Source organism: Xyrauchen texanus, chromosome 7, assembly GCF_025860055.1.
Source record: "Xyrauchen texanus isolate HMW12.3.18 chromosome 7, RBS_HiC_50CHRs, whole genome shotgun sequence".
Taxonomy (NCBI): domain Eukaryota; kingdom Metazoa; phylum Chordata; class Actinopteri; order Cypriniformes; family Catostomidae; genus Xyrauchen; species Xyrauchen texanus.
In genome coordinates, this window is record NC_068282.1 from 35,023,401 (window position 1) to 35,167,579 (window position 144,179).

General features: G+C 39.8%; 3 protein-coding genes and 2 long non-coding RNA genes across 8 annotated transcripts; 1 reads left to right on the top strand and 4 right to left on the bottom strand.

Moving 5' to 3' along the window:
* Positions 1-45,621: 45,621 nt before the first annotated feature.
* Positions 45,622-50,080, bottom strand: LOC127646356 (protein phosphatase 1 regulatory subunit 27-like). The gene is made up of 3 exons (XM_052129915.1): positions 49,308-50,080; positions 48,854-49,004; positions 45,622-46,234 (listed from the first exon to the last, which is right to left on the bottom strand). Exons 1-3 carry the CDS (start codon positions 49,537-49,539, stop codon positions 46,114-46,116), a joined length of 504 nt encoding a protein of 167 aa, XP_051985875.1. The 5' UTR covers positions 49,540-50,080; the 3' UTR covers positions 45,622-46,113.
* Positions 50,081-51,435: 1,355 nt separating this feature from the next.
* Positions 51,436-93,747, bottom strand: LOC127646354 (protein disulfide-isomerase-like). Its single transcript, XM_052129913.1, has 11 exons — positions 93,456-93,747; positions 91,984-92,190; positions 79,815-79,948; positions 79,400-79,537; positions 70,455-70,559; positions 68,185-68,310; positions 67,799-67,999; positions 56,614-56,734; positions 55,630-55,811; positions 53,959-54,063; positions 51,436-52,743 (listed from the first exon to the last, which is right to left on the bottom strand). The coding sequence occupies exons 1-11, from the start codon at positions 93,592-93,594 to the stop codon at positions 52,684-52,686; spliced, it is 1,518 nt and encodes a 505-aa protein (XP_051985873.1). The 5' UTR covers positions 93,595-93,747; the 3' UTR covers positions 51,436-52,683.
* Positions 93,748-126,087: 32,340 nt separating this feature from the next.
* Positions 126,088-129,577, top strand: LOC127646108 (zinc finger Ran-binding domain-containing protein 2-like). Its single transcript, XM_052129561.1, has 6 exons — positions 126,088-126,091; positions 126,395-126,475; positions 126,653-127,066; positions 127,153-127,325; positions 128,188-128,282; positions 129,311-129,577. The coding sequence occupies exons 1-6, from the start codon at positions 126,088-126,090 to the stop codon at positions 129,348-129,350; spliced, it is 807 nt and encodes a 268-aa protein (XP_051985521.1). The 3' UTR covers positions 129,351-129,577.
* A 5,152-nt stretch (positions 129,578-134,729) lies between these two features.
* On the bottom strand, positions 134,730-140,627 carry LOC127646357 (uncharacterized). Of its 4 annotated transcripts, XR_007970923.1 has the most exons (8): positions 140,379-140,627; positions 138,688-139,057; positions 137,022-137,218; positions 136,742-136,813; positions 136,476-136,636; positions 136,238-136,347; positions 135,821-136,153; positions 134,730-135,019 (listed from the first exon to the last, which is right to left on the bottom strand). It is a non-coding gene; the product is annotated as an uncharacterized LOC127646357 (long non-coding RNA). The 4 variants fall into 4 exon arrangements; XR_007970925.1 differs by lacking the exons at positions 138,688-139,057; positions 140,379-140,627 and adding an exon at positions 137,470-137,704 and having other exon boundaries at positions 134,731-135,019; positions 136,238-136,315; positions 136,431-136,636; XR_007970924.1 differs by lacking the exons at positions 138,688-139,057; positions 140,379-140,627 and adding an exon at positions 137,470-137,702 and having other exon boundaries at positions 134,731-135,019; positions 136,238-136,315.
* Positions 140,628-143,573: 2,946 nt separating this feature from the next.
* LOC127646358 (uncharacterized) lies at positions 143,574-144,108 on the bottom strand. The gene is made up of 3 exons (XR_007970926.1): positions 144,036-144,108; positions 143,725-143,853; positions 143,574-143,635 (listed from the first exon to the last, which is right to left on the bottom strand). It is a non-coding gene; the product is annotated as an uncharacterized LOC127646358 (long non-coding RNA).
* Positions 144,109-144,179: the final 71 nt, after the last annotated feature.

The following is a 144,179-nucleotide window of genomic DNA, read 5'->3' on the forward strand; positions in this document are numbered from 1 at the left end:
ACATGCGCACAAATCTATAAATAGGTGGACTCCACTCAATCTAATCAGATAATGGCCACATTACTCGGACCAATCATAGCACATTCTATCTTCAAACAATTACGCTTCGTTTTACTATCAGGGCAGACCAGAGCCACAGCTCTCATAAGCATGGAATCAAGCATACACAGATAAGCTCCAAGGCCACTTTTAAAGAAACACACATCATCAGAGGAATACTGTGATTTAAGGTTTGTATCATTTTCTCTCAGTTATAAACATGTAGTGTCTTGTTAAATGTTGATAGCTGAAAATTGCCCATTTGTAGAGTATCCTGATCATTAACTTTATAGCTAACCTGGCTGACTGTATGAGTCTGCTATTTTAATTTTAACCAAGTTTCTTGACTGAAATGTGTCATCAAAATGTTTACTCTTAATGTTATGTGGCAGATCCAAATAGACACTACAAAAGATCAGTAGTACAGATGGTGTCTTTATAAAACATGAATCATATTAGATGATCTTAGGAGCACAAACCATAAATTAATACCCTATATTACACAGTGTACAAGATCTGCTATGACATTGATTTGGTTTCACAATATGTTAATGTATTTAATAAAAGCAGTTATAAGGTATTATTTATTAGATTTTTGCATTTTAGCACTTTTGTCTGAATGTTTTAAGAGGTACTATTACATTGGCCCTTTCTAAAATACAAATTGACTCAGACTTTTTCAGATGTTTCCCGTTCACTGGCCATCAACTTTGAGCTCTGGTCTCACCTGCTCCAAAACTCAGTGGTTCCAGCTCCAATACAGGACACCTTTTAAAATGTGTAATATTAGATTGTTTATTTTTCTGTTATGTCAGATTTATTTTAAGTTGTCATCTCAATGTCATGTATTGAAATAAATGTGCAATACAAAATTTAAACAAACCATAACATTGCCTTTGGGTTGACTTACTTAAAAATGAAAATTCTGTCATGTACTATTTAGTTTCTTCTGTGGAATATGAGAATACATTGTAAAATATAGATGGTTCTAATGATGCTGAAATGAAAGTGAGGCTGTCAGTCCCTATCATTACTCCTGACATCTCCTTTTGAGTTCCTCTCACAGAAGTCAGTTGTTTGGGTTTGGATAAACATGCAAATTAGTATAAATGATGATATCTCATTTGATTAAATATTTTTTGTCATTTAGTTGACACATTTTTATTGAGTTATATCAAGGCATTTTGAGGTAAATAGGTTTTAAAGAGTGTCTGTTTTTCTTTTTTTTACTTTAAAGCAAGTCTGTTGGCTAAAAGGTATGATGTTTTGGTTACAAATTACAGGTTGTCATGTAACTACAAAAGACAAAACATTTGAGTGCATACACACACACACACACACACACACACACACAGAGGAATTGAACGTTGTAACTGGAGTGCTGGTATTTAGCTCAATTTATTGTATTGTACATGAACATCCTCATTGCCACGTCATGGTGTTTTATTTGTTCCGATTTTCTGTTTATTATTAGGGGTTCAAGCACCGAAGGTTCCTATTATTATTATTATTATTATTATTATTATTATTATTACACTCTTGAGTCTATGGCAGCCCATAGAATCGCTTGCGGGAAAGTTATGAAATTTGGCACACTGATAGAGGACAGTCTGATCTGTTACCACAGCAAATTTGGCATCTCTACCTCAAACCAACTGCCCTAACGTTTATGTTAATAACTTTTGAACCGTGAGGCCTAGAAACGAAATTCCAATTTCCTCTGATTCCTTGATTCAAGCCGTCATTTTCCATCATGAAATGTTTTCCGCCATTTAGAATTTTCTAAAACACCTACTTTTTCGAACTTATTCTAGGCCGTTTTGCCTGATTTGCATGAAAATTGTCCTGCATCTTCTAGAGCAGGGGTGACCAATACGTCGATCGCGATCTACCAGTCGATCGCAAAGGCAATGCTGGTAGATCGCACGAAATTTAAATGTGCTTTCGTTACATTTTAATAAAAAAAAATATATAATGTCTTTCCTTATTTTGGTTTCTGTCTGACTTGCACTTGACAAGTAAATTTTGACCAGGTGAGATTTTTGTTTATTCAGTTGCCATGACAACTAGGTTCAGGCCTTCCAAGGGCTTCTGAGAACAGAGCGCGAAATTGCGAAGCTAGCAGTGTTTGAGACTAGCTACCAGTAGCTACTGTCTGATTCCATTTAGTGCAAATCATCAGAATAAGGTAAATGCCCTGGCTATTGTAATCTATTGTGCTATAGGTGTTTTGGGTTTAGTGTTAAAACTGAATGATATCAACATTGAACATTATTACATATATATATTTTTAATTAATTGCAAGATTAATTCCATGTAGGGATACATGCAGTAGTCCCAACAAACATTTAAAAAAAAAAAATGAAATTGTGTTTTTTTTTAGTTGGTAGATCTTATTGAGTTGGCCATTTAAAAGTAGATTATCATGCAAAAAAGTGTGGGCACCCCTGATCTAGAGGCACTCATGACAAGTTATTAACAGAATTTTGATAAACCATACCATTTTCAAATTGTGCTTCAATGAATTTGATGAAGAATGCACAAAATTGAACTTGAGGCTGTATCTCACGCAACGCTTTGAAAGATTGGGACGAAACTTGGTATGTGTTATCACCATTAGGCCCTGAGGTTACCTGCAACATTTTGGTGCACTGCCCCCTACTGGTCAGGAGATAAAAATTGCTATTTTTGCTTATAACTCTTGAATGCTTTCCTGCATGATAACCATCATCCCCAGATAGTACCTCAGCAGTTTCAGAACAGTGCCAAAAACTGGAAAAAAAATTATAATAACTAGCTATTTTTTGTTATTTTTAAAATAACTGCTTTTTTATGATTGAAAGTTTACTTTTTCTAACTCCGCATACACTTTTCATCGGATTCTAACCTAAAACATGTCATGAAGCTTTTGCTGCTCATGGTGCCAATAATTAGCTTGATCCCAGTATCGCTGCTTGCAGCTATATTTAGGGGTCAAGCCCAGAAGGAGCAAGAGACCACTATTGTTTTCGTTCAATTGCTTAGCACTGAAACCCTATTGTAATTGTTAAGATTTTTAGGGGTTCAAGCACTTAGCGCTGAAACCCTTTTGTAATTGTTATGATTTTTATTAGGGGTTCAGGCGCTTAGCGCTGAAACCCCATTGTAATTGTTAAGATTTGTATTAGGGTTTCAAGTGCTTAGAGCTGAAACCCTATTGTAATTGTTCAAATTTTATTATTAGGGGTCAAGCCCCGAAGGGGTGAAAGACCCCAATTATTTTCGTTTTCTTCTTCTTCCACTCTTGAGTCTATGGCAGCCCATAGAACTGCTTGCGGGAAAGTTATGAAATTTGGCACACAGATAGAGGACAGACTGATGTGTCACCACAGAAATCTCTACCTCAAACCCTCTATTCGAATTTTGATAAACCATACCGCTTTTGTATGGCACTTCAACGGAGCACACAAAATTGAACTTGAGGCTGTATCTCTGCAACGCTTTGAGGGATTGGGATGAAATTTTATACGTGTCATCACCATTAGGCTCAGAGGTAACATGCAGCGTTTTGGCACACTGCCCCCTACTGGTCACAAGATATGAAAAAATTAATGTTTGCTTATAACTTCTGAGCAGTTTGTCATAAAATCATCAAATTGGTCTCATTAGATTCAGTGGGGTATAGCGAGTCCAACAATATGAAATATTCCTATGTCGGCCATTTTGGAAGTCGGCTTGTAACACGTTCAAGCTCAGAGATGGAAGGGAGAAGACGGAGAGCAGTGATGCAGTTAAGTAAGGCTCTTTATTTCTCTGGCTTCTACACCCTACGTGCACTCTTCTCTGTGCTTTTCTCAGTTTAATCAGATCAGTGTAACACAAACTTCCTCAACTTCACAACAAGTACTTTGTCAATATCAATATAATTAGTTTAATATCATAAAACACTCAATAAGACACGCCAGTCACTGGTCACTTGTGTCATTCTCTCTCTCTCGTCTGGCGGTGGCTTGGCCGTTTTTATGCCGATCTCCCCATGCTCACTGGAATTAGAGACAGGTGTTAGACATAATTTAGCTCAGGTGCAAGTGCCCTTACCGCTTTCTCTCTCTCTGGATGGGAGCTCGACCACACCCCCGCTGCCACATATCCCCACTGCCCGACTCAGCCCAGGGAGCCATCCGGCCTGCCTACCACTCCCCCCCCATTTCTAGAATGCAAGTCGGCGACAGCCATCTGCACCTATTCAAGGTGGTCTGTGGACCACCTTGAATTTAAAGGGCTGGAGAGCAAGATACCACCGGGTGATCTGAGCGTTGGTATCCTTCATGCGGTGGAGCCATTGGAGTGGGGCGTGATCCAAACAGAGGGTGAAGGCCGCCCCAGCAGGTAGTACCGGAGAGTGAGGACTGCCCACTTGATGGCCAGATGCTCCTTTTCCACAGTGCTGTACTTTGTCTCCCTCAAGGAGAGCTTACAGTCACTAAGGGGTGCCATAACGTTAGACACTAAAATGGCTATAATGCCCGAACGAAATGAGATATTTTCACCAAACTCAGTACACATTTGTATGAGCTCAACCTGAGGTAACAGTAAAAAAAAAAAATGCAAACAGAACGAGTTTTACGCCTCTGTAATCACATTGTGTTTCACACATACACACAATGGCTATGTCCCAATTCAAAGGCTCCATACGCATCTTAGTAAGATATAAGTCAACATTTGAACCACTTTATAGTTTTTTTTTTTTTACATTTGTACCATTAGATATTTGAGTAAGTTGAAACCCAATACTTACGTTTAAAAGTGTAATTTGGCAATTTCTCTCAAAATAATCCTGTCGTCACTGGTGCACAATGAATTCTTGGGTAGGCAAGGCCGCGAGGGATCCATCTGTCAACTCGTTTTAAAGATATAAGTGATTATGTTTTTAGGTGTGGCCTATAATTACTAACTGGCTTGTATCTTGTGAGTGAAAAATTAAAACTTATCAAAACTTTCTGAGAACATTCTAAGGTAACATGCCAGTTTTTATGAATTTGGCAGAACTATAACATAAGAAATAGCAATTTTTTTTAAACTGTAATAATGCTGTAATTGTAGATAAATATGCTGTCCACCAGAGAGAGCACCAGGACAAGAAATGTCTTCAAATAGTACTAACAGTTAACACTGAAATATTTTGCCATTCAGCAACTCTCTGTAAATCAGACAAATAAATGATTAAATGAACAGCTTTTATATTCTCAATATCTCAGAAGAATAGCTTCTGTTTGCCAGTTGCTTTGGATAAAAGTGTCTGCTTATGCCTCCTACACACTACATGCCTTTCAAAGATGTCGAATCTTGGTACCGTTCATATTACACAACTGTTTGTCTTGTCATGGAAGTCATAGCATTTTCAAATTACACAACAAATCGGGGACATGGGTGAACACATTACAAAACATTTCACTATTGATGAATCCCCGACGACTCTGCCTGGACTCCAAATTACGTTTCACAAGAGAGTACACATGAGAAGTGAGATATGAAGAGATATGAAAACAAAGGCATTATAATATGTTATGTATTTCCGAATTTGATATGTATGTTTTTAATCATATTTTATTAATTGCAATATGAAAAATTACCTCCTCCTGAAAAATCTGCCTATTTGCTAATGCCGAGTTTACACTACACAATTTTTAGCTCGATTTTCACTCATTTCACTCATGCTCATTTCTACATCCCTTAATGGTCATAATGCAAAGTACTTAGCCATGCCCTAGCAACCATTTAGAGCACCCTAGCAACCAAACTTAATTGACTTCCATTCAAAATGACTGAGAGGGATATCTTTGAATCAGAATGTCCTAGAGACACAAAAATTGGCTTGTTTTACTTGGGTGAGCAATCAATATTCAGGCATCCTCATAGAAACTACTTAGCCATGCCCTAGCCACCATTTAGATCACCCTAGTAACCAAACCCCATTGACTTCCATTTAAAATGGCTGAGAGTGATATCTTAGGATCTGAATATCCTAGAGAAATGACAGTTTGCTTGTTTTATTTGGATGAGCAATCAGACTTCAGCTATCATCATGTAAACTACTTAGCCATGGCCTAGCAACCATTTAGAGCACCCTAGCAACCAAACCCCATTGACTTACATTCAAAATGGCTGAGATTGATATCTTTGGATTAGAATGTCCTAGAGAAATACAGTTGGCTTGTTTTACTTGGGTGAGCAAACATTCTTCAATTATCATCATGCAAACTACTTAGCCATACCCTAGCCACCATTTGGAGCACCCTTGTAACCAATCCCATTGACTTCCATTCAAAATGCTTAGATGGGAATCTCAGGACCAGAATGTCATACAGACTTCTGGTTTCATTCCTTGGACTCAGGGTAGCAAGGAATATTTTGAGTATCACCTTGGTAACTTCCTAGCAACCAGATGGGGTTACCCTAGCAACCAAGTAACAAATTAAATGATCTCTGCACCAGAACATTGTAGAGACATCCGGTTTCATTTATTTGTCTCAGGGTAGCAAGGAGCCTTTTGAGTATCACATTGGTAACTGTCCAGCAACCAGGTGGGGTTACCCTAGCAACCAAGTAACAAATTACACATCTCTGCACCAGAACATCATAAATAATTCTGGTTTCTTTCATTTGCCTCAGGGTAGCAAGCAGCCTATTGAGGATCACCTTGGTAACTGCCTAGCAACAAGATGGGATTATCCTAGCAACAAAGTATCAAAATATGTATCTCTGCAACAGAAAATCATAAAGACTTCCGATTTTGTTCATTTTATTTAGGGTAGCAACTAGCCTTTTCAGTATCACCTTGGTAACTGCCTAGCAATCAGATGGAGTTACTTAGCAACCAAGTAACAAATCACATATATGTTCACCAAAATATTGTAGAGATTTCTGGTTTCATTCATTTGACTCAGGGTAGCAAGGAACCTATTGAGGATCACCTTGGTAACTTCCTAGCAACCAAATGGGGTTATCCTAGCAACAAAGTATCAAAACATATATGCCTGCAACAGAAAATCATACAAACTTCTGATTTTGTTCATTTTATTTAGGGTAGCAAGGAGCCTTTTCAGTATAACCTTGGTAACAGCCTAGCAACTAGATGGTGTTACTTAGCAACCAAGAATCAAATTGCGTATATATTCACCAGAACATTGTAGAGATTTCTGGTTTAATTCATTGGACACAGGATAGCAAGGAGCCTTTTGATTATCACCTTGGTAACTGCCTAGCAACCAGATGGTGTTACTTAGCAACCAAGAAACAAATCACATATCTCTTCACCAGAGCATTGTAGAGATTTCTGGTTTCTTTCATTTGACTCAGTGTAGCAAGGAGCCTTTAGAGTATTATCTCGGTAAATGCCTAGTGTCATGGAGCATGGAGAACTTCTCTTCACTCTCAGTAAGAAAACTCTCAAATTCAGGAGTTCCAGGTGCCAAAGGATAGAGTTTATTGAGAAAACCAACAAACCCGAGATGTCAGCTGAGATCTGACTCTCATGGTCAAAACCCTCATATTTCATACAGTTTGTTATCTAGCATGACCACATATTTACGCCTTATTACTTTTTGTAGCCACTGGATACTGTCCGCCACCATTATTTCACAGAGCCTCTGACGTCTTCAACCATTATATCACAGAGCCTCTGATGTCTTTTTAATGGTGGGAATCTGGCTTCTAATTCTTTTTAAACAATAACCTTTTAATTCATTTAACAAAAGCATCATTTTGAGTAAATAAAATATAACAATCTGAACATATTACGGTCATTTTGATCATTGGTTGTGTTCATCTTTAATCTTGCTGTGTTCCCAGTGCTTTCTTGCATCATTGTCTCTGCTACAACTTAGCATTTTTAGTTACCTCATATGCCCTTTTCTGGGTTGCATAAAGTCCACACTTCTGTTAACCACATATGCCCTCTCCTGGGTCACACAAAGTCTAGGATATTCTATGTTAATAATTTTCTATGTTTTGATATAAAAATCTTCTATACTAACAACAAGATGCAATTAACATCATACATTTGCCATTCTTTATTAGGGCCCAAGCATTGAAAGTGTGGAGGCCCTATTGTTCTTCTAAGGCTTATTATTATTCTTATTATTCTTATTATTATTATCATTCTTTTCAATAATTTTGGTACTATTGGGGTAGCCTACTTAACATGAATAGCGTGAATAGTGCCCCCTTGAAAATGGGCATGTAAGGGGGGCTCTGTAGTACCCCATTTTCACCTACACCAAAATTGGTACATTTATAGTTTTCATCAAGCTGAACAAATTAAATTCTCACAGTCATTAACTCCACCCGACAGGAAGTCAGCCATTTTTGATTTTCTGAAAATCACAGGCTTTGAACTTTTAAATACTCCTCCTAGAATTCATGTGACTGGCACCAAATGTGTACAACATCATGCCAAAACACTGTAGATGCTAAAATGTGAATGTAGAAAATGTTATATCTTAAATACTGATGCCATGGCAACACATTAATTGTTATTCCTTTCATCCTATATTTGGGTGTTTGAGGCACTTTGCATGCTTAAAAGTTCATGAAATTTTTCACACACATCAGAGTCTTTTGCCATAAAGGCTATGCAAAAGTTCACGCATGGGCGTGGGGGGCTCTGTAGCACCCCCTTTAAAATGGGTATGTAAGATGGTCTCTGTAACATCCCCATTTTCACCTACAGTCACCAAAATTTGTACATGAATAGTTCTCATCAAGCCAGACAACTTTCATAATAATAGTTATTAGCTTCGCACAACAGGAAGTCGAACATTTTTTATTTTTTGAACTTTTAAATACTCTTCCTCTGGGATTCATGATTCACATTTAGACAACATTATGCCAAGACATTGAAAATGCTAAATTGTGAACAGATTTTTGATATATCAAACAGTGTTGCTATGGCGAGGCATTAAATTAATGTTTAAAAATGTGAAACAGGACTTCCGGTTGGCATGTGTGGTGAGTAGGTGCATCTCGATCGCGCTCCCACATTTTTTATTTTAAAGTTTCTTTTTTTGGCCCATTAATGACTTAATAACACAGTTTCTTAAGCTTATTACTTTGTAACGCTCTGGATGAAAATGGCTTTGAAATCTAAACACAGCACTAAGAAAGACGAAGTTAAGAAAGACGAAGCACAGGCTGGTGTGAGCTTAACAGATATGACAACTCTGACGACACTGCTGGAAGAACACAGAGCGGCATTGTCTTCAGAATTTAAATCGGCATTTTCCACCATTGAGGCGAGACTGGACACATTATGTACAACTGTCAATGACCACGAACAGAGACTTCTCTCACTTGAAACAAATGCGGACACGAGCAGCTTGAGTATCGGAACCCTAGAGTCTAAGTATGCAACTTTAGCTGACGAACATTCTAAACTCAAAGCTAAAGCTAAGCCACCTCCTTTAGAAGGGAGGAGCCGCAGAAATAACATACGCATCTTCGGCTTAGGCCTCTCCGGGAACCAGCACATTATCGTGGTGGAGAGGTTTGTGTGCCCTTATGATCCTGAGGGCTGTGTTGTCTGGAGCCATGTGCTCCTGGTAGGGTCTCCCAAGGCAAAGTGGTCTCAGGTGAGGGGCCAGACTAAGAATGGTTCACAATGACTCTATGGAAAAAACGGAAAGAGGAGGAGTTACCCTGCCCGGAGGAAGCCCGGGGCCCCCGTCTGGAGCCAGGCCCAGATGGAGGGTTCGTCGGCGAGCGCCGGGTGGCCGGGCTTGTCACGGAGCCCGGCCGGGCACAGCTCGAAGAAGCAACGTGAAACCCCCCTCTACATCCCTTGGGCCCACCACCCATTGGAGAAACCGCAGGAGTCGGGTGCGCTGCCATATGGGTGGCAGTGAAGGCCGTGGGCCTCGACGGACCAGACCCGGGCAGCAAAGGCTTGCTCTGGGGACGTGGAATGTCATCTCACTGGGGGGGAAGGAGCCGGAACTGGTGAGGGAGGTGGAGCGTTACCAGTTGGATCTGGTGGGGCTTACATCGACGCACAGTTTTGGCTCTGGATCCGTACCCCTGGATAGGGGATGGACTCTATTCTTCTCTGGAGTTTCCCAGGGTGTGAGGCGATGGGCGGGTGTGGGGATACTCACGAGTCCCTGGCTGAGCACCACTACGTTGGAGTTTACCCCGTGGATCTAGAGGGTCAGCCTCCCTACGCCTCACGGGTTGTGGGGAAAACTCTGACTGTTGTCTGTGCATATGCACCGAACAGCAGTTCAGAGTATTCGGCCTTCTTGGAGACCCTGAATGGAGTCCTGAATAGGGCCCCAGTAGGGGACTCCATAGTGATGCTGGGTGACTTCAACGCACACAATGGCGTGATTGGGAGGAACGGCTTCCCTGATCTGAACTCAAGTGGATGTTTGTTATTAGACTTCTGTGCTAGTCATGGATTATCTATAACAAACACCATGTTCGAACATAAGGATGCTCATAAGTGTACGTGGTACCAGAGCACCCTAGGCCGATGGTCGATGATCGATTTTGTAATCGTGTCGTCGGATCTGAGGCCATATGTTTTGGACACTCGGGTGAAGAGAGGGGCAGAGCTGTCAACCGATCACCATCTGGTGGTGAGTTGGGTCAGGGGGTGGGGAAAGACTCCCTATGCCTGCGGGTTGTGGGGGGGGAAACTCTGACTGTTGTCTGTGCATATGCACCGAACAGCAGTTCAGAGTATTCGCCTTCTTGGAGACCCTGAATGGAGTCCTGAATAGGGCCCCAGTAGGGGACTCCATAGTGATGCTGGGTGACTTCAACGCACACGTGGGAAATGACAGGGACACCTGGAAAGGCGTGATTGGGAGGAATGGCTTCCCTGATCTGAACTCAAGTGGATGTTTGTTATTAGACTTCTGTGCTAGTCATGGATTATCTATAACAAACACCATGTTCGAACATAAGGATGCTCATAAGTGTACGTGGTACCAGAGCACCGTAGGCCGATGGTCGATGATCGATTTTGTAATCGTGTCGTCGGATCTGAGGCCATATGTTTTGGACACTCGGGTGAAGAGAGGGGCAGAGCTGTCAACCGATCACCATCTGGTGGTGAGTTGGGTCAGGGGGTGGGGAAAGACTCTGGACAGACCTGGGAAGCCCAAGCGAGTAGTGCGGGTGAACTGGGAACATTTGGAGGAGGTCCCTGTCCACAAGATCTTCAACTCACACCTCCGGCGGAGCTTTTCACGCATCCCTGCGGAGGTTAGGGACATTGAACCGGAGTGGGCAATGTTCAAAGCTTCCATTGCCGAAGCCGCGGTGGAGAGCTGCGGCCTCAAGGTTTTAGGTGCCGCAAGGGGTGGTAACCCTCGAACACCGTGGTGGAAGCCGTCCGACTGAAGAAAGAGGCCTTCGGGGATTTGTTGTCCTGGAGGTCTCCGGAAGCAGTTGCAAGGTACCGACAGGCCCGAAGGGCTGCGGCCTCGGCCGTGAGGGAGGCAAAGCAGTGGGTGTGGGAAAAGTTCAGAGAAGCCATGGAGAAGGACTTTCGGTCCGCACCAAAGTGCTTCTGGAAAACCGTCCGCCACCTTAGGAGGGGGAAATGGGGAACCATCCAAGCTGTATACAGCAAAGATGGGACGCTGTTGACCTCAACCGAGGAGGTTATTGGGTGGTGGAAGGAACACTTTGAAGAACTCCTAAATCCCAACACGCCCCCTATGGTAGAGGCAGAGCCGGAGGCTGATGGGGGATCAGATTCTATTTCCCTGGGGGAGGTCACTGAGGTAGTCAAACAACTCCGCGAGTGGCAAAGCCCCGGGATTGATGAGATCTGACCAGAAATGCTGAAATCTTTGGATGTGGAGGGGGTGTCATGGATGACACGCCTCTTCAAAATTGCGTGGAAATCTGGGACAGTGCCTAAGGTGTGGCAGAACGGGGTGGTGGTTCCCCTCTTCAAAAAGGGGGATCAGAGAGTGTGTGCCAACTACAGGGGTATTACACTTCTCAGCCTCCCTGGTAAAGTTTACTCCAAGGTGCTGGACAGGAGGGTTCGGCCGATTGTCGAACCTCGGATTGAAGAGGAACCATGCGGTTTTCGTCCTGGCCGTGGAACGACGGACCAGATCTTTACTCTCGCAAGGATCCTGGAGGGGGCCTGGGTGTATGCCCATCCGGTCTACATGTGTTTTGTGGATCTGGAGAAGGCGTATGACCGGGTCCCCCGGGAAAGATTGTGGGAGGTGCTGCGGGAGTATGGGGTGGGGGGGGTCCCTTCTTAGGGCGATCCAATCCCTGTATGTCCAAAGCGAGAGCTGTGTCCGGGTCCTCGGCACGAAGTCGAGTTCATTCCATGTGGGGGTTGGTCTCCGCCAAGGCTGCGCTTTGTCACCAATCCTGTTTGTGATATTCATGGACAGGATATTGAGGCGTAGTCGGGGTGGGGAAGGTGTGCGGTTCGGTGGGCTGGGGATCTCATTGCTGCTTTTTGCAGATGATGTTGTCTTCATGTCATTATCGGTCCATGACCTTCAGCTCTCACTGGATTGCTTGGCAGTCGAGTGTGAAGCAGCTGGGATGAGGATTAGCACCTCTAAATCTGAGGCTATGGTTCTCAGCAGGAAACCGATGGAGTGCGTACTCCAGGTAGGGAATGAGGTTTTGCCCCAAGTGAAGGAGTTCAAGTACCTCGGGGTCTTGTTCACGAGTGAGGGGACAATGGAGCAGGAGGTTGGCCGGAGAATCGGGGCAGCGGGGGCGGTATTGCATTCGCTCTATCGCACCGTTGTCACGAAAAGAGAGCTGAGCCGAAAGGCAAAGCTCTCGATTTACCGGTCAATTTTTGTTCCTACCCTCACCTATGGTCATGAAGGTTGGGTCATGACCGAAAGAACTAGGTCGCGAGTACAAGCGGCCGAAATGGGCTTCCTCAGAAGGGTGGCGGGCTTCTCCCTTAGAGATAGGGTGAGGAGCTCAGTCATCCGTGAGGAGCCCGGAGTAGAGCCGCTGCTCCTTTAGCGTCGAAAGGAGTCAGTTGAGGTGGTTTGGGCATCTGGTAAGGATGCCCCCTGGCCGCCTCCCTAGGGGGGTGTTTCAGGCACGTCCAGCTGGGAGGAGGCCTCGGGGAAGACCCAGGACTAGGTGGAGAGATTACATCTCCACACTGGCCTGGGAACGCCTTGGGGTCCCCCAGTCAGAGCTGGTTAATGTGGCTCGGGATAGGGAAGTTTGGGGCCCCCTGCTGGAGCAGCTGCCCCCGCGACCCGACTTCGGATAAGCGGTTGAAGATGGATGGATGGATGGATCTTCGGCTTACCTGAGACGATTGAAGGCCCTCATCCATCCACTTTCTTTTCAAAGCTCTTAGTGTAGGTTTTTGGCGCGCCTGTTACCTCTCCTCCTGAGTTGGATCGTGCTCATCGTGCCCTCACAGCGAAACCAAAGTTGGGAGACAGACCTAGATCTATTATTATTCGCTTTCATAAGTTCCAGACCAAGGAATTGGTAATTCGCGAAGCCCGTAAACTAAGAGGAAAGCTTCAGTATCGTGGTAACCCGATTTTCATCAATGAGGACTATAATCCCGAAGTTCTGGAAATGCATGCAGAATATCGAGCAGTGATGAAGGAGCTGTACCAGCTGGATCTAAGACCATCTCTTCACTACCCATCCAAACTTTTCATCACCACACCGGACGGCAAGAAGAGGCGGTTATCGTCAGTTCATGAGGCCGGTGAGTTTCTCAGAGCCCACCGGCGCAAGATGACAGAAGACACGTGAGTAGAACTAGAGTCTATTTTTGACAACTCCAGTCTACTACTCACTAACCCGATGCTGTGCTTTAGATTTAACTAGTTAATGTATCATCTAATATACAGTAATCTGGACACCTGAGCTCATAGTGTTTATGTTACAATGTTTTATGAGTACAGAGACTCACTGAACTCCTACTGGGCATTGACTGTTTTTTTCTTCTTGCTCATTTTGCTCCTGGATGATCATAAGACTGTAATTTAGTACATCTACCGCTCAGGAGAACTTCTATATGTACTGCTTTCTGTTATGTATAATGATGCTTTTGTTGCTGATCGTTTGTTCTTGATCAGTTTTTGTTTTTCATTCATGGGCTAAACTACATATTTTTGTGGAGCCAGAGTTCTTTGTGTAATTTGATAGTAAATACGAATATTTTGAGAAATTACATTGAGATGCGGATGTTTAGCAGTTTCTCTGCGTTGTTCTTTATTGTTTGCCATAGTTTTCAACTTTGCTTTATATTTCATTTTATTTCACTTGAAGTGTTTCTGTTTTCTTTTCTTTTTTTATGTTTTGCTCAGATATAAAACTGTCTTGTGGCAGATTGATAATGGCTAAGACTAAAGAGAGTTCCAGTACTCCTTTCATATCATGGAATGTTAAAGGGGTGAATAATAATGTTAAAATTAGCTGCGTTCTATCTCATCTCCAACATCTTAGGAGTGATGTTTTTTTCTCTCCAAGAAACCCATCTTAAGTCAAGTGACATTCAACGACTTAAAAGAGCATAGGTGGGCCATTTGTAACACTCAAAGTTTAGTGCATGTGGAAGAGGAGCTGCTATTCTTATTCACAGAAGTACCCCTTTCTGTTACGATTCCCTATTGTCTGCCCCGCGTTTCACATGTCTCTGTCATGCACTACATTTCCCATAGTTCCCTGGCCTCATCACTGCCATCATTTCACCTGTTTGTCGTTTAGTTCCATTACCTTGTGCATTTAAACCCTGTGTGTTTCCCATTCCCTTGTCGATCGTTGTATGTTGATGAATGTTTATGTTCCAATGTTACTCCGTTGCCTGTCACTTTGACTAAAATAAAGAACCTGCAAGTAGATCCTCGCCCTGCGTCTGCCTTCATCCTGCACTCATAACACTTTCGAGTTGGAAAATGTTTTGTCCAATCCTAATGGGCGTTATGCTACAATTACTGGCAAACTTAAAGATATACCTGTCTTTATGGCAAGTATTTATGCCCCTAACTGGGATGACGACATGTTTATATCCAATTTCTTTTCATCAATTCCTGATATTGATAGAAGACATGTTATTATAGGGGGTGACTTTAACTTTGTTCAAGACACGGTTTTAGATAGATCCTCGAGCAAACCTCGTGTGTTAACTAACTCAGCCAAAACGTTGAATAACTTTGCTGGACGACTAGGGCTGTCTGATACTTGGAGATCAAAATTTTCCACAAATAGGGCCTACTCATTTTTCTCCCATGTTCATCACTCATATTCATGGATCGATTTTTTTTTATTAGACAACAGATTACTTTCAAAACTATCGAGCTGTGAATATCACAACATTGTTATTTCGGATCACGCTCCCACCTCTGTTGACATTAATCTCTCTCAGTTCATACCTTTGCCTAAGCAGTGGCGCTTCCCCTCTTTCTTTTTGGCTAGAGACGATTTTAAAAATTTTTGACTGAACAAATAGCCCTATTTTTTTTAAATTAATGATGTGCCAAGTATTAGTAGAGGGACTCTTTGGGAAACGTTCAAGGCATATTTAAGAGGTATGATAATTTCTTATTTTTCTGGCACAAATAAGGCTGACAAGCTTTAATTAGATACAATCCTGAAAGACCTACAAAGTTTTGATCATCAGTATGCTGTTGATCCAAATAAAGATCTGTATAAAGAGCGCCTCCGTCTGCAAATGGAATTTGATCATTTGACCACGAAAAAGGCTGAAACGCAGATGCTTAAGTCTAGGCAACGGTTTTTTGAACTGGGTGATAAGGCCGGTAAATTATTAGCTCATCAAGCTAGAGCTTCAGCAGCATCAAGGCTGATTACTGGAATAAGGTCACCACAGGGAGATATTTTTCATGATTCATATAAAATTAATAGAATTTTTCTAGAGTTTTACTCAGGCCTTTACACTTCTGAACTTCCCTTAAGCACTGATTGTGGGGAATGGTCCTTGGATAAGATTACCTTTCCCAACATTGATAGTGCTATTGCTAGAACCCTTGGTGATCCAATATCAGTTTCTGAGGTGGTGAAAGCTATCAAAATTTTACAGAATGGCAAGTCACCAGGCCCCTACGGGTTTATTACCGAGTTTTATAAAGCGTTTTCTATCAATCACTTTGATTGCCAAAAAAGACAAAGACCCCTTATTGTGTGGCAGTTATAGACCCATTTCACTTTTGAATGTGAATTATAAAATTTTAACTAAGATTTTATCTTTGCGTTTACAACAAGTGTTGCCCCAAATAATTTCGGCTGACCAAACAGGTTTTATGATTGGAAGACATTCTTTCTATAATACAAGGAAACTTTTTAATATTCTCAATATGCCTAGTTCAGATGTACCAGAGGTGGTTTTGGCTCTTGATGCGGAGAAGGCATTTGATAGAGTCGAATGGGGATATCTATTTCGCGTAATGGAAAGCTTTGGCTTTGATGATAGCTTTATTTCCTGGATCAAGCTATTGTACGTCTCCCCACAAGCATCAGTGTTAACTAATGGTGAGGTTTCACCTCCATTTTTACTTCAGAGGGGCACTAGGCAAGGTTGCCCTCTGTCGCCTTTGCTTTTTGCCATTGCCATTGCCATTGAGCCCTTAGCTATCTGGCTTCGTGATGATGCACATTTTAAAGGTATCAATCGTCTTGGTAAGGAGTATAAATTATCCCTATATGCAGACGATCTTCTACTTTTTATTTCTGATCCTGAGACTTCTGTTCCTATTATTTTGGACATTCTAAACCATTTCGGTAAAATTTCAGGGTATAAGATTAACTTTCATAAGAGTCAGTTGTTCCCTGTAAATTCTGTAGCAGACAACCTTGCACATTCACATTTACCCTTTAGATGGGCGGCTGAGGGATTTAAATATTTGGGTATTTTTGTGACCAAACCCTTGACTGGAACGTATGTTTCTAATTTTGTCCCATTACTTAAAAATTGACATGGAATCTGACATGGAACACTGGGCTAACCTCCCTCTTTCTCTTGCTGGGCGTATAAGCCTAATTAAGATGACTATTCTTCCCAAGTTTTTGTACTTATTTCAACATATTCCAATTTACCTTACGAAAAAGTTTTTTATGGATTTGGACAAACGAATAACTTCCTTTTTATGGGGAAATAGACCAGCTCGAATTAGTAAAACAATATTACAGCTCCCTAAAAATAAAGGAGGTTTTGCACTGCCAATTTTTTTGCACTATTATTGGGCTTGCAATATCCAGAAAATTTTACACTGGAGGAACAATCCGAATTCTGAACTTCCTTGCTGGGCCTATCTGGAACAGTCATCGGCGAGCCTCTCTCTTTATTCGGTTATATGCTCCCAATTACCATTGCCTGCCAACATTAGTTCAAATTTAGTAGTATCTTACTCAGTGAAGATATGAGCTCAATTTAGAAAGCACACTGGTTTGCAGAAGTCCTCCACCTTCTCTCCGATTTTCAAAAACCACTGTTTTGCACCATCTAATATGGATGAGACATTTCGAATGTGGTTTGATAAAGGCATAAAGACCATTGATGATCTCTATGAGAGTGGAGTTTTCTCATCCTTTAATAGCCTTTCCAAGAGATTTGACCTACCTAGTTCCCACTTATTTCGTTTCTTTCAAATCAGGCACTTTGTACAAAAACTATTCCCTTACTTTCCGAATCGCCCCCCTGAATCTCCATTGGATGACTTCTTAGGGCTCGAACCATCTTCAAAACATTGTATTTCTGTAATTTATAATCTGATTCATAATATCAATCCAGGCTCTGCAAGTCAGGCCAGGTGTGCTTGGGAGGAGGACTTGGGAATTGAGTTGTCTGACGAACACTGGGATCGTATTCTTGATCTCACTCACACATCATCGATATGTGCAAGACATGGCCTAATACAGTGTAAGATTCTACATAGAGTTTACTATACTAATGCTACACTTGCTAGAATATATCCCTCTGTCAGTGATGCATGTAATAGATGCAAGCAATCACCAGCAGATCTCATTCATATGCTGTGGGAATGCCCTAAATTACTTGAGTACTGGACAAAAATATTTAAAACTTTGAGGGACGCCTTTGCCATAGATCTTGATACAAATCCACTACTGGCAATTTTTGGAATGGCAGTTGATGTCAACCTTTCAGTTGCGGTTTAAAAGGCTCTAGCCTTCACCACTCTACTAGCGAGACGTCTCATCCTTTTGAAGTGGAAACATGTCTCACCCCCTTCTTTTGATACATGGCTGAAAGAAATGTTCATTTGCATTAAATTGGAAAAAATCAGGCTGTCACTCACTGGTGCCTTAGGTACCTTCGATAAACTGTTGGCGGCCCTTTTTAGATTATCTGCTGGCTAACTCTCAAGACACTTAAGCTGAGAGTCTTCGCTCCTATATCCATGTATGTTTGGGTGTGTATGTATATACTTATTAAAATTTTTTTTATTATTATTTACTATTATTATTATTATTTTATTTTTTTATTTTTTTATTAGGGCCCAAGCACAAAGTGCGTAGGACCCTATTGTTTTCGTTAGGATTATTATTATTATTATTAGGGCCCAAGCCTTGAAAAGGCAAGGCCCTATTGTTTTCGTTAGAATTATTAGGGCCCAAGCACAAAGTGCGTAGGACCCTATTGTTTTCGTTAGGATTATTATTATTATTAGGGACCAAGCCTTGAAAAGGCAAGGCCCTATTGTTTTCGATTAGGATGACTATGATTATTATTTTTTTACGACTATTGGGGCACTTTTGGGGCTCTTAACGTGCTCGAAAACTCTTGAAACTTTGCACACGGGTCAGAACCCGCCATTAGGGCCGGGCTGAAGCTGGTACCGGGCGTGGCAGGGGGCTCGACGGCGCCCCTGGAACGGGGTCCGAAAACTTGGTCCATAAATCAAACACGCTTGCATGTAATAATATGAAACTCGGTACACATATAGATCTCATCGTTTCATATATCCTTCATACTTTTACTTTTTACCTCAGCCCAACAGGAAATCGTCTATTTAGGGTTGTTTGGAAAAGGCATGCAATGGAATTTGAAATACTCCTCCTAGAGAATTCCACCAATCGCCACGAAACTCGGTCAGCATGAAGTCAAGACATTGAGGATGAAAAATTGCCGGCGGATTTTTGATATCTCGAACGGTTTGGCCGTGGCGAGGAAACGAAATGATGGCGCGAAAAGAGAAACAGGAAGTGTTATAACTTCTGCATACATTAATTGATCTCGATGAAACTTCAGCAGTTTGTTCGCTGTAAGAGCCCGATCGCATGGATGTGACTATTGTGAGTCAAAGTTATAGCGCCACCAACTGGCAGAAGGAAGTGTGTCACTTTCAAAATGCTTTGAAATCACCCTCTTATTTTTACCCGATTTACTTAAAACTTTTGGTGTGTAATGTAAACACACGGCAGATGTAGACATGTGAAAGGATTATTGATATCTTGGATACTGTTGCAGCGGCAATGCTTCAAACTCGAATATTCTTTTTTGATGCTTTTAGACTCTTAGCATACTTGAAATTGCATGAAACTCGACAGACACATCACATTTATTAGCCAGTAGACATGTGCAAAGTTTCAGAAACGGGCGTGGTGCAGGGGCTCAGTAGCGCCACCTTTTGACAAAAGTGAGGGGTTGGTTTTATACTTTAACCCACAGTCACAAAACTCAGTAATTATATTGTTCTCATCGAGCCGGACAACTTTCTAATTTACAGTCATTAGCTCAGACCAACAGAAAGTCAGATATTTTGGTTTGAATGTGGATTTTTGGAGAATTTTCTCTGCCTCTCCCACTGACCCTACGTCTCTCTGTGTCTGGGGGAGGGGGCTGATTTTGCTGATGAGTGAAATGCTTTTATTTTTGTTTTTCAAGGTTTTGGGGCCCTTAACGTGCTCAAAAACTCTTGAAACTTTGCACACGGGTCGGAACCCGCGGCCATCAGGGCCGGGCCGAAGATGGTACCCGGGCGTGGCAGGGGGGCTCGACAGCGCCCCCTGGAATGGGATTCAAACACTTGTCCGTATATCAAACATGCTTGCATGTAATAATATGAAACTCGGTACACTTGTAGATCTCATTGGGCCGAACAACTTTCGTGCTCTAAGTTTTACGCCAGCCCAACAGGAAGTCGGCTATTATGGGTTGTTTGGAAACACATGCTCTGGATTTATATATATTTCTCCTAGAGAATGAATCCAATCGCAACCAAACTCGGTCGGCATGAAGTCAAGACATTCAGGATGCTACATTCCGGACGGATTTTTGATATCTCGAACGGTTTGGCCGTGGCGAGGAAATTAATTTATGAATAAAAAAGGACAGCATAATAATGGGAGCATAAAAGCAATCCATACGACTCCATTGGTATAATTCATAATTCCCACAGTGTACTTGCTTGTTATATTAGCTACTACAAAATATATAAATACATTTACTATCTTAACTTTAATGATCTACTTAACATAATGATAAATAATCGTAAAATATGATATCGTATGCTATGTATTGTGAATACACCCATGTTAAACATAAAAATGTACTTCCATTGCATATCATAGGAACACATAAGCGTAAATTATAATTACATTAATAAACCTGTACAAAGACCTCCAGATAAATACTGGCCTTCTGGATTAACACATTTATGTGCTGCAAAAGATATTGGCCTATGACATCCTATGACATGAAAAATTATTCTACATTTGAATTACCTCATAGATGTGACTATTGTGGTTCACGGTCATAGGCCCTGTCCCAAATGGCACACTACATATGAATTTTCAGTCTTGTGTACTTATTTCATGTGTCCATTAACTCCATGAGACCGTAGGGTGTCTCATTTTTCATTTTAGGTATCAGAAGGGTGCTCACGCATACTTTGTGATTGATATGTGCCCTCGATGCGCACTTTTGCAGAGCCCACACTGATGCAAGGTCTACAGCACACATCTTCTCGACAGTCAAAGCGAGGTTACGTTATTGCCCATCGTGCACAGCAACCCTAAAGGCACGGGGGTGGTGGTGCCACCGGCTTGGGCCCGCCATCGCTGCTTGCAGCTATATTTATTATTATTATTATTATTATTATTATTTTTTTTTCTTTTTTACGACTTACGGGGCACTTTTCGGGCTCTTAACATGCTCAAAAACTCTTGAAACTTTGCACACGGATCAGAACCTGCGGTCATTAGGGCCGGGCTGAAGCTGGTACCCGGGCGTGGCAGGGGGGCTCGACAGCGCCCCTGGAACAGGGTCCGAAAACTTGGTCTATAACTCAAACACGCTTGCATGTAATAATATGAAACTCGGTACACATATAGATCTCATCGTTTCATATATCCTTCATACTTTTACTTTTTACCCCAGACCAACAGGAAACCGTCTATTTAGGGTTGTTTGAAAAACGCACGCAATGGAATTTGGAATACTCCTCCCAGAGAATTCCACCAATCGCCACCAAACTCGGTCAGCATGATGTCAAGACATTGAGCATGAAAAATTGCCGGCAGATTTTTGATATCTCTAACGGTTTGGCCGTGGCGAGGAAACGAAATGATGGCGAGAAACGAGAAACAGTCAGAGTGTTATAACTTCTGCATACATTAATTGCTCTCGATGAAACTTCAGCGGTGTGTTCGCTGTAAGAGGCCGATCGCATGGATGTGACTATTGTGAGTCAAAGTTATAGCGCCACCAACTGGCAGAAGGAAGTGTGTCACTTTCAAAATGCTTTAAAATCACCCACTTATTGTTACACGATTTACTTGGTGTAGATGTAGACGTGTGAAAGGATTATTGATATCTTAAATACTGTTGTTGTGGCAGCTCTTCAAACTTGAATTTTCTTTTTTGATGCCTGGTGCAGGGGCTCAGTAGCGCCACCTTCAGACAAAAGTGGGGTATTGGTTTCATACTTTGACCTACAGTCAGATATTTTGGTTTGAATGTGGAACACATTGCAAATGAACTTTGAAGCTCCAAAAAGCACACAAAGGAAGCATAAAAGCAAGGAAGTGTGTTATAACTTTTGCATATATTAACTGATCTCGATGAAACTTCAGCAGTGTGTCACATGGATGTGACTACTGTGAGTCAAAGTTATAGCGCCACCAACTGGCAGAAGGAAGTGTGTCACTTTCAAAATACTTTGAAATCACCCCCTTATGTCTCAATTGAACAAACAGTTGATAAAGAAATCGGGTATCAATATATTGAATTATGAATTATTGCAGTGATCAGCTTTAATGTCCGGTTAAGATGAAAATAAACTATTGCTCTGTCTAAGCCATTATCTTTCTGAAACACGTCACAAAAACTTACAGAAACTGATAACACAAACATGATGTTGGAAATATACACTTATCAGAATAGTTATATTAAACTTTAGTCTATTTCAGTTATAAAGCTGTCTCATGTAATTTCTCCTTTAATTCTATAATATAACCACTAGGTGGAGTTCTAAGCCTATTTTCTGTATTCTCGTTGTTTTAACGTATGAAGAAGACTTACATGTTGTTGAGAACGCAGTAAAGTGTGACGCATATTTCGTTCTGTGAGTTTTATGAGTACTCCGAGTCTTTATTAAAACCAACACATGAAACATATGTCTAAAGAAAGTAGGGATGGGCTGATCGATCCGAACTTATCAAAACGTCCGAGAATGATGATCAAATTTCAAAATGCTTTGAAATCACACTCTTATTTTTATTGTAAACCTGTGATAAAACATCGATGCTTGTGTTTTACATTTTTAAGAAAACAAAAAAAATGGCAGCAAACAACCACTTTTATAATTATTGTTTTGCGATCTTTGCGATTGATTTTCTTTCTGATTAATTTTCTGATAAATCTACCATTTGTCGTTGAAATGACGTAGTTCCAACGGGAGTGCGAAGTGGAGGGCGGGTCCACCTTCTTCATGTAGCCAATCAGATGAGCTAATCGCTAACTCTCGATTTACTCTTATCTGATTGGTTTAAAAACACGCCAGTCACCAGAACACATCTTTAACATAATTTGGCTCAGACCCGTTCTCGTTGCTGCAATGGTACTTTTAATAATGCACACATGCATGTTAAATAATAAATAAATAAAAGAACAAATGAATAAATAAATGAATAAATAAACCATGATTACTTAAGGTTACAAATACACACACACACACTCCATCATTGCAATCTTGACATCGCAGCCTGTTCATTATATCCGCAATAAAATATAATAATAAAATAGTAAACCTAACATATAAAAATTACTCTGTTTAAATTAGGGCTGGGCGATAAAACGATCTCGATATGGCATCGCGATAATATTTATTTAGACTACGATGATAAACTTTTGACATGTTTACTCGATATGGATAGACCTAACAGCCTATTACAAAGCAGAAATAAATGGACAACAGCCAGTCAGAACGCAGATTTTGGCTTGTGCGTCTAAGTACACGCCCATTTGCTAGCAGAGCACTGTTTGAGCTACCGGCAGTGAAGAAAGTGAGTGTAAAGAAAAAATGAGTGGAAACGACGAACTCGAACTATCTTCCAAAGCTGAGGAAATTGTTGACAAAAAAGGTAACAAGACGTCAATTATATGGAAGTGGTTTGGATATCTGAAAAGCGACGACGCGCAAATAAAGACGGTCTGCGAAATATGCCGTCGGTCGGTGATAACGAAGACGGGAAACACAAATAAAACCTTTTCGGTCACCTGAAAAGGTACCATCCCAGCGACCACACCGAGAGTATGAAAATACGGGCCCATGTTATTGTTACTCCGTCCAAAGGTTTTGCAGACTAGTCTTTCTGGCAAAAAACCTATAATAGGGTAATTAGGGTTACATGAGCACTACCTAAAAGGTGTAGCATAGTGACTGGTTTACAATGTTTACATTTTGCACTTTTTACTCAGATTGCTACCTCTAAAACATTTGAGATATTTAAAACCAGTACACAATTAATATTTTATTTATCTGACAGTTAAGTACTTAAATCTGCCAGGGACTTTGTGGTTCACTTGTTTACATTTGTTGTCTTGGTTGTACCTCTGCAAACATTTTGAAATGTTTGCTGCCCTGCCAAAGAAATTTGATGTGATAGTACTGTAGTCACAGCTTTTAGTTTGATATTTTATAATCAGTTACAAGGCAAGCTAACTTGCATTGTTTTGTCAAGGCAGATAAAGCATGTTTGCTAAAAGTAAAATGTTAACATTTAGATTTAAAGTTTATCAATATTCTTTTATAACAAAATATATTCTCAACCAATCCATGTTTGCACAGTTAAATGTTTGCATTGTTATTTATTTATGTTAATAAACTATATAGTTCAACTATTGAACCTTCTGGTTTCTTCAGGCATCATTATCAGTATACTTTTCAAACGGGCAGCATTATTAAATTATATATCGTAACAAATATCGATATCGATCAATATGGAAAAAATATCGTGATAATATATTTTGCCATATCGCCCAGCCCTAGTTTAAATAGTCAGTAGTACAATTCGTATCATTCACAGTAAGCACCGCCCACTGTGATGTTTCCAAGCATATTTTTACGCATGTAAAGCGGATGATTTTCTACGCCGGTATTGGAGCGTGAGTAAAGTACAAAGCCTATAATAAAGAATAGTTTAGCATCCAAATACATCGCAAATGTAAAAACATTTTGATTGTAAAGAGAGCGTTTTTTTATTCGTGTTCTGTTCTGAATATCATTCAATTTCAAGGATTTGTTGTGGAATGTTTTGAGAGTATCATCAAATAAGAATAATTCTCTCGTTTTAGTGATTCCCTAGTTATTTTTTTTATAATTCTAATCAGGTAAGGCAAGTAATATTCTCTGTGTCTTTATATAAATAAACCAAAACAAAAAGTTTGAGCACCGCTGCTTTATGGCACGTTTTGGATTGTGGTCAGCACAGAAAACAGCGCATCGATTCTTAAATGGTTTGAAAGTTATATTGAAATGCTTACAAAGGAATGGATAAGAGGAATCGACATTTTTATTTAAAAACAAGTCATCTGAAACCTGACATCAAGTAAGGTGAGGAACAACGAATTTCACACACTTGGAAAATGCTTTTTATTTGAATGAGTGAATGTGGCTCTTAAAAGAGCCATTGTTGCTGCCCTTAAAAGGACATTTGTTGCTTCATCTTCTGAGTTCCACCTGCAGAGCTTCTCGGAGGTTGCTCGGCAGAAGCTGGTTTCCCTCTGGTCTCAGGTGGACTCCGTCTCTGCACAGATGGAACAAGCCGATGTTTCTGTGGTGAATGCAGCGATCTTCCTCTCTGCCAAGAAGCCAGACATGGCGCCGTTGATCCACCGCCGGCTTCGTTCAATGCCATAGCCAGTCCTGCCAGTCTGTCCTCTCCAATTTAGACGGGGTAAAATGCCAGAAAACACCAGCCTGGTTCTGGGAAACATTTGTAAGACTTCGGTCAGGTCACTCTTTATTTCCCGAAGAAAATCGAGGCGGTTGCGGCCCACCCGACACAAACTGTTCCCTCCCAGGTGAATAATGAGAATATCTGGAGCTGTAGCTTTGGCCCTGAGAGAGCGCAGAGCTGGAAACAGCTGCTCCCAGAGTCTGCCTCCTCTGCCGTCCCAGGTGATCTCACACTGAAGACCGAGGTTTCCGCCCAGGCGCTGCTCACAGAAGCGAGTATGCAGTGTGCGGATGATGGAACTGCCGACGATCCAAACACGTGAAGCCATCTCAAAGACGAGTGAGGGAATGTGATTTACAACCGGTATTTATGAGTGTTGCACGCTTGGTTCCTAAAGGTGTTACAGGCCCCACCCATTTCCAGATTCAATAATCGGCTCGTTATTACATAGTAGAGCACGCTCAGCACATGCGCAGTCTTCAAAAACGGTGCTTTATTTATTTATGTACCGTACAAAAACGGTACATAAATAACATTTGTATGTGTTCTAAACAAAAGACACAGGTTGTACTGAATGTCAGCTTGTTTATTTGGCTCAAGATAAGGATTTATTAAGTCCACATGTCATGCAAACAAGAAATGCTTCTAACTAGGTCGAGAGCTGTCGCTATGAATGTTCGTTGGAGCTCTACAGCACACATCTTCTTCTCGACAGTCAAAGCGAGGTTACGTTATTGCCCATCGTGCACAGCAACCCTAAAGGCACGGGGGTGGCGGTGCCACCGGCTTGGGCCCGTCATCGCTGCTCGCAGCTTTAATTAGGGCCCAAGCACAAAGTCGATTCCTCTTATCCATTCCTTCGTAAGCATTTCAATATAACTTTCAAACCATTTAAGAATCGTGCGCTGTTTTCTGTGCTGACCACAATCCAAAACGTGCCATAAAGCAGCGGTGCTCAAACTTTTTTGTTTTGGTTTATTTATATAAAGACACAGAGAATATTACTTGCCTTACCGGATTAGAATTATAAAAAAAATAACTAGGGAATCACTAAAACGAGAGAATTATTCTTATTTGATGATACTCTCAAAACATTCCACAACAAATCCTTGAAATTGAATGATATTCAGAACAGAACACGTAATAAAAAAAACGCTCTCTTTACAATCAAAATGTTTTTACATTTGCGATGTATTTGGATGCTAAACTATTCTTTATTATAGGCTTTGTACTTTACTCACGCTCTAATACCGACGTAGAAAATCATCCGCTTTACATGCTAAAAATATGCTTGGAAACATCACAGTGGAGCGGTGCTTACTGTGAATGATACTGAATTGTACTACTGACTATTTAAACTAGGGCTGGGCGATATGGCAAAATATATTATCACGATATTTTTTCCATATTGATCGATATCGATATTTGTTACGATATATAATTTAATAATGCTGCCCGTTTGAAAAGTATACTGATAATGATGCCTGAAGAAACCAGAAGGTTCAATAGTTGAACTATATAGTTTATTAACATAAATAAATAACAATGCAAACATTTAACTGTGCAAACATGGATTGGTTGAGAATATATTTTGTTATAAAAGAATATTGATAAACTTTAAATCTAAATGTTAACATTTTACTTTTAGCAAACATGCTTTATCTGCCTTGACAAAACAATGCAAGTTAGCTTGCCTTGTAACTGATTATAAAATATCAAACTAAAAGCTGTGACTACAGTACTATCACATCAAATTTCTTTAGCAGGGCAGCAAACATTTCAAAATGTTTGCAGAGGTACAACCAAGACAACAAATGTAAACAAGTGAACCACAAAGTCCCTGGCAGATTTAAGTACTTAACTGTCAGATAAATAAAATATTAATTGTGTACTGGTTTTAAATATCTCAAATGTTTTAGAGGTAGCAATCTGAGTAAAAAGTGCAAAATGTAAACATTGTAAACCAGTCACTATGCTACACCTTTTAGGTAGTGCTCATGTAACCCTAATTACCCTATTATAGGTTTTTTGCCAGAAAGACTAGTCTGCAAAACTTTTGGACGGAGTAACAATAACATGGGCCCGTATTTTCATACTCTCGGTGTGGTCGCTGGGATGGTACCTTTTCAGGTGACCGAAAAGGTTTTATTTGTGTTTCCCGTCTTCGTTATCACCGACCGACGGCATATTTCGCAGACCGTCTTTATTTGCGCGTCGTCGCTTTTCAGATATCCAAACCACTTCCATATAATTGACGTCTTGTTACCTTTTTTGTCAACAATTTCCTCAGCTTTGGAAGATAGTTCGAGTTCGTCGTTTCCACTCATTTTTTCTTTACACTCACTTTCTTCACTGCCGGTAGCTCAAACAGTGCTCTGCTAGCAAATGGGCGTGTACTTAGACGCACAAGCCAAAATCTGCGTTCTGACTGGCTGTTGTCCATTTATTTCTGCTTTGTAATAGGCTGTTAGGTCTATCCATATCGAGTAAACATGTCAAAAGTTTATCATCGTAGTCTAAATAAATATTATCGCGATGCCATATCGAGATCGTTTTATCGCCCAGCCCTAATTTAAACAGAGTAATTTTTATATGTTAGGTTTACTATTTTATTATTATATTTTATTGCGGATATAATGAACAGGCTGCGATGTCAAGATTGCAATGATGGAGTGTGTGTGTGTGTGTGTGTATTTGTAACCTTAAGTAATCATGGTTTATTTATTCATTTATTTATTCATTTGTTCTTTTATTTATTTATTATTTAACATGCATGTGTGCATTATTAAAAGTACCATTGCAGCAACGAGAACGGGTCTGAGCCAAATTATGTTAAAGATGTGTTCTGGTGACTGGCGTGTTTTTAAACCAATCAGATAAGAGTAAATCGAGAGTTAGCGATTAGCTCATCTGATTGGCTACATGAAGAAGGTGGACCTGCCCTCCACTTCGCACTCCCGTTGGAACTACGTCATTTCAACAACAAATGGTAGATTTATCAGAAAATTAATCAGAAAGAAAATCAATCGCAAAGATCGCAAAACAATAATTATAAAAGTGGTTGTTTGCTGCCATTTTTTTTGTTTTCTAAAAATGTAAAACACAAGCATATATGTTTTATCACAGGTTTACAATAAAATAAGAGTGTGATTTCAAAGCATTTTGAAATTTGATCATCATTCTCGGACGTTTTGATACGCTCGGATCGATCAGCCCATCCCTACTTTCTTTAGACATATGTTTCATGTGTTGGTTTTAATAAAGACTCGAGTACTCATAAAACTCACAGAACGAAATATCGCCACACTTTACTGCGTTCTCAACAACATGTACACAAGTCTTCTTCATACGTTAAAACAACGAGAATACAGAAAATAGGCTTAGAACTCCACCTAGTGGTTATATTATAGAATTAAAGGAGAAATTACATGAGACAGCTTTATAACTGAAATGGCTTTAACTGAAATAGACTAAAGTTTAATATAACTATTCTGATAAGTGTATATTTCCAACATCATGTTTGTGTTATCAGTTTCTGTAAGTTTTTGTGACGTGTTTCAGAAAGATAATGGCTTAGACAGAGCAATAGTTTATTTTCATCTTAACCGACATTAAAGTTGATCACTGCAATAATTCATAATTCAATATATTGATACCCGATTTCTTTATCAACTGTTTGTTCAATTGAGACATAAGGGGTGATTTCAAAGCATTTTGAAAGTGACACACTTCCTTCTGCCAGTTGGTGGCGCTTATAACTTTGACTCACAGTAGTCACATCCATGTGACACACTGCTGAAGTTTCATCGAGATCAGTTAATATATGCAAAAGTTATAACACACTTCCTTGCTTTTATGCTTCCTTTGTGTGCTTTTTGGAGCTTCAAAGTTAATTTGCAATGTGTTCCACATTCAAACCAAAATATCTGACTCTAGGTCAAAGTATGAAACCAATACCCCACTTTTGTCTGAAGGTGGCGCAACTGAGCCCCTGCACCAGGCATCAAAAAAGAAAATTCAAGTTTGAAGAGCTGCCACGACAACAGTATTTAAGATATCAATAATCCTTTCACACGTCTACATCTGCCGGGTGTTTACATTATACACATAAAGTTTGAAGTAAATCGTTTAACAATAAGTGGGTGATTTTAAAGCATTTTGAAAGTGACACACTTCCTTCTGCCAGTTGGTGGCGCTATAACTTTGACTCACAATAGTCACATCCATGCGATCGGCCTCTTACAGCGAACACACCGCTGAAGTTTCATCGAGATCAATTAATGTATGCAGAAGTTATAACACTCTGACTGTTTCTCGTTCTCGCCATCATTTCGTTTCTCGCCACGGCCAAACCGTTAGAGATATCAAAAATCTGCCGGCAATTTTTCATGCTCAATGTCTTGACATCATGCTGACCGAGTTTGGTGGCGATTGGTGGAATTCTCTGGGAGGAGTATTCCAAATTCCATTGCGTACGCTTTTCAAACAACCCTAAATAGACGGTTTCCTGTTGGTCTGGGGTAAAAAGTAAAAGTATGAAGGATATATGAAACGATGAGATCTATATGTGTACCCAGTTTCATATTATTACATGCAAGCGTGTTTGAGTTATAGACCAAGATTTCGGACCCTGTTCCAGGGGCGCTGTCGAGCCCCCTGCCACGCCCGGTACCAGCTTCAGGCCGGCCCTAATGACCGCAGGTTCTGACCCGTGTGCAAAGTTTCAAGAGTTTTTGAGCATGTTAAGAGCCCCAAAAGTGCCCCGTAAGTCGTAAAAAAAAAATAATAATAATAATAATAATAATAAATATAGCTGCGAAGCAGCGATGGCGGGCCTAAGCCGGTGGCACCGCCACCCCGTGCCTTTAGGGTCGCTGTGCACGATGGGCAATAACGTAACCTCGCTTTGACCGCCGAGAAGACGTGTGCTGTAGAGCTCGCGATCAGCGTGGGCTCTGCAAAGTTCGCATGGAGGGCACATATCAACCACAAAGTATGTGTGAGCACCCTTCCGATACCTAAAATGAAAAATGAGACACCCTACGGTCTCATGGAGTTAATGGACACACGAAATAAGTACACAAGACTGAAAATTCATATGAAGTGTGCCATTTGAGACAGGGACAGTGCCTAGGACCGTGAACCACAATAGTCACATCTATGAGGTAATTCAAATGTAGAATAATTTTTGATGTCATAGGTCAATATCTTTTGCAGCACTTAAATGTGTTAATCCAGAAGGCCAGTATTTATCCGGAGGTCTCTGTTCAGTTTATTAATGTAATTATAATTTACGCACTGCAGAAGTTTCATCGAGATCAGTTAATGTATGCAGAAGTTATAACACACTTCCTTGCTTTTATGCTGCCTTTATGTGCTTTTTGGAGCTTCAAAGTTCATTTGCAATGTGTTCCACATTCAAACCAAAATATCTGACTTTCTGTTGGTCTGTTTGTTCACTTGAGACATAAGAGGGTGATTTAAAAGCATTTTGAAAGTGACACACTCCCTTCTGCCAGTTGGTGGCGCTATAACTTTGTCTCACAATAGTCACATCCATGTGACACACTGCTGAAGTTTCATCGAGATCAGTTAATGTATGCAGAAGTTATAACACACTTCCTTGCTTTTATGCTGCCTTTATGTGCTTTTTGGAGCTTCAAAGTTCATTTGCAATGTGTTCCACATTCAAACCAAAATATCTGACTTTCTGTTGGTCTGTTTGTTCACTTGAGACATAAGAGGGTGATTTAAAAGCATTTTGAAAGTGACACACTCCCTTCTGCCAGTTGGTGGCGCTATAACTTTGACTCACAGTAGTCACATCCATGCGACCGGCCTCTTCCCGCAAACACACTGCTGAAGTTTCATCGAGATCAGTTAATGTATGCAGAAGTTATAACACACTCCCTTCTTTTATGTTACTTTTGATGTGCTTTTGGAGCTTCAAAGTTAATTTGAAATGTGTTCCACATTCAAACCAAAATATCTGATTTTCTGTTGGTCTGTTTGTTCACTTGAGACATAAGAGGGTGATTTCAAAGCATTTTGAAAGTGACACACTTCCTTCTGCCAGTTGGTGGCGCTATAACTTTGACTCACAGTAGTCACATCCATGCGACCGGCCTCTTCCCGCAAACACACTGCTGAAGTTTCATCGAGATCAGTTAATGTATGCAGAAGTTATAACACACTCCCTTCTTTTATGTTACTTTTGATGTGCTTTTGGAGCTTCAAAGTTAATTTGAAATGTGTTCCACATTCAAACCAAAATATCTGACTTTCTGTTGGTCTGAGCTAATGACTGTAAATTAGAAATTTGTTCGGCCCGACGAGATCTAGAAGTGTTCCGAGTTTCATATTATTACATGCAAGCATGTTTGATATATGGACAAGTGTTTGAATCCCATTCCAGGTGTCGCTGTCGAGCCCCCTACCACGCCCGGGTACCAGATTCAGCCCGGCCCTGATGGCCGCGGGTTCTGACCTGTGTGCAAAGTTTCAAGAGTTTTCGAGCATGTTAAGGGCCCCAAAAGTCCCAGAATTTAAAATCTAAACCCAACAGAGAACCCCCCCCCCCCTCCTCACACACACACACACACAAAAAAATTTGGCAGGCCCATTCTGTCTGTCAGACAGAGAGACACTGAGAGAAAAAACACAGAAAGGGAGGAGGAGGGGTCACTCAGAAAGAGAAAAATTTTAAGAAATCCACATTCAAACCACAATATCTGACTTTCTGTTGGTCGGAGCTAATGACTGTAAATTAGAAAGTTGTTCGGCTCGACGAGAACAATATACACGCCGAGTTTTGTAACTATAGATAGAACTAACTAAGTTATAACACACTTTGTGTCCTTTTTTAGTCATAAATTCTTTTCCTCGCCATGGCCAAAACCTTCGAGATATCAAACATCCGTCCGCAATGTAGCATCCTCAATGTCTTGACTTCATGCTGACCGAGTTTGGTGGCGATTGGATTAATTCTCTATGAGGAATATATATAAATCCAGAGCATGTGTTTCCAAACAACCCATAATAGCCGACTTCCTGTTGGGCTGGCGTAAAACTTAGAGCACGAAAGTTGTTCGCCCGATGAGATCTAGAAGTGTACCGAGTTTCATATTATTACATGCAAGCATGTTTGATATATGGACAAGTGTTCGAATCCCATTCCAGGTGTCGCTGTCGAGCCCCCCTGCCACACCCGGGTACCAGCTTCAGCCCGGCCCTGATGGCCGTGGGTTCTGACCCTTGTGCAAAGTTTCAAGAGGTTTCGAGCACGTTAAGGGCCCCAAAAGTCCCAGAAACCTTGAAAAACAATCAAACAATCAAAAAGCAAATCTCACCCAACAGAGAACCCCCCCTCCCTCTACCCCCCACACACACACACAAAATTTGGCAGGGCAATTCTGTCTGTCAGAGAGACACAGAGAGAAAAAACACTGAACGGGAGGGGTCACTCAGAGAGAGAAAAATTGAAAGAAATCCACATTCAAACCACAATATCTGACTTTCTGTTGGTCGGAGCTAATAACTGTAAATTAGAAAGTTGTTCGGCTTGATGAGAACAATATACACACCGAGTTTTGTAACTGTAGATAGAACTAACTAAGTTATAACACACTTCATGTGTCCATTTTTAGTCCTAAATCAATTTCCTCGCCACGGCCAAACCGTTCGAGATATCAAAAATCCGTCCGGAATGTAGCATCCTTAATATCTTGATTTCATGCCGACCGAGTTTGGTGGCGATTGGATTCATTCTCTAGGAGGAATATATATAATTCCAGAGCATGTGTTTCCAAACAACCCATAATAGCCGACTTCCTGTTGGGCTGGCGTAAAACTTAGAGCACGAAAGTTGTTCGGCCCGATGAGATCTACAAGTGTACCGAGTTTCATATCATTACATGCAAGCATGTTTGATATATGGACAAGTGTTCGAATCCCATTCCAGGGGCGCTGTCGAGCCCCCTGCCACGCCCGGGTACCATCTTCGGTCCGACCCTGATGGCCGCGGGTTCCGACCCGTGTGCAAAGTTTCAAGAGTTTTCGAGCACGTTAAGGGCCCCAAAACCTTGAAAAACAAAAATAAAAGCATTTTCACACTTCAGCAAAATCAGCACCCTCCCCACAGACACAGAGAGACGTAGGGTCAGTGAGAGAGGGAGAGAAAATTCTCCAAAACATCCACATTCAAACCAAAATAGCTGACTTTCTGTTGGTCTGAGCTAATGACTGTAAATTAGAAAGTTGTCCGGCTCGATGAGAACAATATAATTTGTGACTGTGGGTCAAAGTGTAAAGCAACCCCCCACTTTTGTCAAAAGGTGGCGCTACTGAGCCCCTGCACCACGCCCGTTTCTGAAACTTTGCACATGTCTACTGGCTAATAAATGTGATGTGTCTGTTGAGTTTCATGCAATTTCAAGTATGCTAAGAGTCTCAAAAGCATCAAAAAATATATTCAAGTTTGAAGCGTTGCCACGACAACAGTTTTTAAGATATCAATAATCCTTTCACACGTCTACATCTGCCTTGTGTTTACATTATACACATAAAGTTTTAAGTAAATCGGGTAAAAATAAGAGGGTGATTTCAAAGCATTTTGAAAGTGACACACTTCCTTCTGCCAGTTGGTGGCGCTATAACTTTGACTCACAATAGTCACATCCATGTGATCGGCCTCTTACAGCAAACACACTGCTGAAGTTTCATCGAGATCAATTAATGTATGCAGAAGTTATAACACACTTCCTGTTTCTCTTTTCGTGCCATCATTTCGTTTCCTCGCCATGGCCAAACCGTTCAAGATATCAAAAATCCGCTGACCAATTTTTCATCCTCAATGTCTTGACTTCATACTGACCGAGTTTCGTGGCGATTGGTGGAATTCTCTAGCAGGAGTATTTCACATTCCATTGTATGCGTTTTCCAAAAAACCCTAAATAGACGATTTCCAGTTGGCCTGAGGTAAAAAGTAAAAGTATGAAGGATATATGAAATGATGAGATCTATATGTGTACCAAGTTTCATATTATTACATGCAAGCGTGTTTGATTTATGGACCAAGTTTTTGGACCCTGTTCCAGGGGGCGCTGTCGAGCCCCCCTGCCACACCCGGGTACCAGCTTCAGCCCGGCCCTAATGGCCACGGGTTCTGACCCGTGTGCAAAGTTTCAAGAGTTTTTGAGCACGTTAAGAGCCCCAAAAGTGCCCCAATAGTCGTAAAAAAAAAATAATAATAATAATAATTAAAGCTGCGAGCAGCGATGACGGGCCCAAGCCGGTGACACCGCCACCCCCGTGCCTTTAGGGTTGCTGTGCACGATGGGCAATAACGTAACCTCGCTTTGACTGTCGAGAAGAAGATGTGTGCTGTAGAGCTCCAACGAACATTCGCAACGACAGCTCTCGACCTAGATAGAAGCATTTCTTGTTTGCATGACATGTGGACTTAATAAATCCTTATCTTGAGCCAAATAAACAAGCTGACATTCAGTACAACCTGTGTCTTTTGTTTAGAACACATACAAATGTTATTTATGTACCGTTTTTGTACGGTACATAAATAAATAAAGCACCGTTTTTGAAGACTGCGCATGTGCGAACGTGCTCTACTATGTAAGAACGAGCCGATTATTGAATCTGGAAATGGGTGGGGCCTGTAACACCTTTAGGAACCAAGCGTGCAACACTCATAAATACCGGTTGTAAATCACATTCCCTCACTCGTCTTTGAGATGGCTTCACGTGTTTGGATCGTCGGCAGTTCCATCATCCGCACACTGCATACTCGCTTCTGTGAGCAGCGCCTGGATGGAAACCTCGGTCTTCAGTGTGAGATCACCTGGGACGGCAGAGGAGGCAGACTCTGGGAGCAGCTGTTTCCAGCTCTGCGCTCTCTCAGGGCCAAAGCTCCAGCTCCAGATATTCTCATTATTCACCTGGGAGGGAACAGTTTGTGTCGGGTGGGCCGCAACCGCCTCGATTTTCTTCGGGAAATAAAGAGTGACCTGACCGAAGTCTTACAAATGTTTCCCAGAACCAGAATATCTGGAGCTGTAGCTTTGGCCCTGAGAGAGCGCAGAGCTGGATACAGCTGCTCCCAGAGTCTGCCTCCTCTGCCGTCCCAGGTGATCTCACACTGAAGACCGAGTTTTCTGTCCAGGCGCTGCTCACAGAAGCGAGTATGCAGTGTGCGGATGATGGAACTGCCGACGATCCAAACACGTGAAGCCATCTCAAAGACGAGTGAGGGAATGTGATTTACAACCGGTATTTATGAGTGTTGCACGTTTGGTTCCTAAAGGTGTTACAGGCCCCACCCATTTCCAGATTCAATAATCGGCTCGTTCTACATAGTAGAGCACGTTCGCACATGCGCAGTCTTCAAAAACGGTGCTTTATTTATTTATGTACCGTACAAAAACGTACATAAATAACATTTGTATGTGTTCTAAACAAAAGACACAGGTTGTACTGAATGTCAGCTTGTTTATTTGGCTCAAGATAAGGATTTATTAAGTCCACATGTCATGCAAACAAGAAATGCTTCTAACTAGGTCGAGAGCTGTCGCTATGAATGTTCGTTGGAGCTCTACAGCACACATCTTCTTCTCGACAGTCAAAGCGAGGTTACGTTATTGCCCATCGTGCACAGCAACCCTAAAGGCACGGGTGGCGGTGCCACCGGCTTGGGCTCGCCATCGCTGCTCGCAGCTTTAATTAGGGCCCAAGCACAAAGTGCGTAGGACCCTATTGTTTTCGTTAGGATTATTATTAGGGCCCAAGCACAAAGTGCGTAGGACCCTATTGTTTTCAAGTTAGGATTATTATTATTATTATTTTTTTTTACGACTATTGGGGCACTTTTGGGGCTCTTAACGTGCTCAAAAACTCTTGAAACTTTGCACACGGGTCAGAACCCGCGGCTGTCAGGGCCGGGCTGAAGCTGGTACCCGGCGTGGCAGGGGTTCGACAGCGCCCTGGAACAGGGTCCGAAAACTTGGTCTATAACTCAAACACGCTTGCATGTAATAATATGAAACTCGGTGCACGTATAGATCTCATCGTTTCATATATCCTTCATACTTTTACTTTTTACCCCAGACCAACAGGAAACCGCCTATTTAGGGTTGTTTGAAAACGCACGCAATGGAATTTGGAATACTCCTCCCAGAGAATTCCACCAATCGCCACCAAACTCGGTCAGCATGATGTCAAGACATTGAGCATGAAAAATTGCCGGCAGATTTTTGATATCTCTAACGGTTTGGCCGTGGCGAGGAAACGAAATGATGGCGCTAAAAGAGAAACAGGAAGTGTGTTATAACTTCTGCATACATTAATTGATCTCCATGAAACCGCAGCAGCGTGATCGCTGGAAGAAGCCGATCGCATGGATGTGACTATTGTCAGTCAAAGTTATAGCGCCACCAACTGGCAGAAGGAAGTGTGTCACTTTCAAAATGCTTTGAAATCACCCACTTATTTTTACCCGATTTACTTAAAACTTTAGGTGTATAATGTAAACACACGGCAGATGTAGACATGTGAAAGGATTATTGATATCTTCGATACTGTCGCCACGGCAACGCTTCAAACTCGAATATTCTTTTTGATGCTTTTGAGACTCTTAGCATACTTGAAATTGCATGAAACTCGACAGACACATCACATTTATTAGCCAGTACACATGTGCAAAGTTTCAGAAACGGGCGTGGTGCAGGGGCTCAGTAGCGCCACCTTTTGACAAAAGTGGGGGTTGCTTTACACTTTGACCCACAGTCACAAAACTCAGGAATTATATTGTTCTCATCGAGCCGACAACTTTCTAATTTACAGTCATTAGCTCAGACCAACAGAAAGTCAGATATTGTGGTTTGAATGTGGATGTTTTGGAGAATTTTCTCTCCTCTCTCACTGACCCTACGTCTCTCTGTGTCTGGGGGAGGGTGCTGATTTTGCTGAGGAGTGAAAATGCTTTTATTTTTGTTTTTCAAGGTTTTGGGGCCCTTAACGTGCTCGAAAACTCTTGAAACTTTGCACACGGGTCGGAACCCGCGGCCATCAGGGTCGGACCGAAGATGGTACCTGGGCGTGGCAGGGGGCTCGACAGCGCCCCTGGAATGGGATTTGAACACTTGTCCATATATCAAACATGCTTGCATGTAATGATATGAAACTCGGTACACTTGTAGGTCTCGTCGGGCCGAACAACTTTCGTGTTCTAAGTTTTACGCCAGCCCAACAGGAAGTCGGCTATTATGGGTTGTTTGGAAACACGTGCTCTGGAATTATATATTTTCCGCCTAGAGAATGAATCCAATCACCACCAAACTCGGTCGGCATGAAGTCAAGACATTGAGGATGCTACATTCGGACAGATTTTTGATATCTCGAACGGTTTGGCCGTGGCGAGGAAATTGATTTATGACTAAAAAGGACACATGAAGTGTGTTATAACTTAGTTAGTTCTATCTACAGTTACAAAACTCGGCGTGTATATTGTTCTCGTCGAGCCGAACAACTTTCTAATTTACAGTCATTAGCTCCGACCAACAGAAAGTCAGATATTGTGGTTTGAATGTGGATTTCTTAAAATTTTTCTCTTTCTGAGTGACCAATCCTCCTCCCTTTCTGTGTTTTTTCTCTCAGTGTCTCTCTGTCTGACAGACAGAATGGGCCTGCCAAATTTTTTTTGTGTGTGTGTGTGTGTGTGGGAGGGAGGGGGGTTCTCTGTTGGGTTTAGATTTGCTTTTTGATTGTTTGATTGTTTTTCAAGGTTTCTGGGACTTTGGGGCCCTTAACATGCTCGAAAACTCTTGAAACTTTGCACACAGGCCAGAACCCACGGCCATCAGGGCCGGGCTGAATCTGGTACCCGGCGTGGCAGGGGGCTCGACAGCCACACCTGGAATGGGATTCAAACACTTGTCCATATATCAAACATGCTTGCATGTAATAATATGAAACTCGAACACTTCTAGATCTCGTCGGGCCAACAACTTTCTAATTTACAGTCATTAGCTCAGACCAACAGAAAGTCAGAAATTTTGGTTTGAATGTGGAACACATTTCAAATTAACTTTGAAGCTCCAAAAAGCACATCAAAGGTAACATAAAAGAAGGGAGTGTGTTATAACTTCTGCATACATTAACTGATCTCGATGAAACTTCAGCAGTGTGTTTGCGGGAAGAGGCCGGTCGCATGGATGTGACTACTGTGAGTCAAAGTTATAGCGCCACCAACTGGCAGAAGGAAGTGTGTCACTTTCAAAATGCTTTGAAATCACCCTCTTATGTCTCAAGTGAACAAACAGACCAACAGAAAATCAGATATTTTGGTTTGAATGTGGAACACATTTCAAATTAACTTTGAAGCTCCAAAAAGCACATCAAAAGTAACATAAAAGAAGGGAGTGTGTTATAACTTCTGCATACATTAACTGATCTCGATGAAACTTCAGCAGTGTGTTTGCGGAAGAGGCCGGTCGCATGGATGTGACTACTGTGAGTCAAAGTTATAGCGCCATCAACTGGCAGAAGGAAGTGTGTCACTTTCAAAATGCTTTGAAATCACCCTCTTATGTCTCAAGTGAACAAACAGACCAACAGAAAATCAGATATTTTGGTTTGAATGTGGAACACATTGCAAATGAACTTTGAAGCTCCAAAAAGCACATAAAGGCAGCATAAAAGCAAGGAAGTGTGTTATAACTTCTGCATACATTAACTGATCTCGATGAAACTTCAGCAGTGTGTCACATGGATGTGACTATTGTGAGACAAACTTATAGCGCCACCAACTGGCAGAAGGGAGTGTGTCACTTTCAAAATGCTTTTAAATCACCCTCTTATGTCTCAAGTGAACAAACAGACCAACAGAAAGTCAGATATTTTGGTTTGAATGTGGAACACATTGCAAATGAACTTTGAAGCTCCAAAAAGCACATAAAGGCAGCATAAAAGCAAGGAAGTGTGTTATAACTTCTGCATACATTAACTGATCTCGATGAAACTTCAGCAGTGCGTAAATTATAATTACATTAATAAACCTGAACAGAGACCTCCGGATAAATACTGGCCTTCTGGATTAACACGCTTAAGTGCTGCAAAAGATATTGACCTATGACATCAAAAATTATTCTACATTTGAATTACCTCATAGATGTGACTATTGTGGTTCACGGTCCTAGGCACTGTCCCTGTCTCAAATGGCACACTTCATATGAATTTTCAGTCTTGTGTACTTATTTCGTGTGTCCATTAACTCCATGAGACCGTAGGGTGTCTCATTTTTCATTTTAGGTATCGGAAGGGTGCTCACGCATACTTTGTGGTTGATATGTGCCCTCCATGCGAACTTTTGCAGAGCCCACGCTGATGCGAGCTCTACAGCACACGTCTTCTCGACGGTCAAAGCGAGGTTACGTTATTGCCCATCGTGCACAGCGACCCTAAAGGCACGGGGGTGGCGGTGCCACCGGCTTGGGCCCGCCATCGCTGCTCGCAGCTATATTTATTATTATTTTTTTTACGACTTTTGGGGCTCTTAACATGCTGAAAAACTCTTGAAACTTTGCACACGGGTCAGAACCTGCGGTCATTAGGGCCGGGCTGAAGCTGGTACCCGGGCGTGGCAGGGGGCTCGACAGCGCCCCTGGAACAGGGTCCAAAACTTGGTCTATAACTCAAACACGCTTGCATGTAATAATATGAAACTCGGTACACATATAGATCTCATCGTTTCATATATCCTTCATACTTTTACTTTTTACCCCAGACCAACAGGAAACCGCTCTATTTAGGGTTGTTTGAAAACGCACGCTAATGGAATTTGGAATACTCCTCCCAGAGAATTCCACCAATCGCCACCAAACTCGGTCAGCATGAAGTCAAGACATTGAGCTTGAAAAATTGCCGGCAGATTTTTGATATCTCTAACGGTTTGGCCGTGGCGAGGAAACGAAGTGATGGCGAGAAACGAGAAACAGTCAGAGTGTTTTAACTTCTGCATACATTAATTGATCTCGATGAAACTTCAGCGGTGTGTTCGCTGTAAGAGGCCGATCGCATGGATGTGACTATTGTGAGTCAAAGTTATAGCGCCACCAACTGGCAGAAGGAAGTGTGTCACTTTCAAAATGCTTTAAAATCACCCACTTATTGTTACACGATTTACTTCAAACTTTATGTGTATAATGTAAACACCGGCAGATGTAGACGTGTGAAAGGATTATTGATATCTTAAATACTGTTGTTGTGGCAGCTCTTCAAACTTGAATTTTCTTTTTTGATGCCTGGTGCAGGGGCTCAGTAGCGCCACCTTCAGACAAAAGTGGGGTATTGGTTTCATACTTTGACCTAGAGTCAGATATTTTGGTTTGAATGTGGAACACATTGCAAATGAACTTTGAAGCTCCAAAAAGCACACAAAGGAAGCATAAAAGCAAGGAAGTGTGTTATAACTTTTGCATATATTAACTGATCTCGATGAAACTTCAGCAGTGTGTCACATGGATGTGACTACTGTGAGTCAAAGTTATAGCGCCACCAACTGGCAGAAGGAAGTGTGTCACTTTCAAAATGCTTTGAAATCACCCCTTATGTCTCAATTGAACAAACAGTTGATAAAGAAATCGGGTATCAATATATTGAATTATGAATTATTGCAGTGATCAACTTTAATGTCCGGTTAAGATGAAAATAAACTATTGCTCTGTCTAAGCCATTATCTTTCTGAAACACGCCACAAAAACTTACAGAAACTGATAACACAAACATGATGTTGGAAATATACACTTATCAGAATAGTTATATTAAACTTTAGTCTATTTCAGTTAAAGCCATTTCAGTTATAAAGCTGTCTCATGTAATTTCTCCTTTAATTCTATAATATAACCACTAGGTGGAGTTCTAAGCCTATTTTCTGTATTCTCGTTGTTTTAACGTATGAAGAAGACTTACATGTTGTTGAGAACGCAGTAAAGTGTGACGATATTTCGTTCTGTGAGTTTTATGAGTACTCCGAGTCTTTATTAAAACCAACACATGAAACATATGTCTAAAGAAAGTAGGGATGGGCTGATCGATCCGAACGTATCAAAACGTCCGAGAATGATGATCAAATTTCAAAATGCTTTGAAATCACACTCTTATTTTTATTGTAAACCTGTGATAAAACATCGATGCTTGTGTTTTACATTTTTAAGAAAACAAAAAAAATGGCAGCAAACAACCACTTTTATAATTATTGATTTTGCGATCTTTGCGATTGATTTTCTTTCTGATTAATTTTCTGATAAATCTACCATTTGTTGTTGAAATGACGTAGTTCCAACGGGAGTGCGAAGTGGAGGGCGGGTCCACCTTCTTCATGTAGCCAATCAGATGAGCTAATCGCTAACTCTCGATTTACTCTTATCTGATTGGTTTAAAACACGCCAGTCACCAGAACACATCTTTAACATAATTTGGCTCAGACCCGTTCTCGTTGCTGCAATGGTACTTTTAATAATGCACACATGCATGTTAAATAATAAATAAATAAAAGAACAAATGAATAAATAAATGAATAAATAAACCATGATTACTTAAGGTTACAAATACACACACACACACACACTCCATCATTGAAATCTTGACATCGCAGCCTGTTCATTATATTCGCAATAAAATATAATAATAAAATAGTAAACCTAACATATAAAGATTACTCTGTTTAAATTAGGGCTGGGCGATAAAACGATCTCGATATGGCATCGCGATAATATTTATTTAGACTACGATGATAAACTTTTGACATGTTTACTCGATATGGATAGACCTAACAGCCTATTACAAAGCAGAAATAAATGGACAACAGCCAGTCAGAACGCAGATTTTGGCTTGTGCGTCTAAGTACACGCCCATTTGCTAGCAGAGCACTGTTTGAGCTACCGGCAGTGAAGAAAGTGAGTGTAAAGAAAAATGAGTGGAAACGACGAACTCGAACTATCTTCCAAAGCTGAGGAAATTGTTGACAAAAAAGGTAACAAGACGTCAATTATATGGAAGTGGTTTGGATATCTGAAAAGCGACGACGCGCAAATAAAGACGGTCTGCGAAATATGCCGTCGGTCGGTGATAACCAAGACGGGAAACACAAATAAAACCTTTTCGGTCACCTGAAAAGGTACCATCCCAGCGACCACACCGAGAGTATGAAAATGCGGGCCTATGTTAATGTTACTCCGTCCAAAAGTTTTGCAGACTAGTCTTTCTGGCAAAAAACCTATAATAGGGTAATTAGGGTTACATATGACCAGCACTACCTAAAAGGTGTAGCATAGTGACTGGTTTACAATGTTTACATTTTGCACTTTTTACTCAGATTGCTACCTCTAAAACATTTGAGATATTTAAAACCAGTACACAATTAATATTTTATTTATCTGACAGTTAAGTACTTAAATCTGCCAGGGACTTTGTGGTTCACTTGTTTACATTTGTTGTCTTGGTTGTACCTCTGCAAACATTTTGAAATGTTTGCTGCCCTGCCAAAGAAATTTGATGTGATAGTACTGTAGTCACAGCTTTTAGTTTGATATTTTATAATCAGTTACAAGGCAAGCTAACTTGCATTGTTTTGTCAAGGCAGATAAAGCATGTTTGCTAAAAGTAAAATGTTAACATTTAGATTTAAAGTTTATCAATATTCTTTTATAACAAAATATATTCTCAACCAATCCATGTTTGCACAGTTAAATGTTTGCATTGTTATTTATTTATGTTAATAAACTATATAGTTCAACTATTGAACCTTCTGGTTTCTTCAGGCATCATTATCAGTATACTTTTCAAACGGGCAGCATTATTAAATTATATATCGTAACAAATATCGATATCGATCAATATGGAAAAAATATCGTGATAATATATTTTGCCATATCGCCCAGCCCTAGTTTAAATAGTCAGTAGTACAATTCAGTATCATTCACAGTAAGCACCGCTCCACTGTGATGTTTCCAAGCATATTTTTGCGCATGTAAAGCGGATGATTTTCTACGTCGGTATTGGAGCGTGAGTAAAGTACAAAGCCTATAATAAAGAATAGTTTAGCATCCAAATACATCGCAAATGTAAAAACATTTTGATTGTAAAGAGAGCGTTTTTTTTAATTCGTGTTCTGTTCTGAATATCATTCAGTTTCAAGGATTTGTTGTGGAATGTTTTGAGAGTATCATCAAATAAGAATAATTCTCTCGTTTTAGTGATTCCCTAGTTATTTTTTTTATAATTCTAATCCGGTAAGGCAAGTAATATTCTCTGTGTCTTTATATAAATAAACCAAAACAAAAAAGTTTGAGAACCGCTGCTTTATGGCACGTTTTGGATTGTGGTCAGCACAGAAAACAGCGCACGATTCTTAAATGGTTTGAAAGTTATATTAAAATGCTTACAAAGGAATGGATAAGAGGAATCGACATTTTTATTTAAAAACAAGTCATCTGAAACCTGACATCAAGTAAGGTGAGGAACAACGAATTTCACACACTTGGAAAATGCTTTTTATTTGAATGAGTGAATGTGGCTCTTAAAAGAGCCATTGTTGCTGCCCTTAAAAGGACATTTGTTGCTTCATCTTCTGAGTTCCACCTGCAGAGCTTCTCGGAGGTTGCTCGGCAGAAGCTGGTTTCCCTCTGGTCTCAGGTGGACTCCGTCTCTGCACAGATGGAACAAGCCGATGTTTCTGTGGTGAATGCAGCGCATCTGCCTCTCTGCCAAGAAGCCAGACATGGCGCCGTTGATCCACCGCCGGCTTCGTTCAATGCCATAGCCAGTCCTGCCAGTCTGTCCTCTCCAATTTAGACGGGGTGAAATGCCAGAAAACACCAGCCTGGTTCTGGGAAACATTTGTAAGACTTCGGTCAGGTCACTCTTTATTTCCGAAGAAAATCGAGGCGGTTGCGCCCACCCGACACAAACTGTTCCCTCCCAGGTGAATAATGAGAATATCTGGAGCTGTAGCTTTGGCCCTGAGAGAGCGCAGAGCTGGAAACAGCTGCTCCCAGAGTCTGCCTCCTCTGCCGTCCCAGGTGATCTCACACTGAAGACCGAGGTTTCCGTCCAGGCGCTGCTCACAGAAGCGAGTATGCAGTGTGCGGATGATGGAACTGCCGACGATCCAAACACGTGAAGCCATCTCAAAGACGAGTGAGGGAATGTGATTTACAACCGGTATTTATGAGTGTTGCACGTTTGGTTCCTAAAGGTGTTACAGGCCCCACCCATTTCCAGATTCAATAATCGGCTCGTTCTTACATAGTAGAGCACGTTCGCGACATGCGCAGTCTTCAAAAACGGTGCTTTATTTATTTATGTACCGTACAAAAACGGTACATAAATAACATTTGTATGTGTTCTAAACAAAAGACACAGGTTGTACTGAATGTCAGCTTGTTTATTTGGCTCAAGATAAGGATTTATTAAGTCCACATGTCATGCAAACAAGAAATGCTTCTAACTAGGTCGAGAGCTGTCGTTGCGAATGTTCGTTGGAGCTCTACAGCACACATCTTCTTCTCGACAGTCAAAGCGAGGTTACGTTATTGCCCATCGTGCACAGCAACCCTAAAGGCACAGGGGTGGCGGTGCCACCGGCTTGGGCCCGTCATCGCTGCTCGCAGCTTTAATTTTTATTATATTTTTTTTGTTATTTTTTTTTATTATTTTTTTAATGGAAAGTCGTAGGTTGTTGATTTAGGGAGGTTTTAACTGGGGTACCAATAGGGTGGAATGATAATTTCATAAAATCAGTGTTGTTATCCGTTGATTTGATGTTCCATACAGAAAAATTCAATAAAAAAAAATGTGAAACAGGAAGTGTCTCATATCTTCTGTGCAATGTGTGATTTAGCATGTGAAGATGTGACAATTGATTAGAATAATGTCAAATGCATGTGTCCACCTTGCATTGTTTTCCGAAAGCCATCGGGTGGAAATTTACTTTTTTATTCATTAGTATTTATTCATTTTTTCATATACATACTATTTATTCATTAGTATTTTAAGTTTGTTGTGTGAGGAGAACACAACAAACAAAAAAAAAGACAGACAGTTAAAAATGACACAGAAAGAATGGATTATTTATATTTATTTAGAAAATAACCTTTAATCCAAGTATAAAAATTAAGACTTCTATGTTCCAACTCTGTAAAGTGTCATGTTGTAGATGGAAATGGATAAAAACATTGATTCAAATACCATCACAAGAAGGAGCTATTGAACAATCTTTAAAATATTTTGAGAAACAAATGCTATGGAAAACAATTAAGTGAAATCACATTTCAGTCACAAAATGCAGGGCATCATTTAACTATTACACACTGATTTTAAAAAGCTGTTTTGTTTCTCATTAGCTTACAGCAAGAACAAACTGCATCATCTCCACTGGAAGAGTTCTTCCCTGAAGGGGAAATTGCAACTCACATCCAACTAATTGCTGTCATTGACTGTCTGGTCCAGAAGCACAGGACCAGACAGTTATAACCAGACACCCTTTCAATGTGTCTCAACTAACAGCTCCACTGCAATAACTATGGCTGTTCCACCTTTTGCCAGCAAACCAGCTTCATTCTTTTTCCAGGAGGAGAGCAATCAGCTGAACTCCAGCTTCAGGTAAGGGATGCAAAATCAGTCACTTCGGACTCTGAAAAGTTCCAGCAGCTCTTTGCATTCTGTGTCAATAAGGTCAGCAGGCCTCTCCCCACAGTCATTTTCAGTCTCAGTGTCAGCACCCAGGGAAAGCAAGTACCTGAATATAAAGAGGAAAAACTTTTTCTCAATACAGATTTCAGCCAGTTATGCTGATCTTCCTAACACTGGGAGATAAGAGTGTATGTGTGTGTGTGTGTATATATATATATATATATATTAGTGCTGTCGAGTTAACGCGTTAATAACGATTAATTATACAAAAAATAACGCGGTAAAATAATTAACGCATTTAATCGCATGCTTGTAGTACCACCTGTATACTCCAGAGGGCAGTAAGTGAAATTTCAGCTGTGTGAGCAACACACAGTTTATACAGTGAAGAACACAACACAGATATGCGTTACTAAGGGTTCAAATGCAAACTAAGGGATCTTATTGTGTTTAAAGATTGAGTATTAAACTATATTTAACTTGACCCAGTGACCTAAACATTTTATTTTTGCGACACAAGCATGTCTGACGCAGGTCATATGGTAGGGTGGAAGCTTTGTCCCGCGTCCCTTAAGTCATAAGCAGTGTCCCGCATTTTAATTTTGTCTGTATAATTTTTTATCTTTATTATTATTTCATCATCATTTTATTTCATCGTCCTTTAATTACAAAATCACTATAAAAAAAAAAAAGTTCATAAGAAAACACTGAACATGCACAGCGCAGCCTTTTTTTCTTGCCAGAAAAAAACACTGGGAAAAAAACTACAACAGATAAATGGGTCTATCCGGAGCTCCCGAGAATAAAAAGTGTCTTTGTTCGTATAATAAAGAATTGGAGAAAATATCAGCTCTGCTGAAGCAGTTCAGTGCCCCAAACATGACAGCTCTGATATCTTTGGCTTTGAGTTGTCACCAACGTGTTCTCTGATGACCGCTGTGTGGACAGAGACAAGGAACTGAGCATCTGTGGACCTCATCAAAAGTGAACTTCTGGTGAAAGTGAACACCTACACCTGCCAGGAGTTCTACAGTCATAATGAATAAGAAGGCCCTTCTCGAAGCAGCCAGATCAGACAAAAAAATTAAAGATGCACTAAATCCGGTAAGAACGCATTTAATCTTTCTAGTCTTTAATAATGGAATTGATGTGCTTATTTGGAAATGTGCTTTTTAACGATTAGATTATTATTTTCACTTTATTATATTTACATTGAGTAGGTCTGAGCTGTTAAAATTAGTTTATATCGTAGACCTTATGCCAAACTGAGTGACGTTCACAGCGCCGTCATTAACATTTAACATCACTTTAAAAATACATCTAATATAAAATCAATATTTATTCACCTAGTACAATAATACTACGTTTTCTCTCCCTCGTGTCCTGCAAAATCAGGTCTGCTGACCTGCAACAGAACAATAGCCAGGTGGTCACCCTATGTATACCCCTGGCTTGTTTCTTAAAAAAAAAAACAATGTCTGACGCAGGTGTACATTGACGGGTTCTTAAACAAGCCCTCATAATAAATCTCCAACTGATTGACAAATTCACTTGTGAAATGGATTGCTGTGAACTGTATGCCAATGATTGACTTATGATCAATAATATGTTAATAAACAATACATTGTATTCTAAAGCCACTTTTATATTGTTTTATCAATGATTAACTCATCTGCTAGAAGAATGTAATGCATTTAAATTATATTTATATATACAAAAATGTTATATTTAAAGATAACTATGTATAATTATTTCATCATTATGTATTGAATTATTGTTATATGAGGGGCTTTCTCAGCAAATATTTGTATATGCGATTAATCGCGATTAATTAATCGGGACACCATGTAATTAATTCGTTAAAAAGTTTTAATCAATTGACAGCCCTAATATATATATATATATATATACACACACACACACACACACACACACACACACACACATCAGCTACAACATTAAAACCACCTGCCTAATATTGTTTAGGTACACCTCGTGCCACCAAAACAGCGCCAACCCGCATTCTGAGATGTTATTCTTCTCACTACAGTTGTACAAAGCTGTTATCTGAATTACCATAGACTTTGTCATTTTGAATCAGTCTGGCCATTGTCTGTTGACCTCTCTCATCAAAAAGGCATTTCCGTCCACAGAACTGCTGCTCACTGGATAATTTGTTTTTGGCACAATTCGGAGTAAATTGTAGAGACTGTTGTGCATGAAAATCTCAGGAGATCAGCAGTTACAGAAATACTCAAACCAGCACATCTGGCACCAACAATCATGTCACAGTCCAAATCAAATGAGATTGGTGAGATAATTTTTTTTCCACCATTGTGTAATGTGAACATTAACTGAAGCTCCTAACCCGTATCTGCATGATTTTATACACTGCACTGCTGCCACACTATTGGCTGATTAGATAATCGCATTGGATGTTTGTTGGTGCCAGACGGGCTGGTTTGAGTATTTCTGTTTCACAAAAGTGAAAAGTCTCAGCGTTCTAACGATATAATTCTAATATTTCTACACCAAACTGTTGCTGAGATAAAATCTTTTTAATTGTTGTCTGATATAATTATTTAAATGCTTTCCTTTTTAGTCTAGTGCATAAAACTCAAAATTTGTTGTGGGTCAAAGTGATTCAAAAAGTGAAATGATGGTTCGGGTCACAATTCATTTCAACAATGAAAGCCCATGTAATTAAACGGAGTATTTTGCTTACTTAGCTATTTCTGGAAAGTCATCACTGCAGGCCATGTGGAGAGGAGTCCATCCGTCCATATCTCTCTGAGTGATGTTAGCACCATACTTTACCAGAAGCTTCACACACTCCAGGTTCCCAGATAGGACTGCCTCATGTATGGCTGCCATGCCTGAACAATCAACAAGGAATCATTAGGACAGGCTCAGACTGCTCGATTATCACTTTATTATAACTTGAGACATTGGTGATCATGTTATCAAATAGTTTCAGCTGCCTAGACAAAAATGGTATTGCTTATTATTTGGGGACAAATAACTTCTATTGAAAAAGAGATAATGGAATGCTTTTGTAATCATAATTACATGTTAATTGCACGCAAAGAAAAAATATCTCAACTGTTTAGATCTGAACATCTGGTTTCCTTTTCCTTTCAGAGTCAAGTTATTATACTAACATTAGTATTTTTTCCTACCTGAATGGTAGATTGTGTCTAGATTCACTCTCCTGGTTCTAAGGAAACATCCAATTCTCTCCAGCTCTCCTTGACGGACATAATCCTGGAAAACTATATCATTGGGAAAGTGAACATTACGAATAGGTTTGACAGAAGGTGGAGAACGAGGACATGCTAATGGATTAAAGGCAGTTGGATTGCAGCCCTCATAGTGCACAGTCTGGCTCACTGGACATTGGTAGAACTTCATTCTTTAATATTCCTGTTTTCAAAGTAAGCTAAAAAGTTGTATTTGCAGTAGGAATGTTAAAGGATGTTGAGGAAGTCTCAACGTGGTAAAGTTCTGCTGAATCAGAAGTTTTTTTGTCTATGTAGTGGTTTCAAAAGCCCTGTCCTTGATTATTGTAGCTGGTCAGTCCCTCTGTTTGTCTATGTCTTGACGTAGAGTTTATTCCTAGATAGTCGGACAGAAATTTGTCTGAAGTCAGGGCTCTTTGTGTACCCTATATATACACGGTTCACTTGACTATATTAAGAGACTGCCGTCTAATAGCTCAGATGACTGAATTGGAAGATGAGTGGCCCTTGGTCCCACCTCTCTGGAGTCACACCCCAATGACACTGCCAACAGCAATGAGATCCATAACCTCAGCTTGTTTTCACACAGCACATTTGAACCATGTTTTAACTCCTCATATAAACTTCCCAGCCAACTATTGTTGTCATACAACAGAGAAGACAAATTTCTAGTCCATTCTAGATGGAGCATACAAATAATTGATAGGTACTGTCTGTCAAACATGAGGCAAGAACACAAAGAGGTTAACGGTCACAACAAAGTCTTCAAAATAAGGATTAAGGATATTGATATAAATAATATTACTACTAATTAAACATGCATCTTATTTTTATATTTATTAATTCTTGGTTATATCTATTGCATTATAACTGTGATTGTTGTAAATATAAAAAATGCTTTATTAAATAGTACTTAAATGTGTTTTTATGTTCATGTATACATTCTTCTTGTGACAGTATCAACAAACTAAAATCACATATTCTTTAAATGCTCTTCTAGTAAACATTAGTAAAACCAAATGTTATGATTCCATGTTTGGAACCCCTAAAAGATTCTATATTTAACTTTATAAGGTTCCCAAATATGAAGCAAGTGATAGAACCCTTTTGGGCTCTATATAGAAAGTTCTTTTAAGAGTGTATTTTCTAGTACTAAATATGGCATCAAATGGTTTAAAAGGTACTAGCTGCCAAACATGAAGGCAAGGCCAGTTTGACAGTGACCTTTTCAAAATAACACTGGTTAACAGCCAGCAAAAAAAAAAAGTTGCCAGAGGCTATTTTTAGATGACTGTTTATCATATTAAATGTAATGATTCCCGACAGCAGGCCTATATGACCGTTTTCTACTTTTAGCATACAGCTACCTGACATTCTTTGCAAGTCAAGTTAAAGGAATATTTTACCCCAAAATAAAACTCATCTGACTTTTGTCAGAATACAAAGAATGTCACGATTTCCATACAATAGCAGTTGACAGTGACTCACTTTAAAAGCATAAAAATGCACACCAAAATATCATAAAAGTAGACCATGTGACTTGTTTATCATATTACAAGAATTCTAAAGGCATACAATCGCTTTTAGTCATTCACTCAAGAATTAACAAGGTCTGATATTATTGACTTGTCACCAATTGACCATTGACTATATTCAAGAGTTGATGAATGATTTGAGTGAATAAAAATTCTAACTTTGGTCTGTTCATCATACCAAGTAATTATGCACCTTCAGATAACTTGGAATAGGATGTAGGCACATGGACTACTTTTATGACACTTTTGGGTGCCGTTTAATCTAGTCTCACTATCAACAACTATTGTTTTGAAAACTGCAATCGCAACATTCTTGATTACATTTTTGGGTGAACTATGAATACAACTCTTGCATGCAACTCCATGATAAAAGCAATCAGAAATGATAAAACATGTTTTATATGTTTTAAATATGGAATATTAAATATGGATTTAAAAAGTAATTGAGGACACTGAATTGCCACACTGAAACTATTTAGATAGCAGCTGATTGAATCAGGGATTATAAAATACACAAAAACCCAACACAAGTTTATCACCATGTTTTTTTATTTGGCCACCAGTTTTTCCATCTTAAATTTAAATACAATGGAATGCTTTGAGTCTCAAATATATATATATATTTTTTAAATCTCTCATTTCAAAACCCAAATCCCTCCATACAATTTCCAAACCCTCCCCTTTCTTTAAATATCACCTCTGAAACTCATTCTGCCAAAAAAAAAAAAAAAAAAGAAATGAGGGTTAACGCTCACAACCCTTGAACCTGGCATGGGGAGGCTGAATAAGCTGCATTTACAAACACACTTTCTCCTAGTCACAACTAGCATAACTCCCAATTGGAAGGAATCTTCCAAAAAAAAAGTGATGTACAGCAGGAAGGGAATGGGAGAGAAGTTATTCTCCATACACTATGGCAAACCTCTGCCATTTCAGTAACTGCTATGTAATCTCTGATGGCATTGAGTAAAGTGCAAAATGTTTTTTCAACCAAATCATCCTCCCAGGTGATCAGAAAGCTGCAAGGGCCAACACTGCCCCAGGGTTAGCTTCAACAAAAGTGCTGCTTCTGGGCTCTTCGGTTTGAAAGATTAGACTAAAGTGATTTAATAAACAATAAAACAAAGTTCTCCTCTTTAACATTTAAAAAAATAATTCAGCTGTTTTTGAAAAATATGGAATATGAAAATAGAGAGAAAACAAAGAATGGGAAGGTACCTCAGATTGGTCTCTGCTTAGCTTGTCTGCATTGTAATAGTAGCCCATTATTGAAACATATTTCCACCCATTGATGAACATATAGCCACTCTGCCCCCTAAAAGGTCAGTCCATTCACACCATAGAATCAAGGCAAATTAAATTGGTTTTCACCTTTCTTTGTGGCGAAGAGTATTACCAGTATTAAACTGAAAAACAAAAATATATAAAAATCCCCCCCTGGATCATAAATTGAGGTAGAGGGCAATTATTAAGAGTAGTTCAGTAGAATAGCATGATGATGAAACCTAAAAACATACATTTAATGCCAACATCAGCGTAAAATAAAACATTTCAAAAGACAGGAAAAAAAAAAAAAAAAGAAAAAAAAAAAACAGCCTTTAAGATCTTTTGGGCAGGGGGGCAATTCTCTGTGCTGAAGATGGTTGGTTGGGGCAGAAAAGTTGACCCTGTAGCACCCAGTGGCTGTAGGATTAGTTAGGAAGCTTTAGTGTTTCACAGACAGGGAGGTTTAAAGTGGAGGTGGTGGTGAAGGGGTTCGTCTCGCCTCTTCCTCCGGACTCTTATAACTCATCGCGTCCGTATTCCACATCTAAATCCTCCTCCTCTGCATCATCCAGATCCTGTGGTAAAAGGAAGAGGTTAATTTTAGAACACCGGTAAAGCCAAAGCTATGTTTTAGCACAATCAATGACAACTGGTTTTAGTGGTCACACCCAATCAAGACCACGTGCAATAGCATGACTTCATCAAAGCCCATTTGCCTTGCCACAAACCAGCCTGTAATTTCTGCCTGAAAAACAAGTGCACCAGACACATTTAACTCGAGATGACTCTCACGAGGGCTAAAATTTGTTGTCACCAGTAGTGTTCGGTTGCAAAGCCCTTTCCTCATAGCTAGGACATGCAGACTAGCTAGTGGTGTTGACCGATTCAAGCCTGTCAGTACTGGCAGTAAGAGGGGGGAATCCATCCAGTGTTGTAGGGCTGGAAGGTAAACAGCCATAACAGCTGTGTAGGGAATTAGTGGATATGATAATGTTCTGGAATTAGACTTCAGAGAAGAGGAACCAGGGAGTCTGGGATAAGTTTCTACATCCTGGACTGTGCCCAAATTGAGCAATAAATAACTCACCTCGAGGATTCTGGAATTACTGAATGACTTATGCAAAACCACATAGCTGACTTAGAGATTTGCTTTCCGAGATTTGATTACTCGCTGGGTTTAGGTCTAGCTTGTAAGTAAAGACTTTAAGAAAATTCATTATGGCCTAGGGTAGTGAAATCAGATCAGTAATGACAAGTGCTTGGTTCTCATTTTCTTGAGTATATTTACATGAGGACCAGTTTTTATACTCTGGCATACATTTGGGATAAAGGTTAATTTTGGTTTAAAAATCTGTATAAAACAATAATAATAAAAGAAGCACAGATCAAATGATAAAATGTTAAAATTAAATATTTGTAAATATCTTAAGCGTCATGCATATGTATATCTTTTGTGGGACATTTGATTTTAATGTCGTCAAGGAATGGATCAACAAAATGTCAAATATGCATATGCAAAGAACACCCTTAATTATTTTTCCTAGGTTATTAATGATTGTTCCGATCATTTCCAGTACTCCATCATGTTCTCGACACAATATTTAATCTTAAATCGGGCATGACCTAAATTGAGAACTTGAACGGTAGGAAGTTATGATTTTAATACAAAACTTTTCATCCTAAAATGGCAAATATAATAAATTAACAAAAAGGACTCCAATTAGGGGGACTACAGAGACTACAATGTGTGTCGAGTTAGTTTTGACTAACTTTGTGACAGTTATACATACGTCTGATTCTTCATCGTCTCTAGCTGGTGCCCCACCTTCTTTTCCTCCACTCGCCAAAAACTTTGTGAATCCATCTAGTGTTCTCTCACCATTGTAGTCAATAACCTAATGGGGTGGGGAAGAGACAGGTGATATTAGAACAATTATTTAATAAGTTCAAGTTTTTTTCCCCCAAAGGTATAGCATTCAAACAAATTCTGAACTAGAAGGGTAAAGGATTTTTGCAGGAGGGGAGGGAAACTGACTCTTAAGACATCCAAGTAACTTGGTTTTGGCCATAGCTGGATGCCATTACAAAACTGGTCTTGAACCAAGATCTAATTTCAAACCTGACTTATGAGGAACCCCAATATACCAGTTTACAGACACATCAATTAAGAGTCATCTTCAATTGTCAACACTGGGTCCTCCACTCACAAAAATGCAAGGTTTGGAGAAGCAAATTTTCTTCAATAATTTATGATTAAAGAATGATCCATTGGGCAGCTCTAGATCCCCTGCAAAAAATAGGGTGTGAATTCTCTGTCAGGAGTGTCCAGTTTCCTCCATACATGTTGCAAGGCATTCTATAAACGAGCATTTCTAAATCAGGAGTATAATAGTTTTTCAATAGGTTGCCTTGCCAGATCACCTGCCAAGGCATACAAATTAACCCCAAGTGCTCCGCTAAATGGTGTAAAATAATGTTGACATGATCAGAGTGAGAAACTCAAGTTTATAAAAGTGTAAAACCCTGGCATAAACCCCATGCGCCTGGCAGACATTAAATTCTGTATACATCCGACATCGGAGCTTCTAACCTAAGCGTGCCACATGCAGATGATACATCATCCACCAAGCTTGGGTGTTGAGCACACTGGCAAATTATGCTGGCCATCCTTTGCAGTGGCATATAGATCTGCTGCACTACAACATCTGCCAGCAAAATCAATGTTTATATAATTACCAATGAAGTTTAGCAAAGACCACAAAATGATGGGACTCTTTTTACATCAATAAAAAGATTGTGAAAGGTAATGCAATGAATCTATAATAGCAACATGAGATAACATGGCATCCTTGCTTGCATTCTCCCATTTATACCAATTTCTCATACTGAGGCAAATCAGTTCTGTTAAGTTCATGCAAAATCTATGTTTAAACACTGACCCTTAACACTTAGTTTAATATTTTAAACCATGATTTTAACTATACATAAGTAATATTTACATTCGATTCATGATGTTATCCAGAGGGGAACTGGCCCCCACAGTGAGTCTGGTTTCTCCCAAGGTTATTTTTCTCCATTAATCAACATCTTATGGAGTTCTGTGTTCCTTGCCACAGTCACCTTCAGCTTGCTCTCTGGGGTTATTAATACAATTATTTAAATTACTTAGATAAAATATGATTGTTAATAGTGTTTAAAAATAATTACACAATGATGATTCATCGACATTACAGTTTTATCATCTGTTAATGCCCGATCTTCTGTAAAGCTGCTTTGAAACTATGTTTGTTGTGAAAGGCACTATACAAATTAAATTGAAAAGTTGAATACTCCCAAAAACATGGTCAGCTCTATGCTTAGTATAGATGATCTATGCAGCACATCATATCCATTTTTGTGCCCATTATTCACGTTACATAAATATACCATAATTTTTAAGTTCAACTCTTTCATGGCCTCACCTTAAGGTGATCGCTAGCAGGGAAGAATTTGAGCGTAGGGAAGCTATGCACTTTGACCGCTTCAATCTCATTGGCTGTGGAGTCCATCTTGGCAACAATGACGTCTTGGTTGTCTTTAAAGTTCTCACCCAACTGATCCCAGATGGGGGCCAGTTGTTTACAGTGACCACACCACGGGGCATCTGGATATAGGTAAAGCACAGTCAATATGAACAGATAGTATCGCCACAAAGCGTTTCAGGGCACAGCAGACTACAAAAAAAAAAAAAACAGAAAACTGAACTAAAGCCACACACAATGGTACATGAGTAAAATCACTTTCTAGTCCCTTTTAAAATAAAGCCATTGTCTGGCTCCATTTATTGTAGAAGTAGATATGGCCTACTTTACCCACTCACATGGTGCATGGATAGAAACAGGAATGAGCAGAAGAATCCAGAAACACTTGCAGTGATAAACTTTATTGGACTTTAAAATAAATAACACAAACGCATTTCAGCACGTAGGCCTTCATCTGTCTCCATTTATTGACAGCTGTGCTGTTGTAATCTACCTACAAATGCAAAAATCTATTCACGTGTCCAAGGTTTAACAGCCCTCCTAATGCCGCACCCTCCGAGACCACCCTTGTTAGAAAGCCCAAGTCTGCAGGGAATGCAGGGTTGGGAAGCTGGTTGCTTTAAATAACTCTGGATCCTAAAATTAGAGCATTTCTAGCTCCAACATTCCCGTTATAGGAAGTTTGAGGATGGGAAGGGGCACACATATGTGGGTGCAGGGATTAGCAGGATGCTTCTGGATAAATACAGGAGCCTTGTGCTTAAGACCCCAGAGCAATCTAGGAGGGGTAATCAAGCAAGCCCACCTCAAAATAAATCAGGCAATTCAACATGGAAAGTGATCTCAAACCAGCTGGTTAGAGAATAGACTAGAGAACTTGTATCAAAAGCAAATGAACCCATTTCTACATTATACAATACTTACAAAACTCTACAAACACGTTCTTAGCAGGGTTGAAGGCAACTTCCTCAAAGTTCTTGCCCACCAAGACCTTGACGGGGTTCTTATCCCAGTCTTCAGGAATGTCCTGACTCATCAGATGAGGCTGAATGCAAAAAGAGAATTTAGAATTATAACATGAAAATGTAAAGAACATTTTCCATACAGTTATACAAACATGCAACCCATCCAACAGACTAAATCTGCAGGAACACCTAAGGCCAGAGCATACTCCGTTTTTCTGTGTTCTGGAGCATAAAACCTTATAAACTCTTTGGCCACAGGCGCCAAGTGGTCTGTGCAGCGCTACATGAAGTCATACATTGAGAAGGCTGTGAAAAATCTATAAAAAAAAAAAAGAAATGTGAAGCTCTACACACTTTGCTAGTTTTAATACTTTGTCATAAACCAGTGAGATTCGATACAGCGAGAATTGTAGAACATGTCGGCAATGCTGATGAAGGTCGTTGCGGACTTCGAGGATCTTGCTGTAATTCGATTAATCATTGCCATCTATACTAAATTCACTGAGGTGGTCACAAGAGTGAGGGATGTTGAGAAACTGATTGAATGTCTGGAGCCATCGGAGGGAACCAGCTGCTAATCTGCTAGTAACCAAGGTGGATTTGAAGCGCGTCTTGGAGAAATTGGAGGACCTGGAGAACCACAATAAATTGTCGGAATTCTCAAAGCCGAAGAGGGCCAGGATATGGTGAAAATCCTGGACAGGCTTTTTCCCGAATCTGCTTCACATAACAGGCCATAAGCTAGAAATTGAGCTAGCTCACAGGGTTCCAGCTCAGTGATCCACTGAGGGAGACAGGCCCCGATAAATTCTGGCCCAATTTCTGAGACCATCTGATAGAGATCTCGTGTTGCGCGAGGTGAGGAGTAAATGAAGTCTTTTTTGGAAGAACCACAACATTTACTTGTTCCCAGACTTTGCGAATTTGACGAGAGAAACGTGATCGATTCAAGGAATGCAAGAAACTCTTACATCAACGGAAGGTCTCCTTTGCACTGATGTTCCTGGCGAAATTGAGAATAGATCCAAAGGATAGCCACAAACATTTACTTGTCCACTGCAAGCGATGTTCTTCATAAAGCCAATGGAGCAAGTTATTTTGTGGTACTCATGTTGTAGCCGAAAGGACCAACTCACTGAACATTCACTTGACTGTTCGAGGAACCGAGCGCCTTTGTTTCTTTTTGTGCTGGTTCTGCCTAGCGGTTGGAGTTTGTTTTGTGGAAGAACACACTGTAGGATATGTGGTACTGATGAATTTCAAAGGGAACCATTAACGTGCATGTCTTTGAACACCAATATATGTAAAGGGAATTTAGGGTCTAGAAATAGTTGAGATATGAACTAAATTAAACTGTCCTTATTGTACATCATTAGGTAATGAAATGTATAAAATGGAATTAGTACTGTTCGACAACCATTATAAATTAGATAAATGACAAATAACTATTCTCCACCAATTAAAAATTGTATCTGCTCACAATTTCTACTGTAAGGAATTAGCTTTAATAAGTGAACGATTCATTCACTTGGAGTAATATTATTCTCATGGCTTATTGAAAATACATGTATTTAGGTACAGATTTGAAGCTAAATCTTTTATAAACAGGGATGAGATTATTTATCAAAATATACCACAGTCATTCATCTTTGAATACAGACAAACTTTATTGCTATTCTAAACATAAATCTAATCTAACATATATACACGGAGACAGGTTGGTGGAAAGAGTGATCGAATGCGAAATAAATTAAAATGAACTTTATGGAGACTCTTGACAAAGTGAAGAAAATTAACCTTATTGAGTCTACATAGATTTGCTATCGTAACAAATACACCAGCACTTTGAGCACAATATTACTGCTCAAAATAGAGCATGTTTAATCATTAATTTTACATCTTGCAAATGGTACAAGAGGCATGACATTCGTTGTCATCAGCTTTCTCTGCATATGCCAGCGAGCGTTTACATACTAAACATGACATTTTTTCATGGATATTATACTTGTAGGTAAAAAAACCTGACTGATGAAAATCATACTGGTTAATTCATTGGTTATACAACATGGATAAAACATTACACACATTTTAATGAGGTATATCAGGCTATAATTATTCATTTGTCAGTTATACAAGTTACCACAGTTCAAAACAATTGTCAGAATTACCTAGCAAGACTAGGTATTGTATGTGGGTCCATGCAGTTTTATATTTTAAAGGACTGATTTAGCAAAGTACTGTGACTTCTGTGAGATGTTTCTGGATTAAGGAATGTCCTTTTTAAGATGCGGTTTGCTGAACAATGATCACAATGTCATGCGATCTGATGTGTCTTAAGTGTAGCAAACTGGTTTATATCGGAGGACAGAATCTTGTGTCTAGAGTCTCTCAGGAACTCCAAGAGAGTGTATTTGTCTTTTATTGCTTTGACCTTTGAACTTAGGGCCTCTTTGTATAGAAGTTTAAGTCATATGGGATCTAGACAAGTCTCTTTATTAGTTTTACTGGCCTGATGTGAATTTATGACATTGTGGAATTCCAGGATTAAGATTGGGTAAATCCTAGATTCAAATCATATAGCTGCAATTCTTCTGCATGTATAATACAACACCACCTTCGGGACAGTAACGTGGATGAATCTACACATTTTGCATTTATTCCACCTATTGACTGGAGTTTGCTTTATAGATTATCGGTTGTGTAACTGTATCAAAATTTGTATAGAAACACCAGACTTGAGCAATCTGATGGCGAAGGGCTCTCGTTGGCATACATGGACTGAGTTTAGAGGAATGGACGCTAGCTGGCACCTTTTTCTGTTTGTTTGGTTCTGGGTGAAGTTTGGGGTCTGATTGTTGCACTAATGTTGGAATGTGGCATTTATAATTTTATTTTACCATTTGTCAAAATGTTAATATGAATGGATTGTCTCTCTCCATGTGGAATGTGAATGGGTTGGGGCACCCATAAAGGATATTTCTCTTAAGAAATATGATAGCGTTTCTTCAGGAAATGCAGCTTTCCCCGCAGGAAGCAGAAACATTTGGGTAGATATGGGGTGGACATGTTTTCTTTAGTGCTGGCTCAAGTAAGGAGTCATTACACTGATAAGCATCTACAAATTTAAATGTCCCCAACAGATTAAAGATAAATCAGGAAGAGTCATTATTGTTCAAGCAGAAATTCAGCGGCAAAGTCTTCTGGCTAATATTTAGGCCCCTAATGTTGATGATCAAGGCTTTTTTTTTATAGATCTGTTAGGGATGTTGCAAGCTGCTGTCATCCCTCATTATTTAATATTGGATATTGGGAGGAGGCTTTAATCTTTTGATGGACAAAAGTGTGCAAGCCCACTAGAGCACACGCTTCACAGGGTGTGTAAAAATCTTGGCCTTACAGATATTTGGAGACTTTTGAACCCATCTGTTAGGGACTATAATTTTTTTCATCAGTCCTTAAGATTTCTTCTAGAATTTGTTTTCATTTCATCTGTTGCCGATTGCTCAATTGGGAGACATTTTGGTTTCAGATCATGCCCCAGTGAATTTAGAGGTGCTGCAACATATAGAGAAAAAGGAAATCATAAAATTGCTTTAATGTATCCCTTTTGCAAAATCCAACAAATGTTAAAGGCTGAAATCAATGTTTATATGGAGACCAACTGATCCTCCGTATCCTCTGTGGGCATGGCCTTGGAGGCACTTAAGGTGGTTCTTAGGGGTCGGAGCATTCGGTATGGCTCATTCATCAAAAAATCCAAAAGCACGAGATCTCATTGAGTTGAAAGGGAATATTAAAAGTGCTGAGGCCGAAAGTCGTCTGATGGCCTCAGAGAATTGACTCGACTGAAATACAGATATAAAACTATTTTGTCATGGAAGGTGGAGTTTTGGCTATTCAGGGGAAGATGGTCATACTTTGAGTAGGGGGATAAGGCAGCAAAACTTCAGGCTAAATATATAAAACAGAGAGTCTATCTGCCATTCCCTCAGTGAAATATTAACCTTGGCCATTGACATTAATAATGCCATCTTGATCTTTATAGTTCCATGTCTTCGTCTACTGATAAGGATTTTAGAAACTTTGTGGAACCATTAGAACTTTCTAAACTTATGGCGGAGCAAAAAAAATTATTGATACTGGAGACAACCTTTGAGGAGCTTTGCAAGGTATTTAAGGTCTTGCCTACAGGCAAGGCTCCAGGGCCAGATGCCTTTGCTGCTAGAAGTTTATACGGAATCATTAAAGAATGTAAAGCTCCACCAACAATGACAAGCTCGTATCAGTCCGATTCTTAAAAGGACAAAGATCTAAGCGAGTGTGAAGATTTACCTTCCAATTTTTCCTGATCCAGCTAGACGTCAAGTAAAATTTTGGCCTACCGATTAAGGTCATGACATACACACATAGATCAAGTGGGGTTTACATTATGATAACATTAGGCGTATCAATATCATGTGGTCAGTTGCAAATGATCAGACTCCAATTGATGCCATCTCACTTGACTCCGAAAAAAGGCGTTTGATATGGTAGAATGGGATAATCTAAGATTTTGGAAACTTCCTTTTGAGGAAGTGTCATTTAGAAGACTGGTAACTTGGATTTGTTTGTTGGGAAATGGGGCAACTTGAGTTTTTGGAGGGCTCTCGGGGAGGGGCAGTGAAGAGAGAGGGATAAATGAAAGTGATTATTATATACATATATTTTTTTTGCTTTTTTCTGTGCGTGTACACATGACCACAGGAATGTTTGTTGAGGGCCAGGGCGGGGGTTAAATGTTGCAAATATGCTACCCTAAAATAGTCAACCCCACTGTTCTACTTAAAATTACAACATTCCTAAAAATAGCAAAGGTGCAACTGCCTGCTAAGGTGTTTGACACTGGCGACAAATGCTCATCAGGGATCTGATAGGGAGACTGGCTCAATGTCATTTAAAACCGCAGTCATTTTCATTTCCATGGTAATGGATTGAAAAAATGAATTAAATTAATTATTTTCCTCAATTCTACAAACAATGACAACATGAAAGCGTGTTTGAAATCTTTGCAAATGTATTCAATTTTTAATTTTTTTTAAAAACACATGTACATAAGTATTCACAGACTTTGCTCAATGCTATGCTGAAGCACCATTGGCACCAATTGCAGCCTCAAGTCTTTGTGTATGATACTACAAGCTTTGCACACCTATTTTTGAGCAGTTTCTGTTGATATCAGACAGACACCATGAGGAATAGTGAGGTTTTGTTAATGAAAGACTCTTTGAATGAATCTTTAAGTAAACTAATCATTCACCTCCATACAATGACTCCTATTTTTCATTCACTGACGCCTCTCCCTTTTGAAGCTAATGAGCTCTACCGCTTTTTGTATGCCTATAAAGACTATAGCATGAGTCAATGGAGTTCGAGTGCAAGCTGTGACGAAGCATAACATTGATCTGGCAGTGTCAGAGAGGAAAAGGGAGGCAGAGAACTCTCATCATCATAGAACACAGCCGAAGAGTGAAAAACATTATTATGGAATGTGTGCGAATGAATAGTGTGGAAGAATAGAGCATTTCAGGACAGGAACCTGTACTTGTAAGGTAAATTCACACGGTTCTATGGTAATTACTTTTTATATTTACCCATTCTTTGACTTAAAATTAATATGCATGATTGTGTTGGATAAATATGCTGTATTTTGGAACTAACCTTTGTAGCTCTTTGGGAGGTATACTTTAGGCTACCCGGGCTTGTGAGTAAGAATAAAGATTTTATTTGCTTAAGCTTTACCACTGGAATTCATTTTACAGGTGAATTTCCACCACATTTCTTGGCATCCCGTAGGTGGGCTCCAACATCTCAGTGGAGTGACTGACTGCCGACACCTAGACCAACTTTGAAGAGATCTCTGAAAAATTGGACAAGTGGATTTCTCTGAAATCGAGACACTCACCTAGCTTCAGCTGTTGCTCACACTGAGTGACTGAGCCAAGGACCTGGATTTTATAAATTTGGCTACTTTGGTAAATTAAGCATAAAAAAATAAATTGAAAAAAAAAAAGGTTCCTCAGTTTATGGAGAAATAGATAAAAACAAGAAAAGCTATGGCATAAATGGACAAAGGGCAAGTTCCTAGAAAAATGCACTATTAAGTGTTACAAATTTGGAAGAGTGTAGGTGTTTATTGCAGAGCTGGAATACGAGAGGTGGAACAGATTGGAATTAATTTACAAAGTGGGAAAATGAGGCCAAGAAAAGATTTCAGGTGAAAATACATGGTCAATATAAGGTAGAAAAGAAAGATGATTTTGATGTCTGTCTTAAGTCTACAGGGGCTCAACCTCCTCCTCCCTTTGATCCTCCGACACATTCCACACCAGCCTCTGAGAGCAAACCCTTGTCAGCTGATGTCACTGGGGCTTCATCCTCTCAGCCAGCGGACCCAAGAGCGACTGTGAAAGAACCACCAGTCTCTTCTCAAACCAGATCTTGAGTGCACAGAGGTCACAGTACAGCAAGGGGAGATAGATCCAGTAAAGACAATCACGCCTAAAAATCCAAATCAAGAAAAACGAAGATGAAGGAAGACTATGATGATGATTTCAGTCATGACTTTTTTGAACCTTAAGCAAAGATGCAAATACCATTGGTCCAGTTTCCGAACCCACGGGCAGGGCAGGCCGGTCAGCAAGCAACAATGTATGTGTACATCCACTTGCGCTGGCTGAATTGGACTCCATGGTTATCGATATCACAAGCCCAAAAACTAACATCGAACAATGTATCCGGGACTTAAGTCTCTTGATATGGTCAAATTTACCAACCCGGAATGGACTAAAGTGATGGCTTGTGTTTTCAGACTGAAATGGGAACGTCCATGTAATGATCCAACGTACCCATGGGATCCACAAGGTGAATGACACCAGACCACTTCCCCACCTAATGGATTGCATAAGAACAGAATTTCCTGTGACAAAGTACTAGACAAAAAGGTAGCTGACATGGCATAGAGCAGTTGCATAGGACTGACCATGCCAAACACACTGAACACATCCTACGTGGCAAACAGTCCAAGACTCAATTCACTTCAGATGACACGGCCATTAAACTGTCCCCCTTGATAATAGTTCAGCTAGGGGGGCACACTGGACGTGGAGGACAGGGACAAGGATGGGGTAGAGGTAAGGGCATCCAAGGCACCCGTTTTATTTGCTGCCAATATGGCCATTTTGATAAAAGTTGTTCACAGAACAATGCAGCTGATAATCAGGAAGTTCATGAATATAATCTCCCAAGATTCTCAGTGAAGTCCGATAAGAGAAAAATTATGAAAGTTCAGATGTTATAAAAATATACTTTCGTTTTTGAATGACATACCCTAAAGATTCATATGATATCGGGTGCATGAAAAATGCACATCCCCTGCAGGTGGATCCAAAATTAAACCATGGACAATAGAGCTCAATACCACCTTTCTAAAGAAACAGATAAAGGTCACCGATTCTCTTTTGGACAAAGGTGCCATTTCTTTGTGTACACATTCCTTAGCCTTTTTTTCTCCTCTCTCTTTACTGCCAAATGAGTACTAGACTAATACAGAATGGTCCAGGATGTACGCTTAGTAAATGAGGCAGCATTCTCCTCAGCCCCGATTGTACCCAATCCTACCATCATTCTTTCATCAATTCCACCAGACATGACTTATTTTTCTGGGCAGCCATTACTGGTTGCACTTATAAATCAACACTTAAAAAAAAATCAACTTTTGGACTCACTTTGGCACATACTCGTGATTCTGATTGTATTTTGGACAGCAATAATCGTGCCAACATGGCAGCAAAATTACCAAAAATTAAACTTACCATAGTTACAGATGACGGACCAGTCAGATGTCTAATTAACTAACCTCTCTAATCGGCCTCTTTTACAGCAAAATGCTACTGAGGAAGAACTAATCCTTTGCCGTGCAAACTGCAGGATGGATTCTGCCACAGGCACTTGGATTGACTGAAAATAAACCAGATTTACCCAAATCAGTTTTTCATTTACGGCTAAATTAACGCATGGCGCAGACATGCATCTAAGGGAGGTATGGTAGATATGATCAAATTGTGCGGCCCAATTTTGAAAAAATTCAAACCTTTTAAAATGCATGATTTGCCTGCAAATGAATATTGTAAAAGATGCCAGGTAACTTGCAGTGCACACACCCAACACCAGAAATGCCATTTGAACATCTGATGGATTTTATTGAATAGTGGTTCCAGCCAGGTCTCCGAAGCAACCAAATTGGCCCGGTTGCTAGGCAGGGTAGAGTCACCAGTAACCTCCTCATGGACACTATAATTTGGTTTGCTCTCGGTGGGGCAACTGGCGAGTTGTGCGTGGATGCCGCGGTGAATGGCGTGAAGCCTCCACTTGTGCTATGTCTCCGCGGTAACACGCTAAACAAGCCACGTGATAAAATGCACAGGTGGAAGTTGTCTTCACGTCCGAGACCTGAGTTTCATCTTCTGCCACCACGAGGACTTAAGAGTGCATTGGGAATTCCAAATTGGGGGAAAAAAAGGGGAGAAATTAAATTTAAAAAAAAAAGAGAAAGGGGTGAAATGCCCCAAGACAAGTTTATAGGTATGCACAAAACAATCTCAAAAACAACTAAAAATAGAATACAGTTAAAAGGACATTAATTACAAATGGAAATGTTGTGCTTTTGTGCACAGTATAATACATTTAGGATTTTCTTGAACTTTTTCTGTCTTGGTAAAAGTTAAACCCAGCATTTGAAGCCCCTTTACTGAATTTCATTTGTGAATGAACTGAATCTAGTGGGCCTTTTCCACTGCATGGTACAACTCGACTCTGCTCACTTTTTGGGGGTTTTCCACTGTGGATAGTACCTGGTACTTATTTTAGTACCACCTCTGTTGAGGTTCCAAGCAAGCCGATACTAAATGGGACGTCAAAATCCTGCAGATCACCGATTGGTCAGGGAGAATAATCACTACCAGTGTCACGGATTTCCAACATGCGACATCAACCCGTTAGTTTTAAAGTTTTAGTCATGATGATAGCAGTATCATTGGTTCACGTGATTTTCGAATTGTGAAAAATGGCTGTGCGCAAAACCACGCCATGGTCAATAAACGAGGTGCAGACGGTCCACTCATTAGCTAGGAGCGATAAAAAAAAAAAGTCTCTCAGGAAGTGTATCAGCTGTTGGCCACAAACGGCTACCACCGGACCTACCAACAGTGTAGGGAAAAGTAAAAAAATTGGAAGTGTTTGACCAAAGGGACACTGCCCTGGACTGGCGTTTATTCACGATGGATGATGGTATGTTTTATGTTAACTCTATACTCTGTTTGAAAGCTTCACTATATTTAGTTGACCAGCAACTGGAAGCTTGCTTCTAAAACAACCAGGCCAATTTAACTGTTACACGAAAAATGTAAAATCACCATGCAACAACTGTTTATGCAGCACAATGAGCTAGTAGCTAACAGCTAGCAGTCGTGTTATTGTTTTGATCAGTTTGATGTGTTTTAAGATGCTTTAAACTGCAATGGAAATGCAAGCTCAGAAAAGTAAAGAGTAGAGTTGAGGCAAGTCAAACCGTAAAGTGCAGTGGAAAAGTGCTATAGTATTATACTCATTCACGAAAAACATGAATCAGTTGCCGTGAACTAGGATCAACTGAAATGGGAGGAGCAGCATGTCCTTCGAGCAGTTCCTCGGGTCTCGTTCAACAAGAAAAGTGGATGGATGAATTATGAATACAAGTGAGTAATGAAACAATGTTCGTAATAACATTAGTTGTCATTGTAATGTAACTATTTTGTTGGCTAATATTCTCCTTTTGTAGATCTCAATAAACGTTGTGCTAGATATGCTAATTTTAAGTTAAGGGTAATCAGACTTGTTCTGGTCATGCTTTTGGTTCAAAAGGTCAGTGTGTGAAGTATCGATCTTCTACTGGTCAGGAGTCCTCGTCATCCAGATTCGCAGTTCAGAGATCAAAGCTTGAACTTTATGCAGCATCATACAAAATTTCTTTGCATGAGCTTGCGTTTCTGGTCTCCTGCATTGAATGGGGTCACAAAGTGTAATGTGACCACCCCTTGAGGTATAAACCGAAGATTACTGTGCAGTAGTTTTGTTTTGTGGAATCTTTGCGGTTGTTAGGAGGCAATTTTTGATTAGTGCACATGTTGTTTAAACTAGAGCAGGGAATTGCCCACCACCTCATACACTGGCAGCCAAAAGTTTGGAATAATGTACAGATTCTGCTCTTATGGAAAGAAATTGGTACTTTTATTCACCAAAGCAGCATTCAACTGAACACAATGTATAGTCAGGACAATAAATAACGTGAAAAATTAGTATTACAATTTGAAAAAAAAAAAAATAAAAAATACAATGATTTCTCATCAAAAAACCCACCACGTGCAGAAATTACAGCTTTGCGGATCCATGGCATTCTTGCTGTTAGTTTGTCCAGATACTCAGCATACATTTCACCTCACACTTCCTGTAGCACTTGCCACAGATGTGGCGGTCTTGTCAGGCACTTCTCATGCACCTTACAGTCTAGTGTATCCCACAAAAGCTCAATGGTGTAAAGATCCAGAACACTTTTCCAATTATCTGTTATCCAATGTCTGTTTCTTTGCCCACTCTAACCTTTTCTTTTAGTTTTTCCCGTTTCAAAAGTGGCCATTTCATAAGGCCTGCACCCCCACCCCCAGAGTCTTCTCTTTACTGTTGTACACGTAACTGGTATTGAGCGGGAAGAATTCAATGAAGGGGGCCTGTCTAGATTTGATAAAAAAATTAAAAAAAATACTTTTCAAATAGTGATGCTGTATTTTTACATCAGTAATATTCTGACTATAATTTGTGATCAGTTGAATGTCATTTTGGTGAAGTACCAATTTCCTTCCAAAACTTTGACACCAGTGTATGTCACAATTCAATGAATCACAATAGCATAACTGCATCACAATTTAAACTGTGAGTGTGTTACCTAGCATGTCCTTGATACAGGGGTATAAATTATTAATACAATACCACCAGAAAAAGTATCATGTGGTATTGAGATTTTATCAACACAGCTCTAGTTTAAACCTTAAATCTGAGCAATGCTCTGGGCTCACCTTTAGTTTCCCCTCTGTAAAGGCTGTGCAGAAGGCAATGATGTTCTCTGCTGTGATGTCAGAGGTATCTGGTTTGTATTTGGTCATCTCTTCCTCTAGAGTGATAAGTCGGATTGCTGGGCACTCTTCCTTCTTCAAACCAAAAAACTCCAGGATTCGCTGGTTATCATCCACATCACTGTCAATAAAGATGAAGAGAATCTTTGTGGAAAGATAGAACAAGGTTATTACTTGCCAAAATACAAATATATTGTCAAAATTACTAAAACAAAACCCAAGGGTTCAAACAAGAATTTTGATCTTGCAACTAAACTCGAGGGAATTAAAAAAAAAAAAAAAAACCTTACAAATTTTTACATAATTCTTGAAACAAAAAAGGCACTGACCTTGCCTTTGAAGCCCTCTGATGCTTTTTTAAATTGGTCCATCTTGTCCTGGAAGTCATTGGATGTTTTGGGCACAAACATTAGAATGTGGGACTTGATCTCACCTCCAAAGATTTTGGGAGCAGTCTGCAGAAGAGTCACAGGATCAATAATTTCCCCCCATAACATTCTACCTTTAAATGCACACAATATCTTAATTCAGTAAAAAGGCACACCTGGGTCCTGTATATATTAGTTCAAACACACGTCTCTAATGTCATCTAGTGATTTAACACCATGCCAGCTTCCATGGCATTTTCAGTTAATGCATTAAAAAGGTGTAGAATTAAGTATTTTTTAAATTGTAAAATTAGATGGTTTTACATTGCAACAGTGCCTCAGATGCAAATCCATTGTAGTTGTGTTTAAGATAGGTTTGATTAATCTGTCCTGTCTATAGGTTGGGTTGCCCTCAGGAGGTTTTGGTGACACCCCATTTGTGGGTTCTTCTCAGGAGCATCAAGTGGATGCTACCTGCTGCGTTCCTCTCAGGAGATCTTGTGGGATCTCCTGTATGTTCAGTTAGCACATTTGCCATTAGGTATAAATATCTGCCACATAGACAGAATTTTGGGTTAAGATTCAGAAGAGCTACATGATCAACATCAACATGAATAAACTCTTCCCCACAAAGCACGTGGTCTGGCTAACTCTTCTTTATATATTTGAAGAACTCCGATATCAGTGGCTCTCCAATGTATTGGCTCAACCAAATACAAGAACATCTAACAGAGTAAAATGATTAAATAAAACCTAAGGTTTTTAAAGTTTGTTCTTGATATATACTAACACTGATCAAGGGTTGATGTCAATATGTAACAATAGACCAAAATCTGGACATTCATGCATTTGTAATTTGTTCCCAAGGATGAGCCAGACTTGAAGATAAACAATTTTTTTTCTGAGGTTTTAGCTGATTTCTTTTGATTTTCCCATGATGTCAAGCAAAGAGGCACAGAGTTTGAAGGCAGGCCTTAAAATACATCCACAGGTACACCTCCAATTGACTCCAATTAGCCTATCAGAAGCTAATTGCCTAAAGGCTTGACATCAAGTTAATGACTTCAACTTAAGTGTATGTAACTTTTGACTTAAACTGTTGGTATGAGTAAAATTTACATTTGTTCAACATTCTACAAAGAACGGACAACATTTCTCACAAATAAAAATAATAATTTAGAGCATTTATTTGCAGAAATTGACAACTGGTCAAAATAACAAAAAAGATGCAGTGTTTTCAGACCTCAAATAATGTTTTGAAAACAAGTTCATATTCATTTTTAAACAATACTAATGTTTTAACTTGGGAAGGGTTCAGAAATCAATATTTGGTGGAATAACCCTGATTTTCAATCACAACTCTGTGTCTTGGAATGCTCTCTACCTGTCCTTCACATTGCTGTTGGGTGACTTAATACCACTCCTGGTGCAAAAATTAAAGCAGCTCGGCTTTGTTTGATGGCTTGTGGACAACAATCTTCCTCTTGTTCACATTCCAGAGGTTTCCAAGGGGGTTCAGGTGTGGAGATTGGGCTGGCCATGACAGGGTCTTGATCCAGTGGTCCTCCATCCACATGACTGACCTGGCTGTGTGGAATGGAGCATTGTCCTGCTGGAAAAACCAATCCTCAGAGTTGGGGAACATTGTAAGAGCAGAAGCAAGCAAGTTCTCTTCCAGGATAACCTTGAATGTGGCTTGATTCATGAGTCCATCACAAAGATGAATTTGCCCAATTCCAGCCATGGAGATCCTCCACCTGGTCGTCAAATGGTTAGGACAGAGACCTTCAAGCCACATTGTCTCACACCCACTGTGAAATTCTTGCAGGATCGGTGATGATCTGGGGGAGCTTCAGCAAGACCCTGTCATGGCCAGCCCAATCTCCAGACCTGAACTCCATTGAATTGTGATCAAGAGGAAGATGGATGGCCACAAGCCATCAAAAGAAAATAAAAAATATAGCTTAAAAATGAATATGTACTTGTTTTCTTTGCATTATTCGAAGTCTGAAAACACTGCACCTATTTTGTCATTACCAGTTTTCATTTTCTGCAAATAAATACTCCATGTACCAACAATTCTCCCAAATTCCATATAAAAATATTGTAATTTAGAGTAAAATGACAATCTAAATTTGATTCTACAAACACACATATAAATGGTAAATTCTGAGAAACTGATAATTGTGCAGTGTCTCAATTTTTTCCAGAGATGCATGTCTAAATATTACCTGCTCTGTGAACTCAATGACCAAAGGAAGTTGGTTGGCCTTGATGAAGTTCAGGAGCTTGTCTTTGCTGATCTCCCCATCTAATGTGTTACGCCCCTCATCGAACTGAGGAGAGAGAGAAAGAGGGTGTATGAGAGAAGTCATATTTAACGTCAATACATTACATTCCTACATATACACAACACAAACCTTGTGAGCAATAGTCATTGTAATTGAGTGTTAAGTTAATGGTGCATCACTCAACACAAATGTGACTGCAACCGTTTCTGGCAACAGTTCAGTGGATATCCTAAATTAATTCAATGCTGTGGGCATTAAAAGACAGACATCCATAAAAGAGAGCTGCTGCATAATGAAATGGGGCAGTAAGGACAATTAATTTCACAGGAACTACAGTGCGTCTGGAAATTATTCACAGCGCTTCACTTTTTCCACATTTTGTTATGTTACAGCCTTATTCCAAAATGGATTAAATACATTATTTTCCTCAATTCTACAAACAATACCCCATAATGACAACATGATTTTTTTTTTTAAATCAAAATGTATAAAATTTGGCTATAAAAAAAAAAATCACATGTACATAAGTATTGACAGCCTTTGCCATGACACTCAAAATTGAGCTGAGGTGCATCCTGTTTCCACGGATCATCCTTGAGATGTTTCTACAACTTAATTGGAGTCTACCTGTGGTAAATTCAGTTGATTGGACATGGTTTGTGCTCTTGACATGCACTGTTAACTGTGGGACCTTTTATATAGACAGGTGTGTGCCTTTCCAAATCAAGCCATGAAGTCCAAGGAGTTGTCTGTAGACCTCAGAGACAGGATTGTATCGAGGCACAGATCTGGGGAAGGTATAAATGTACAATATCAGGAAAATAAGGTCTTTCCTCTCTGAACATGCCACGCAACTGCTTGTTCAGTCACTTGTCATAACTAGACTGGACTACTATAACTCTCTCGTTGCAGGCCTTTCTGCATGTGCAACTAGACCTCTGCAAATGATCCAGAATGCAGCAGCACGTCTGGTCTTTAATGAACCAAAGAGTGCGCATGTTACACCACTCTTTGTCTCTCTCCATTGGCTGCCAGTTGATGCACGTATTAAATTCAAGGTTCTGATGCTGGCATACAAAACAGTCACTGGGTCTGCTCCAGCATTAGTGGAGCGGCTAAGTGCTTATGTTTGGCAGAATCGTTCAGTTTATGATAAAAGCGTGAAAATTGGCATGAGCAGTCTCCATGGGTCACTTGACAAGAAAATTGTCCGAGCCACTTGAAATTTCAAGATGGCGGCCATTTTTCGAGATGGCCGACACCTTATTGGAGCAGTTAAGTGATATAGTGGTTTATTTGGTGATACAAGCATGTAAATTGGCATGAGCAGTCTCTGATGGGCACATTCATTGACTCTTTCATTAAGTTTCATTGTCACTGCTTCTCGTAAGGGGGACATTGCACTCTCATCTTGACATACAAAGCACAAAGCTTTCGAGAGCTGGGATCATCTTGGCCTCTTGACATGGATATCTTTGGTATCTTCAGTGTCTTTAGCAGCAGTAGATGCTCTCTTTTGGGCCCTTTCCAGCTTTGTGTTATTGAACATAAGTTTACAGCTTGAATTATATTTTGCTCCGTTTCTTGTCAATGTGTTTTCTATACCATCACCTTCATCTAGTCGGGTTGGACTAAGTATGATTGATCTTATGAAATAATGGAACGTTTCTTGCAATGGTATCATAACCAGTACGATCGTGCTCTCTGTTGAATAAACGAGTTTTTCCTTGGTGTCCTGCTGACAAATGAAACATCTGTCCCAGTTAGTTTTCTCAACTGTTATGATGGCTTCTACCATGTCTGCAGCAAATGTATAGGCAGAGGCCGAGGGTTTATCCTTTTACCACCTTTTACCAAGCACTTTGATGTATGGGATACAACGAAGTTCATGCCTTAACCCTACACTTAGTCCGATCATTCATCCAATGCCATTTATATCCCGTGCGATCTGTACACCATCCGGTTAACTAAAACCCCATTAACCTTGGCTCGGCTCTCCCGCGCTGGCACAACCTGTCAATTCAGGTGCGGCTATCTAACTGTTTTGGGGTAGATTAGACAGCATTTGGGATACTAACTTTACAATTAGCTGACATTGAACCCCACTCTGAGTTTAACAGCAGTGATATATCACCAGTGTGCCCTGGTAGTGCAGATATTCACTCTTGTCTAATCTATCTATAATCAACAAATCAACACAACTGTATTTTGATGCGTTAAAAGTTGTTCTTTAAAATAATCTAAAACATATAAAATAAAATGACACCAAATCGTCCTTAATGAAAAAAAAAACCAATACATTTCTATTGGAAAACGGATCTTTTGAGGATCCAGGTGCCGGCCATCTTGAAAAATGGCAGCCATCTTGAAATTTCAAGTGGCTCGGACAATTTTCTTGTCAAGTGACCCATGGAGACTGCTCATGCCAATTTTCACGCTTGTATCATAAACTGAACGATTATATCACTTAGCCACTCCACTACATACCTAAAATCATTTATGCAGATCTACACTCCCTCCAGAAGCCTGCGGTCGGCTAAGGAATGTCGTTTTCTTGTAACAACACAGAGGCACCAGAACACTTTTCCGGACTCAGTTTCATCATACCACGTTGGTGGAATGACCTTTCCAACTCAATCCGTGAAGCTGACTTACTCTTAAAAAACGGCTAAAAACACATCTTTTCCAAGAGCACTTAACCAGTCACTTAAAAAAAAAAAAAAAAGTCTTGTTGCTCTTAAATCTGTTTTGAATGCTATTCTGATGCTAGTGAAACTTAGTAATGCACTTTTCGTACAAATGTCTCCTTAAGATGATTCGCTTATGTTGTCCTCTTTTGTAAGTCGCTTTGGATAAAAGCGTCTGCCAAATGAATAAATGTAAACGTAATGTAAAACTTTCTGCAGCATTGAAGGTCCCAATGAGCACAGTGGCCTCCATAATCCGTAAATGGAAGTTTGGAACCACCAGGACTCTTCCTAGAGCTGGCCGCCTGGCCAAACTGAGCGATCGGGGGAGAAGGGCCTTAGTCAGGGAGGTGACCAAGAACCTGAAGGTCACTCTCCACAGAGAAACACTGGATCACTGTCAGAGAGGAGAAACTTCCAGTAGAACCATCTCGGCAGCACTCCACCAATCAGGCCTGTATGGTAGAGTGGCCAGACGGAAGCCACTCCTCTGTAAAAGGCACATGACAGCCAGCCTGGATTTTGTCAAAAAGCATCTGAAGGACTCTGACCATGAGAAACAAAATTCTCTGGTCTGTTGAAACAAAGGTTGAACTATTTGGCATGAATGGCAAGGGTCATGTCTGGAGGAAACCAGGCACTACTCATCACCTGGCCAATACCATCCCTCCAGTGAAGCATGGTGGTGGCAGCATCATGCTGTGGGGATGTTTTTCAGCAGCAGGAACTGGGAGACTAGTCAGGATCGAGAGAAAGATGAATGCAGCAATGTACAGAGACATCCTTGATGAAAACCTGCTCCAGAGCACTCTGGACCTCAGACTGGGGTGAAGATTCATCTTCCAACAGGACAACGACCCTAAGCACACAGCCAAGATAACAAAGGAGTGGCTACGCGACAACTCCGTGAATGTCCTTGAGTGGCCCAGCCAGAGCCCAGACTTGAACAAGATTGAACATATCTGGAGAGATCTGAAAATTGCTGTGCACCGATGCTCCCCATCCAACCTGGAGCTTGAGAGGTCCTGCAAAGAAGAATGGGAGTAACTGCCCAAAAATAGGTGTGCCAAGCTTGTTCACAAAAAGACTTGAGGCTGTAATTGGTGCCAAAAGGTGCTTCAACAAAGTTGAGCAAAGGCTGTGAATACTTATGTACATGTGATTTGTTTTGGTTTTTATTTTTAATACATTTGCAAAGATTTCATACAAACTTTTCACATTGTCATTATGTGGTATTGTTTGTAGAATGAGGAAAATAATGAATTTAATCAATTTTGGAATAAGGCTGCAACATAACAAAATATGGAAAAGTGAAGCGCTGTGAATACTTTCCAGATGCACTGTATATAAATAACACTAAAGGGGGAAAGGTCAATGATTTATTTAGCCAATTATTGTTAATGCATAAAATGCCTACTCTGTGGTGAGAACAGATCACAGTTGTTTTTGAACAGAAGACTTGCATTTGTTATGAATCTTACAGTTCATTGTGCATCCTTCCAAGTTCCAAACAATAATAATAATAATAATAATAATAATAATAATAATAATTATTAAATATTTCTAAACGCATTTAATTAACTACATTGAAAAAGTACAAAATTAATACATGTCTTAAAAAAAATTTTTGGGCTGAATTGAACAAAATTAATGTATTGCAATTTACTTTTCCCCAATTATAAATTTACCCCTATTGTGAAATAAGATTATGGTCATACCACCCACCTGCAATTTAGTCTTTTATGCATGAATGTAGTATCATATGGATTTAGTGTGAAGATTTCCTAATATACCTCAGGAGCACAATATCCTGGTCCTATTTGCATATGCATATTTTCCCTTAATGCTGAACAGCTGAAAACAAGTGATTTTATTTATGGTTATGACAAAAAAAAACTGTGGTCATAAATTGTTACAATTCCCCATTTTGAAAAATGAAGTCTAGTATAGGTAAAAAGCTGGGATCTTGAGCCTCTATATATTATAAGAGGCTGCCAAATAGTGTATATGCAAGTAAAATCACTAAAGTGAGTCAACTCTTACAGACAGTGTGTGGAGTCTTAATGCCACCACACCTCGCCCAAACATTCAATTTATTTTCAAGGATGAGCCACAATAAACCTTTGATTAATCGGCTTGGCCAGTGTGGAAAGAATCACTGACACTTATAATCAAAAGAGCATCATTACCCAATGCAATCAAAGGTCAAGCGGAGAAACGGTCCATCAACTGGAACCAGCAGAAATCAGAACCAAATCATTGGAGCAAAGACCAATAATAGCAACGGCAGCATTGCCAGAAGAGACTTTTTTCAGGTGCTGCTTCATCATGTTACCGTGGCTGCACAGAGGACTTGAAAAATGAGGGACTATTTAGCCAGTGACAGAGCGCTAGCATTAAAATGAATGGGAGGAACTGGATGTAGAAAAGTCCTGCCTCACAGGAAATAGAGCAAATCACCTTTCAGATACTGGCGTCACCTCTCAGTAAACTGGAAAACATGCATGTGCATTAGCTGGACCAGCCTGAAATATATTGCCTAGCGTGATCTGATAAAGCACAATTTATGACCCCATTGTTGTCAGATTTAAAATATGTTCTTTGTACAATGTTCTTCATCGAAATGCAAAACACTCTGCATTGCAGAGAGATTGAAGAGAGCATTTTGATTTTAACATGATATAGCATATTACATCTGTTGACCTAAGGTACAGGCTGGGCAATATGGCTACAAAAATTCTATATATTTTTCAGCCTATTGACGATATTTGATATACATCTTGATCTAAAATGGCTCAAATGCCCCCCCCCCGAGAAATCATTATTTCTAGGTATGCACCGATCCGATACCTGGATCGGTATCAGCTCCGATACTGCCGTTTTAAACTGATCGTTTAACGGTCCAACGAGCCCGATCCAAATCTGATACTGTGTGTTAAGTCATGTTCATCATAGTCAAGCTAAAAAAACAAAACAAAAAAAAAAAACATTAAAACAATAAAATTAATTCATATGACTTGTGCATTTTATTCAAAGCCACTTGAAGACATGCAATAGCTCTGTGAATCACAAAAGGCTGTTTAATAAGTAAATATATAAAAAGGCACACAAAGCTCCAGCGCATTATTGAATGGCACTGCTCTGTTTACACACTCTCTTGGCTAATTTCAGCCTTCACAGATGCGTGCAATATTTGAGCGCTACTCACATCTCAGATGTAGATGCTCAACAGTTCAGTTCACTTATAATTTGCATTTAGAATCATAATGTTGATAAAAACATCTCATTACAGTGACGTCACAAAATAAGCAACCGTGTGGTTCTTCAGAGTAACAGATTTCAATGGTGGATATGGGCTGCGCTCCAGTTTCTTTTAAGCATCATATTGTATTTTATATTGTAATAATGTTTGTAAAGGTAAGGCAAATACAAATGATTGTAAATTGATATCTATGGTATAGAATAAATGTAATTACTGCTAAATTACTGCTTAAATTAGTCCATGTACAGTAAATATGGCATATTCAATATTTAAACTTATTAACAGCTGATTTAAATCGACCAAGTTACTGCGTTCAGTAAGCCCCTAGATGGCTAGAAAGGGGTCGATTCATCCCGTTAGATCTTCAATGGGGATCTTGTTCATGTAAGATCATCGTTAGATTTCCAAGTAATTTGTGATCGGAGTTTGTGCGATTCGTGAACATGTTAAATCTACCAATACCAGCTGCATGGCAAAAGGGTCTCATAAGAGCAGATGCAATAACAATGATGGTGATTCCTGAAATATGCTATTCATGCCATATTCTTTGTAGGCTACACTTTCAAAACACTTAGAACAGTTAAGCGGAATTATTTTATTGCCATTTTGTACAAATCAAATGCACATTGGCCTAATTATTAACATGACAAAACAAACCTGTTATTACATTTTTTTATATATTTTACACAGAAATCGAGCAACACGACAAACTCTCCCATTACAATGACTGCTGTCACTCACTGCAGGTTTACACTGTTTGAGACCTGCATTTCGACTGGAGCACAGTGATGCTCCGCACAATGTTCTGCACTCTCGCGAATGCTCTCATTAAAAACAAAGCCATCTAATCAGCATAACAACTCTTAAATTATTTACACCGCATCTGTGCCTTGTGTAGTGCTTTTCGCTCTTGTTCTACAGCTTCTTTAAAGTGTCAGGTGATGTTTCTTCAGTATTCATTTTTGTGTGCTGTGCGAACACAGCTAGAACATAAAGCAAGCATCTGGGCAATCAGATGGTTTAAAACTTGCATATTAGGATCAGTTGTCATTACAGATAGGACTGAGGACTAATCTAAGTGGCTCTGATTGGCCATTGCGGTTTCATTGCTCAACGGACATGTTAGTGATTGGTTAGAATACTCAACTGCTGCATTGACGCAACAGGAGCAGACTTAAATTGAACAATGTATTCATCAATTTTCACAATTACATAATCGTGGCAGCCGTAATCGTAATAGAGATTAGCATTCGATTAATTGTGCAGCTCTAGCATGAGGGTTTAAAAGTTAAAGGTGTCATGGAGAGACTCACAGAGAAAGAAATATGAATTCTGCAGCAGGGTTTATTGAACAGATGATTGAAACAGTGATGCAAACATTGAGTGAATCCAATTTAGCAAAGTGGCAAACAGCATACGAGTAATACCTAGCCAGGGTATAGACACGATGAAGAGATAAAAATACAATGTTGCTAGTGAAACTTAGTAATGCCCTTTTCGTACAAATGTCTCCTTAACATGATTCGCTTATGTTGTCCTCTTTTGTAAGTCGCTTTGGATAGAAGCGTCTGCCAAATGAATAAATGTAAATGTAAAAATTTCTGCAGCATTGAAGGTCCCAATGAGCACAGTGGCCTCAGTCATCCGTAAATGGAAGTTTGGATCCACCAGGACTCTTCCTAGAGCTGGCCACCTGGCCAAACGGAGCGATCGGGGGAGAAGGGCTCACAACACTCTTATAATACTTACAGGCAATAATGAAGACACAGGTATGTTTGACATGGTAGAACGGTCTGGAGTCTCAGATGCTATCGATGAGAACAGACAAAGTGTGTGTGAAAGCGGAGTGTGTATGCATGTATAAATACACACAGTCCTTGATTAGCCACTAATGATATGCAGGTGCGTGTAATCAAAACTCAGGGGAGAGAGAGCGCTGTGACTGCAGTGAGAAAGAGAGAGAGACCGGTGGATCCGTGACAAAAGGTGCATGAATGAGATATTACTATAATATATTATTATTGTTTAAAAATTATAATATTTAAGTTGAATGGGTTCCAAAAAAATAACTGAATGAAAAGTGTGCTGATCTTTTACAAATAAATTGAACAAAAGTCCAGAAAAAGAGCTTCATTTCTACTGATGACTTATACCGGAATTACTGTTCATTTTGCTGCTACATTATCCAGTATACTAGTTAACAAAGTTTTTCCTAATAAGCTATACATTTATATTGAAATAATGTGTAGTTAGAGATTTGTCTGTCTTTACATAAAGTGTACCATAACAAGTTCCACACAATAATGTAAATATATTCTAAACTGATTATGCAAAAACAATGGAATCAGATCGGCCGATGTTGAGATTTCCGATATCGGAAAAGAAAATGGTATCGGTGAATCCCTAATTATTTCATCCAAACAGATTTGTACGATGCAGAAAGCACGGATGGAATCGTGGAATTTAGTTATAAAAGACGTAATTATCTATAAAACGTGCAAGGTCACTTAATTTGACCTTTTCAATAAAATGAATGTAATAACGCTCAATTGATCAAATTAAAGTCGCAACATGCCCTAATGTGTTGATTTTTAATTAATTTGATTTAACTAAATAAATATACAGTGTGAATGTTCTCTGCAGTTCAAAGGGTATGTGTAAAGCAGTCCATTCATTTACTGATAACATTAACCAAAACACCTTACCAGAAGAATCACGTGACTATATCAATACAGTATAGAGGTAAAATTTGGTGATACTTCGTAATATCCAATATGCAACCAATTTCAGCAAAAGGCTTTGAAATACCTGTGATTATTCTGATCCCAGCATGGTGTATTCAAGAGTATAATGGTTTGAAAATGCCTCCCATTAAACAAAAACAAAAAATATGTTCAGTCAGAGGAGAGAAACATTGGGCAAAAAAAAAAAACTACCTTCTTAAACAGCACAACACCATCCTTAGCAACTTCAAACTTTGAAAAGACTGCATCGCCAGAGGTGATGGCAAAGGGGATGTCGTCCACAGCCTCAGCGGCTTTAAAGAAGGCCTGTGCGCCTTGTGATTCAACATCCTAAAGGGGACAATAGAAAAAAAGTATATTAACATTGGACAGAAATTCAGACTCTGGTACCAAATTTACAAAACAACTTTTAATGGTTTCACTCATAAAGGGAGTTTGACTGATTATTTGAAAGCTGCGACTGATATTCAACCACACAAATTTTACAAAACTGTTGTAAAATTAACTAAAATCCATTTATTGTAAGAACCAAAACAAATGCTAAAAATCAATGTGGGAAAACAATGAAAATCAAAAGCTGAATTTAAAACACAAAAACAAGAATTACCTTAAAGAAGCCAACAACAGCAACCTCATTATCTGCAATAAGAGATTCTGCCTGTGTGACATCACTTAAAGTAGTGGCTGCAGGACCAGTTCGCTTTTTTAACCAGTTGACAAAGTCATCAGCCTGTCGACCAGCTGCAGACACAAGAGTAAGAGCATTTCATAGACAATAGAACTTTGTGCCACCAAGCAAACACTTGCAAAAATGTAAATTAACATAGTTGAGTTGTGTGAATGAAGGCAATGCCTTTATTTAAAATCAAAGTGCCTTAGAGAGACCCAAACCACACAGCTGAGAGGTAAGGCCATGCAAGAAAAATCAGACAAAAGATCGGTTTGATTTAAATATTACCAATAAATGGGAATATTATAACAGTGTGCAGATCCATTTTTTAATTAGTAATGTAAAAACAACATGCCCAAAACAATTAACTGCTAAGAAATGAATGAATGTATATACACACACACACATATACATATATATATATATATATATATATATATATATATATATATATATATATACATACATACATATACATACATACATACATTAGTCACGGTACCAAAATTTCAGTAGTCAGTACCAATACCATTGAAATATCACGGTACTCGATAACATTTTCGGTACCAAAGCAAAAACAGGTTACTAAACAACACTCTTTTATTAACAAAGTGTGAACAAAACATTAGCAGCAGAACTAAGAACAGAAATAAGCCATGTAGCAACACTTTAAATATATAATTTTTTTGAATTATAACAAAACTGTACAATGTATGCTTAAAGTATTTTTGAACACTTATATAAGAGTTGCTTCAACTTGTGCAAATTTTACTTTAAGTTTTTACCAAGTTCTAAAAAAAACTAAATAAACAAGCATACAATAGAATGAATAATAAAAAAAACTATTTCCAATGTGCAAAGTGCTCTCGTATTAATAAAGCTGCAAATTGCCATTTTTCTTCACGATAAGAAATGCACAGTGGCATATATTATGATTAAATAAGTCCAGAGCAATCACGTTCTAATCTAGCTGCATTAAGCGTCTGCGCTCGAGGGATGAACGTCCCCGTGGCAGAGTCGCTCTCAGCCGGGTGCAGTTTCAATCTGTCCCCCTTAGATAGGGACATTCGCGCAACTCATTGAAGAGGCGCTTACCACATAGTTTCGAAGTTATTAACATGACCTGCTTCTGTATTATTTGAACTTTAATAAAGCTATAACACATTAAATATAACTGAATTTTAATGCCAGGATGTTTCCTTTAAAGAGCTCCGGCTCCGCTTATTCCACAACGAGACCGCTTCTGAATTTCCTTTTTTTTTTATAATTCCCTAATACTTTGGGATCTACATAAAATGAAGCTGTGGAAGTTTAGAGTGCATCTGGAGTGTGATATGTGTAATTCTCAGTCAGACGCGAACTGCAGTGCTGCTCTCGCACGTCATTAGTTTAATATGATTTCATTTTACGTTAAATGAGATCAAACGACAATTCGACAATTAAACTCTAGTGTAATTTTTTTATTTTCGACGTTGTCGATAATGTCGACTAAACGTTTCAGCCCTAATGCAAATGATAATATGCTTTTAAACAAACCTGCTTTGGTTGCTTGAACAAATCCGGGTGTCTTGTCTTTCAGGTGCTTTATTAAGTTTGATGCGTTTCCTCCTTTCATCAGAAAATTGTGAAAGCACAGTTTACAAATAGGTTTTTGCTGATCTATAATGTTTCCCTTTTCATCAGCCTCAAATACAAAGAATTTCCAAACTGGCTTTTTCCACTTTTCTTTTCGACACGATTCAGTTGAGACTCCACAGCAGCTTTGCTTGTCGCCATCTTTTGCTTGTTGTGAGCGTTCAAAAGTTCCCGACTCTGTATGGGTAGACCTGGTACTCGGTACCTTCAGAAATTCTGGTATCGTAAACATTTTTTATATATATATATATATATATATATATATATATATATATATATATATATATATATATATATATATATATATATATATATATATATATTTATATTTATATATTTATATATATATAGCTAGCATCTTTCAAAAGGCTAGCATCTGTCAAACAACAGGCAAAACACAGAATGGCAGAGGGCCTCTATTCTGTTTATGTAAACGTATGTCTACTTTAAGTGAAAATGATTGTGCAAAACAACAGTGCATGACAGCAGTAACATAACTAAATCCAACCTCAAACTGTAAACAGATGCTTCACCTCAAGTGAAGAACAAGTGTTGCAGGGCTACACAAATTTTTACGTAATTGCTATACATATCATATTGAACCGCTTTCTATTTAAGTACAAGTGACCGGTTTCTCTTAAAGAACAAAAGTTGCTAAATTTTCTGACAGTCTCTCCAGTTAGAAAGCTCATCAAGAACATGAGATTCTGCACTGAACAGTCTCTCACTCTCTGTGCTGGTGCTTGGGGCAGATAAATACCTGTGTGCAATCCGCGCAAGCAAAGGAAAGCGGTCTTTATGCGCCAGTAGACAAGGGTATTGTCGCTTCTGGCAATGGGTAGTTTAGCCAGATACGTTTCAAGTTGTGGTGTAGCTGTGCTAGTTGTGGCACTGCTGTGGATCGGGGCACTTTCCTGTAGAATCTCTTGCTGTACTCTATATTGAATTGATGTCGTGTTTTTAGGTGGTGTATCAAACCTGTAGTGGAAAAGTTCTTTGGCACCGTACCCCCTCTTAAAATTTCTGCTGAACAAACACTGCAGATCGCAAATTTGATGTCCTTATCAGAAACTTTGAAGAATTTCCACACCGCTGACATGATCAGCCTTTGTTGGGTAGGGCTGTAATAAGGGCTAGATCGATCCAGAGTGAAATGAGCACTGAGGGGTGGGGAGAGGAGGTATATATTTTCGGCCTTTTTTGGCAGCCGAAATTTCAGTGCCACACACACACACACAATGTATACCCATCCAATTATGCTTTTAAGGAACAGCTTAAGCTTTTCAAGTTGAATGACAACAGTCTCAAGCCTAGTCTTGATTATGCTTCAAACCAGTGGAGGGAGTACACTTCACAGTTTACAGCAGGAACTACTGAAGCAAGTTTATGTCCGTAATTACACTGCGATTCAGCATTTAAGCTTGGGGTGAGTTTGAGTTCTTATCTACCAGTTAAAGAGGACTTCATACAGCCCTTCCATCAAGGCCCTACAGACACAGACAGATTAAATAAAGAATAAACAAGACTTCTGGAATGCTCTTCCCAGTGGAAAAACTACTTCTGCAATTATATAAGAAATCTGAAAAATGAAAGTGATTCATTTTCTCGATGGGACAATTGGAGTGCTGGAACTCAGCATTTGCCAAGTCTGTTACAGTCTTACTACAGCAGACCAGACTCAGTCCTGCATAGGCAACATGAGTCACCGCATGCTGAGGGTCAGGGGGAGGGGCCTTACAAGCAGTCAGGAACGCAGGGCATCCACATACCGAATCACATGCACGTCTTCAGGAGTTAGCACTCACATTGATGGCATGCAAGCAACCATATCAACTATGCTGTTCCCTTATCGAGAGGTCTCTCCTATTTCGTAAGTAGCTTACGCTATGGGAAAACTCCGTTTTTCGAGAAATATTGAAGTCTTTATGTAAAGCGCATTGCAGCTGCACAGCAGACAGTGATGAGCGAAGCAGCTCGGTCATTGGCTGTGCTGCGGCAACTGCTCGAACCAATGACGGGGCGATTTAGAACCCCGCTTTCGTACGCTCATAGCCTGCTGAAATTAGCATATGAGGGCTATATAATGAGCATCCCGTCATTCCGGTTCTTTAGATTTAATCTCCTTCAGCGAAGACCTTCTCTTCGCTGGATCCTCCGGATTGTTGGAGTCTTTCGCCGCCGTTGACACGCTTACAGCGGGACTGCTGAGAGGACGCCGGCACCTTCAGCCGCCTTCGAAGCCTTCTGCTACGCCATCCGGCGCGCATCGCATATCCTTTTTCTTCTGCAAGTGTTCGCCCCCGCGATGCTTTTTAGAATTAAGAGTAATTTTTCAAGGCGTTGTTCAAATGTCTTCAGCCTGCGCCTCGTGCAGAGGCCCTCTTCACGATGGAGATCGGCACGTCCTCTGCACTCGCTGCCTGGGTCTGGACCATGCAGAAGCTGCACTCATTCAGGGCGGACGACTCCTTGGGCCTCGCCGAGCTGCGCGCTCGCTTTGCCGTTTTCACCGCAAGCGAGCCGGCTGCCCCCGTGCTGCCACCTCTGTTCGAGCCGTGCAAGAAAAAGCGCCGCTCACAGAGGCTGCCAGAGCACCCGACCCGGTGATGTCATGCCGGCTCAGTCCCCGCGTGCATCGCCGCTACCAGATGTCTCCCCGCAGCCGGTCCATTTCACGAGAGCGGACCTGCACCCCTCCAATGAAGCGGTGGGTCTAGTCTCGTTCGGCGCATCAGGGGACGACGATGGAAAGGATGACAGCCTCTCTCTTGACGCTGCATCTGACGACTGGCGGGCTCGTTCGACCCAGCGCCATCTACAACAGCGGACACGGCGCGGGCACCAGTATGGACTCGGAGATTGTCCATATCCTGTCTAAGGCCGTGGAAGACCTCGGGCTCGACTGGTCTTCTCCGGAAGAACCCGCCCGCAGCCGGCTGGATGAGTGGTTCCTGCAGGGGCGCCGGCAGGCCCCCCGACAGAGACCCTCTCCTTTCTTCCCTGAGGTGCACGATGAGCTCACAAGGTCGTGGAAAGCCCCGCACTCGGCTCCGCCCCTAGAAGAGACTGTGGCCAACCATCTATGCCCACCCTCCACCGCTGGATGGAAGGCCAGAGCTTCTCACCCATCGAAGCCGTGCAGAACCACATCAGCTCTCACCGGTCGCGCATACGCCGCCGCCGGTCAAGCTGCGTCAGCACTGCATTCGATGGCGGTTCTACAAGTGTTTCAAGCCAAACTTCTCCGCTCTATGGACGAGTCTGGACCTGAACCTGATGCTTTTAAGGACCTGCGCAGTGCTACGGACGTAGCTCTGCGAGCCACAAAGGCCACCGCCCAATCCATTGGCCGGGCCATGGCTAACTTGATTGTCCTTGAGCGCCATCTGTGGCTAACGCTAACGGAGATGAAGGACACGGATAAAGCACCCTTCCTTGATGCACCTGTCACACCGAGCGGCCTGTTCGGACCTACGGTGAGAGATTTCACGGAGCGCTTCACTGCGGCGCGGAAAGATTCGCAAGCTATGCATCACTTCCTGCCTAAGCGCTCCAGCTCATCTCAAAAACCGCCCCAGCAGCAGCAGCGAGCCAGAGCAGAGCCACCCGTCTCCCAGCCGAAGAGCAGACCGGAGAAGGACGCTCAACGCCGCTCGCGTTCCGCTGGCCGAAGAAAGCCGCAGGAGCAACGAGGCCCTCGACCCAGAATCACCCTGAATACGGAGCCTCGTAAGTCTTCCTAGCAGCAGGAAGAAAAAGAGGAAGTACGTGTCTCGCAGATGCCGGACTGCTTCCTCTCAAACATTCAAAACATTACCCAGTCCCCTTACAGGCGGCTGGAAATGTCTATACAGCAGTCAATGGGCCAGTCATAAAACTCGCTCACCTGCAATTAAACGCCGTTTTTACGGCGACACACAGAAATCACCAAAAGAGTCATTTTCTGCCTGTGTCACTAGGGGTTCACATGTCCACACTAAAGTGCGCATTCCCACATATCAATACTGTCCAAACAGTGCCAAACACCTCCCCAGCTCAGGCTGGATGTCTCAAACATGTAGATCGTGTGCCTATTGTCATGTATGCACCGCTACACACAAGCACTGTTCCCACAGTTATAAACACTTCCCCAGTGAAAACGGGAAGTGCTATAAGTGTAGCGCGTGTGCCTGCTGTATTGCACGCACCCCTACACACAGCTACCCACACAGTTTCAAACAGCTATGCCGCAAACATCACAGATGTAATCGCGCGAGCTAAGAAACTCCCGCTAAATCGCGGAAAGCTTTATGAAAGTGGCACGCGTGCCCATAATGATGAATGCACCCCCACTTCAAAACACTGTTCATACAGTTTCAAGCACTCATGCTGTCAGCATTTCGGAAATAGCGCATGTGCCTGTACTCTCACACGCACCTCTGCACTCGGCACTCAATACAGCTGCTCAGCGCGCACCTGCGCCTCTGAGAGCCGTAGATTCTGTGTTAGCACAAAGCGATTTGCCGGCGGGGACCATACGTCACTGCGACACACCCCCAGCCGGCATTCAGCCCATATCTGTGCGAGCAGAAGCCTGGGAAAAAAATCCCCATCATGCCGAAATGGGTTTTGAACATAATAAAACACGGATACTCACTTCAATTCGCTCGCAGACCACCCCGCTTTTCAGCGGTGGTCGAGACGAAAGTGAGGAAAGATGTGTCACATGTTCTACGCACCAAGGTGCTCAAACTGATAGAGAAGGGCGCTATAGAAACTGTTCTTCTTTGGGCGAGGCGGGTTTCTACAGCCGCTATTTTCTCGTCCCGAAAAAGGACGGTGGCCTTCGCCCCATCCTGGATCTCAGACATCTGAACAAAGCGTTAATGATCCGCTCGTTCAGAATGTTAACAACCAAACATATCCTCGCGCAAGTTCGCCCCCGGGATTGGTTTCTATCAGTGGATTTGAAAGACGCTTACTTTCACATCCCGATAGCGCCTCATCACAGGCCTTTTCTGAGATTAAGCTTTGAGGGACAGTCATACCAGTACACAGTACTACCATTCGACCTATCATTGGCCCCGTACATTCAAGAAATGTATGGATGCAGCACTTTCCCCTGAGACAGCGGGAGTCGCGGATACTGAATTACCTCGACGATTGGCTAATCATAGCACAATCAGAGGTTCAGTTAATGACACACAGATCTTGGACTATCAGCCATTTACAATGCCTGGGTCTGAGAATAAATTTAGCAAAGAGCGTGCTATCCCCCAGCCAAAATATTTCTTTTCTGGGAATAGTGCTAGACTCAGTGCAGATGACAGCGCGCCTCTCATCAGAGCGCGCTCTCTATTCGACGCCTTGCAACATCGTTCAGAACGGTAGCGCCGCGCCCGTCAAACGATTTCAGAGAATGCTCGGCCTCATGGCCTCGGCATCAGCTGTACTCCAGCTAGGATTGTTGCACATGCGTCCTCTCCAGTGCTGGCTCAAGAGCCGCGTCCCCACTCACGCGTGGCGCTCGGGCCACTTTTTGATCAGAGCAAATCACGGCTGTATAAAAGCCCTGACGCCCTGGAAAGCCATAAAATGGTATCAAACCGGCGTGAGTCTGGGCGTGAATACGCGGAGAAAAATGATCACGACAGATGCCTCCAAAATAGGATGGGGGGCCCTTTATGAGGGCAGGCCTGTTTCCGGTTTTTGGTCAAACCCGGAAAAGCGCCTACACATAAACTGTCTGGAAATGAAAGCGGTCGCCTTGGCTCTCAGAGCCCTGCTTCCGTACCTGCAAAACGAACACGTCCTGTCCGAACGGACAACATGGCGGTAGTTTCGTATATAAATCGCCAAGGTGGACTCAGGTCGAGCTCCCTGCACTCTATGGCCAGGGAGCTCATCCTATGGTCACAACACCACCTGCGCTCGCGCCAGGCGTCCTGAACCAAGGAGCGGACATGCTATCCAGAGACAAAGTTCTCCCAGGAGAATGGTCTCTCCACCCTCGGACGGTTCAGTGGTTATGGCGAACCTTTGGCGAGGCAGAGGTCGACCTCTTCACCTCCAAGGAAAACGCGCACTGACCTCTCTTCTCAAAAAGCATGGACGCGCTCGCCCAAATCTGGCCAAGCCGCCCCTTGTATGCTTTTCCCCCGATCACGATGCTGCCTCAGGTCATCAGTCAGATCAGGGAGGTGAAATGTGCAGTGCTCCTGGTAGCCCCACTCTGGAAAAACCAGACATGGTTTCCAGAGCTGGTACAGATGATGCAATCTGCCCCATGGCCGATTCCGCTGGAGGCAAGACCTCCTCGGACAGGCCAGCGGGATGATTCTTCATCCCCGCCCCGATCTGTGGGCCCTCCATGCATGGCCCCTCAACGGGTTCCCGAGAACCTCCCCAGTGGAGTTCTGAAAACCATTGCTGAGGAACGAGCCCCCTCTACGAGGCGCTTGTATGCCCAAAAGTGGAAAGTGTTCAGTGACTGGTGTGATACCAAGAGCTTGAACCCCAAAACGTCGCGAGATACCGAGTGTACTCGCCTTTTGCAGGAGCTGCTGGAGGTGGGCCGCACACCCTCCACGCTCAAAGTCTATGTGGCTGCCATAGCGGCGTCACACAATCCTGATAAAGGACATTCATTAGGAAAAAACGATCTGATCGTTCGTTTCCTAAGAGGCGCTAGGAGGATGAACCCTCCTCGCCCACCTTCGGTGCCGATCTGGGACCTGGCCACGGTCCTGGACGCACTCAAAGGTGCCCCGTTCGAACCTCTCCGAACCGTGCACCTCAAGCAGATCTCGCTCAAAACCACGCTCTTGCTGGCACTCGCTTCAGTTAAAAGAGTGGGTGACCTACACGCGCTGTCATCAAGCGCTGCTTGCCTGGAATTTGGACCTAACGACTGCAGAGTTGTCCTTAGGCCAAAGCACGGGTACATTCCTAAGGTGCTCTCTACACCCTTCAGAGCACAGGTGATATCTCTGGCAGCGCTATCGTCTTCAGCAGACGAAGGGGACGCAAATTTACTCTGCCCGGTCAGGGCGCTCAGAGTATATTTGGAACGTTCTGCCCTGTTCAGACAGACGGAACAATTATTCGTATGCTTTGGCAGCCGAACTAAGCGGTCTCAAAGCAACGAATATCGCGCTGATAGTGGATGCTATAGCGCCCTGTCATACCCCACTAAATAGCTCGCCTCTGGCCGGCTCGTGGAACATCACTTTGCTTTAAGGCTCAGGCACCCGCCTCTGGCTTATACAGCGAAGTCAGCACGCACGGCGTTTTACATTGGGTTCCCATAGCGTAAGCTACTTACGCAATAGGAGAGACCTCTCGATAAGGGAACGACTCTGTTACTAACGTAACCTCGGTTCCCTGAGAGAGGGAACGACTATTGCGTAAGCTGCCGTGCCTGTGCTTGGTCAGTCGCTTCAGTCGATTGAACCTAAAGAACCGGAATGACGGGATGCTCATTATATAGCCCTCATATGCTAATTTCAGCAGGCTATGAGCGCTGAAGCGGGCGCGCCCCATTAGTGGCGCGTTCTAAATCGCCCTGTCATTGGTTCGAGCAGTTGCCGCAGCACAGCCAATGACCGAGCTGCTTCGCTCATCACTGTCTGCTGTGCAGCTGCAATGCGTTTTACATAAAGACTTCAATATTTCTCGAGAACCGGAGTTTTCCCATAGCGTAAGCTACTTACGCAATAGTCGTTCCCTCTCTCAGGGAACCGAGGTTACGTTAGTAACCGAGTCGATTTATGCTCTACAGCAGTGCTTCTCAATCTTTTTTCAATAATGTACCCCCTATCAAATGTTTTCTCAGCCAAGTACCCCCTGACCGGCCCCAATAATTTTAGATAGAAAAAAAAGCTACGATATAGTGATGTGCCATCATTATGAGATTTATTAAACATTGTAAATGAAAAACATTTGCAATAATAAACATTGTATACAGTGTGCATATATATATATATATATATATATATATATATATGATGTGTATAACATTTAACTCAAAAACACTTGTAATAATAAACAACAAACTAAGTTGCACTTATAATTTAGTGCGAAACATGTGCTTGTGCTTCACTGAGGATCTTGGTCATCCTCGGGGGCAGGGAAGACACAGCAGTGATCAGACTTTTTTCCAGGCCCAGTCTGTTTCTCTGCTTTGTTTCGATCACAGTCATTGCAGAAAATGAAGCCTCACACAAATATGTGGATCCAAAGGGCAGTAGCTGCTGCAAAGCTTTTGCTCCCAGCTCAGGGTGCTCTTTTTTACACACACCCAAAACTGCGTTAGAGTGGAGTTTTCATATTTCATCCATAGGCCATAGTCAGATGACACATCCAAGAGTTTTTCCTGGTGACAGAGAGGGAGCTTGTTTCTGCTTTCTTCTGACAAAAGAAATGGGTTTCTCACCCAACTGAGCTGTGGAGATTTCCCCTCCATGGCAGGAAAGTATGAGTTAAAACTCACAATCAGGTTGGCCAAATGTTCTTCTATGATGGGCTTCACTGGTGCTCTCTCCACATCTTCCCTGGAGAGGAAAGCATCCACCTGAGAAAAGCAGGTGAGATCCCCCTGTACACATGCCCATTTCCACAACTCTGCTTTCTTCAGAAAACCACCCACCTTGTCATACAGGTTCAGAATGTGGGTGTCCTTGCCCTGCAGACACACATTCAGCTCATTTAATTTGCTGAATATATCTGCCAGATAGCACAGCTTTGCAAGCCAATCTATATCTTCAAACAGGGTGGCATATGGAGATCTTTGCTCTGACAAAAAGGTGTGCACCTCCGCCCGTAGTTCCAACAGCCTGTTCAGTATCCTCCCTGGAGATAGCCAGCGCACTTCTGTGTGTAGCAGCAGTTGTGTGTGTTCAGCTCCTATGTCCTCACAAAGGCGGTGAAACAGTTGTGCATTGAGTGGCCTTGACTTAATAAAGTTAATCACTTTAATGCTGTCATTCAAAATGTCATGCAACACATGACTTATATTTTTGGATGCCAGTGCTTCCCTGTGTATGACACAGTGATTCCACTGCACTTCAGGATGTTTATTTCTAATAGCGCCATGAGCCCTTTAACACGCCCTGTGATTGACGCAGCTCCGTCAGTGCAGACACTCTTGCAGTTTCTCTGGTCCAGCTCGTTTTCAATGAAGAAATTATCCACAACATTAAAAAGGTCCTCTCCTGTTGTTTTTCCATCTAAGCTCTTGCAGAAAAGTACATTTTCATAAATGTCGTCGATATCCACATACCTCACAAAAGCAATGAGCTTCCCACTGACATCGGTCGACTCATCAAGCTGTAGTGAAAATGCTTCGCAAAGTTTTCCCACAACTTGTTCAACAATATCCGCTCCCATTCTTTCTATTCTGCGGAAACGGTGTCATTAGACAAAGGCACCGCTTTTAATTTATCCGCGGCATTTTTGTCCAGCATTGTCTCAGCTAATACAACAGCGGCTGGGAGTAACAGGTCCTCAGCGATCGTGAACGGCTTTTTTGCTTTGGCTACGAGCAGTGACACCGCATATGACGCCTGTAGTGCTTTGGCTGATGTTGTGGAGACTTTTCACATTGTTTCCTGCGATGATCTAAACTCAGCAAGTTTTCTCTTGAAAAATTCTGGTGGCTTTCCAACATGACACTGATGTTTGGTGCTGAGATGTCTCTGGAGGTGCGCCAGTTTCATCGAGCTGTTAGCTAGTTTCTCCCCACATAAAAAACACAATGCCTGGGGAGGGTTGCCGTTTGTTGCCGTGAATCCCATCAAAATATACCCCTCCTGATATTGACAGTATTTTGTTGGCTCCACTTTGGCTTTCTTTTTTTCTTCATCCTCCACTGTAGTATTACTACGTTTTAACCAAGATTTGTTTGTTTGTTTTATAGTAAAGCAACTGGCTTCCCGCTCGGCATGATTCAAATTCTTCTCTGATTTAACGTTAGGTAGTTTACAATCAAATTTAAAATATAAACATTTTATTTAAAAATGTGGTTTGCATAAACATTTTATTAAACTTATTTTTGTATGATATTTTTAGAAATCATGGATGATTTTGTATATCTTCTAAATTAATTTAAATTAATTTAAGAATTAATTTTTTTTTTTTTTTGAATAAATCTCACGTACCCCCTACAGTACCGCAACGTACCCCTAGGGGTACGCGTACCCCCATTTGAGAATCACTGCTCTACAGTATAGGAGAAGGTAAATGCACAATTACACTGTGGCAGTTCTAACCAAAACAAACCAGCAAGAAGTGGACATGTAACAGTTTGTACCCTTACAGACTTTCTTCTATCTAGTTTTGAAAACCTAAAACAGATTTAGCTTTATTTAGGGTTCTGGAATGCCCAGATACAACTGCTGCATAGAAAACTGTTCCAAAGTATAATAAAAGCAGATAAAAATCTAGTAGATAAAATACAAAGAGGACTGTAGGAATAGTATCACGGACATCTCACCAGAGTACTCCTTGGGGTTCTCCTTTTCTCCTCCCTTGAAGAACTTGATGGTGGGATACCCTCGAACACCAAACTCCTGAGCAAGCTCAGACTCCTCTGTGGCATCTACTTTAGCTAGTTTGATGTCTAAGCCTTCTGCTTTCAGCATACCAGCTGCTTTGGCATATTCTGGGGCCAGGGCCTTGCAGTGCCCACACCATGGTGCATCTGCAACAAGTAATTGTTTAATTAGTGCAAAGAGGCATTAAGTTGAATGATAGGCCTGGGAGTAATTTTGTGTGTAGAGATTTAGCATGAACCATTTATTTACCCCACAACAAATATAATTTTACATACGTAAAGATCGACAGGTGATCGACATGACCAAGCAGCATTTTTTTTTTTATGACTGGGTGTTCAGATACAGTGAAACTGCTTGAACCAAATATGTAGGTCAGAGTTATTAACCTCAAGTTCCTCAATTCATGGTGACTAATTATGTGCCATGTTGTAAGACTCAAGTCCGAAGGTAATGGCATGGCACCCATGTTAATAAATCAATTTAATACATTTTTATAAAATGCTCCTAACAAAAATAATGCAGGAACACATTACTTATGCACTAATTTTATTGTTCAGAAATGTGTTTTAATGTCCTTTAGATGTAGTGCAACCTACGTTCTTGTTCTTCCAAAGTACACGTCAACCTAGCTCTGGGGGTACGTAGAATGCTACGTACCCCCAACGCCTTTCTTGTCGTGTATCACGCCTCTTATGACGAAACACTCGTTTGGGTAACTTTAGCCTCCATCACGTACCTACATAAGCATATGCTTGAGAGCGGCCAATGAATGTAAACCGGGACAACATCGGTTAAAAGCCCAAGAGCTCCACCATACACAAGCTTGATGAATAGGATTCATTTTAGAAACTCATTCATGCTTCACCGTGGCAACATTTAAATCTCAGTCGAAAATAAACCGCCAGAAAATCGAAAAATTACCTTAAGTGCATATGTTAAAGATAAACAATATATATATATATTCAGAGCTTAAGTTCAGATCACCCTGGACATGGACTTTATACCACAAACTTATAATGGGTTATCCACTTGTACGGATTTTCTTTACACTTGATGTCACTATATTGTTAAGACGCAGGCCTTTAGAGTGAGCGGCTTTGAAATTTCGCTCAAACATTACACAGCACCGGTTTTCTCAAAGGTGTTCTTGCGCGTTCCTTTGAGATTTATTACGAAACATCGTGATATGGGTAATACACCTCCATGTTACAACAGTAGGAGTTGAAACCATGAACTCATAAGACCTATTTTCCAAGTACGGAGGTAAATGTGTCTAATGAAGAATTAAAAAAAATAAAAGCGCCTGAGATGATGGATAGTTTCGGTTTGCATTCTCCGTGTAAACAAGATCATCGCATTAATCACATACGTATGCATGGCAAAAAGTCGAACAAAGATGTGGACTACTTACAAAACTCCACGAGTATGTTGGGGTAAGTTTTGAGTGCCTCCTCGAAGTTACTTTTCTTCAGTACGAGCACGTCCTCCTCCTCAGGGATGTCAGCAGCGCTCACAGCGGCAAGCGCGCATACAATCAACAACTTAATCATCTCTGATCACCTTCAGGCGTGCAAACTAATCTTCAGACCGTAATGGGAAACTGTTAGCGTAGTGGATTTTATTTCAACACAGTCTGAAGTGTCGCTTGAATTTTGTGTCTACCACTAATAACGTGGCAATGTGCGCAGGAAATAGAGAGGACAGCGGTGCTGCGCATGCGCATTTACGAGACCGAACGATATTCGTGTAGAATTGTGAGTGGACCGCGCCGTCTCCTAGCACCTGGAAGTGAATCGGCTTCTTCTACTTCTGTGGATATTCTGGAAGGTTGCAAACCAACTAAAAGTGTGCATACCGCTGCCTACTGTGCTGAAGTGTGACGAAGATGGTAATAAGACGATTTCCTATATTCTATGTTTCAGACTATTGTTTCTCAATAATCTTATTATCGCTTTTATTATTCTGCCAGTTTCTAATCTGATATGCTTAAGGTGAATTATGTGCATCCTGAAGCTTGTAATTCTCTTATAAGTTATATTCGTTCCTGTTCATACTCGGTACTCTTAATTAAAACAAGTTCCACAGTTTCCATTACCTGACATTTTTCCACATAAACCTGTGTTGTGTTTGCCCTTGATGCGACCCATTCTTAATCTTGTGAGTATAATATGATCCTCTCTATTTAAGTTATGATTGATTGTACTTTGTCTTACATTACTTACTATATTATATGAAAATGTCTGCCATTCTGACATGTTTTCCAATACTTCTGCCATTTATTATAGCAAGCTTCTTGAATCAAATGCTTTAATTCTGCCCTTACATTGACTGTTATTTTTCGATTCCCACCACGTGTGCTGGCACCCACATAAAGTGTACCAAATTTACAATCTACCTTAATCTATATAAAATAACCAATATTGCTGTCAAGATATCACTTCGACATGATTGAGATGTTTGAAGGCTTAAGAGTGATTCCATTGAATCCTAGATTACAACCTTATCTGGCAACTTTCTCAACCCAGCCAAGTCCCATCTGAATAGCGACTAACTCTGCAGTGTACACTGTTGTCCCATCCGTTAACCTCCTAAAGTTTCCAATTTTAAATTCTGAGAAATAAAATGCTGCACCTGTTCGTCCTGAATAAGGGTTTTTTGAACATCAGTGTACACAGGCAAACATGCATAATGAGCAGTAAAGTATGTTCGAATGTTAAAGCTTTTATATCACTTCCACTCTCTCTTTTTGGATTCTGTCATGTAATTTTCAGGATACATTTCACACGACAACGATATACTAAAAACGGAAAAGTTTTTCCTTTGCGTTTTTGAAAAGTTTCGCGTTCTCACGGATCCGTGAAAACAACTAAACACGCTGTAATATGCATGCCTGGCCAGTAGTTGGCGATGTCACTTTGTAAAGCAACAGTACGCTTCTGCGCACATTAGCATTCTTTTTTTTTATTTTTATTTGGTATCAAAATCACACAATAATCAAATACAGAATGACAATAACAATAATTGCAATAAAATCAGTAAAAAAAAAATATATATATATTAATACAAAATATTACAAGGATAATATTTCAAGGCTTTACAACAATCTATAGTCTTTTTTGCTTTAGTGTTCCTTACACCCTCCAATGCTTTAAGATACTGACAAAGCTCAAACTTAAATTGTACAAAACTACGTGTACTTTTTGACCAACAACATTTATGAATGTGATATTTCCCTAAAATAATAAATAAATTAAGAACAAAAAATAATTATTTTCTAAAGGCTTATTGTAAAAAAAAAAAAATATTTTTGTCCTCCAAAGTAATATTAGATCCAAAAATCTCCTTAAAAAAAGACCTTAAAGTCCCACCTGGACAATTTAGTGCAAATGCATAAAAAAAAAGATGACAAATACTCTCTTCATTCAAATTACAAAACACATATTTCAAATCAATATCTTTCTTAAATCTTTTTATAACCTGATTTACTGGATAAATACAATGAATAATTTTAAATGAAATCTCTCTAATCTTATTGATGACACAGTAGCTCCTGGAAACCATAAAAGCCTCACATAAGCATTCTTCCACAGAGTGGTGAATACAAACAACGAGGATGGCGAAAGCATCGAGCAATTTTGTCTGGACGGATGATTTGGTTGCTTTATTACTTTTCTTTTTTCTTGCATTTTAACAAGAACAAAACATAATTTACATACAATAGTACATATAAAATGCCTTTCTTTCTGTATTTTTTTATTTTACATTTATTTATTTTTTTACCCTTGACATGGTAAAAACAAATAATAAATAAATGTAAAATAATAAATGAAAATACAGAAAGAAAGAAAGGCATTTTACAGAAAAAAATTACCTATTAAATAGCTGTAAAGTTTTCCTTGCTTTTAAGTTTTTACTTTTGGATATTGTTTCTAAATATATTTTAACATTGGCATTTTTCCATTCCATTTGACTTTATGAATATAATAACGGGCCATTATAATAATTAAATCAATTCTAAACAAAATATTTGTATCACCATCAAATGAAAAACATTTTAGCATAACATCAACTTCTTCAAAGTAAACAAGAATCATAACTTTTCCTTGTAAATAATTATTGAGTTCTTTCCAAAACATTTGGATCTTGGGACACTCCCAGAATAAATGAATAGGCCAAAATAGTCTCAGGGGAAATTTTTACAAAAAACACAAATATCTTCCATGTTCACTTTAAAACACACCACAAGTAACTTCACTGGGTAAACACGATGGAAAATGTTATATGAAACCTCTTTCACGTTATTTGTGATGCAATACTTATGAGGTGTCATCGAAATTTTACTCCAATCAAGACATTTTTTTTAAATAGAGAATTCCAATGAGTAGTAACAGAAAGTATATTTTTAGATTGAAGAAGAGAACACAAGAAAATATTATTACATCCAGAACTTGTGAAATCCTTGCCCTGCAACTTGATACAAGCAGTAAATTCTTCAACTGTTTGTAAAGAATAATTATTATTACATTCTAATAGCCTAAAAATTTCCTGAAAAGTTATATATATGAACAAATTCAGGATAACTGTATAAAACACCATCCTTTTTTACAACTGTTTGTGGTTGCTTTATTACTACAAGACTTGAGCAGCCTGCCATTGTAGTTTTGAATGTTTTTATTTTTATTTTTTTATTATTTGAATGAAAATACAAAGAAGCCACAGTAAACATAAAACTTAATACATTCCGTCAAAGCTAAATAGCAGCACAAACAAAAAATATGCATAATAAACCGAGGTAAATGACCAAAGGTTAACATAAAAAAGGATGTTAGTTTTTCCAAATAAAGTTATACTGAAGTTGGTTAATATCTTTTGTCCACCTGTCAGAGATACTTAAAGAGTATGCTGGCTAAATAAGCCTAGAATGAGCTTCTGTTTTCTGTATGAGAATTCTACCAAAAATAGAAATATCCCTTTGTAACGTCTAGGTTACGTATGTAACCTCTGTTCCCTGATGGAGGGAACAAGACGTTGTGTCGAAGAAGCGACACTAGGGGTCTCTCCTGAGCGCTGAATATACCTCTGATCTATGAAAAATGGCCAATAAGAGTATTTGCATACCCCGCCCCCAGACATATGGGTATAAAGCCGGGGAAATACGTTTAGTTCATTCAGGATTTTTCTGAGGAGCCGGAAATGGTCCGGCCACAACAGTGGCTCGGCTCAGCGATGTGGCGGGGAGGACACAACGTCTCGTTCCCTCCATCGGGGAACGGAGGTTACATATGTAACCTAGACGTTCCCCGTCTGTCGCTCACTTCGACGCTGTGTCGAAGAAGTGACACTAGGGGTCCAATTTAAATCACACCATGCGCTGAGCCGTGTACGTGTACTGCTGACACAGGAGCGGGCAGGTATTTTACGTGCAAAGGTGACCAGCTGAAGTCAGACTGCACGTACCCTTCCCCAATGCCCCATAAAAGTCGTCGAAATCCTTCTAGTTATGCTAAACGGGAACAAGGCGACACTTGCCAACCTGGGAACGGGCCGAGCCTAGCTGGGCCTCTTTTCTCTCTATGTTTCTTGCATAGAGCCAAACGGCTGGGGCCCTTACACGCATCGTGGGGAGGGGGTCTTACCCAGTTTCCTATTCTTTCAGGGGGAAAAGACCCTGCGGAGACCACACCTGCCCAGGAAGGGGGAGGTAAAAGTGGCAAAATACATCACATGGGCCACTAAGGTCACATGTGGAAAAATGGCATGGTGGTAGATCCAGCTTCAAGGAGGGGGGAGTTGCTACAACACAGAGACTGGAGGGCAGCTGGAACTGCCTAAGGGAGATGCGGGTCCACTCGTAAGGGGACCGTACCACAGAAAATACACACAGGAGGAGTCCACGCAGGAGTCCCGACCTGTGGAGCACCTATTCCAGTACAGGGTAGATTTGAGTACCCACAGTGGATTGGGTCGACGAATTCCTCCACTGAATTGCGGACCCACAGGGCTAGGGGGGAGTCATCCAGTGATCCGAATGAACGGGATCTCCTGAGAGAGAAGGCACACAGTTTTACCTCGGCCGAGGGAAAGGGTGCTAGGTGCAAGCGATCCACCAGGTCAGTCCATCAGCGTGTACCGAGTTCTACCGGCTCAGACCTGAGAAAACACAGGAGGATACTGACTCAACCCTGAGATTGTAAAATCTCGCAAAAGTATTAGGTGTTGCCCAACCCGCTGCTCTACATATGTCTGCCAGGGAGGTGCCTCTGGCCAGTGCCCACGAGGATGCAATGCTCCTTGTTGAGTGTGCTCGGACCCGCAAGGGGGGGGCCACGGGCTAGGTGTGATAGGCCAATGAAATGGTGTCCACCACCCAGTGGGAAAGCCTCTGTTTGGAGACAGCGTTCCCTTTCCGCTGTCCACCAAAGCAGACAAAGAGCTGCTTAGAATGTCAAAAGCTCTGCGTGCGGTCCAAGTAGATATGCAAAGCACATACAGGACACAGCAACGAAGGGGCTGGGTCTGCCTCCTCCTGGGGCAGCGCTTGCAGGTTCACTACCTGGTCTCTGAAGGGCGTGGTACGAACCGTGGGCACGTAGCCCGGTCTTAGGATCACTTGTGTCTGCCGGACCGAACTCCAGGCAAGTGTTGCTGACAGAGAACACTTGCAGGTCCCCGACCCTCTTGATGGAGGCAACGCGATCAGCAGGGCAGTCTTTAGTGAGAGGGCCCTGAGTCCAACTGATTTTAGCAGCTCGAAGGTGGGGGGGGGTCTCTGAAGGCCCGAGAGGAAAACTGAGAAACCCTAGGAGGGGAACAGGCTTGGCCTGGAAGGATTTAACCTTCGGGCGCCTCTTAGGAACCTGATGATTAAGTCGTGCTTACCTGAAGACTTACCGTCTACTGCGTCGTGGTGAGCCGTGATAGCAGCAACATACACCTTCAAGGTGGGAGGGGACAGCCTCCCCTCCAGCCTCTCCTGCAGAAATAAGTGCACTGACCTAACTGCGCACCTCTGTGGGTCTTCAGCCCGGGAAAAGCACCAATTTGCGAACAAGCGCAACTTCAGGGCATACTTTCAGCTAGATCTTCCGCGTCCCATCCAGGGGCCAGACGTGGAGGTTCCAAAGGTCTGGGTGCAGATGCCAGAGCGTGCCCCGTCCCTGAGAAAGAACGTCTTTCCTCAGCCCCGGATTCGCCAGGGAGGGGCTGTCGCGAGGAGTACGAGGGCCGAGAACCAGGCCCAGGTGGGCCAATAGGGAGCCACTAGGGTGACTTCCTCCTCATCCTCCCTGACCTTGCACAGCACCTGAGGGCCAGCTGTGTGCCAGTGCGTCTGTATGGGCATACCAGAGTGGGGAGGTCTCTCGGGAGGCAAACATGTCTACCTGGGCCTTGCCGAATCGTTCCCAAATCAGCTTGACCGACTGGGGGTGAAGCCTCCATTCTCCACCGGGCAAGGGTTGTCGTGACAGCGCATCCGCTACCACATTGAGGTTGCCGGGAACGTGAGTGCCGTGCAGCAACTTGAGACTTACTGGCTACAAAGGAGGAGACGACGGGCAAGTCGTGACATGTGGTGGGAGCGTATGCCGCCTTGGCGATTTATGTAAGCTACCGCGGTGTTGCTGTCTGACCTGATTAGGACATGTTTGTCTCAAACTAATGGGAGAAACTTCCGCGGGGCAAAGAATACAGTCAGCAACTCTAGGCAATCGATGTGCCAGCGCAGCGGGGCCCCTTTCCAATGGCCCGCGGCTGCGTGCCCATTGCACATGGCCCCCGGACCCAATTTGAAGGCGTTGGTCGTGACCAGGACGCGTCGGGACACCTGCTGCAAGGGGACTACTCTCCGCAGAAAGCAGAGGTCTGTCCAGGGTTTTGACGTTTGGCGCCATGCTCATCTCGTGACTCGAGTCTGGGGCCAGTGCTGAAGCGGTCTCATATGCATCAACGCCAGCGGCGCAGCAGCCGCGGAGGATTTCATATGCCCCAGGAGCTTCTGGAAAGGTTTTAAAGGGACCGCCGTGCCCGGCCTGAAGGAAGCGAGGCATTTTAGCACTGACTGCACGCGCTCGTTGGCGAGCCGCGCTGACATTGAGACGGAGTCTAACTCAATGCCGAGAAAAGAGATACTCTGAACCGGGGTGAGCTTGCTCTTTTCCCAGTTGACCTGAAACCCCAAACGGCTGAGGTGCCTGAGCACCTGGTCTCTGTGAGCGCATAGTAACTCTAGGGGCCAGAATGAGCCAGTCGTCAAGGTAATTGAGTATGCGAATGCCGGCTTCTCGAAGCGGGGCAAGGGCTGCCTCTGCGACATTCGTTAAGATGCGAGGGGACAGAGACATGCCGAAGGGGAGGACTTTGTACTGATATGGCTGGCCGTCAAACGTGAACTGTAGGAAGGGTCAGTGTCAAGGCAGAATTGAGACGTGGAAGTATGCGTCCTTCAGGTCTACCGCTGCGAACCAATCTAGATGCCGGACGCAAGTTAAGATGTGTTTTTGCTTGAGCATTTTGAACAGGAGTTTGTGCAAAGCCCAGTTGAAAACTCGCAAGTCCAAGATCGTTGTAAGCCGCCGCCTTTCTTGGGTACGATGAAGTAAGGGCTGTAGGGACCCTTCTTCATCTTGGTTGGAGGGACAGGCTCTATCGCGTCTTTGAGTAAGAGACGATTTCCACATGTAGAGATTTGGCGTATTCGCCGTGCACTGCGGTAAAGCGGACGCCCGCGAAGGGGGGCGGAGGCCTGGCAAACTGAATTGCGTAAACGTGTCGGATGATCCTGGCCAGCCAGCCAGGGTGACTGATTGGGAAGTGAAAGACATGCATCCAAGCTCCGTGTTAGGGGCACTAAGGGGACGATTACTTTTGACATACCCGGCAGGGCGGAGCAGGTAGTACGGCGTCGGGATGCGAGGGTGCGTCCCGAGGCTCTGGTGCTGCAAGAAGACTCGAAGCACTTACCTTGCTCTGCACACCCGGCAGGGGGCGGGTTAGTGACTGAGGAGGAGGTCCGGTTGAGGCGTCCTCTAGACTTGTCAGAACCGGCTGGCCGGGGAATAGTCCGTGGGTCTGAGGACGGAGGGTCCGCGTGCAGCGTGCCGGGACTGTTGAGGTGTGGTGGCAGAGTGCCGTGAGAATGGAAGTTGCGGGCCAGATGATCCAGAAAGAGGAAATTGCTCTATTATTGAAAAACATGCAAGAAATACCTTTTAACTAAAGGTTCTCTTCCTGGCCCTCCACCGGGGGACGGAGTGGTCTGTTTACCAACTCCGGAGCAAACGTCTTGATCTCTGGGTCGTCCGTCTAAGGAGCGCTTGGGAGCCTTCCGGGTCCTCAAAGGGGTCCGTGAGAGAGGGGCATGCGCTTCCTTTGGGGTGCTCGATGCTGGGGCTGAGAGCTGTTGTAGGTTTTTGCCTTAATCTGTGCAGAATCACTCTCAAGTTCTTAGGTTTTGATTCCAGAAAAGTAGACTTTATTATTACAACCAATATAGCCGAGTCATTCTGCAGAGCAACTCACCAACTCTGGGTTTCATTCACTTAAATACATCTCCTCAAACAAGTTGGGGCTTATCCTTTTTTAAACATGCATTATCTATCATCCTCGTCTTTGACTCTGGTCTGACCATATTAAGAAGTAACAGAACCACCTTTGGAAGAGATAAATTCTCCCAGCGGTCATGAGGGCCCCCAAGTAATGCTATTCCTGTTTTTGCACATACCTTCAAATGTCACACATATATGGAGCATACATTCCATTACGACCACAGGCCTTCATGCACACACAGCAAACTGTATGTTTGCCTGTCAGATATAACTGTGGTACAAATCAACAATGTTTACATTGATTATACCTGATAAAATCTTCTACATATCCCCCCTTTGTGACTTTTTAGAGTCACAGCCCTGAGTGCAGTTTCATAATTCAGCCGCTTTAGCTATGCTATCTAGTGACTCAGTTAAGTCTCACCATTGCACTACCAATGACCCTATTATGCAACCGCACTCCGGTGGAGATTACAGAACCAAACATCTTTACTCAAATTGTTTCAAGAGCAGAGTAAAAGATTCTGTCTCCATTTTCTTTTAATATATAAGCATGTTATAATCCTAAATGTGCAATTGGTTCAGCTTTGATTGTGATGGTTCAGCTCTAATTGTGTTTGCCATAGTCTTGTGGAGTACATAATCAAAACTTCAATCATATCATTAAAGTGTAATGTAGATGTCATCAACCCAGATACTTTACGTATCGTAGAGGGTCACCCGTTGGGGAGAGGTTAGGCTAGCACTTTCACCCAGGGTATGGTTCATCTTTATTCATCTTCTTCGTCTTCACTGGAGGTACTTGAATCCTCATCCAATGTTTGTGAATCCCAATTTGTTTTTTTAATCCAACCCTGATGCTCTACTATAACTCTCCCATTATCTTGACATCTTAGCAATTCCATTTGCTTAACTGTGGCTTTAATAACTAGTGACCTTAATAAAGGCAGCATACAACAAAATACTAACACTCCTATTACTATTGCAATTCCCAAAAACATTCCTAATTTAGCAAACCATGCTCCCCATGCTCCTAACTTTAAATCAAACCAATCCCACATTTGGTTATCTCTTCCAGCATGTGATTTAACTTCGGTTCTTAAGCTTTTTAACTTAATCATGACTTCACTAAATGTTCCTCCTGGTGCGGTATTGTTTGGTATGAAAGTACAACACTGATCTCCAAACATAACACATACACCCCCTTGTTTTGCCAGTAACCAGTTTAATATATATCATACCATTTTGGGATTTCTACTTTTCCTTTTTTTATTTGAATGTTTTCTTTTATATCCCCATATCTACACCAATCTCCCCAATGTGGTTTATTGAAGTGATCCTTAAGAATGGAATTTCCCAGAAATGCCAAACATTCTGCTGAGCAGTATGGTCTAACATGCTTTCTTAAATGACAAAAGTTTCTATTAAAGTTGGCACATTTTTGATAGTCATGCTGATTTGGAATTAGCGTTACCTTATTTAGGGGTGATTTGGAGCATAGTAGGCAGTTTTCCATACCCATCTCTTTTGCTGTAAAATTTGCCCATTCATACCATTCATTATTTTGCGCTGTTTCCCATAACCTATCTAATTTCCTAATATTTGCATTACTATTGATATTATTTTCTATGTTTCTACGTTGTTTTGCTATCTTTTGTTTTTTTCCTAATTCTTGATTTGTTTGCGTTATTTCTGAATTGCTACTGGGTTTGACTGAGAGCTGAAAAATCAATGATGGGGGAAGTCTGGTTGACTTCCTGAGTAATAGTGTTGGCTGTGGCTTGAGCTTGCATTGCCAGATGCAATAGGTATATGATGATCATCGCACATGTTATTGGATTCATTCCTATTGCTTTCTTGATCTTCTCTGCTTTGCTCCACTCCCTGTGTAACTCTTTCTGAACTTTTGACATTCTGTACCTTTTCCTCTTGTGTCTCTGGTCTTACCACGCTTTCTTTTGTATCGTCGGGTTCAAGTTTTTCTCCTCCTCCTTCCTTCCTTACTTTGGGTACCCTTGTACAGTGGTTAAAATGATACCAGGTAGTACTTCCTTCCACTTGGACTGCTGTTGGAGTAGCTGTCACCACTTTGTAAGGTCCCTCTCTCCTGGGCTCATTCCACTTTCTTCTGAATACTCTCAAATAGACTTGATCCCCTGGAATGACTGGACAAGATGTCTCTGTCTCTTTTCAGGCTCTTTTCTCTTTTCCTGTTAATAAATAGCTTTATGTATTGCAGTTAGTTTTTTCATATACGACCTCAGTTCCATTTGCAATTGCTCTAGATGGGGTCCTTTGTACGGACCTCTGCAATATGGCACAGGCATGGGTCGACCCGTAAGCATTTCATGCGGTGTTAAATGCGTGCTTCTGTTAGTTGCATGCAATAACTCATTAGCGCAAGAGGTAAAGCATCAATCCAGTTGAGTTTAGTACTTTCACATATTTTGTTAAGTTTGGACTTGAGGGTACCATTTACCCTTTCCACCATCCCTTGGGATTGTGGGTGATAAACACAGCCTAACCTCTGTTTTATTCTTAGTTGCTGTAATACTTGCTTTACAGTTTTTTGAATAAATGCTGACCCGTTATCTGAACTTATTTCTGATGATATTCCAAATCTAGGGATTACTTCCCTTGTTAGAAATTTAATAGCTGTTCCTGCCCCCTCATCTGCTGATGTTATTGCTTCTACCCATCTGCTAAATCTGTGTATTACCACAATCATGTATCTTTTGCCTTGTACTCTCTTTATCATGTCCACATAATCCATTACTAGGTGCTTGAATGGTCCTTCTGGTATTGGTATGTGGCCTATTGGCGTGGTTGTTCCTTTCCTAACATTGTTTTTGGCACAAATTTCACATGTGGACAGAAATTCGTCTACCATTGCATGTAAGTATGGTGACCAATATCCTTGTTGCTTAATTTTTCTTACTACTTCTCCCCCTTGCGCAATGGTCAAATCCATGTGCATCTGTAATAAGTATGTTTAATAGTGTAGTTGGTGCTACTATCTGTCCTTCATGTGAACGCCAAATATCTTGTGTGTCTTTCTTGGCTCCTCTTTGATGCCACATGGTCTGTTCATATGGACTTGCTTGTTGAATTCTGATTATATCCTCTATCTGAGGTTGTGGTTCTATTAAAATTGCTGGAGCTAATACTGCCACCTTACATCCTGATGCTTTTTTAGCTTCTAAATCAGCTTTGTTGTTACCCTTAATGATATAATTGTTTCTTTTTTTTATGAGCCTGACATTTGATAACAGCTAATCGCTTTGGTAACATCATAGCAGAAATTAACTGACCTATCTGTTGAGTGTGTTGGATGGGAGTTCCATCACTCTTTTTGAAACCTCTTTGTTTCCAGACAGCCCCAAATAGATGACATACACCATGAGCATAAGCTGAATCAGTAAAAATATTTGCTATTTGTCCTTTTGCTAATTGGCATGCAATTGTGAGAGCTTTTAATTCTGCTAATTGAGCAGAACATGGCTGTACACAATGTTGAGATATTACTGGTATAAATTCATCCTTGTCTTTCTTTATGACTGAATAGCCTGTATGAGTTCCTATATAATCTCTAAAACTGGAACCATCAACAAAGTAAATTACTTCTGCTTCAGAGATCGGAGTTGACTCAAGATCCAGTCGCAACCTAGTGAATGCCAATGAATTAGCCACACAATCATGTGGCTCACCTTCATAAGCCAGAGGAATCAATTCAGCTGGATTGATTGTATTACATCGTTTAATGGTAATATCTGGATACGTCAGTAGTGATGACATGCTAAAATACGGGCTTGCGTTAAAACAAATTTTCCTTGTTCTAGTAACTCTACAATTTTTTGATGCGTGTAAATGATTACTGGGTACCCCATAGTCAACGTGGATGTCTTCTCATAAGCAAAATATAATGCTGCAAGGCCTTGTTTGTAACATGGTGGGTAACCTTGTGCTACATTGTCCAACTTAGTGCTATAGTACGATATGGGTTGTTTTTTCCTGCCACTACATGTCTCTTGCATCAATACAGCTGATGCATAGCCATCAGTTCTGTTTGCCACATACAGGTGAAATGGTATAGTGTAGTCAGGATTACAGAGGGCAGGTGCTTGTTGTAATTCTTTTTTTATAGATTCAAACGATATCATTGCATCTGAATTCCATTTTAATTTAGTATTAAATTTTGAAATCCTGCTTGTTTCATGATTTCTCTTAGTGGAGCTGTTTTTACTGCATATCCCTCTATCCAATCAGAACTGAAGCCTGTCATTCCTAGGAAGGTCATCATTTGCCCTACTGTTTGTGGCAATGGTGTTTTACTTATGCCTTCTAAATGATTTGGAGCTATAGCTTTTGTGCCATATGAGATCAGTCGTCCTAAGTATTCCACTTGTGGCTGGCAATACTGTAGTTTTGTTTTGGATGCTTTATGTCCTCCTTGTGCTAACTTAGTAAGTACTTTAATAGAATCTCTATGACACTGTTCCAATGATGTGGAGCAGATCATTAAATCATCTACATACTGCAGCATAACGCTGTCTATCATTAGGTCTTCTAAATCAGCTTTGAGAACTTGATTAAATATATGTGGTGAGTGTTTAAATCCTTGTGGCATTCGCTTGTAAGTATACTGTTTTCCAGCATATGTGAATGCAAATAAGTATCTACTTTCCTTTGCCACCGGAACACTGGAAAATGCAGAACATAAGTCAATCACGGGAAAGTACTTTGCATTAGGTGGGACATTTGTCAGCAGCGTGTGTGGAACATCAGCTGGCCAATCCTCTACTATATCATTTATTGCTCGTAAATCATGTACTAGTCGCCACTTAGATTTGTTTGCAAAGGGTACTGCGATTTTCTTGGCAGACGTGCACCTGGCTTAAGTCGTATTCTTATTGGACTGGCTGAATTTACCAGTCCTACATCTGTGTCATGCTGAGACCATATCTCATTTGGTACCTGACACTCCAATTCTTTAAATAGTTCAGCATCAATAGTCTCTTCCAATTTGTGTGTTGTAATCATTTGCGTTTGTATTTTTTCATTGATGACTACTTCTGTGGAGTACCCATTAATGACGTCCCACACAAAATGTTTATGTAATTTTTGTCAGTCGAATGGAAAATCAATGGATTTACTGTTGTTTCCCATTGTTTAGCTTTTATCATCATTGGCCCCAAATCTGAATCTTGAATTTTTACCTAAATATAAAGATACATGTGGAGCGGAATCTACTATATTAAACCAATTTTTTACAAATACATTCTCTGTTATATTCAAAGCTGCTCCCTGTTTACCTGTTATGATGTATTGTGAGGTCATTTCGATTTTTTGTTCTTTAGTTCCTTCCTGCCATTTCTTTTCTATTTCTGCATCTCTCTCAGGATCGTATATAATTGTACAGTGAAATTCTAATTTTGGCACCTGTGCTTCTGGAATCTGTGCTTCAGTGAATTTTCCCCATTTATTTATTATTTGTCTCACGTCATTTTCTATCTGTCCTATCCAGTACACATTTGCTTTTGGCTCAGAAATCATCATTTGAGTTTCTATTCCCTGTAAATCTATATACACTCCCTCTGGAGAACACCAAATTTGAAGTTCCATTTTACACAATGCATCTCTTCCTAATAAATTAACCGGTGTCTGATTTGATACCAGGATAGGTATGGTTGCAGTTTTGTTTTTAGTTTGTAGACAAACTGGAGAGGTCATTGGAATTAGCTGCATTTGTCCCGAGAATCCTATTGTCTTTGCAAATTTTCCAGACAAGGGGAGATGTGAGGCATAATTTGAATTTACACATGTGTAAACTGCTCCTGTGTCTACTAGCATTGGTATTGTTTTCCCCTCTATTTTAACCTGCAGCATAGGTTCCTGATCAGCATTGGTTGTTAAAATTGGAAGCTGACTCTCCCCTATAGGATTCTCTGGGCATCCCTAATATCCTTGATTTGGTCCTCCCCAAGTATATACTGGGCCTTGACCCGCACCCCGGTAGGGCTGATGCCAACCCCCACCCCCTTCCACCCCCAGGTGGCCGTTGCCATGGATTTATTGGACAATCCCTTCTGTTATGTCCAGGCTGTCCACATTTCCAGCACTCTCTGCCTCTTATTCTTTTTTCCATTTGTGTTGGTCTTGCTTCCCATCCCATCATCTCTGTTTGTTGAGCATAAACATTGATGACAGGCGCAGGAGGGTGATTCTCGCGAAATTAGACATATGAGGTGTCATGAAACATTTTGATGATAAAAGTAAATGCTATAAAAATAAGAAGGATACAGTTATAAACATCTCTTCATGTACTATTTTGCACATGATTTCAAATGACATCATAAATACCAATTTAGTTGTTTTTTCCACATTTAAGGGGAAATGTTTCATTACCGCAACGTGTCCATGACTGGATTTGTGTTCTTTGAGATGGAAATATTTATAATTAAAATATATAAAAAATAAAAAGCTTCAGTGCATGTTATACTATAAACATTTACAGTAAAGAAACATGTGATATTTTGTGACCATTGGTAAATGTAGTGACAATAATAAGGAATATAAATGTGTCCAAGACCAATTTTCTCATCCTCCGTAACAATTTTCAATCATTGTTTAAGTCCTCAAGGAACTAACATTTTCAAGAAATTTTGTTGAAAGGGACATAATTGACTGTGACACTCAAGATGGTTACCAGGTAAGCAGTTCTTATTTTTTCTCTCCAAATAAAAGTTACAATTTTGTTTGTCATAGTACCTACACGACTTTTTAGTTCTCATTACTGAAACATGAGTTTCTGAAGTTTTAAAAAATGTTGCCATTTAAATTTTTTGATTACTATATACCCCATTATGGTCTAAATATAAAAAGAGAGGGAAAGTTTAGCTAACCCTCATTTAGCTTCCACAGTTAGCAAGAATGTTTAAGGTCGCTCATCCTCCGCAACACCATTATCATTCACTGCAACAATTGAAGGCCTGTTGCGGTGGAGGTACTCAATGTTTCGGTGATGAGAAACAGACTTATGAAGGAGGGACGGACACTATAACTCTTGCTCATTTCAATATAACTTGATATTTGCCTTAAACACTTCTTGAACAGATTGCGTAAACAAAATAGCTATTACAACCCCGCCAGCAGGGGTCACTAATTTTTCATTTTTATGAAGTGCTTCCACAAAAAGCAGTATGAATGCAGTATAGGCCACCTACTATAAATGTAATATTATTTAATATTTTTACTGTGAAACAGTAACTCAAGTGGATGTTTGTTATTAGACTTCTGTGCTAGTCATGGATTATCTATAACAAACACCATGTTTGAACATAAGGATGCTCATAAGTGTACGTGGTACCAGAGTGCCGAAGGTCGATTTTGTAATCATGTCGTCGGATCTGAGGCCATATGTTTTGGACACTCGGGTGAAGAGAGGGGCAGAGCTGTCAACCGATCACCATCTGGTGGTGAGTTGGGTCAGGGGGTGGGGAAAGACTCTGGACAGACCTGGGAAGCCCAAGCGAGTAGTGCGGGTGAACTGGGAACGTTTGGAGGAGGTCCCTGTCCGTGAAATCTTCAACTCGAACCTCCGGCGGAGCTTTTCAGGCATCCCTGCGGAGGATGGATGACACGCCTCTTCAACGTTGCGTGGAAATCTGGGACAGTGCCTAAGGAGTGGCAGAACGGGGTGGTGGTTCCCCTCTTCAAAAAGGGGGATCAGAGAGTTTATGCCAACTACAGGGGTATCACACTTCTCAGCCTCCCTGGTAAAGTTTACTCCAAGGTTCTGGAGAGGAGGGTTCAGCCGATTGTCGAACCTCGGATTGATAGTCGGAACGACGGACCAGATCTTTACTCTCGCAAGAGCCTGGGAGTATGCCCATCCGGTCTACATGTGTTTTGTGGATCTGGAGAAGGCGTATGACCGGGTCCCCGGTCTGCAGGAGGTGCTGTGGGAGTACGGGGTGGGAGGTCCCTTCTTAGGGCGATCCAATCCTTGTACGTCCAAAGCGAGAGCTGTGTCCGGGTCCTCGGCACAAAGTAGAGTTCATTCCATGTGGGGGTTGGTCTCCGCCAAGGCTGCGCTTTGTCACCAATCCTGTTTGTGATATTTTCATGGACAGGATATCGAGGCGTAGTCGGGGTGGGGAAGGTGTGCGGTTCGGTGGGTTGGGGATCTCATCGCTGCTTTTTGCAGATGATGTTGTCTTCATGTCATCATCAGTCCATGACCTTCAGCTCTCACTGGATTGCTTGGCAGTCGATTGTGAAGCGGCTGGGATGAGGATTAGCACCTCTAAATCTGAGGCCATGGTTCTCAGCAGGAAACCGATGGAGTGCGTACTCCAGGTAGGGAAGGCGGTATTCCCCCAAATGAAGGAGTTCAAGTACCTCGGGGTTTTGCTCACGAGTGAGGGGACAATGGAGCGGGAGGTTGGCCGGAGGATCGGGGCAGCGGGGGCGGTATTGCACTCGCTCTATCGCACCGTTGTCACGAAAAGAGAGCTGAGCCGGAAGGCAAAGCTCTCGATCTACCGGTCAATTTTTGTTCCGACCCTCACCTATGGTCATGAAGGCTGTGTCATGACCGAAAGAACTAGGTCGCGAGAACAAGTGGCCGAAATGGGCTTCCTCAGAAGGGTGGTGGGCTTCTCCCTTAGAGATAGGGTGAGAAGCTCAGTCATCCGTGAGGAGCTCGGAGTAGAGCCGCTGCTCCTTTGTGTCGAAAGGAATCAGTTGAGGTGGTTTGGGCATCTGGTAAGGATGCCCCCTGGCCGCCTCCCTAGGGAGGTGTTTCAGGCACGTCCAGCTGGGAGGAGGCCTCGGGGAAGACCCAGGATTAGGTGGAGAGATTACATCTCCACACTGGCCTGGGAATGCCTCGGGGTCCCCCAGTCAGAGCTGGTTAATGTGGCTCGGGATAGGGAAGTTTGGGGCCCCCTGCTGGAGTAGCTGCCCCCGCGACCCAACTTCGGATAAGCGGTTGAAGATGGACTGTGAAACAATGTATTTCTATGTCTTTTAATGGTTGTATATTTGTTAGTACTACAGTGTAGGCTACATGACATGATTCTTTATGAGCATAAGATTGTAACTTGTATACACAACACTTGTTAACACAAGGCATGGTACTGTGATGATTACGATAAATGAGAAAATGAAACTGTTTATGAAATAAATATTCTTTTAAAAATGTTATGCATTTTAAATATGTAAAATAGGGTTAGGCATCAAACCCCTTTGTCAACAGTGAATGTGTGAGCTAAACCTCATTTCCGAAACATTGATCCTCATTACCGGAATGGCATTTTCATTGCTGCAACATGTATCTTTTTACAAATTAAGTAATAATTAGATAATCATATTTTGTTTTAAAATGTATATACATATTATACAACACTACTTATTTAAGGTCTGCTACATAACAAATGTGTATGTTATCTTTTAGTAAAACAATAAAATAAATTGTAAATCATCACGTATGTTTCGGTAATGAGAGAAAATAAGGAAATTACAAAAAATAATAAATATTAAAAAGTAATCTCTCCAGAGTTTTACATAGCTTTGAGCATGAGTAATAAGAGTCTACTTTAACATTAGCCAAAAATACACATTTTTAACCATATATTTAATGTAATGTCATGTTGCGGTAATGATAATTTTTTATGGACGTCATCTAAAAAATTAAAATAATTATATAGGAAATATTTTTTAAAATCTTCTAAAAATAATGGTTATAGTAAGTTCAGACCTTAATCTTATATGTGCAAAAAGAAAATTGGCTTTAAGGGCATTTTAAAAATTCTGATGCTGGACACCTTCTAAATCTGGATTTCGTGTGAATCACCCCCTGGTGTGTATTTTTTGGGATAGCTGTAATTGGATTCCGCTGCATGTTTTGTGTTGAAGCTTTACAGGAGTCACTACTGTCATTTGCTCTTATTCTTCTTTCTTTACTGTAGCTTGAATCTTTTTCTTATTCTTTTGTGTTAATTCTTCAAGCTGTAACTGAGATAGTTTTTTCTGCAGCTCTTTCACTTGGGTTTTTAACTTTTGTTAATTTTATCTGTATTGCTCTACTGCAGTGATTCTCAAATGGGGGTACGCTGCGGTACTGTAGGGGGTACGTGAGATTTATTAAAAAAAAAATAATAATTAATTCTTAAATTAATTTAAATTAATTTAAAAGATATACAAAATCATCCATGATTTCTAAAAATATCATACGAAAATAAGTTTAATAAAATGTTTATGCAAACCACATTTTTAAATAAAATGTTTATATTTTAAATTTGATTGTAAACTACCTAACGTTAAATCAGAGAAGAAGAATTTGAATCAAGCCGAGCGGGAAGCCAGTTGCTTTACTATAAAACAAACAAACAAATCTTGGTTAAAACGTAGTAATACTACAGTGGAGGATGAAGAAAAAAAGAAAGCCAAAGTGGAGCCAACAAAATACTGTCAATATCAGGAGGGGTATGTTTTGATGGGATTCACGGCAACAAACGGCAACCCTCCCAGGCATTGTGTTTTTTATGTGGGGAGAAACTAGCTAACAGCTCGATGAAACTGGCGCACCTCCAGAGACATCTCAGCACCAAACATCAGTGTCATGTTGGAAAGCCACCAGAATTTTTCAAGAGAAAACTTGCTGAGTTTAGATCATCGCAGGAAACAATGCGAAAAGTCTCCACAACATCAGCCAAAGCACTACAGGCGTCATATGCGGTGTCACTGCTCGTAGCCAAAGCAAAAAAGCCGTTCACGATCGCTGAGGACCTGTTACTCCCAGCCGCTGTTGTATTAGCTGAGACAATGCTGGACAAAAATGCCGCGGATAAATTAAAAACGGTGCCTTTGTCTAATGACACCGTTTCCCGCAGAATAGAAAGAATGGGAGCGGATATTGTTGAACAAGTTGTGGGAAAACTTTGCGAAGCATTTTCACTACAGCTTGATGAGTCGACCGATGTCAGTGGGAAGCTCATTGCTTTTGTGAGGTATGTGGATATCGACGACATTTATGAAAATGTACTTTTCTGCAAGAGCTTAGATGGAAAAACAACAGGAGAGGACCTTTTTAATGTTGTGGATAATTTCTTCATTGAAAACGAGCTGGACCAGAGAAACTGCAAGAGTGTCTGCACTGACGGAGCTGCGTCAATCACAGGGCGTGTTAAAGGGCTCATGGCGCGTATTAGAAATAAACATCCTGAAGTGCAGTGGAATCACTGTGTCATACACAGGGAAGCACTGGCATCCAAAAATATAAGTCATGTGTTGCATGACATTTTGAATGACAGCATTAAAGTGATTAACTTTATTAAGTCAAGGCCACTCAATGCACAACTGTTTCACCGCCTTTGTGAGGACATAGGAGCTGAACACACACAACTGCTGCTACACACAGAAGTGCGCTGGCTATCTCCAGGGAGGATACTGAACAGGCTGTTGGAACTACGGGCGGAGGTGCACACCTTTTTGTCAGAGCAAAGATCTCCATATGCCACCCTGTTTGAAGATATAGATTGGCTTGCAAAGCTGTGCTATCTGGCAGATATATTCAGCAAATTAAATGAGCTGAATGTGTGTCTGCAGGGCAAGGACACCCACATTCTGAACCTGTATGACAAGGTGGGTGGTTTTCTGAAGAATGCAGAGTTGTGGAAATGGGCATGTGTACAGGGGATCTCACCTGCTTTTCTCAGGTGGATGCTTTCCTCTCCAGGGAAGATGTGGAGAGAGCACCAGTGAAGCCCATCATAGAAGAACATTTGGCCAACCTGATTGTGAGTTTTAACTCATACTTTCCTGCCATGGAGGGGAAATCTCCACAGCTCAGTTGGGTGAGAAACCCATTTCTTTTGTCAGAAGAAAGCAGAAACAAGCTCCCTCTCTGTCACCAGGAAAAACTCTTGGATGTGTCATCTGACTATGGCCTATGGATGAAATATGAAAACTCCACTCTAACGCAGTTTTGGGTGTGTGTAAAAAAGAGCACCCTGAGCTGGGAGCAAAAGCTTTGCAGCAGCTACTGCCCTTTGGATCCACATATTTGTGTGAGGCTTCATTTTCTGCAATGACTGTGATCGAAACAAAGCAGAGAAAGACTGGGCCTGGAAAAAAGTCTGATCACTGCTGTGTCTTCCCTGCCCCCGAGGATGACCAAGATCCTCAGTGAAGCACAAGCACATGTTTCGCACTAAATTATAAGTGCAACTTAGTTTGTTGTTTATTATTACAAGTGTTTTTGAGTTAAATGTTATACACATCATATATATATATATATATATATATATGCACACTGTATACAATGTTTATTATTGCAAATGTTTTTCATTTACAATGTTTAATAAATCTCATAATGATGGCACATCACTATATCGTAGCTTTTTTTTCTATCTAAAATTATTGGGGCCGGTCAGGGGGTACTTGGCTGAGAAAACATTTGATAGGGGGTACATTATTGAAAAAAGATTGAGAAGCACTGCTCTACTGCATGAGTCACATGATCACAAAACTCCTTGTGTGTTTTGGAGGTTAAGCCGACCACGTCTTCCAGCCTGCTGGCATAGCATCTATTACAGCATTTCTGAACAATGTAGCTATTAATGAGTCTCCTTCTGGATTCCCTTCAGTCTCTTGCTTCCATTTGTTTAGTTGTTTCTGAACATATGTGATTGGGTTTTTTGTTTCCCTAAGCTGTTCCCCTTTTAATGCCTTAGGGTCGACTCTGGTTGGATACTCATTATGCATTGCCTGCCACACTGCTGGACGGTATGCATCAAAAACAGTTCCATCCATATAATAAGAATCCACAGCTCTATCAAGATCTGATGCTTGAAGGATTTTTACCATATCTGCTGCTCCTATAACTTTTGCCAGGAGTGCTTTAATGTCCCCCACAGACAACAGTTTGCCCATTGTTTGTTCTTCAAACACTCTTATCCACTTTCCAGCCCCTTGGTGGATATCAGGGAGGCGAGTGACAAGCCCATCAAGGTCCTGTGTAGCCTAAGGTACATATTGTCCCTGCGTACCTTTAATTAAAATTGGGAGTTGTTGCGCCAATGGTCTAAGCCTTCGTCTCTCTCTCTCCCCTGCGTCCACCTTCCTTCATCAAATGACAGCTCCTCTTCACTCTCCCTCTCCCCTGAGTCTAATAATCTGCTTCTACTTCTGACCAATTTATCTGTATCTCGTATTAATTTATCTGTTTCTTTAACTTTCCTATTTATTTGTGCTTCTATTATTTGCGCTTCTGCTTCTATTTCTTGTTCTTCTCTTCTTGTCCTAATGGTTCTTCACATAATGTTTCTTCATTAAACTGTGCTTTCATTTTTTGTAATGCTGTCCGTGCTTGATCATAACAATCTAATGACAGACTCTTCTCACTTTTTCTATCCTGTTTCTTTTTTGGTTTTGCCCCTAATTTTGTAAGTGTTTCTTTTTCAAACTGCACATTACCTTCCATCTGCATTTCTCCTAAAACCTCTACAGTTCCCTTGAGCATTGGGAATTGACCTTCTGAGTGTATATTTAGGGGTGATTTGACAAGGGCCTGTTCTCCTTTTTTATTCATCTCTTTTTCTGCCTCTTTTAGTATTTTCCAAGTCTGTCTTATGGTTTTTAGAGAATTTTCTCCTCCTTTTTTAAACAATATCAGCACTTCTCTCTCTCTCTCTCTCTCTCTCTCTCTCTCTCTCTCTCGCTCTTTTCACTTCTCTCTTTTTATTTTTGTTACTTTCCTTATGTTTATAATTTTTTATCAATGTTTCCATTTCCTCGCACAAAGCTACATCAAATGTCCCCTCTTTTGGCCATTTTGTTATCATATTTTTAGTTCTTTTTTGCCATTTGTTTGATAGTTTATCTATAAGTTCTTTACAAAACGTATATTTTAATCCTAATATATATATAACTGGAGTTGCTGCCATAATTATACCTTTTATTTTATAACAACCTTTTGTTTTAAAATCCACTTACTCCGTTGACCTTTGTTTTAAAACAATATACTGGACTCAAAGCTTTAATTCTTATTCTTATTATTTATTATTTTATTTTTCTCCTACCTATTTTAGATTTTTCAAACTGATTTTAATTACTTTAAAGTTGTTTAATTTTTTTTTCAATTTCAAATTTTTCATTGTTACTTGTCCCTGTGCTTTAAATGTTAAACTTTAAGCACAGATATATCTTTTGACTGCACAAATTCTCTGTATGAAGTTCACTTCTCTTCTGTGACTGACTAGTTCAGAGGTCTGGCATATTTTTACAGTCAGCTGCTAGTCTAAAAAAAACCTCACAAGCTGAGAGTTAACTTTCTGTTCATGCAGCAAAGGCTGAGTCTCTCTTCCTTGGTTACACACCCTAGAATTTCTCAGATTTTAGTTTTCTATGTGTTACCTAAGGAAATTTCCTTCCACAGTTTTATGAGACAGCTTTCATTTCCAACATTCATTTAACATATAAATGACAGACTTTCTTTATTGGACAACTTTACTCCATTCATCTTGTCCCTTATTAATTTATTGGGCTCATATTACATCCATGCAGTGTTCCTTTTATTGCCAAGGACTAATCACACATTCCAATCCCTATACTGGGCTTATATTTTTATTCAGTCATACTGTTTCATACACACTCACTCTACACACTCTTTCAACCACAGATACTCTCACAACCACAGAAATGTCACACTTATTACAAACACAAGGCCTTCATAAACACAGGGCTCTTAAGAAATACAATACAATTTTGCAATTATTATTATTCCTATCCTAAGTAACCTGCAGGATTTCTTTTTATTTATTTATTTATTTATTTATTTATTTATTTATTTACTTTTTAATCTTTTATTGCCTATTCAGTCCTCTTATTACTATTCCAAAGAGCGGTATTCGCAAAATTGCCCATTCAGTCCTCTTATTACTATTTCAAAGAGCGGTATTTGCGAAATTGCCTATTCAGTCCTCTTATTACTATTTCAAAGAGCGGTATTCGCAAAATTGCCTATTCAGACCTCTTATTACAATTCAAAGAGCTGTATTCACAAAATTGCCTATTCAGACCTCTTATTACTATTCCAAAGTGCGGTATTCGCAAAATTGCTTCTTAAACTTTATCTGCCCTTATTTACTGCTATTTCAACTAGACCCTTAACAGCAAATAAAAACAGATCATTGCATGCAATTATTCCTTCTGGAATCAAAACCCTTTATTTATTCTTATTTTATTTTCCTTATTGGTTTGACGAGCTTTTTGAGTGTTCTTACCACCACAGGCAAACTGGCAAGCAACACAAACTTTTATATATAAGCAAAAGTTGCTTACCTTTTAATGGTGGCCACCTGTTTGTGTTGCCTTCCCAGCCAGCCTGCGATGCAATTACTCTGCTCTCTTCTGTCCCTGTTTGGGCGCCATTTGTTGGGCAGTACTGAGAACATGAACCATTGGAGAGAAATCACTCATCCCGAGCTCGGACGGAAGCAAGCAAGTGTGCCGGGGAGGCGGGTGGTTCTAGGGGATTTACTCTCATGACAAAAGAAAGCCACGACCGCAATGCGACCGCAATCTCGCACTGAGAACATGAACCATTCATAAAACGCTGCCTGCGTGTGATCGCAGCCCAGGCACGCGAGGCAGCTTTTATGACCGTCAGAGGTGGGGAGAAATCAACCGCATCCAGAAACTACACAGAGGCGGAAAGATGTCTTTAAAAAGACGAGTCCTGAAAAGGACGTTCAACGCCAGCTGTGTATTTGCTCTTTTAAAGAAACTAACTCTTTTAGAGAAAATAACTCTTTTGAACTGCGCTGTCGAAGCGCCCAGGGGCAAACTGCACTGCTGTGCAGAGAAGGAGAGCCGCTGATATGCGATCCAACAGCAATCGCATTCAGAGGTGGGAGGAACAGTGTGTGGCTCGCTGCATACACGACCATCGGCTCCGAAAAAAAATTCTGAATAAACTAGGCGTATTTACAGTATGCAGATACTGTCTGACAACTTCTCATTGGCCTTTTTTCATAGATATTCGGTGCTCAAGAGAGACCCCTAGTGTCGCTTCTTCGAAACAACGTCTAAGTGAGCGACAGACGGGGAACCACAAGTTAAAAGGTTTTTGACTTTTTTTCATATTGTCAACCAGATTCAGTTTTTCTCTATTTTTTTTGTATCTTTTGTAATAACAATTCCAAAATATTTTACTTCATTTTTTAACGTAATATTGAACAAACGAGACTGTAAGATCGTGAATTGCGATCAGCTCACACTTATTTAAATCCCAAGCCTGAAACTTTTGAAAAATGAGACCATATTAATGGCCACTGGAATCTGCTCTGCATTACTTAGAAGCAAAGTAGTTTCGTCTGCCAATTGACTTATTAATACCTGATTACCTAAAACATTCAAGGGCTTGATCTCTTTACTAATTTTAACATAAATTGCCAACAGTTCAGCTACTAAGATAAATAAATATGGACTTGTCGGATCCCCCTGTCTTTTACCCCTATTAATGTTAAAATGCTTAGAAGTCCCAGATTGAAGTGAAACTGAACTAGTTATGACTTCATACAACATCTCTATTATATTAATACATTTGTTTCCAAAACCAAAAAGCTCCAGTGCATATAAAATAAATGTATGTTCTACAGTGTCAAAAGCCTTGTAGAAGTCAAGAAACAAAATAAATCATTCATCCTTAATCAGATGTCTGTAATCAATTAAATCCAAAAATAAGTCTAATTTTGTTATGTATCAACCTGCCTTTAATAAAACCAGATTGTGTTTCACTTATAACTTGACTTAAGCTAAATTTTAATGTTTACAAACACAGGCGAGAAAATTTTATAATCAACATTAAGTAGGGTAATCGGTCGGAGGTTATGAATAATTCTCTTGTCTTTACCTGACTTTGGTATAAGAATAATCAACCCCTGTTTCATGGTTGGAAGTAGAGATTTAAATTCAAAACATTCCTTTAAAGCTTCAAACAGCAGACCCTTAAAGAATTAATAAGATGTTTTTTAGAAATTCTTCCTCCCAAAATAATTTATAAAAATTTGTGGTCAAACCATCCTGACCCAGAGATTTTCCTAAAGCCACAACTTTAATAGCAAAATCAAGTTCCTCTATTCTTAGATCTACTTCACAAATTTGTCTTTCCATATCAATCTGTGGGATAACATCTTTTATCTTTTCAAGAAATGCATTACTATTTTTTTCAGAATAAGATGATGAATAAATATCGCTATAAAATATATATATTTCCTCAGATATTAATTTGGGGTCTGTGATTACCTCATCCTTAATAAATAAACTACACACTGCATTGTTTTCCATGTCTCCTCTTTTCTAAACGACAAAAATAAGCCGTATTCTTCTCCCCTTCTTCTATCTATTCGCACGAGATCTTACAAAATCTCCCTGTTCTTTCATTAAATTCAAATGAACAAGTTTAGCTTGAAGATACTTTAATTTATCATCTTCTGGAGATATTTCCTTAGTATTACAGAAGGCATTAATTTCTTGTATTAAGTTTAATTCCATCTGCTTCTGTTTTCTACTCTTTTGTTTAGCAAACTCAATTGAAATTACCCTTGCTTTGAATTTAAAGTAGTCCCACTTCCTCCCATTAGACGTTAAGGTGATGTCATCCTTAATCTCAACAATCAAATTTCTTATTTCCTTGCAATAATCTTTATCCCTTAAAAGGTCTGCATTAAACTTCCAATCTTTTCTGTGGTTAAAGACAGTGGTCTGTCAATGGTGCAACGGAAATTGAAACATCAGTGATATCTTCAGAGAATCCATCAGTAATAAGCCAAAAATCTATTTGTGATTTAGAGGATCCATTAGGCCTGACCCATGAAAACTGACTAAGATTAGGATACTTCACCCTCCAAATATCTTTAGGGGAATTTGTCCTGCAGAACTCCTGAATAATGTTATTAAAATGGTGATTAGTATAACTAGAAGGATATCTATCAAGCCATTCACCAGGTGCCAAATTAAAATCACCTCCAATTAGTACAACATTTTTATAAAATGTTGTTTTAAAAAGTGTGATATTATCAGTAATATTTGAAAATAAAATCTTGTTTAGTCCATTACTATTATAACCATAAACATTAACTAAAACGACGGGCCCAAGCACCATGGGTCCATTTCCACCCGTTGGCTTTTGGAAAACAATGCAAGGTGGACACATACGTTTGGCATTTGAAGCAATTTGGGTAAATATAAGAGAACTATTTTAAAGTCTCTTTTAAGAGCCACGCTTCCTGCTGCCCGGTGGTGGCGCTATGTCTGTAACCCAAAATAGTAAAATCCATGTGATTAGCCCCCAACATGCATCTCAATTTGATCTAAATCACACATTGCACACAGAAAATGTGAGACACTGCTGTTTCCCATTTTTTTCCATTAATATAATGCCTCACTATGGCAACACCATTCATTATTTCAAAATCTGTTCGCAATTTAGCATCTTCAATATCTTGGCATCATGTTGTCTAAATGTGGTGACAGTCTCATGAATCCCCTAGGATGAGTATTTAAAAGTTCAGAGAATGCAATATTTAAAAAATCCAAAATGGATGACTTCCTGTTGGGCAGAGCTAATAATTATAATTCTGAAAGTTGTCCAGCGTGATGAGAACTATATATGTACTCATTTTGGAGACTGTAGGTGAAAATAGGGGTGCTACAGAGGCCATCTTACATGCCCATTTTAAACCTGTTAACTGTCTGTCATTTGAATGTGGCTATAAAAGAAATGCTTTGTTTTATATCAAAAACTCCATCAATGTTCAAAATGTATCAAATTAAAGCTTTAAAACTCAACTTTCATCTTCTGAAGTCTATTTAGCAATTAGAGCCTTACAGTACATTTTAAAATGTTATGAGTGCATCTTTAATACATGCAACATGTGAGCGATTGTACTTATGTTTCATGTTCTCTGCTTATGATCCAATCCAATGATTGAAGAAAAAACTGCATGCATTTCATTGTGAGGGTCTACTGATGAAAATTAACCACATCAGATTAGTTAAGTAACATATTACCTTCTGTTTTAATCTGTGATTTAGCAGCTTTATTCACCTGAAATTTCCACTAACATTATGCCAGTTGTTTTAAACAGAAGTGTATTATAGAGGATAAGCTTTTATGTATGTAAATATGTTTGATGCTATTTGTTAAAATTAATTTATACATAATATTAATGTGAATCCGACCGACCGACCGACCGCGTGGTTCATCTCTAATTTGATAACGCATCTGGATCATACACTTTGAAAATAAAATATGCGCAATTACAACCTCCGCTAATTAGGCTTGGGTATTGTTTCAATTTTATCGATTCCGATTCTGGTTATCGAATCCGGTTGTTATCGAATCTTACTCCCAGCGGGCACCTTGATATCAATTTGATGTCAAATATTAGTCAAGACTTGATCAAGATGCTGTATAACATCATTTTAAATTCAGTTTTAACGGCAATGTCATCCAGTGGTAATTGGGTGAATATAGGAAGTTAATCCCACAATGAAACTTGTTAAATGTATATGTAGGCCAATATGTTTGACGTTCAATTTACATCAAATCAATGTGTGATTTTAGATGTCAAATTGATGTCATATAGACATCACATTGACATCAATGATTATGTTAATGATATAAATGTATTGCATAATATGAATTCTTCGTCAGCTTGATTAAGTTTAAATAGCATTTTTTTTTCTTAACTGAGGTCTCAAAACGCATCCATTTGGCACATCTCCTTTTGAAGATCGGCTCAGTTTTCAATTTGAAACAAGTTCAACACGGCAGAGAATCTCCCGGCGTGTCCTCTCTGGTTCCGCTCAGATGACGATGATGACGACACATTTATTATTCATGCCCAGTAACCCCTGGAAAGGGTTCATTATTGTAAAATTTACAGTAGTCCTAATTTTTCACAGTGAAAATACATTGACATTTCATGTCTGAAAAACAAAAACAGGTACAGCTTTTTAAATTATTCTGATTTCCTTTTTGCATTTCAACACGCAACTTTCTTTGCTGTTTATAACCACACCTGTAGATGGTGCAAGTGAGGATTTAAAATGAACCAAATACAGAAAAAACTTTCACATTAACGTGAACTTGTGTTCAGCTCTTAACGTGAAATTGTGTCCTGCTCTCACAAACTTGAACTCATGTGCAGCTTACTTTTTATCAGGTGAGTAAATGTGTTGATATGTCATGAAATGTAAATTATAAGTTAAACTTCGAGGAACACATGAAACATGCTTTGTGCAAGTACTATTTTTTGTACTTTTTGAATTTCCCGCCAGTGAAAGCTAATGCAGCCTGTATAATATGAAAGTTGAAGCTTGCTGTGTAAAACACAATTTAAGCTTTGAAGAACACGTGTTTTAATAAAATATTATTTTGTGCAATTACTATTTTTGGTACTTTTTGTGTATATGCCAATTTCCCGCCAGTGAAAGCTAATGTAGCCTATAAAGTTGAAGCTAGCTGTGGTGAACAAAGGAATTTAGACGTACTAAATAAGTATGTACTTATTGTTAAGCTATGGTTTTGAAATGTCAAAGGGGTAATGTTAATTTTACTGTTTGTGTTCGAACTCATAAGAAGGTGCGTTAACTTCTAAAATGGCAGCTCCCATTATTTACATGTGCTCTACTCACGATCAAGCAAAATGCAGTGTAGCGTTGGAAACTCTCCTCCATTTTAGATTATTTCCTCAGTTTCAAGCAACATCAATCACGCTGCCTCTGGGATTCGATCCTGTATGCAGAATTATAGCACCTGACAGACAAGTTTTTCATTCAGTAAATAAACAAAATATATAATAAAATGAAATGAATACATAAAAATAATACAAATTAATTTAAGTGAATTGAAAATAATAATCGTCAATTTGTTAAAGAATTCCATAAAATGAAATGTTTAGTAGATTAAGAATAAAACTAAGGAATTAAATGCTAAAATAAATACTACGAATTGCAGTGTAGCGTTGGAAACTCTCCGCCATTTTAGATTATTTTCTCAATTTCAAGCAACGTAAATGGCATTCACTAAAGTACAGGGGTTTCAGTACAGCGATGCACACATGGCGTGGCCATGACATAAAACAAATTTCAGGTCAGCGCACATGCGCATTATAGTGCCTTCTTTCTGCAGGCTTTTCATCGCGGGCGTTTCATAACAGCGACAGCAAACTGATGGAACAGCTATGGAGAATCTAAGACAAAACAGGGAAATCGGTAAATGTTTTTGTTGTTGTCGTGGAAAATCGTGATGAATCTCTCTAAGTTGTAAGAAAACTCTCGGAGTCTTGAGTTCCAGATGCCAAAGTTGTAGTTTATTGAACACCAACAAACATGAGACCGGTCAGCTGTCCGTTCTGACTCATTATCCTAAGTTCTCAGTTACCTTTTTGTTATCTTGTTACCCACTATCTCTGACTAACGAGGTCACTGCCTTGTTTCTTTCCCTTGCCCATCTATTAAAAAGAAACATATATCCTTGCCTCTCTATTGAAAAGAAACATATATCTTTGGTAGCCTCTCATATCTTGACCTCATGTTACAGTTCATGGACAGAGTACATCAACTCCTAGAAAAATCTGCGTAAACAGCCATGTCCTCATCACATATTTTTTATCATTTTTTTCCTACATTTCAGCACATCCCCACAATGAGGCGGCTTTGTTTGCTCATACACATTATCATTTGAAAGAAAACACCAGCTGCAAAGATATCATACATTCAGCTTATTAGAACAAGACACCATTCATATAATAACTGATTAAAAGTATCTTTGCAAAGATACGTGCCAGCACAAAGGAAACACACCAAGGACTCACATCAGAATACTATTAATTAACAGAAACACATTTTGTTTTTGAAGAAATACATATTTTGTTTTTGAAGAAATACACCTGTTTTTCAAGGTTAGGCCTATACACCATATTGTTTTACTATGATACAGAGGCAGATGATTTTGTAAAAGATGTGGTAGCATTTTAATGTAAATAACGAGTAACGATAATTAATTTTTGTTACCGTTTGCAATATAAGTGCATATGAACATATTAGCCAAATGTATGTCTGTTTATAAAGTGCGAGAGATACCTGGCCTCGCTGAATTACATGTGCATGAAACGCCTGTCTGTCTTTACAGGGGTTTCGAGCGATATACCTGATGTCACATTTTTCACACTACAGCAAACAGCAGTTGAATCGGAAAGTTGTCAGCCAACCCTGATGAAGCTGACACAGGGTATATTTTGTTCCCCTTGCTGCATCATGTGGAACGCAACTAACTGCAATTAGTTGCAGTAAATGCATACTGATTTGTGATGGTTCTTGTACAGGTCTCCTGATGTGGGTCAGGGCAGTTTGGACAGAGCCAAATGGAGAAGAGGAACGAGTCATCCCAGAGGTTTGGGTGAAGGACAACATGGTTCGCTGGCCAACAGGGGCTAATGTAATCAAAGCAGTCGAAGAGATGTGACAGCCAGCAAGCAGCTGGAAAAAGTTTCCACAGCTGAAAATACATGAGAAATTTTTTAAATGTTTAAAAAGATAAAAAGGCCAATGCTTGTAATTCTCCCCAGTCAAGTTAGTTTTCATCCATATTTTAAAGCTCAATAATTGTTTTTCTACTACTCGGATCAAGTTGGTTAACTAAAGCATGCTGTCCATTTACTTCAGAGAAGTGGGAAGTGTGAAGCATTCGACCAAACAACAACTGCAGAGCTAAGTGAGGAAGAATGCAGTCCTGTCAGGAGGGTATCGAAGAAAAAAGAATACCCAGGGTTTATCTTAGGCAGGGGTGCCCACACTTTTTTGTGTGATTATCTACTTTTAAATGACCAACTCAACACAGTTTCATTTAAAATAAGAAAATGCTTGTTGGACTACTGCATGTATCCCTACATGGAATTAATCTTCTAATTAATAAAAAAATATATAACAATGTTCAATGTTGAGATCATTCAGTTTTAACACTAAACCCAAAACCTACAGCACAATAGATTACAATAGCCAGGGCATTTACCTTATTCTGATGATGAGTAAATATTGACCAGGCGAGGTTTTGTTTATTCAGTTGCCATGACAACTAGGTTTGCGCAGACGCTCCTTCCAAGGACTTCTGAAGCAGAGCGCGAAATTGCGATGCTACTGCCCGGATTAGGCAAAACTGTCTTATTCCATTCAGTTTTGTCTAATCCGGCAGTAGCATCGCAATTTCCCAATAGTATCCAGCTGCAGACCCGCAGCACCACCAGTTTCAGAACCCCAGTTTCAGAACCCCAGCGCCAGAACCTGAAGTGAGGGGCGGAGCTTACGTTCGAAACCGAGTAACGCCACCAAACGTTTTGGAGATTACTTTGCTTTTATTACAGACGAAACATCATACTTTATACGTATGTTATAATGATTCTTTAAGGTACAGTACAATAAGCATTTTAAAACATTGATCTTGTGTAATATAATTGTATATATTTATCCGTTTCATTGTATTATGAGAGTTACTTCCTGATCATGATGGTGGAAAAAAAATGCTTGAAACTTATGGGCATTTTATATAAAATTTACTTTATTTCACAAGAACATGTGCAGCATGCATTTTTCTTTATGTAAAATAAAACATGTCAAAAAACTAAAAAAGAGAGAAAATTCAGCATAATTTTAAAAGAAACAATACAAATATGTGTATTATGTACAACGAATGATTCACCCCTAGGCCCATTTTATCATGACAATCCTGTATAAATTAAACTTAAAATGTATCAAATGAGGAATTCACTCTCAGGCCCATTTTGTCCTTACATTCTTGCTAAAATAACTCCATGTCATCCCTGAACACAAAATGAAATAGAAAGGGCTCTCTGGAAGCTTCTGACTGTTCCAGGAGATTGTTGCGGGCCTTTTCCTTGTGGTCTTCATTCATTCGAAATGTCTCTACAAGAGATGAAAGCACCACACAATAATCTCAACGTAAAAAAAAAAAACCCTCAACTATAAGGTAACATTAACTCACCAACAATGCATATAACAGAGGAACGTGGAACAAACACTTTAACGCCTTCACAAGATGTCTTCAAAACGTCACCGCAAGGCTCATTTACAACACGCAAAAATGTATCGAACCATCCGTAGAATTTTTTTTTTTAATACAGTAAAGTATGACAACATATTCAAGCTTCATTAAGATGATAAAGTTATGCACAAATTAAATATTTAGCAGATAAACGCTGAACTTAATATATGCGATAATTTTTCACAACATGATGTCAAAAACGTTACACAACTCACCATGCTCTCCGCCATGCTTGTCTCATTGTCAATAACTCCGCCCCTCACTTCAGGTTCTGGCGCTGGGGTTCTGAAACTGGTGGTGCTGCGGGTCTGCAGCTGGATATGTCTCCAATTTCGCGCTCTGTTCTCAAAAGTCCTTGGAAGGCGCATATGCGCAAACTGTCATGGCAACTGAATAAACAAAACCTCGTCTGGTCAATATTTACTTGTCAAGTGCAAGTCAGACAGAAACTAAAAGAAATAAAGACATTTTATTTTTATTAAAATTTTACGAAAGTACATTTAAATTTTGTGCGATCTACCAGCTTTGCCTTTGCGATCGACGTATTGGGCACCGCTGATCTTAGGTATAGAATATGTGCACACTGTGACAGGTCCCTAGATTCTGGTGCTGTAGTTCCTATATCTTGTGACGCTATGCATTGTGATTAATACTGTTGTTTCTCCTCTTACACAGATGAGGATGAAAGCAGCCCAGATGGTGCTGGAACTGGATGTAATGTGCAGAAGCGATGTGTGGAAGCAAAATCACAACACGGTAAGCAAAATGTTAAGCATTATAACTTTTATTATATTTTTTTTTTCTCAGAAAGTGTATATAATTGCAGCAAATCCATCATCTAAATGTTCGATTTGGTTGTCTTTCATCCATCAGGTCCGTCCTTGCCAAAACCACCAAGGGTTCCACAAAAGTCATGCCAGGCATCAGGATAAGGAGAAAAGACTTCTAGATCCAGGTCTCGCAGTCCCCTCCACGTCTCTCACACTCTGCTCCAGAGCTCCCGCTTTCCACACCAGAGATCTCACTCTCCGCGCCAGAGGTCCCTCATTCCGCGCCAGAGGTCCCGCTCTTCAAGCCAGAGGTCCCGCTATCCGCGCGACAGCATTCCACACCAGCAGTCCCACACTCCGTGCCAGAGATCCCGCTCTCCCTACCAGAGATCCCACTCTCCATACCAAAGGTCCCTCACTCCGCGCCAGAGCTCCCACTCTTCAAGCCAGAGATCCCACACTCTGCGCTACAGCCCTCCACACCAGCTCTCCCACTTTTCTCATTGGTGGTCCCACACTCCACGTAGGAGGAACCAGCACAGAGAGGGTGGTGACTTATTCCTATTAGATAATGGAAGTATGTATGCCACCTTATTTTCTCACTGACAGTGGTGGTGTTGCAAATATCCCAAATATATTTTTTCATTCCGATTTGACCTGCAGAATTCCAAAGACGGGTCCTCTATCTGCTGGCCGCTATTCGGGAAAAGCTGTCCCAAGTGGGCCAAAACTGTGAGCCCCCAGACACTCAGTTCCACCTGGAGAAGATTAACAGTAGGCGTGAGCTCAAGAATCTGGAAGGCCATCTGGCTGATGAAGGAAAGAAGAATCTGATGGTCAGTTTAACTATGCCAGGCCAACAGTAATGCAGTGTTCCTATCCTATTCAGTGTTTTCTATGTGAATGATGGGTAGAAATCGTAAAAAAAATTTAAAAATGTTTTCAGATGTCTCGGTTGGTCAAGATTGGGGGGGCAAACCTTGAGGACTGTGTGAAAAATATGATGAAAAGGTCAATTAAAATCCATAATACAGTTTTTCTCGGTTGCTTTGGTGCATTTCTCAGTTCAGAATTGAAATTCTCAAAACTTCTAGATTATCTTTCACATCATCTAGTTACATCAGCACATCATAAAAGCAATTTTTCATCTCTTCGAACCAACAACAAATGCTTTCGAACATCCATGCAATAGCTTGTGTCCAATTTCCTGCTGTCTTTTACAGCAGATCGTGAATGTCATGTCAGCCAAAGTGCATTATACAGGTTCTCTGTTGAATTGTCACATTTAGGTATTAGGTCATTGGAGTCATTATATGCTAAAGTATTGAACAAGTTGTCATATGCAGTCTGTCTTGTATAATTTTACCATTTCTATTACACTTTTCTAGAATGAATTGCTGTATTGTAAGTCAGTGTAGTCTTGTATGACAATGAATTACATGATCTTGCGACAAACATAAGGATTTTACAGGTAATCCACTGTGTGGTGCAGTTTGCACTAATTGGTTCGAGCAGTGCACTTACTGTTGTGCAAACGTTAATGCTGATTCGGCAAATGCACCAAAGTGACTGAGAAACTGTAATCCAGTCCTCCTCTGCTTGAAGGCACAGCCACTCTGGTCACATATTTGTATTGTTAATTTAGCTAAACAAATATTGGTTAGTGATTTCACTTGGTTGTCTCTTTTCTATTGGCAGAGTTCTTACAAACCGGTTGATGGCCATGATGAACATGGATGGCACAGGGCCAAAGAAAGCTTTTGGCAAAACACAGCTCTGCCAAGTTATAATAGGTATTATATTTTTAATTTAATTTTAATTGATCAATTGTCACACATTTCTGCATATACATGGTGAAATTATTTATTTTTCACATATCCCAGCTAAGCTGGGGTCAGAGTGCAGGGTCAGCCATGATACGGCGCCCCTGGAGCAGATAGGTTCTATGGGCCTTGCTCAAGGGCCCAACAGTGGTGTCTTGGTGGTGTTGGGGCTTGAACCCCTGACCTTCTGGTCAGTAACCCAGAGCCTTAACCGCTGAGCCACCACTGCCCTGGTATGTAATACTAGATCATTTTGTATTACATGTATGATTAGAGGATGTAGTGTCTGTCTAGGTTACTAATGAACCTGGAAAATGCGACTTGGGTTTGTCTGCAGTCATGTCTTCCCTGAGAGAGACTCTTTTATTGTTTCGGTAAAACGTATTGCTCCATGTCCATGTATCATGATCTATGATCACGCTCAATTACACAGCACGTACTTTTTATTTTTTTCTACACCGCTCCATCCTCATTGGCGCTCTTGTCACGTAAATGACCACGTCCGGTCTCTGAATATGAACAAACAGGTCTTTTTTCATTTCTGTTTTAAAGTAATTTTAAATTTTGTTATCCGAAATGGAAAATTAAACTCAAATTATTTTTTAAATATCACTCATCCCTTTTTGACACAGAAAAAGAGAAATGCTTTGTATTTTAAATCAAAAATCAAATAGCCATTTGTTTTTTGTTTTTGAATACCCGATTCTAAAAGGAAAATCGAATGACCCAAAGATACATGGACCCTACATATTGTACTAGGCAGATTTGTGTATTTAATTTTTTTTGCCGGCTCGTCTGTTGATATCCTGCTAGTGCAGCTCACTTCAGAAGAAATTGTGAGGATTACTGATCTAGTTGGTTATCCATGCTTGTTTAGAGAGTTTTAATGATTTGGTGGATTGCTATGTTAGTACGAGTGATGGTTGCTGAAAATGTAATTATTTATGCTGTACTCTATAATGTCTTAAAACGAGTGATGTTGCTCCATCTTCATTCAGGTGCTCTACAGCAGTCAAAACCACCATCATCAGAGGCTGATATAAATAAACACATGTAGAACTATCTCCGGTCTGCTCCCGACAGATATGGGGGCATGGGACGCCAAAAGGGCCGGACGGCGATTGATCTGTGTTCAGATTCAGAATAGTTCCATCCACAGAACAAAGCTGAATTTTAAAAATAGTTTTTTATTTTTTTTCGTATTCATGATATTGGGTGCAAACTTCACAAAGGTAGTTTTCACTTGTATTTTTGAATTTGAAGCATCTTGAATAAAACTTTTCTTACATTTTATTACTTTTGTGACGTTATTTTGATCTAGAATAGGACATCAGTGTGTGGATGTCAAGTTTTGACATCAGTTTGATTTGCATATTTGACCTGATTTTTGACATCAATGTTTGATGTATTTTCAACATCAATTGCCCACTGGTTCCAATTCCAATTATTTTTTGTAGAGAAATAAGAGAGCAAATACTAAAAGGACAAAAATGTGCCTACCTTTTATTCTTGCCACATTTAGGCTATAACCAGTAAACTGCCAATTGTGACAGTTCCCCTTCATTTATAAAAAAATAATTAACTTTTTTTTATAAGGAATGATCAACAAAAACCATTACAAACCAAAAATGTTGAAGTAAATATAACACAAAAAATAGAACATAACAAAATATATAACAGTTATTGGAAGCAGTAATAATGTCAAAGAGAGTCTGCAATGCAATATCAGCAATACTTTTGAAGAAAAATCAGCATGTCTGCCTTCTCCGGAAAGATGCGTGATCTTTCTGGGCTAACTGTATCCCCAGCAGTAATATGGGGCTGCTAATATTAGCTGTATCTGGTGAGGCAAACATGGTACATTCCTTTAGATTCACGCTGTGTTAAAGTAAATGCTACATCATATTGGAGATGCTTCCTCCCTTGCACAAAATCCTTTTATTGTAGGTGTTGCATTTGCGGTGTTATCAATTTTAGCATAGCTTAACCAAACTTTGGAGCATTTGCAAGTGGTCAGGCTCAGCCATGGTGCCGAATGTAATGAACTGCGCTTGTGCGTAATGAAATTGGTCCGTAGCAGGTCCTGGCCAATTGCCCTCAAAAGTGAAGCCAAAACGTCTCGATCGCCCCCCGGTGACTGGTCCTAGTATAGGTCATAAACCCCGCCTGTCCATGTTATTCAATGGGACGTGAGACCAACTAAACAATTAAATTACACTTCACATATCTTTTTTTCCAAAGATGGTTTCTGTCATTTACTGTAGTTTCTATCATGTTGCTGTAATTTCAAGTGGTTTTTTTTTTCAGTTAGTTATTTGATGCTATGGGTGCTGTGATTGACAGGTTCTCTGAGCGAAGTAGTCGCTGAAGCACCAACAGACTTTTTTTCGGGATCTTCGGAGGACTGAGGAGATTGGAGCTTTAAATTGAATATCTAAATTTCTATAATTAATTATTTCACACCGTCATAATTCAAAAGTGCAGGGGTGTGTGCTTGCGATTGATTCAGCGAGAGTGAGGGCGTCACTACTCGATCCGTACCGGAAACACGATTGGTAATGCGCATTTACTAGTACTAGTAAACCACTGATCTATATATATAACTGGATTTTTATTTTTATTTTTTATTATTATTACAAATTATACATCACAAAAACAGGGAGCATTCAACAACGTAAGACACAGAACAAACTTAAAGGAACAAGGACAAAGAGCAAGATTCAAGACCGAATATGATATATATAGATTCATATACATATATGCATATACACATATATACATAAACATACATACATACATATATAAAACACAAAACAAGGATGTACTAAAACAACAAATACTTTGACATAGCAAAACATAAAGCTTCAATCTTTCTATTTTCTTTTTTAAAATATTTGAAGCTCTGGAATGATTTCACAAAATCACATAAAAATAAATTAAAGGAGGGCTTGCTTTTTTTCCATTTACATGTATGAATATGATATTTACCCAGCAACAATACCATATTAACCATGTCAGAAATTTGGGGATTCAAACTGTTTTTATAAAAAAGGATATCTTGTAGAACAGGAGGAACTGTCTCAATTTTTACTGATAACCATTTATATATATCAAGCCAAAATTGTGAAGTAAATTCACATTGAATAAAAAGGTGATTAAGTGTTTCAGGGAAGGAAGAACAGAAAACACAAGGATCCACCTCGAAATTAAATCTTTTATGTAAAAAATCACCTACAGGGTAAATCCTAAATAGGATTTTGTAATGAGTTTCCTTAACCTTTGGAGCAACAGGGTATGCAAGATAAAAGGTAAAAGATTTATCTCTTACTGAAACTTCAACATCTCCTAGAAAATAACACTGAAAATCCCCAGTGATAATATGTTTAAACACTTTATATATAAGTTCATTACTACACTTTTTATCAACTAGTTCCAAATTACAAATTTTCAAGGAAGGCAGAGAAGCAACAGGCCTAGATACAGGATCAGATAAACTACTTTGAATTATTCTTAACAAACCGGTGGGTATAGCTTTACATACTTTATCATAACTTTGAATTGTAGTTCTAACACTATATTTATTAATAAATTCATTATAAGATATAAAGTTCCCTTCTGCATCTAATAAATCTTGAATAAAAATAATGCCTTTGACATACCAATCACTTTTATAAAGAGACTTCCTATTGATAACTACAGCCCTATTATTCCAAATAGTGGCATTGTGAGGGGTAAAGTTGTGGGTAAATATCATTTTCCAAAAAAGCAGTACCTGTTTATGAAAATTGGACAATTTCAAAGGAATTTTAAATAAATCAATATCACATTTTAACACGAACTTGAGGCCACCTATAGTTTTAAAAATATATATATAACTGGATTGCTCATAGAATTCTAAACTGCCAGCAGTAGGTGAAGCTACCGGAAGTGCTCTGGCGGCCATTTTAATATTCCCTACCGACAGAGGGCATTGTCACTGTCACTACGCGATCCGTACCGGAAACACGATTGGTACTGCGCATGTGCGAAAATGCGTCTACTTCCTGTCTGAAGTATGTTGAAACAATTTACGGCAATTGTAGACAGTAGTTATTTGAGAAAATTGTTATGTATATTTTGATAAGTCACTTGTGATTTGTATCCTTTTTTTGGCAATAAAGATGACTTTATTAAGCTTTAAAAAAAAAGAAAAAGAAAAAAAAAAGACAGTAGTTATTTGACACTACCCGGTACCGGAGATAGCTTAACTAGTGATTCTCTTGATATAAAGACAATAATTGTATTGTTCCTATTGATGCATATTTTTTATTTCTCCCCTACGAGTGTTTTGTATGTTTTTTTCTTGTTAATAATAAAAATAAAAAAATTTAAATACACTTTTTTGTAAAATATGTTTCAAGGTTAAAATGTGGCACAAATTAAATTGATAAAATATATGGAATATATATATATATATATATATATATATATATATATATATATATATATATATATATATATATATATATATATATATTTGTATTGCTTAATGTGAACATTCAGTTCACAGTGTGGTACAACAAAGTTAATACACTACAATAAATATAAATATAAAGAATAACAGCAATATAAGAATAGTTAAGGAAACTACTTTACCAAACTCCAAACAGAAACAAAACTAAAAAGTAACTAAAATAATAAACTAGAAAGAAAAAGAAAGTGGGAATTACTTAAATTAAAAGAAAATTACACATTAATTAAATTAAAATGTTTGTAGGCCGTGCAAATTGTACATGTTCTGAGTGCTTTTTTGTTAAGTGAAGTATTATCTCTTGTAAGAATGCCAAAAAAAAAAAATAGGTTTACAATTAAAAATATTTACATTTATGAATATAAAATCTACATAGTCAAAATAATTACATTTATTATAAAGCAGGCATTTGGATCTGCTTCAACAAATTCAAAAATAACAGTTTTAGGATTCTTTGAAAAACTTAGATTTTTAGATAAACAAACTAACATCTTCCCAAAGTTGCAAAGAATAAATGCATGACCAAAACAAATGAAGAGAGGTTTCAGTGTCATTCTGACAAAAAGAGCAATTAGTGTCAAAATCAGATCTAAAATGTTTCTTTGAGAAATTTTTGACAGGGTAAATATTATGAATTAATTAAAAAGATATTTGTTTTACTTTGCTTTTTTGCATAGACCATATATTTTTCCAATTTAAATGATCAAAGAGTCCATTCCAATATGAGATTATAGTAGGGGCAGAGACAATGTTCTCAAGGAATAGAGCTCTTATTTTATGATTCCTTCCTTTTTTTTCAGTGAAACATATCACACCAATAGGTGTGCTTACAGGTTCAGGAGAGGGTAATGAACCCATAAGAGTGTGTATTATTTTTGAAAATCATGTGTAAGCCAGATGGAATAGCATCCATAACTGTTATATTCTGAAATAAATTCAGTATACCTAAAAAGCAAACCTTCATTATTAAAGAGCTGTCTTACATGAAATATTCCATTACTGAACCAGTAATTATAGAACAAAGATTTATTCTTAAATAGAATGTTCCTATTGTTCCATATGTAACACAGATGAGGAGAAAAGTTTAGTGCCAAAAGTCCATGCCAAAAGAACTTGTTGGTGAAAGTTAGATAGATTGACAGGGACTTATTGAATACCATAATTACATAAAAAAAAAAATAAAATTGCACCACCAAGTTGTGAGAAGGCAAGCTGAGGGAAAATATTCCAGAGGTGGGGTTAAGGAATCGATTAAGCCAGTTTTTTTTAATTGTGTTATTTAGTGAGCTGAAATCACCCTTTTTGTGAGAATTTTGTATCACTGACTTTTTCAAATAATGGTATTTGTTTTTCCATAAAAATTTAATTAATATCCCATTGATTACTTTACACGTGGGCTTATCAATGTACAATGACTGAGTGGCATTAATTAGGCGAGACAGACCCTCTGATTTAACAAGCAAAGATTGTTAAATCTTGTTAAATCAAAGATAGGTCTCTCTGCAGCCCCGCAATTAAGCCGCTTCATTGTTTATGTAACAATTGTGTTCAAATTAGCAGTGCATATAGTTATATTTGGTTATTTGTATACCCAAATATGTAACAGCTTTTAACTGAAATACCACAAATTGTATCGTACTGTTTTTAATCAGAAGTAATTCACATGTATTGAGATTAAGAAGTAAAAGCCTCAGGCTTTAGAAAAGACATGAACATAGGGTGCATAGGGCTGCTGTTAAACTGAATAGTTTACATTTGTTAGAACCCATTTGGGAAATACAGATGTGTTTATAAGTGTGTGTGTGCATTTCTTTACATTTAATATTTTATTTTCTGAAGATATGTTCTACTTATTTCAGCATACTTTAACAAATGTCTGCATTTAAGAAACACACAGGATAAAGTTATTTATTCATTCAATTTATTTAATACATTAATTAATTGCTTCCATCCCTCACTGACTCACTCACTGGAACATGGCATTGACCTTCAAGCCTTATTCATCAACACAGTATGACAAAAATAATCCTTTGTATTGGAGAATTCACCCCCGAGGACCTTCCTGAGGGCATTTTGTTGTTCATCCCTGTTCATTTGCAGAAATGCAGGCTCTCTCACATCCCCATGGAATAAGTCTGTGATTGTGAACCCAGTGCTAAGCTGCATGAAGGTCTTTTACAATGGCCGGCTGTTGCACCTGGTGAAATAAAGGATATATATATATATATATATATATATAGATATAACTAATTAAACTATATATCGAGCAAGCATGCATGCAACTGCTATGGTTGTTATCCTTGAACAACAGGTGTATTCCTTTAAAATCCTTTAAAAACAGCATGTATTTCTGTTAATCAGCAGTATTCTGACATATATCCTTGATGTATTTCCTAGATATCCCTTATATGATATGTTCCTGGCATGCTGTTTTGCCTTGATGAGTTAAATAGCTTTGGAGCTTGTATTTTCTTTCATTAATCAAATGGTAATGTGAAGGAACAAACAAGGCCGCCTCATTGTAAGGGTTTGCTGAAATGGAGGTGAAAAGTAAAAGGTATGGTGAGGACAAGGCTGGTTTGTCTCTTACACAAATGTTTCTAAGTTGATGTGTTCTTACCATGAACTATGACATATGTCCAAAATATGTGGAGTTACCAGCTGATGTATGTTTTTTAAAAAATAGATGGGTGTGGAATTTTCCACCAATATTTAATTAATGAAGGAAATAAAACATATTGGTGGCGAGGGAAAGAGACAAGGGCAATAATCCCATTGGTCAGAGATAGTGGGTAAAATATAACAAAAGGTATATAACTGAGAACTTAGGAGGATAAAGTCAGGACAGACAGCTGGCTGGACTCATGTTTGTTGGTGTTCAATAAACTACAACTTTGGCATCTGGAACTCAAGACTCCGAGAGTTTTCTTACAACTTAGAGAGATTCATCGCGATTTTCCACGACACTGCTTGATATATGAACAATAAAATAATTTACCTTATCAGCGTTCTCTTCAACCACAACTCTTCTGCTGGGCAACAGGTTTGTGGTGGTGGATTTGGACACCCTAAAGACAGGCTCAAGGGTTCCCTGAAGGAGTTGGGATGCTTCTTCTGTCCAGTATGCAAATCTCTGTCCATAACTTTGGAAAATATGTAAATGTATATGCACTGTATTTGTAAAACATAATAAGTAAGCATGTTAAAACACAACCTGCTTTGCAGTGTTGATTCCATACACCACAGCAGGAAGGTGGAGATCCCAGTCATTGTGGTTTTCATTCACATACTTCCTGAGAGCACGCTTGATATTCTGATTGGTCCGTTCATCCTGTACATATCAATGCATATATAAAGTTGACAAATAACCACAAGACAACAATAGATCTTACAGAACAGATATCCAAAGAGTTACCTGTCCGTTGGTCTGGGGATGGTAAGCACTGGAGACAGCATGTTAGATTTTCAGCGTACTGAAAATGCTGTTGTTGAGCTGTAGAGGGATTATCAGTTAAATCTGCAAGACTGGAGTAATTGTAGACAACAACATATATGTAGAGATTAGAGTAGGGGGAAGAAAACATAATAAAACCTTTACAAAACTTCACCTTGTTGACAAACTCCTTCCCTTGGTCTGTAATGATTTTCCTTACCATGCCGAACAAGTACAACTTTGTGGTTATTATTGCAGACACCTCAGCTGCCGTCTTAGATTGCATTGGTCTGTCCTGGTAAGGACATACTTGTTGTTGCGTGCTGTTTCTGGCAGTGGTCCAATCAAATCCAAACCAAGCACTTCCCAAGATTCTTTTACCTGCATGGCACAAAATTAGCATCAGCCAAATGCTGGGAAAACTGTACACAAGCTTGAGACTAGCTTGTTAATCTCATCAGTATGCTAAATTATTGTACGCAGTACCTTAATGGAATGCAAGACTGGCACAACAGTCTTGATGGGGTCATTCAACTGGCAGCGGTGACAAGATCTGACCTAAAAAGCAAAAATAATTTTTTAACAAAATGTCTAGAATAATATCCAGTTGATACAAGTTGGTGATGACAATAAATATAACTTCTAAATCAAGGAGGTATCGAACAATCAGAGGTGGCAAAAATAGACACATTCTTAAGTATAGATACTTGTAAAGAAAGTAAAAGAAAAATAAGAAAGTAAAAGTACCACCAATGTAGTACATTACCCATTCTTTCACATCCTGGATAATTGTAGGCCAATAGTAGCCAGCAATAACCCTGTTTTGAGTGCCTCTGACACCACTGTGATTGCCAGTCCCAGGGTTATTGTGGCACTCCATTAGAACAGACCTCTTCTCTTCCTCTGACAGGACAACTAGCCGCATGTACTGCCTACTAGGACCGATGTAGAAGAGCCTGTCGTCTGTTTTTAGAGGAAAAAAGAAAAAGTTGGAAAAAGTAAAAAGACTACATTATAAACTACATTATATCCACTTTTTTTATTTTTTATAATACCCATGTATTAACACCCAGATACGTGAGCTGAACAAGTACAGTTAACGTAGCTTAATATATTAGCTTAATAAGATATTTTAAACACAATTTGTGAATTAAGCACATGACCCTGGTTGTTCCAGACAGTCAGTTCTCTTTTTTCATTATAAAATCCATTACCTTTAGCTAATAGTGAAATTCGTTGACGCCCGTTTCACCTTCCGACGCTCTGTGGGATTGTCGGGAATTTCTCCTTTTAAGAGAAATTCTTGAATTTGTACATACAACACAAAAGAATCCATATTTAAATCAATCACTCTCCAACGCGATTCTATAAATCGAGCACATGCGCAGTACAAATCGTGAGAGTAAAGTCGACCTGTAGAGCAGACTGTCGTAAAAACGTTAGCGATGACAGGAAGTGACATCAAATATGAGTTTTCGCACATGCGCAGTACCAATCGTGTTTCCGGTACGGATCGAGTAGTGACAGGCATCGCGTCATGTGCAGCAGCGTTTAACCGCGAAACAACACTCACTTAAGGATGCGGCTAAAGTGCCCACAGGTTGTAATTTATGACTATGCACATATTAAGCACACATTAGTCGTTATGCCCACTCATAATCAACAGTAAAAATACAACACCAAAGTGTATTAATACCCCTTTTTAAAGCAAAGTTATCCATCTGCAGATTGTTACAGGATGCAATGTTTCTCTGCCTTCATAGTTTAAATCTGTTGATGCTCATTGTTCATAATGTTGACAAATTATACAACTGCATAATTTGCCAACATTATTAACCATTTTTGACTAGATTATATAATAAATGTGAACTAATTTGGGGGGGCATGCACATCACCAAATTTTAAAGTTGTTAATAAAAACGACTAGCTTTGTGTTGATATTGTAACTAGACAGTACCTCTTCAGAATAAATCCAGAACAATCAAATATAAAAACGTAGTATACACACAAGTTCATATACAGTATGTGTCTGTGTGTGTGTACACACACACACACATATATTAATTTACCTTTACTTAATGGAATTATCCATTTGCATTCATTTCTGGAATATGTACATACCAGCTTGTGAGAATTTAATTATTTCAACAATCCCCTGATCTTTTAAATCATAATTAGAAATAAGTTTATTGACATATGCACACAAGGAAATCATACCTATTTATTTGTTCAATAACAAAAGCTTCCAAGTACACACAAAAATTGACTTAAACTGAACAATACAATAAAAATGTGCAGATATGTGGGAACAAATCTGCTAATGGATTTAACAACAATCCCACATTATTCAGCTTTCAAAAGAATGGTAGCAAGACATGCCATCAGAGCTAGTGGCAACAGTTCTCCACCGGATAGCACTTTCTGTGCACTACCTGTTTATCAGCACTCAGTGTCGAGAGCTCTTCCCAAGATGAACACACTGATCGACATGAAGTCCTGAGGTGGATTTATAAGACCGTCAGACAGCATCCTGAAAGTCTGCAAGACAGCTGAGAGATTTCTTCAACAGCACACACTCACAAGGCCCATCTCTGTCCCCACAAAGGTTCTGGATCTACATGGTGGTTCTGCATTCAAGGAACTTGAGGCAAACATGTTCAACCTAGAACCATACAACAGTCACATCTTCATACTCCGTGCATTGCAGAAAGCAGCACAAACATCAGCATCCACTTCATTGCCAAGGAAACATGTGCTGCATCATACTCCAAATGGCTTAAGAAAACTCTGGGCAAGCTTGTACTGCAAAATAGAAGAAAAAAGAAAAGTTTGATATAAAGATCAGGAGCTGGTTGCACCAGCTATACAAAAGTCTAAACTTAGCCTAGTTGTGGTGTAAATGGGCACGAAGTCACAATTTACTAAATATTTGAGCATTGCACCATTAAACTTCAGTACGACGTAACCCTAAGTATAAACAGAAGACTCAGAGCAGGTGTAACTGATGGAATAAAAAAGAAGACTGATATTTTATGACATCAATAAGCTCATGTTTTGCATGTTTGGCATCAATCAAATAATTGTGATTATGACATAATTGCCTGTTTTATGTGTTTCATAAATATGAGGAATAATTACCATACAAACTAACTACCAGTAATTCATTTATACTTAAGTCATATAATAAAATAAGGGTATGATTTCCTTTTCAGGCTTCAAAATAATATGAATGACAGTCAAATATAAAAGTATAAAATTTTAAATAATTAAAATAATATCTTAATTATCAAAATATGTTTCTCAAGAGAGCTGCTCTTGTGACGTCCGCAGTGACGGTTACGTAAGCAAACAAGGTTTGTACGTCAACCGTAACAAAATCAAACTGAAGTTCATGGTTTTTTAATACTTATGTGTACAAATATGAACACTGCTTAAAAGATCAATGCAGGTAAACGTCATAGTATGCGACTACACATCACTTTACGGAGAGTTTACGACTTACTAGTTAAGACTTTAAGAACAGGCGGAGCAACCAAATTAAGCACCGACTTAGTTGCAAACTAACTAGTAGTTACAAAGCCTTGAACTTTATACCCCAACTTAAGACCTTACACACAGCTATTTACTCAACCTCATGTCCTTCCAAACCTGTATGACTTTTTCTGTGGAACACAAAAGATGACATTTTAAAAAATGTTTTTGTCCATATAATGAATGCCATTGGTGACCAAAACAAGCTATTTTGTTCACCATTTACTTTCCTTATATGGAATACAAAATACATTGTTGGGGGTTCTGCAAAAGAAAGTCACATGGATTTGGAAGGACATGAGGTTGTGTATATGATGACAGAATTTACATATTTGGTTCAACTTTATTAATATCAAATGTTATACATGTTATACTATCTGAAACAGTAATTTTATGAGACTTCTACTGCATGTTGCAAAAGTATCTTCACTGCAAATAAAAACAGATAGTATAATATATTTTTCTCTGTTAAAACAGCTCTTCAGTGAAGCCAGGCTGACTCCTCATACAGCTCTTCCTCCTGTTGCAAACCAATTCCAGTTTTATCTAACATTCAGTGCGATGTTTATTGAAATCCAAACGGCAAACTTACCTTGTTTAACTTCAACAATATCCATGTGCTCCCTGTCAGGGCTGGACTGGGAAGAGAAATCGGAACGGGATTTGACATAACTGGCCCAAAATTTGTTGGGGGGAAGAGTGTTCGCTAACGCGGCGGCTCGTTTTAGCTTATCGCAGACGACACAGCGGCCCGCTCGGTTCTCCCGATGGCCAGTCCACCCTGATCAAAGTGCGTCGGTCCACCGGAAAAATGTCCGGTAGGCCAGATTACCAGTCCAGCCCTGACTTAGGTAAAGTTGGTTTTATATTCGCACATTCGCGTTAAAGAACTTTTTCAATTAAATAGTCAATAAAGCTATTTTTTTTTTTTTCAGATTCGAAGCAGCTACATGATATTGACAACAAAGGTTGTGAACTACAACATTTTTTACAATCGATCAAAATGGGCAAGTATATTTTTAAGCATGTACTTTAGAGATGAATAGTCAATGTGTGTCGTAACCAAGATAGGGACCGTCTAAAAAGTTCATATTGTTTTTCATCGTGTGCAAACAGACAACTACATTTTAGCCAACTGTAGCCTACTGGCAAATATCTCTCACATTATGTGTTCTGATGCTATAGAATGTCCTTTAGCAACAAAACCTGCATTATAATGATGGTGTTTAAAAATGTGTTTATGAAATAATAATGAATGAATCTGTACATGAACTGTAATTTGGTAACAATCCAGACTGTAGAAAGGAAAATCATGTTTAATCTCTTGAACATAGTTAATTGCTTCATTTTACAACCGTTTATATTTATTTATTTATTTGAGAAAAAAAAAATGAAAAAGAACTGTGTAAGTGTGGTGGTTTTAATAATGACATATGATTTATTTCAAAAGGTTTTGAAAAGCATCGAGACGACTGCTACAAAGCAAGTTGGATCATCTTGTCTGGACTCTACAGAACATACTACAGCCCATGTCTTGCTGTTTTATTCACCTCTGTTTTTCTGTTTTTATCTGTGATAAAGAGTGTGTAACAGTGTTCTCCAGGTGTTGAATAAAAAGAATGGTTAAACTCTATTTTATGTTTTCCTGTTGTATGACATCTGTGTTTAACATGGAACTCTAACAATAACACAATTTATGTACATTGATTGATGTTTACAGTCCTGCAGAAATATTACTGTCCATGGTACTGAATCTATCAGATTATTGACAAGTACTCAGAAAACATGACAGCAAACATGATGTTTATTTTGGGTGTGGATTTTGGAATAAACTGCTGCTTCAATGTAAATGTAATAAGTGACTTATCAAGGTATTCATCAATATTTTTCTTTCTAAATATCACGTGAGTTGAATGACTTCTCTAGGCTTGTGAGATTTTACTTTGTTATAGAAGTTACCAGTGTAATTACTGAAATGTTCTTTTCATGTATTCTTTAATGTCTGTATCTGATATCTGAATGCAGTAACAGTGCTTGCTAATTTAGCCTGGCTTCCAGAAATGAATCTGGAATCAGCAATGTTGAGATATTTTGTTGATATTAAGTCATTGAAGGAAAATGATATTGTCTGTTTTATAAAGGGAATTATGGGGCGGAGATAATTTGCCAGGACAAGTGGGGTGAGGCATACACACATTGTCTGGTACCCTAAAAGTGTCAGTCAGAAAGTTGTTTATTTTATGTTCATCTTAATACAATACACAATACAGAACTGCACAACATGTCCCTTCTGCAAGAGGTTTAGCTAAGAGAACATTCATTTGTCACTTTATTCTGAGACATTCAAGCATTTGTGGTCTGTCTATGGACACTTACAGACTTCTAAATCAGTCAGCTACATTTGAGGCATACAAATTAATAAAAGAAAAGCAGCAAGCATACATTTCAAATGATAATAATGGTAAACACATCAACCTAATAGTAATGTTTCTTACAATATGAGTGATTAGATTTGGTTAAATGATATTTAATATACAAATGATTAAATGATAAAGCATAAGCAAAATTGATAAAACATAAGCAAGAAAAAATATATATACGTATGTATTTTTTCTGCTTCATCAAATACATACATATTTTTTACAATTTAAACACACTTTTAGCATGAGCTCCTCTAACTGAATAGCTTACAAACACAAACCACAAATCCATGGTTCCTCTTTTGGTGGCAGATTAATTTCGAGGCACTGGACATGAAACCACCTCTGGCATAATTCACATTGAACCTGGAAGAAAAATAGGACATTGTTAGATTTATTCAGAAACTGTTGTAATTATGAAATGTATTTGTGAAAACTCATTTTCTCTTCAATTTCTTTTCACTTTCAACAAATAGGCAATAATGACATAAAGAATACCCAGGAGCAGAGCTCCTCTGTTTGGTCCTTAGTGTCTTTTTGTCCACATACAGAGCAATACTCATCTCTCGACACTGCAATTATGATAATGTAGATAATTATACTCCATCACTCTGTCTCTGGAAATAAACTGTTCTTTCAAAATAGTTTGCCAGTACCTGATGCCTGCAAAATTGTTTTGGCAACATTTTTCCTGATGTGGCACATTTCCTCTTTGCTGAGTATTATGTTGATGCTCTCAGGAATTTTTGGAAAGTGCTCCACCACCTGCCTGGCCATCTAGAAGGAGAGCGGAGAACATTACTAGTCTCATATGGGAAAATGTGAGAACAGTGTTTATGTAAAGTAGTTTTCCCTCCATTTACCTGCATCACAAAGACACCACAGCTGAAAGCATCCTCCTGGAACGAATGGTGTATTGTCCCAGGCTTCCACATAGTGTCCACCCAGTCTTTTCTTCCATGCTGGTTTCCTCTCTTCCTGAAATATTCCCTGTTGTAGGAAAAATACAGTGTGTGGGGTTGTGGTGGTCTTCAGCAACATCCATATGCTAATATTCCAATATTAGTGTTGTAGATCGAAAAAGGTTACAGATTTTTTAAACAACATAACATACACAAATTTTTTGCATGCTTGTGTGGCAAGTTTCATTTCATCACTACCACGTTGAGGGTCAAGTATGAAAATGGTGTTAGTTGTAGCATGTAGACACTAAATATTAAAAAAAATAAATAAGAATTAGTCATTCAATTAAATGTCTGTGAAAAGGTCAAACATTTATGTATGGGTGTATCAATGTTTATCTGTAATAGTCATACAACACAATAATTGTATTTTTTACTTATAATATATTTTTACTTACCACAAACCTCCAGTGCACGTGTCTGATATTTACAACAGAGATGACCCCATCATATTGCTCAAAGTTGACCTATATATCAGAAATGTAAATAAACGTATTTGTGTACTGTAAAATACATGGACATATAAAAATGCAGAATCATAAGTAGTTGCACTCACTTTTTTCAAACCTTGTCGTATGACCTGGTCTTCTGGGCCATTTAAAATGACACTTGTGGTGTAATGGCTTAGCTGGTAGATATTTGCACCCTTTGCATTAAGTACAGCTCTTAAATAGCACTCGATCGTCTGGGAAAAAAAAAGATAAATCATTGCAATTATTCAATTTATTTCAATTAGTAGGTACATTGAGAAAAAACATTTAGTATCTGGCATTTACTTTTTCTTAGGTACAACATTTTTTATAGTTTATAAATGTATATATAGTACAATTTTGTATTTACTATATATTTTTGTTATGATATGTGTACCTCTCCAAATAACCAGTCATGCGGCTTCAGTGTTAGGAACTCCTTGTGATGTAACAGGAACTCCAGATTCTGATCGTCAGACTTCACAATGGCTACAACCAGTTCATTGTGCGGTTCTGTCCATAACATGTCAATCTGTGAATG

What these genes read in the sequence shown, in the direction of transcription:
- LOC127646356 (XM_052129915.1), bottom strand. Translation starts at nt 49,539, where the DNA reads ATGAAGTTCTACCAATGTCCAGTGAGCCAGACTGTGCACTATGAGGGC. An exon ending in AGACACAATCTACCATTCAG is followed by an intron (nt 49,005 to 49,307) that starts GTAGGAAAAAAT and finishes TTGATTGTTCAG; the next exon opens with GCATGGCAGCCATACATGAG. An exon ending in GACTTTCCAGAAATAGCTAA is followed by an intron (nt 46,235 to 48,853) that starts GTAAGCAAAATA and finishes CTTTATATTCAG; the next exon opens with GTACTTGCTTTCCCTGGGTG.
- LOC127646354 (XM_052129913.1), bottom strand. Translation starts at nt 93,594, where the DNA reads ATGATTAAGTTGTTGATTGTATGCGCGCTTGCCGCTGTGAGCGCTGCT. An exon ending in TCATTGAGTTCACAGAGCAG is followed by an intron (nt 68,311 to 70,454) that starts GTAATATTTAGA and finishes ACTCTTCTGCAG; the next exon opens with ACTGCTCCCAAAATCTTTGG. An exon ending in GAGACGATGAAGAATCAGAC is followed by an intron (nt 52,744 to 53,958) that starts GTATGTATAACT and finishes CTTTTACCACAG; the next exon opens with GATCTGGATGATGCAGAGGA.
- LOC127646108 (XM_052129561.1), top strand. An exon ending in AAGGAAAGAAGAATCTGATG is followed by an intron (nt 127,326 to 128,187) that starts GTCAGTTTAACT and finishes TTCTATTGGCAG; the next exon opens with AGTTCTTACAAACCGGTTGA. An exon ending in GCTCTGCCAAGTTATAATAG is followed by an intron (nt 128,283 to 129,310) that starts GTATTATATTTT and finishes ATCTTCATTCAG; the next exon opens with GTGCTCTACAGCAGTCAAAA.